Consider the following 144,179-nt stretch of genomic DNA (forward strand, 5'->3'; position numbering starts at 1 on the left):
TTAAATAAAAAAATCTTCCCCGTCAAGAAGTGAGGTTTTCTAGGCAGGCCAAATTAAGACCTTCCTTTGCCCTAAACCCTCTTACTAGTAGAAGACCACATCAAAGATTAAAATGTACTCACACTCCACATTATATAAACATATGCCTATGCATGTATAATGGTGTAAGTTAACTCGGAGTTAACTAGCTGGTATAATATTACATTTGAGAACATTTAGCTAAACATAAGTTTATTACCATTCTTCAATGTCCATTTATACAGGGTGTTCCAAAAAATGTATACACACGTTAATAGCTGAGAGCTCAATTGTGAAAATGAAATGTATTTTAATAAACACTTTTTTATAATTATTCAAAGTGTGTGTATACATTTATTGGGACACACTATATTTCAGAGCCAACATTTTCCCCTATGTTCTCTATATTTTTATTAGCCTTTGGGAAACTTGTCGGTCCTTCTATGTCTTCTAGATAAAAATAAAATCTTTGAGAAATGTACTTTTCAGCATGAGTCTGTCCAAAAGCTAGAAATGAAAATTCTTAGCTGTGGGGAGGAAAAGGTTTTCACTTGGTCTCATGGCAAAGTTTCATGATACAATGTGAATATTTAGACTGTGAAGACTATATTTTCAAATATTAGTATCAAATCCATGTTATTTAGTAATATACTTTTATGCATTAAATATTAGTATATTAGCAAATATTACTAAATTAGCTATACCAGTTAAAATATTTTTGGAGGAAGGGTAAATAAGAATGAGCTAGTTGTGTGAGCAATAATTTAATCAAATTTATATAAGCAGTCACCTAAATGAAGGGGATTAGTGAGGGTTTGTTACCCACATGTGTTCATCTTCAGGCTTCTCAGTCTATTCATCTTTACCAAATATTTTGCCTGATGACCTCTTTCAGACCTATGAAAATAGACATTTGTCACCTGCTGCCAACATGTCACATGTAGCTCACTTCTGAGGTTTATATTCGGTGACAGACATTCTTCTTCAAAAAGACTGATTTTGTTTTCACTTTGGTGAGATCCTTAAAATTCAGGAAACAGTAGTATAGCTCAAATATATATTAAACTTTTAAACAATCTCACAATTTTCAGCTTGTCTCTAAAATGGAGATTTTGTTGTCCTCGCTCCCCAAAGAGAAAACTGGATACTATAAAATCATGGTTTAGCTAAGGTAACAGAACTAATTAAATGGTAGAGTTACAACTAACACATGTTGATATTCCAATTCCACTTTTCATTGGCTCATGTTCTTAAGTAGGTAAAGAAAGAAGGGGGACTCCCTATATTGAAACATATGACTCTTTTTTTTCCACTTTCTATATATTAATTTTATTGATTTATTTCCCAGAAATAACAGATAATAAATCCCTTACTTATTAAGACGAGCAAGTTAGAGGTTATTTTTCTGATTTCTGTGAATTGTATATAAATGTGATCTAGAATATTCTGACTCTGAATTAAGTCATTAGTAGACTGAAGTTTGAAGACTGACCACATAGTTCTTTACGGATGTCAGCATTTTGTGAGGACTTCAAATGAAAATGGCTATAAGAAATTGGTAAGAAATGATGAAATTTTAAAGTGGTAAATCATTCACGGATTATATAACCTCAAATATCTGTTACTGTCCAATAGAAATGATTGGCATGTGCCTTAGTTTCTTTGAATCTCCATGAGGAACATGGAAACTTGGCAGAGTGAGAGGTCAGAAGCCTTTACATTTTCTAGGACCAAAGAAGGGATAGGTAGGTAAGGCAGTAATGCTTTGGAAAAGAAAAATCCTAAATATCAAAGTCAAGGAGCAGAGTGAGACAGGTGACAAAGGGAAGGGTCAGAAAGTTAGAAAAGCTTTGTCCTAATCAACAAGTTGGGGGACAGAAGCTGGCATTGGTGCTTCCAAGCCCCGAATTTATCAAATATTTTTTATTGTTGTTTTGTTTTTGACAGTTTAGTCAACTGGGAAATAGCTCCTAAGAGCTTTGAGATGATACTGACTAAAGTCGCATATTGCCTCAGCTACCTGGTGTGAGAGAGGCTATGGCAGGCGTCACAGGCATGAGCACTGAGGGTCTTTCTCGCCCCTCTCAAATGGCCTCAGCTGTTCTTCTCACAGGAAACACATCACCCTCCCACTTATATTAGAGGGGATATTTGGGAAAGAGAAAGAATCTACTCAGGTATGGATTCATCTGCTGCAGATGAATCAGGCAGAGCTAGTCCCTGGTAACAAAATACATATCATCATAAAAGTAAACTCTGCACAAGTTATATCTCAGTATAATAATTTTAGATTTAATAATTTTCAAAATATAAAAACAAAACCATGTTCTTCAAACAGCTTTTAAAATCTGAATGAATCAGAATATTCCATGCAGTTCTTTTTCTCATCTTATTCTAAGTTAAGTGGAAATAAAGATATCCTTAGTTACTGCTTTTTAATACATTGATAATGCTCACCTGTTCTTCTCAGGTAGCAAATACTATTCACTCTGTTGAGTTGTACTGTCTTATGGGTAACTTAGGAGGAAGCTGGCTACTGTCTCCACCTTTGGCAAACTGAACTAGAGTAAAGGCAACCACCACCTTGCTGTCACTGTCAAGACCAGAGTCCTCTGCCCCCTGTCCAGGCTGGTAAAACATGAGTAAAGAAGAGCTGGCACTAGCTTTCTAAGGAATAAAGTTTTACAATACTGGAGGGCAGGTTAAGGGCCAGCAGTGTTTTTCTCATATTGGGGTGTATGTAGTTCCATAAGGAAGAAGACTGAAGGCACAAAATACTGGAAACTTGAAGCTAGGCTAAAGGAGGTAGGCTGTGGGAACTGAGTAAGAGAAAAGCCAAAGCCATGTCCAAGGCATCTACTTATAGAAGAACTGCCACAGTGTCCCACAGAGTTCAGTGTGCGCTTCTGGGGGGCTGGGAAATACCTGGGAGGGTTTTGCCTTCCTGATCACCAGGTTGAGGGGGTGTTGTGAACCACTCAGTTAAGTGGAACAAAAACAGGCAGATGACTCCCCTGGCATGAGATACTTTAAGATAATTTTTCTTCATCCCAGGGAAGTGATGAACACTGGCTTAAGAACAATATACAGGGTCCTTTGCTACACTTGAGTGTATTTATTTATAGATTCCTCTGCTTGGGCAAAGCAGACATTAAGGCAGGTTTTTGCTCTTTCTCTTAAGTAATTTTTCTTTTTCCAAGGTAATGTGGACCTGAAATAACAACTTGGCACATGTCAGGATGGACACATGTGGAACTTACAGAAGAGAAGGCAGAGCTGGGCTTCCTAACACCTATTACTCAAATGGGACAACCTCTTCAAGGGAGGTGAGGTTTTCTACATGTAACTGTGATTGAAGTGTTTAGGTTCACTACTACATTGCTTCAACTTACTCTCGTGATGTAGTAACACTCGGGCGAGTTCATAAGTGGTCTCTATTTTATATGAAGCAGTTTAGTAAACACAGGAGCCCAGTATCATTGTCCACAAAGCAAAAGGTGAAATAATTGACATGAGGAAATTGTTCAAAAAAGAAGGGGGTGTTTGGGATTCTGTATATATTCAAATACCATTAATGGATCTACTAAAACATCTGTTTTACAAAATATTTTAAAATTTAAAATATACAAAAGTTTAATAAATAAACATTGAGCAGGAGGAGAACAACCAGGAAAATGCATAGGAGTAAGAAATAAAGTTCTTAATAAAGTGCGGATGTATATTTAACTCTTATATAATAAATAGTAGTAGATTGACTTCAGTTTCTTCTTAAAGTCAGAATGAATCAGAATATTCCATTCAATTCTTTTTCTCCTCTTATTATAAATTGAGTAGAAATAAAGCTATTCTTAGTTACCACTTTTTAGTACATTGATGATGCTCACGTCTTCTTCTCAGACTCCATCCTGAACCTCCACCCTTCCTCCTTGCTCTGGCCCTTACCTGCATGACACCAATACCTAGTAATTAGTAGAATAGTTATTATCAATTGATATTTGATTATACCCATCACTCCCCATCCCAGGCACTCTACTGTTATTCTTTTCACCAGTTTGTGCGGTCCAGAGCAGTGCCTTTAATCTATCTATGCTGTACCTAAGCCTGGATATTAAAGCTGTGGAAATAAACCTAAAGGAAGGAGACATGGAAGAGAAGGAAAAGTCTCAGGAAGTCAAAAGCTAGAGGGAAGTTCACTCTGGACAAGGGTACTTAGCGAAGGGCTTATCTCCCCTCCTCTCAAGAGCACAGGTACAAAGGGACAACCTCTGCGACTTGCCCATATTCCATTTTCTTGAGAAACTCTGAACTGAATGTCACCAAACTTTGTAATGGTCCTAAGATCCTGCAGACCTGATTTCTGGAAATTGCCAATCCATTTTCTCCTTCTGAGAAGTATGCCTCAGGAAGTTATTTTCACTCTTGAGTTTTTCTTGGAACAAAAAGAATTAGCTTGCTGTTAAGAGTAAAATCATTAAGTGTCCCACTCTTCTCTATGTAGCACATCACCTAAGGACAGAACAAATTCTTGCCCTCAAGGATCTTACAGTCTCTCTCAAAACACTGAGTGTGCATTAGCATTTTAATAGCGCAATAACTCTGCCATGCTGTTGGAAATGCTTCACTTAAATGGGCACAACGGCTACATTTTATTCTAATGAAGACTCCTTGGCAATATGGATTAGTATTTGCCAGTGGGAAGTGGCTATTAACCTTGATATATGTGAATACATCCACATAGAGTGGCCCTGTCTGCACACAGAGTGCATTTCTAAGGTATAGCATGGGGGTGGGGAGAGAGTGAGGAGAGACCATCTCCGTGCTTTACTTTTTATAGTTGGTGTGTTTGAACTAGAGGAGAGTGGCGAGGCAGTTCCACCCACAGGCACAGGTAGAGGGCCAAACTTGTCTGGTCAGTAACAACTCTTCTTAAATCTCTGCCTTTCAATATCAGAATAAGAGAAAATGGTCCTGTTCTTTCATTTTCAACTTAATGAGAGTCAATTACTATCTAGACATTCTTTTTCTTTTTTTTTTTGGCCACCTAGATGTGTGGCATAAATGCACTAACCCCCAAGTTCATTGATAATTATAATAATGCTAGTACTGAGAAAAATGACTACAATTGACGAGGCTGTTAAAAATGCACGTGGCACTTTCTATATGAGAGTCCATTTCATTCTCACAAGAACTCTAAAGTAAGTATTATTATTGCCTAAGACTTCACAATGTGTGCCAGTGGGTCCCGGATTCCCACGTAGCTTTGTCAAACACAACATTTCTGCTCTTTACTATAAGATTCACATCAGTCTTATGACCACTAGAATAGACAGTCTCTCTTATATACAAAAAAAGCCACACATCTATATATAATAACCTCACAAATAAAAATACCAATGCATCATAAAAGCCCTTACTGCTACCACTTCTCTAAAAATATTTTAATTACACAAAGACATTTGAAGATCAAGATTACCAATACTGCAAAGATGTATCAAACCAGAATTAGTAGAAAAGTCCCTTTTCAAAGACAGTGATCCTGAGATTTCATGCCTCTAAGATTTATCCCGGAGTTAGAAACAATGAAAGCACTCAAGCACAGCTCATCCATTTTGGAATACTATATTGCTAGCCAAACCTTCCAACCCCCTTGACACTACCTTTGGTTTCAGTATGGAGTTCCTTTTGTTTGTTGTTTCTCTGCTTGTCTTTCTTATTTTTACTTGCTTTGATGTCTCTAATCCTCCTGATCCACGCAGGTGACCAAACTTTCATCCGTAATCTGTAGCATTCAAATTAAAGGAATGGTTTATAGATTCTAGGATTTTCTGAGCACCTCAAATAAATCCTTCCTAGGCCCCTCATGAACAGATAAAACCAGGAGCAGAGGATGAAGTTAAATTGATCCCAATCAATGTACCACAAAGCATCAAATTGCATTCACTGACAGTCAACAAGCAAATAAAGATCTATTCCTTCTTATTTTTAAAATAAATCTTGCTTTTTTATTATGTTTTACTTTTATCCTACTACTACTTGATTATGAGTTGATTTTTTTCCTAGTAGCTAAAGTAAGATTCACGGGAATAATTCATTCTTCATTCGATGATAAACAGCTTTTAGGTTTCCACAGAACTCAGTTTCTTGTTGCTCCCTCCACTGAACTCTTCTGAAATGCTTATGCTCTCTGTTACATTAAGAATAAATATAATCTCTTTTTCATAGCAAAATTCTACATCTCTTTAGAGAAAACAGATAGAATGGAAATAAGTGCACTTTTTCTCAGTCACATTAAACAGAAAGGTTAAGCCCCTACTGACAGGAAAGATGTATTTGCAAGTGATTAGTTATATTTCTATCATAGAACTTGTCTGTGTTCTTCCTTTGATGTTCAAACAAAGCTCTTGAACATGCTGGGTTGTATGCTCTGATGTTGATTTATAGGTAGAATTGAATTCCAAACACTGAGCCAGTAGGTAGGCTTTCATATCAGGCACAGACTTGCCCCCTGCTGGTTAGTGTGTGACTAAGCGATATTGTTCTAGGGCCCAATCTGTCAAGATCTGTCTACAATGGGGAGCCCTTCAGACACAAAGACCAGAACTATTCAGAGAGTCACATTGTGCTCTACAGGATGGCTGAGTTGTAAACCCTTACAAGAAGAATAAACTGTGTAACAAATACCTGTTTTTTGTTCAACAATTATGTTGATATACCTTCATTCAGAAGGAAAGCGTAAGGGATAAGCTGAAGGTAATCAGGAAGTCAGAGGGCAGATGAGATTCAGGCCAGGCAGTGCTCGTCCTAAAGCAAGCACATCAAGAAGAAATGGTAGATCATCTTCCACAGGCCTATCCACACCTCACTGGCTGATATCTCTTAGTGTGCTGGAGGTGGGGATCCAGGCAACATCATGGGCAGCTCAATGAAGCTATCTTCTCCAGCCCCCAAAGGAGGAAAAATTAATGCAATGCAGATATTTGGTTAAATTAGCGGAGGCATCCCATCTGGCCAAGCCCAGGGAAGTACAAATTAGTGTAATCATAAAATGAGAGCATGTGTAACACCTCAGTCTACCTACTTCATGACCTCCACACATGTGAATGCACAGGACCATGCCACCATCTGAAGAGAGAAAAATAGCTCACTACTGCCAGAGAAGCTTCATTTTCATCTGGATTTTTTGCCATGCATTTATTTTCCAAATAATAAAGTCTACTTTCTTCTTGACATCCAGTTTATTTTGGGACACTCTTGGTGCAAGCCCAGAAATGTAAGAAATGTAAACGCTTTAAGGCCATGGAGTAAATCTTAAAACAAACAAGCAATTCAGTAGCAATAGCATGTATTGCTTTTGTAAAAGCAATAAATACATATATTGTGTAAAATATGTAAAAAACAGAAAATTTACAAAAACAATGATTCTACCAGCTTAAATTAACCACTTTTGTATTTCCTTCCAAATCTTTTCATATCATTTACATAGGAACATATCACCATATAGATGTATATATGTAAAAATACACAGATAAAAGAATGAAATTCAACCAAGTAAGTTTTAAGATCCAATTGGCCTTATTAAGTTACATTGAATAGGGCAGCATCTCATCTAGCAACTAGAAGGACACACCTAGGGGTTGAACAAAAACGGAAGGTTTACATGGGGTTAAGGTAGGGCAAGGGAGCTATTAACAAAATAAAAGAAAGGATTATGTTTAGACCAAGACATCTCCTTCTGGGGGAAGGAGATGGAAAGAGATTTTATCATGCAGATTGACACTTCTTTCTATGGGGGATGGAGAGGGGCCTTGAGACAGATTGCTTCATTAGTTCAAGATCAGAAATTTCAAGACTGGTTGATAAAGATTTTATTTCTAAGAAAGGTTTGAAACAGCAATTAGGTCAGATATTAAATTTAAGTTTGGTTTTATTGTATGTGGCAGGAACAGCACTGGGCATTACAAAAGGCGGGCCCAGATGGACCTGGGTTCAGCACCCTTCATACTTGAATTCCAGCTAGGAAAGAATTCAGAGCCCAAAACTCAAACTATAAGAGAACATTTATTTATAAAATCGCAGAGATGGAAGAAGTAATTCATAGAAGAAATGGGTTTAGGAAACAAGTTATAGAAGTAAAGGAAGGGCCTTTGAATTTGGGATTGAGGAAGGTGATGCACCTGGGGGGAGGGGAAGAAGGAGGGAGAAGGGAAAGGCTCAGGCCTGCTCCCAGGAGGGTGAGAGCTCTGGTTCCTCCTTCTTAAGTGTTTTAAGGGTGGAGATTTTAGGGGAGGTCCCAGGGGAAGATCTCAATAAAATATTCAGCAGTTTTTCAGGTGTGTCCTTTCAGGGCCTAGGTCTCCAGTGGTTGATTGGTCAGCACCAGAGCAGGAGGTCACTATCCAATGCTGCTGGTCCTGAGGTCAGCCGTGGAGTCACATGTCTGGTTTTGCTGTTTTTGTGGGTCTGGAGCTGAAATACAACTGAGGCCTAGATGTTTCTAGGGAGGAAAAGTTAGAGGGTTTAAACCACATGACCAGCAATATGCTAGGGGAGGTAAGGTCACCCTGGGGGCAAGGTGTCACCCTCCCTACAATTGTCCTTTGTTAGGCGCTTTCTGCCCTGGTGGCCTTCTGTGCCTGGCCCATCATCCTTGCTTTGCTCATGTCTGTCTAACTGCCTACCACAGTTTCATTGGTTTTAGCCCAAGTGATGCAACTTTGGGCCTGTGATTTTCTCTTTAACAATATGTACAAACACAATGTATATGTTCTGTTTTCTGATTTCTTTTACCCAGTTCTCTTTTATTGTGAATACATTCCATGTTAAAAACAAAACAAAATAGTTTACAATTTTACTTTAGTTGTGATTCTCAATAATTGTAAGTTTGATTTTACTCCAAACTTTATTATTGTAAACATGTGCAAAAAATCTTAAATATAGATTCGGGCTAGAATCTTCCTTGACAAAGGTCAATCTGTACCTTAGCTAAATTTGTCTATTGTCTTTTGCATCTAAGATAACATTCCTTTGGAATGTCAAGGTAACTCCCTTTTTCCAGGCCTCACAGGGCACAACCAGTGCACCAGGATGAAACCATAAATCCTCTCATTGTTTTATCCTGTTAACTGATGACTGTTAACTATCCTGTACCCACCTATGTAAAAAATTTGTCTATAATTTTACTTTTCATTCAGTCCCAGAGGTTGCCCGGCTTTGCTTTCTCCCACCTCCCTAATCTATCACCAGTGGATTCAATATAACCTACTTCCATCTCTTCTTTGGATTGTAATGTATAAAAGAAGGCTCAAAACTGCCAATTCATCAAGATTTTGCTTCCCAGAAATTGTCGACAGTTTGGCTGAAATAAAGTCACAAAATTTCTTCACAGGTTTGAATGTTTCTTACATTGACATATACTAACTCATAATTTTTGTCTAATGAACCTTGACAATGCGCCCGCAGGGTGTGGCTCAGCGGTTGACCGTTGACCTAGGATCCAGGCGATCGGGGTTCGATTCCCGGTCAGGGCACATGCCCGGGCTGCGGGCTCGATCAATGACTCCTCATCATTGGTGTTTCTACCTCTCTCTCCCTCTCCTTTCCTCTCTCTGAAATTAATAAAGACATTTAAAAAAAAAAATGGGGAAGAACTTGTGTATACTCTTGTCTTCACTCAAAAACTTAAGGAAATACAATTAAAAAATCAAAAGATCACAGGACACCCTAATAAAGCCTTCTTAAAAACTGATGTTGATACTTACATGTCTTTAATCAACACATCTTTTCATAATTTTTATTTCATTGCATATCTAAACTTAGTTCTTAATTCCATAATTATAAAATAAAAGCATTTGTTGTTTATGCCTTCTGTTCCATGTATCAGTATTTATGGCCATTTGGTCAAAATTCCACTTGTCACACAGCTACATATGTTTTGATTCTTTATTAACTAATGCTACTTTTCCCTTCCTAGTCATCTTTTTAAAATTTGTATCCTCTAACCCAGGGGCCCACAAAATATTGCTTAGAGGTCAAATCTAACTAGTGTCCTGCTTTTGTACGGGTTTCACACTAAAAATCTTTTTTACATTTTTAAAGTGTTATAAAAAGAAATAAAGAATACACCAAAATGAACAGCCCATATGTGGCCTACAAATCCTAAAATAGTTAATATCTGGCCCTTTACAGAAGAGTCCTGACCCCTGCTCTGATCCCAGCAACAATCCAGACTAATCTAAATTTACCAAAGAGGCTCTTAGAAACTTCAGTCGACTGCTATTAATCATGACAAGGATAATGGTGTTGGAGGGAGAGGGAGATAGGCATGGCATTTTGGTGTCAAATTTGTTTAGAAAACACTGATTTAAACAAAGTCCATTCCGTTACTATAGTATGTCTTCATATATTAATATGCTAATATGCATTTTGAATCTCGACAAGTGAGAAGACTATGCAACCAAAGGCATCGTTCTCAATCTTACTGATATGGAACTTTTGTTTTATAGAGATAGTGCTCTGTGAAAATTTGCTTCGACACATTCCTTGAAAATGCAGAGAAGATAATATCAAAAGTAAAAAAATGTATGAAATATTTATTTTTAGCTTACTGACATATTCTCATGTTCATCCTATTTTTTTCAGGATTAATTAGGTTAACATGCTTTCAAGAGAACAGCTATATCTACACATGAAAAATAAAATATCCAGTTTAGAGCTTATTCAGATTTCCCAGGGTCATTTTTATTTTAAGCTCAAATTTATAATGCTGATTGTCAAAATTTGAGAGCAGAGTAGGAATGGAAGAACAGAAATATATTTATGTTGAATTATGAAAATAATCGCTTGCCCTTTTGATTACAATTCAGCTTTTACAACCTGTTAAATGTAACTTTTAATCTGTCTAGTCCCATCCTCCACTAGTAGCTCTGAGGGGAAGGACTGCATTCAACAACATAAACTTAACCACCAATAAAAGAAGTTGTCTGATGACGTATCATCTTTTTAAGTTCTCGGGTATCTGCTGTGTGGCTACATTCTACTTGAATGCTTTCGATTTATCAGCTTTGTTTACAAGTTATTGACCTTCAAATCCTATACCTAGGTATTGGACTCCAGTTGAAGGCTGCTCTAATTGTCTCATGTTACATTTGTCTATGGAGATATAAATGCTGTGGGCATGTTCACATGTTGTTTCACCCTTGATGTACACAACATCAGAACATTTTAGTGAACTGTAGAAACTTAAAAGTATGTGCAAAAACAACATGAAAAAGTCTTTCAATGATTTTCCTTACAATTTTTTAAAAAGAGTGTGTGTCCCTTATTTCTTAAATTGTTAGCATTTAACATTCCTCAAGTCAGCAAGTTGGACTTGAGGATCTCTAGAATCTATTCTGGACCTATGATTATAGGATGTTCTTGGCACCTGCTGTATATAATCAAATACTTTACATTTTACTTAGCTTTCCATATATTTGCATATTTTCACAAACCTTCACACACTCATTTAAAAGTTCCTCAAATCCAAGTCTTTAAAAAAAAAAAATTCCTATTTTACAGGGTAAGGAGTTTGGGGTAACCTTATACTTTTTGTTTCTAACCCCAAATCAGACTCATTCATTCCCCATGCTACTTACTGACATCAATAAAAATGAAAGAATAAATAAGACCAACAAGTTCTATATAGATGTATTAACCAGATTTCCACCAGACAAACAACTCATGATATTTATCTACATAGAGAGATTTTTTTGCAAGGAATTGGCCTACAAAAAGGTGGGACAAGTGAGATAAATTCAAAATTGGTAGGGAATGCTGTCAGGGAGGGTTAGGCTGGAAACTCTAGGGTATGAGATGGTGCTCAGATCACAGGTAGAATTTCTTCTCTAGGGAAATCTTAGTTCTGCTCTTTCCTTTTCTATTTTTTAGAAATTTATTTTTAATAATGGTTGATATATAATGCATTAGTTTCAGGTTATAACAGAGTGATTCAAAATTTATATAACTTACAAAGTGATCACCACTATAAGTCCATCTGTCACCATACATAGTTATTATGATGTTATTGACAATAGTCTTTATGTTGTACATTATATCGTCATTACTTATTTTATAACTGGAAACTTGTACTTCTTAGCACCTTCCCCGTTTCTTCCATCCATCTACCCTCTGGCATCCATCAGTTTGTTCACTATATCTGTGAGTTTGTTTCTGTTCCATTTTGTTTGTTTGTTTGTTTTGTGTTTTAGATTCCACATATAAGTGAAATCGTACAGTGTTTATCTTTCTCTGTCTAACTTATTTCACTTAATAAAATACCCTATAAGTCACACTGTCACAAAAGGCAAGATTTCATTTTTTGTGGCTGACTAATATTCCATTTGGTAGGTATGTATATATCCTTTTATCTACCCATGGACATCTAGGTTGCTTCCATGTCTTGGCTATTGTAAACAATGCCGCAGGTATTGGGCCTCATATATCTTTTTGAATTGTTGTTGTTTTTTCAGATAAATACCCAGAAGTAAAATCAGTAAGTCATATGATAGTTCTAATTCTAATTTTTTAGGAATCTCCATACTGTTTTCCATGGTGGCTGCACCAATTTACATTCTAATCAATAGTGCACCAGGCTTCCTTTTTCTCCACATCCTTGGCAACACTTGTTACTTGTTGACTGTTTTATAATAGTCACTCCAACAAGTGTGAGGTAGTATCTCATTTTGGTTTTGATTTGTATTTCCCTGATGATTAGTAAGATGAGCATCTTTTTATGTATCTACTGGGCATCTCAATGTCTTCTTTAGATAAATGTCTATTCAGGTCCAATTCCCATTTCTTAATTAGATTGTTTGGGCTTTTTTGGGTGTTGACTTGTATGAATTCTTTATGTATGGATATTAACCCCTTGTTGGATATATTGTTTGCAAATGTTTTCGCCCGCTCAGTAAGCTGCCTTGCCTTTCTTTCTTAAAGCTTTTCAACTGACTGGATCAGGCTCAGTTGGTTGAAGCAGAGTCCTGTACACCAAAAAGGTTGCCAGTTCGATTCCCAGTCAGGGTGCATGTGGGAGGCAATTGATCAGTGTTTCTCTCAAATTGATGCTTCTCCCTCTCTCTCTCTCCCTTCCTTTCTCTAAAAAGAAATAAAAACATATCCTCAGTTGAGGATTAACAAAGAGGACAAATGCCAATTTCTCCTATATGAGAAATTCTCTCTCTCTTTATATATATATAGATATATATATGTATATATACACATATCTATCTGTATCTATCTATATATTTACATATATTCACCATATACACACACACACACACACACACATATATATATATATATATATATATATATATATATATATATATAAGGTGTAATAATCTATAAATTAGATTATATACTAGTCTCATTTACACCAAATAATTCAGTCTACTATTAATGACAGTCTAATATTAATTAATATAGAGAGAATATCTTGTTATAGAATTCTATGGTCATTTTATTTATGTTTCTAATGATCATAACTACAACCATGGAGATGGCTTCAACCCAGTAATATTATTATTCAAAATTCCTCAGCTTACTGAAAAATGTTGACTTTTTAATTTTTATAAATTTACCATGTCATTTTTATAAACCTCACTTAAATTCATAATAAAGCATACCCACCAGTCTATTATCCTACCCAAAGCTTCTCATTCACTTCTATATACAAAATCAACCTTATTTCATGTTAATTTTCAAATCCCCGATTTTGAGCTAGCATTTTCTGACTTTCCTCTGACTACCAGGGCAGTATTTTCCCCTGTCATTTCTGAAATATGAAATGAGAAATCTGCTTTTATTAATCTAGTTAGAGGAATGAACTTCAGACTTCTAAGAGGCAGCAAAGAAATTGAGTCAGGCAGGGAAAAAAAAATAATGAGAAAGTTAGGATGCCTCCGTGAGCAGGCAGAGCCATTTTATGTGGAGGTTTCCCTCAAGCAACTAAATCGAGCCCAAACAAGCCTATTTCTCTGAAACTTGCTTTACCCGCCATTCCGTCACAAAATACATTGTAATAATATCATAAAACAGCTTGAGACGAAGAAAGATTCTGATTGACTGTTCAACATTCCAAAAGGGTAGATTAATATCTGTGAATCTCACAGCTGAAGCATTTTAATGCAAACTTGCAGTTTGTGGGAATTGAATCTGTCTGCCAAAATCATTTATTTACATATAGAAAATAGGGGGGGAAATCGACATTTCATAATGGCAATGAGTCCAGGAGATGCTGTTATCATGAGCTAATCACATCCCATGGGCATGATGGCACTCAGCTGTGTCCCCTGTCTTGTATTGCTCTGGAGGAATGATTATCTCATGATAATAACCCTTATCGTGGCTTAGTGGGTAATAAAAAAAATAACTTTCTTCCCAAGTTCCTGAGCATTTATTTATCAGCTCACTTTTTTCCTCCTCAGTTCTGGTCATATGTTACTTCCTGCTTAGGAAACACAAAGAAATTCTCTGTTCTGATATTTTTTTCTGTTGGTAAAGTGCAAAAACAAAACAAAACAGTGACTGTATTGATCTGTGAAATCGCAGCACTGCAGACAAGCTTTACTCTCCTGAGACCTGGTAAGGAAGATCCATACTTGCATTGACATTTTATAGGATGTCTAGACTGGCTAATCCACTTTGGAGAAACAAATGTATTTTGTAGCACGGAAACAATAAGGCAAACAGATGCTTATAAAGTACCACACTTGTTCCTGCGCTGTAACTCACAACTACCCAACATGTACATTTAATTGGAGCTCACACACCATGCAAGTTAAAAAGTGGTTTTCCCACATCGACAGAAACTTCCCACCAATGACCCTCGCACTGCCAAACTGCCGGGTGCGTGACAGATTCATGATTATGTCAGTCACAACAGGAGGGACACCAGTGCTTTCCGTCATATTTGCAGTTTAGGATGCAAAGGCAATAGGAATGAGGCAAATTTATGGAGAAACAGATAAGCAAAGAGGAATTAGAGCAAAGACAATAAGGGGAGCAAAGAAGTGGAAACGAGAGATTTTACAACACATTTCTACTTGTTATTTATTGCCTACATTGATAATCTCCAGTTCCCTAATCTAACATATTGTTAATAAAAATATCTGTGTGTTTTTTAATTTTAAAAATGTATTCTTAACCCAATGCTTTCTACAAAAAGCACAGTTTACAAAATGCACCCTTTTTAATCTAAAGACCAATATGTAACAACATGCAGCATTTAGTGTTTAAATATTTAAAGGTAGAACCCATGAAAAGATAATTGGCCTATTAAACATAGGATAAAAAAAACTAAACGATCAAATTGAAAAAAACTTAATTGTAGTGCACGTATGTAGTAAGATAAAACTAAGTATGAAGGGAAAATATTATTAAGTATTGGTGCATGGAATTTTTATTCTGTAAAAGGTGCAAAACTCCAAAACTCCACAGATCATATTACACATGTTCACACAGAGAAACTGGGATGGTCGTGTACCGTGGGCTAAAAGAGAGAGTAAGAGATTGCTTCTACTCCCTGACCAACTCTGACTTTCTAAGAATTTACAATTCTTTGTAGATCTCACTTCAGTTTATCTCACAGTCTACTATAAACAATAGTGGAAAACAAAAATACAAAATAAATATAAGGCCAAGAACAGAAAGAAAAAAATTTATGAACAAGAACTTTTTGGTTATGCCAGTCAATTGGGAATTCAGCAAGTTGATCAGTTCAGTTAAATTACTAGTCCTTCTGTTGAAAAATATAAAATGTCATGTTAAAATTGTGTACTACAATTAACAAAAACCCTAAATTGTTAGGTAAGTAAAATATCAGTATTTCATTATTCATATTTTACATATATGGCTGCAAATATATAATACAAAACACTGAGCTATTTTCAATGCGAGGTGGTGGGATGGTGATTTCTGCAGTCACATTTATTCTCTCTACCTTCCAAACACATCATAAAATTGAGAAGGAAAAGAATATAGAATTGAAAGAAACAAATAATTATGTTAATTTGGCTGGTCTAAAATCTGTTAAGTCAGTGTATTCAGAAAAGACATTAGAATAAATCTGTAAGTTTAAGGAGTGTTTACATTATGACTAAAAGTAGGAGGTGACCCAGATTCGTTAGAGTTCTAGAAAATGTAGACTATCTACTTGAAGCTCAACCATACCAAGACCTTCCTGATGATTTTATGATGAGGGAAGTCATGTGCAAAAGCATAATAAATAATTAGGGTTAATGACACACAGTTTATCTTCATCCTAGAATATATCAGAGAAAAAAATTTAAGGAAGTTGGAAGTGGAAAAGGGACAGAATCAGAGAGCATAGAATTCATTTAAATTAAAAAAAAAAAAAAAGAATTCTGCCGAGATGATATTGTGGCAATAGAGTTTTTCAGTGTCTCCAAATCCTTACCTACATAAAACTAACAAGCAGTTAGATAGCAAAGGCTAAAACAAAACAATATTTAAAACCAAATTAGGAGGGTGAGGGGAAACCACCATGTGCCACATAATACTGCTCCTCTGTGTTGTGAAGGAGGAAGCAGTGGGGTGACAACTGAAGGACTTGAGAATAGGAGAAGCACGAAACAGTCAGTAGGTATCCACCGGGCCGGTTGGAGAAGAGCAACTGCAGGCAGCTTGGTTTGCCCTCTCCCGCAGGAGGTGAGTACCAAGTGCCCTTCCCAGGAAGGACCAAAGAGATCGGGGAGGTCTAGGCCCTACGAACCCTCAAAACTCATGAGCCCGGGCTGTCCCCCAGAACAGAGCCCCACAGGGAGGAGAAGCTTCTGGAAGTGGGGTCCAAACCGAGCAAGAGAGAAGAAATGAAAAGTCAAGGTGAAAGTGGGAGATGGGAACAGAGTCAGGAAGCAAACAACAGGAGGTGGAGTTCTGTGAAGTTGAAATACTTTTCCTAAACGCTGTCTCATTTTAAAAACCTAGAGAAATCAATTTCATATAAAATTGAGGACCAGAAACTGGTTAAGATAAAATTTTATGCAAATTTATTTTACAATAAGAGGAAGAAGCAGAACAGCACCCCCTTAGACAATGAAATTATACTAGAAAGACTTGCTCACACTACAGAAAAAAATACAATTCAAAACCAGTTAAAAGGGCATAAAAAAATGACAGTGAACATTAAAGAACAACGTAAATTAAAATTAGAAACATTTTAAAAGTGAGAAGATAGAACTAAGATAAGAACAAGCAATGAGAGAAAGTCATTTCAAAAGTAAAGGACAAGCTACAAAAACACATGAGCTACAGATGTAACAGATAACACATTAAAACAAAGTAAGGGACATATATTTATGAAGAAGAAAACCAAAGCAATAAAACAAATAAACAAAAAGTTTAAAAAACTGTAATTCAAGGTATCTTCTCTGAAAAATTAAGATATTTAAAGCTACATATTGAAAGACCATATTGTATACTTGATAACATTGACAGAAAACAAAAAACACTAGCTATATTCCAGCAAAATTATTAAACTTCAAAACTTTCTTTGTTCATTTAGATGAAAAGAACACAGAAATAATAAGAAAAAACCCTAAATTATCATCAGACTTTTTATCAACAATGTTTTACCTCAGAAGAAAATAGATTAGCATATTAAAATATAGAGGAAATAAAATGTGGAAAAGGATTTTATATCCAGTAAAATAGATTTAAAAAATATATATATCATTATTGAATTCAGAGAGAGGAAGGGGGAGGGGGAGAGAGAGAGAGATAGACACATCGATGAGAGAGTCATTGATCAGCTGCCTCTTGCACGCCCCCAACTGGGGATCAAGCCCACAACCCAAGCATGTGCCCTGACCGGGAATCAAACCCCAGTCTCCTGGATCCTAGGTTGATGCTCAACACTGAGCCACGCCTGGCTGGGCAAAATAGATTTTTAAAGAAAGTGGGGTAGAAACTGCTATCAGTATTGCAAGAACTCAGGGGATAACATTCACATTATTGCTGATAAATAGACTACAGAAAGAACTTCAGACATCCAAGATGATGGGAAAGACATCAACAGAGGTCATGAGAATGAAATATATAGTTACCTGTAGATGTCCAGGCTGGGAGAGAAATATATAAGTTGAGCCTGGGACATTTTATTCTACTGATAATAAGGACACTATCGATGACTCCCAGAGAAACTTGAAAAGGTTCCCACTAAACAAATACAGGAAAATTTGAGCTCCAATAATGATGAAAATTGCAATGGAATGGAATGCATTAAAATGTTTAAATCCATGCTTATGGTGATATTTTAAAAATTAGTCACCTTTGGGGCATGATAGGGAATAATTTTATTCTCTTGAAGTCTAGAAAACAGAGAGAAATAAAACATGTCAATTTTGCTCTTTCTGTTTAATCTCTAATACAGGTTAAGCAAATAGTAGCTGAGGAGATGTCTTTGTAAAAGTATTCCCACTAATAAAAAAATGATATAATTATAACATCAATATTTTAAATCCCTAATGAGTAGATATAAGTATTAGGCATCAATGGTTGCTATCATCATAAAAGTTAAAAAAGCAGACCCCATGTCACTCCTATATTTTTGCCAAGTATCATCAAAAGTGGTGCAAAAAACACTGAACATGAATATGGTCCAGTTTCTAGATCTCACAGCCAATTAAAGATGCTGAGAGAAAAACATGTTAAACTGCACGTTGAGTATATAAGCAGCAAAATCCAGATTGTTAGAAATGCTACAGGACAAATGGCACAGGTTTTTCAGCAAGTAAAAGACAGCACTGGAGAGAGAACCTAAGTTAAAAGAGAATTAGAAGAAATGAAAATTTTAAAGAAATGAGTAAGATTGTAATGCCTGAGGAGGCATCTTTGGATGATTAGTTTTTTTTAAAAATGCAAAGTAATATTATATAAATTAGGATAATGGTTACCTAAGGTGACTGGGATGAAGCACAGGAACTATTCTGGGGCAAATTACTACAAGTTCTATTACTTTAGCTGGTGATTTTAGCAAGGTGTTTACCTTAGAATAAATCATTAGATCACATGTTTATTTGATGTATTTTTCTGATTCTGTGTTTTACTTTGCAATTTAAAATGTAGGAAATAAATAAGTAAATATAAAACTGTATTATCAACTTAAATAAAATGGAAATGTTTTTTGAAAGACACAAATAAGAAAAACCAACAAAAAGGGAGAAAAATAACACAATAGCTATTAAAGAAAGGCATATATGTAACCATCCTTAATACTAGCAAATCTTATCCAGTAATACAAAGAATTATACACCATGACCAGGAGCTGTTTATCACAAGACTGCAGTCAGATTAAAATTTAAAAATAAAAAAATGTAAGTATATCAACAAACAAAGAAAAAAAACACAATACCGTTTGATTATCTCAATAGATACAGAGTAAGAGTTTGACAAAATTTAACATCAATTGTTGATGAAAACTGTTAGCACACTAGTATTATGAGAGTACTCAACCTGTTAAACAGCATTTACTAAGTACCTACAGATTTCTGAAATGGTGAAAATCAATATAATATTCTACACCATGATTGGAAAACAAAGGGAAGAATACTCCTTCTTACTACTTATATTAAATATTCTACTGGAGTTCCTAGACAGTGCCATAAGGGAATAAAAATAAATAAAAATACATGTATTGGAAAGGAAGAGATAAACATCTTTTTTCCCAGATCACATATGTATAAAATTCTAAGTACTCTCTAAAGTTAATTAGATCTAATGAGAGAATTAGCAATAGGAACACAATGTATAAAAATGAACTGTATTTTTGTACAATAGAAACAACCAATTGTAGAATAAAAAAAATATTTCCAATAATGTCAAAAAACTTAAAGTACATAAAAATAAATTTATTTAAAAGGTGTGCAATACTTCTAGACTAACAATTAGAGAATACTGCTGAAATAAATTAATAAGATCTAAATACATAGGGGAAAATGATGTATTCAAAGATCAGAAACCTCAGTGAGAATAAACCTATGTTGTTTGAGAACACTGATTAGAGTTGCTGTTACCACAGATAAGCTAATATGTTCTGATTGATGCAAGTATTGCTCAAAGAAGGGGGGAAATAAAAAGACACTTGTTGACCCACACTGTCTCAGCTATTTTGGCTTCTATGCATCTGTTCTTAAGACATCACTTGAAAATGTACTCCAGCAAAATGAGAGAGTAAATGAAGAAAGAGGGTGATATGGGAACTAGGAAAATGTGACTCCAAGCAAAATAAGAAGGGACGTCTCAGGATGGGCAGGAGAAGGTAAAAGAAAGAAAAACTCTGGGGAAAGCAGAGAGTATGAAAAAAAGATGATTTTTTTTTTAGATATTAGAAGAACTTGAAAATATGACAAAGAAAAAATGTGGTAAAAATGAGGGAAGGGTTATATAAACACTAATCACTCACCACTACCATTAGCTCCCTGCCCCCTGCTCCCCCCCAAAAAAAATTCAATTATGCAAGTCAGAATTCCAAGATGACTCAAGTCCCCCAAACCTTAATGAGAAGTCAGGCAGTTTCAGACACAAAGATTCACAAAGTCTACCAGTAGGTAGAATATGTAAGAAGTTGGAAGACACTGGCTATAAGATAAAAATATAAATTTTATAGAAGTTAACATACATTGAATAAAAATTTTCATGCAGTGTTGTAAGTTATTTACAATTATTTACTCATTTTTTATCCCACAAAATTTATGAAGCATGTTTTACTATTAATCCCATTTTAATGATGAGGAAACAGGTATCTTGACTAACTTGTTGGAAGCCACACGGCTAGTAAGTGGCCAAGTCATCATTTGAACATAAAGCCTACAGACCTCCAACACTTGTTATATCATCAAAGTAGCACTGCAAATCAATGGGCAATATGTGCTATTCAATAAATGTTGCGAACATTTGTTGTCTGTAGGGAGTAATAATAAATCCACGTAAATTGCATTCTCCAGAGATAAAGATCAATTGTATTAAACAATTAAGTGTGAACAAGCAAAACTTCATAATATTTAGAACAAAATAGAGAATAATTTTATGACTCCGTGTTAGGAAATTACTTCACAGCCAAGGCAGCAAAGCAGAAACCATAGGGGAAAAGGTGCTGAATCTGACCACATTATAATCAGAAAACTCTTCACACTAAAGCACACTCTCAACAAAGGGAAAAAACAAATCACAGGAAGAAAGAGATATTTGCAATGTAAAAAATTATCAAAGAATCAGTACAAAGAGTATATAAACAGTTCCAACAAATCAATAAAACCACAGGATATTAGACACAGAATATAAACAGCAATTCAGAAGAAAAACATAAATTGCAATAAAAGATGAAAAGACTATTTTGGGTGCATTTAGCATATATGTATATAACATATATAAATGAGTCTGTATGTATTTAGTGTATATATCATATATCATATATAAATATACATACACACACATATACACTTTGTTTCAGAAGGCTAAATAAAATTATATTTTATCTTTGCTAAAGAAGTCACCAGTAAAAATGATTAAATAAAATTTCAGGAAAGCACAACTTACATTTTTATGTGCATATCAGATACTGTATACACAGCCTAGGTTTCACAAGAGATATCTTCCCCCAGAGATAAATTCCTCAAAACTGAAGTGTGAACTCATTCTTCAGTTCACTAATTCTCCTTTAACTTCTTTCCCATCATCATCATCATTTAAAAAAAAAAATAACTGTCTCTCTTTTGAAGCATATATGACATTTCTCCTTTATTTTGTTTGGGGCATACATACACGATACACTGAAGTTTGTGCAATACAGGGGTGGGCAAAAGTAGGCTTACAATTGTTTGTATGGACATAATACCACTAATAAGTAAATAATGATACAAGATTAAACTCTGTTTCCTGAACTCACAGCTGGCAACCTACTTTTGCCCACCTCTGCACGACAAGCTGTGGAATGGGTGGGCTGGAGCAATTGCTCTTTCCTCCTACATTTCTACCTCATTCTGAAGAAAACTTTCTTAATTTAATGATCTACATTACTATCAGAAATAACTCTCATGGTTGACAGGTTGTACTAGGGTAAAGCAGAGAAAAGACTAAAGACATTTCAGCCAGAGTCTGTAAAAGTTTGAGTATCATTCAAAATTATGAAAAAAAAAAGAAAAAATTCCCAAAGTCTCCCAAACAGAATCTTCTACACAAAAATCATAAATAGATTTCACTTTAGTTTTTTATTTATAGTTACAATAACTAGTCTTTTTTATTTATCAGGTCTCAGAAATAACCCAAATGACAGGATCTGAGGAGTAGAATATTTAGTTTTTGCTAACATTTTGCAAAACATGGTCCTTATATTTTTATTGTCTAATTGTTTAGTCATTTTCATTAATATTAGCTGACTGTTTTGCTATTAAAATATTTATTATGCAAAGATTCTAGGGAATAAAACTTTTTAGGAAAGAGTTTTTGGCCAAGGCTTTATGATATAATATGTACACTTAAAAGATTACAGGTGCCAACTGGCGTTGCTCAGGGGCTGAGCATCAACCTATGAACCAGGAGGTCAGGTTTTGATTCTGGGTCACATGCCCAGGGTTTAGCTGGATCCCCAGTAGGGGGCATGCAGGAGGCAGTTTATCAATGTCTGTCTCTCATCATTGATGTTTCTCTCTCTCTCCCTCTCCCTTCCTCTCTCTGAATCAATAAAAACGTATTTACAATTTTAAAATAAAATGTGCTTCCAGGGAAACAGGGTCATTTTGCAAAGCATTTGTAACATCAAGATTAAATGGCAATAGATGATTCCCCTTTCAGGATTCTAGCAGTTCTTAAACTTTCTTAAAACTTAGTCAAATGGAAAGAAAGAAGGGAAGGATGTGGGAAAAAGAGGGAGGTGGAGCCCGGCCAGGGGGGGGGCTCAGTGGTTGAGCATCGACCTAGGATCCAGGCGATCAGGGTTCGATTCCTGGTCAGGGCACATGCCTGGGTTGTGGGCTCGATCCCCAGTCGGGGACGTGCAGGAGGCAGCGGATCAATGACTCTCTCATCATTGATGTTTCTATCTCTCTCCCTCTCCTTTCCTCTCTCTGAAATCAATAAAGATATATTTAAAAAAAAAAAAAAAAGAGGGAGGTAGAGAGGGAGGAAGCAAGTAGCTGTTATTACACTGAGGATTCCTGGGCACTGTGCAAGGAACACAAAAATATAAAATATCTCTCTATAATCTTAACATATATGCAATGGTACAATTACAATGAAACCATATTTTACCCTTCAGGAAACTAAGACATAGAGTGTAGGTAGGATGTCAGAGATTACATACATGCAAACATTAGAGAGAGAATCATGACTTCCACACAGATGCCTGGAAATCCTGGCACTTTCATGATGTGACAAGTGGTGTTCACTTGATGTTCATTTGTACAAATATAAGGTTCCAGGCCATACATAATTTCTAATTTAATGATTATAATTTCACCATCTTCCATTAACAAAGATGTATTTAAATGAAAGGTGACAGAAACAATGTCATTGTAAGAATTACCTTAAATCTTCTTCAACTTAAGTGGGGGGATAATACCGAAACTTTCATAACTATGACTATTTTTAGTAGCAATCTTGCTATCCATTTATGGAGGAAAAACAACTCTTGAGGCTTTCTATTCTCTGTGGCTCCTCATCTTCATGGAAAGCCCCAAAGTCTGAATTTCATCCCTAATGACCTGTGCTTGAGTCTTGGGTGACAGCCCAGGGAGTCACGTGGGAACCCCCGAGGTGAGTCAGAGCCTAGCTGGGCAAGCCCCTTCTCACGGTTGAGTGTGGCGGTTATGGGCAGAGGTCTACTTTCACACCACCAGCCCTGCCACTTACTAGGTTTGCGGCTTCAGGAAAAGAACTTACCTATCCTGTACCTCTATTTTCTCATTTCCAAACTGGAAATAATAATAGCAGCTATAGATCACAGGTTGCTTCCCTGGGAAACAGACTTGAGCAGGAATTTACCATGGAGGAGATGTACTAAGGAGTGACCTTAGAATCAATGCTGTGAAAGGGTGGGAACAGAGGAGCAGGCTACGAAGTCATGTAATGCAAACCTAAGAACAGATTTGGAAAACCCCACGGGGAGCTGTGGAGTTAGAAGGGTCCTTTAGTAGTGTCAGAGTTGAGCTAAGATGACCAGGGCATTTTATAGAGGCATCAATCAGTCATTCGATGTGAGCCACCTTGGAAAGGGCATGGCCTTGGGTGAGACAGCTGTCCGCAGCCGAGGCAATTCCTGTAGGTGCTGCCAGCTGAAGACTCTGCTACGGCAACCCTTTCAGCTGGGTAACAAGTCCTCCCTTAAAAGGGGTTCTGGGTGGCACGCTACAGCTTCTTCCACACTATCTCATAGGATTGTTGTGAGTTAAATGAGAATGGGGCCGGGGGCAGAGAGAAAGAGAGGGAGAGGAAGAGCTTATAAAGTTATAAAAATTATTGACACATAATCAAGACTATGTAAAATGTTGATTATTACTATTATTATTGTTGAACAAATAGGCAACCTTATGTAAAATGTAATGTTCATATGGAAGGAAAATATAAGCCTGAAAAATGGAGGTGTGTGGTTATAGTGAACATTTATTTCCATGACATCAATGGATAGCATTTAGGAATAAACACTCTCCAATTTCAACCATGTAGTTCCAGAGGAGCTGTGAACCAGTACCCCCAACACTCTCCTCCAACACAATGGACGTGTGACTTACCCAGGGCCAATAATGGAACTGCCTTTTAACCAACAAGCCTACTCTAGTCTGGAGTAGGCATGTGATACAAGTCCTTGCTTAGAAACTTTCAATGTGGAAAGAAAAGGAAGATTCCTTTCTCTCTAGCAATTAAAAAAAAACAAAACAGATAGAATGTGTACTCCACATAATCTTACTGTAGGTAAATGCATACTCTGGGCCCTTGAAAGACAGAACCATGATCACTCAGTATGGATGAGAAATTGGTTAAAGGGAGAACATAACCCAGGATGCTAAAAACCGTGCCACCGACCAATTCCAGGAGCCACCTTTCAAAAGCCTGGGAAGTCCTGGGTGAACTTACCTTAGTTCATTCTCTGTGAAGGCTAGAGTCAGAGTCTTCCACAAAGGATTTTGCTCACAGGACCAGAAACCACATCAGCAATCACCTGGGACATGAGCCTTTCGTATCTGAGATACGAGTCCATGAAACCCGGGAATATTACCTTGCTGCCCTCTGAGAGATCCCCGTTTGTAGTTGCACTTGCAGTTTGAGGTATTAACACTAGAGGTCTCTCCCGACTCATAAGCCTTTTCCCTGCAGACAGGGCTCTGCCTCTCCCCGGCCGGCCTGCGGTGCTTAGGTTCACCCCAGGCTGCAATACCTACACCAAAGGTGAATTGTGCTAAGATTAGAAAATGTCCAAGGTACAGAATCTTGAAATGCCAAATCCTGGATCTTCCTAAAGCCATGCCACATTCTATGATAGACATACAAAAAGTACACTTTCCCCAAACCCTCACTATATTAATAAAATAAAAATTTAAAAACTATATGAATATAGTGCTTTCCTCTCCTTCCCTCACCCCCAGTGAGACTGGCTGGACCCAGGGAGGCACAAAGGCTCTGTTTGCCTGGGAACCTATGCATCTAGAGTAACAACAGCATGCTGAGTGAGCTCCTCAGGGTCTTATGCCTCATTCTTCGATGTTGATAGCATTCCTTTGAGGTGTGCTGTGAACCGCCCATAGCACTGTGCATTTAAGCCTGGGCCATTCCAGATCATAGCTGTATAGATATCACATTCTGATAGAGCAGAAGGCAAACCCAAAGGAAAAAATGGGTAGAGTTTCTTTTTTTAGTCTAAAGCCTAGACTAGAGCATTAGGCAAGCCGATTTTACAGTGGCACTATATTTATCTAGAACTATAGAGAGGAATATGCACCAATCCAAAAATATGCTAGGTGCATGAGGGAGAGAGAGATAGAGAGAGAGGTTGAGATGGAGATGATAGAGAGACAGAGATGATAGAGAGATAGAGATGCTAGAGCCAGATCCAGAGCCAGAGCCAGAGACAGAGAGATGATAGAGATAGAGATGATAGAGATGATAGAGATAGAGATGATAGAGATAGAGATAGAGATAGAGATGATAGAGATAGAGATAGATAGAGATAGAGATAGAGATAGAGATAGAGATAGAGATAGAGATAGAGATAGAGATAGAGATAGAGATAGAGATAGAGATATAGGGATAGAATTACTGAGTTAGAGTCAAAAAGATCCCAGGCAGAGTTAGCATTAACTCCTTACCCTTTAAATTCCCTTCAACTTGATTCATCCCATCAGGTATTCCTCCTTCTTAGAGCTGAAGGCAGGCTTGGAGGGGCCATGGAAGAGGGGCCTCAGCAGGGCCCGGCTGGAGAGCAGCCTAGAATTTCACCTGGAAACCAACAATCCCATGCAGGTTGACTCAGCTAAATAGCTGCACTTTTATTTTATGCCTGCTTATGACTTGCCCAAAGATGGAACATGGAACATGATTAATTAGAAAATATTTGAATTTAACTCAAGCTCAGCCTTCTTTCTTAAAAACCTCTAGTACTATTACTACTTCTCTACCTCGTGAACTGAGATTTGTCGAGCATGGTGCTCCAGCATGAAGAGCTAGACTTGTGACACTGAAGTACATACATTTAACTCTGCAAAGAATCTCCAGACCAAGTGGTAAGCAAAACTTTCATTAAAGCAACAATGACCAAAAAAAAACCAGCACAGATTATTGACCTTAGCAAGGACTCCTCTCACAATATGTGTCATGTAAATGTCAGGACTCCCCATGCTTCAAATGTGATTCCGTTTATAACAACTTCAAATTCACACAACTTTTCAGCACCCATGGGTTGCACTTAGTGAAATAAACCTTCACTTAACCAAAAAACAGAAGAGGAAGAAATGTCACGAACCTCATGTTGTCATGGTTGTTGTTTATGAGGAACATTAAATTTTATCAACTGAGGGGTATTCATCCAATCATATAACATAGTTAAACATGTGTACTTCTGCGTCACAGGTCTAGCCCATGCTCTTTCAGGCTGGTTTCAACGCTCATTCACTGGGAATAGTCCGTAGCTGCGCTATGAGAAGCATTTGCTGGATGTAACAATGAACTTCCTGACAGACAGACAGGGCCTTTGAACCCTGGGTTAATAGGACACTGCCATTTCTTTCTGGAAGCATTAAAAAGTTAAAGTCACTCTCATTCACAAATATGCTGTAAGCATGGCTCCTTGAGGGTGTACCAGCTGAACCCCCCAAATACTTTCTGGACGATTATTCTGACAGTTGTTCTGCATGCGCTATGCGTGTGGGTAGGAAGGGGGTATACGTGCATATGCATGTTCCTCCCTTTCCCTGGAAGTCAGTGGCATGCTTTGTCACGCTTTATGAAGCACAGTCCTTACGTTATTCACCAACATTCTGCCTGCTGTCCTACTCACACGGCAGTGTTACCTGCAAGGGAAGTGCCGCACGGCCCCTTTGGCCTAGAAGCCAGGCCGACAGTGCGCCTCTTGCATGCCCCATCCTCATTGGAATTGTGCCCGAGCTCTGCCCGGCCCCTGGCCTCTGCAAAGGTCGGCCTGAGGTCCGCAGGCCTCCGCTAATGGGTGCACGCGGCCTGCTCCTGCTCCTGCCCCGCCGAGGCGCAGCGCCCCAGCCCCCTCACCCTCTCTCCCCCCCTCCCTCCTTCCCTCCCTCCTTTCCTCTCTCCTGTGCTGGCTCTCTCTTTCTCTGCCTTGCAAATGACTCTGAGGAGCTCGACTGGTGGATGATTTATATTAAGAAAAAAAAAAAAAAAAGCACTCGATTTTTTTTTTTTTTGAACTGGGCTCCCCGAGAGCACTCAGGGCTGCCTCGCACTGCTCACCGCCTACCTGCTCAACTGCAGGGAAACAGGCTTCTGAAGGCTTTAATGGGATTTCGCCCGAGGCTGTTTTATTAAGATGTCGGCTTTTTCTGCTGCTTCTGCAGCTGACACCATTCACTGTCAGCTGTCCCCTCCCCTTCCTACCCTCGCTGCCACCCCCCCAACAATGCACCAAATTATTCGCTTCATTTAGTGCTCAGGGCTTGGTGAGAGCAAATTGGGAGAAGGAGCCCTAGTGGGCCCGATGAACCGGGCAGAAAGGTGAAGAGCCACCGTGCTGCTTACCGGGGGCCTTAAAGGGAGTGGGGAGGCGAACAGTTTTAAAGAAGGTCTGAATTAGTGCCACTGAGGCACACTTCCATTCCCTCAGGAAGAATCGTATTCAGGACCAACACACCCATTTCGGAAGTTCATTTACATTAAGCATTGACAGGAAAGCCTCCTTTTGGCAAGTCCACACAAAGCTTTGCATAATTACCTACGGTAGGTAGCTAATGTGCATTGTATACACTTTGCAAGTCAGTTTGGGAATTGTGCCGTTCAACGAACTACATCAGCGATTTTCAACCTTTTTCATCGCATGGCACACATAAAGTAATTACTAAAATTCTACAGCCCACCAAAAAATGTATTACATTTTTTGCCTATCGGACAAAAAAGAATAGGTATAGCTTTGATTCATTCACATGGGATGGCTATGGCTGTGTTGGCTGTTGTCATTTTGTTTGACAATCTAAGGGAAAAGAGGTCAGGGCCCCTGACTAAACAGTCAGGTATGGCATGTTTTAAAAATTTGTGCAGCTGACTACGAAATGGAAACCACATAGGTAGTGGTGGTGGTGATAAAGATGGTGGTTTGTGCGTCTGTGTGTGCATGTGTGCATGTGTACATATGCATGTGGGGAGAGTGTGTGTTTGAGGTATGTTTGCAAGATGGGAAGAGTGTTTACTACAAAACTGTTTATTATTAACTCCCTGCCCAGTTTGCAAGAAGAATAAATTAAATGTCACTCAGCAGTCGTAGTGGTCAGGCTGTGATGACAATGGTGACATCTAATTAGTAGTAAAAAACGTATGTTTATGTAGAACAGATCTATTAAGTGCTTAGGGTGTTTTGATAGTAATTTATAATGAGGGATAACACAGGAAAAACTTGCCGTGCCCCTACTTTATGGGTGGGATCTAGTGGCTTAATTGGAGAAACAACTGACTCAAAGTAATATAGTCGCTGAGAAACGATTGTAGCCCAGTTCCTTTGATTGACCTGCCCCCAAACTGCACATAACAGAAATGCTTACGGTTAGAAGTCATTCACTCGCTCAACAAATATTTACTGAGTCCTTTATTTTGCACCTTCTATGTCCAGCCCCATGTGTGAGGCTCAATGTGAAAAATGGAAAGCAAACATTGCCTTTATATCTGTTCTCAGGGAACTTCCAACTTACAAACAGACATTGGTGGAGCAGCCAAAACTTTATGTGCTGGAAGTGGGACTACTTAAAGAGTCTTTCAGGAAAACTGGAGGCAGTTTGGAGAATCAGATTAAGCTTCCCTGAGGAAATGGTGGTGGATCTGAGATCTGAAGGATTAATTGGAGTTAACTAGGTGGAACCATGTGTGTATGTGAAGGTGAATGTTAAGATATACGTTTACAGAGTACCTCTGGCAGGAGATAGATGATGCTTTTCATTTAAGTAAGTAATATGTAATAATGCAAAATAAACTAATACAAAAGCACAAATATCAAATAGGTGGGTAATTCAACGTGGTCCTGGAGAGGTCAGGTTCAGAGCTCAAAGAACCTAGGAGGACTGTTTATTTCCAAAGCACTGAGAAATCGTATACCATTGAAAGATTTTTAAACTGCAGGGTTGTGTGTGTGTGAGTGTGTGTGTGTGTAGTATGACCCATTGCTCATTAATTAGAAGTCACTTGCTCAGTAAGGAGAATAAATTGAAAGGATACAAGAATGAAAACACAGATATATCTAAGGGACTTTTGCAGAGGTCCAGGGAGAGATAATGGTAGGTTAAACTTGGGTGATGACAAAGAAGTTGGAAAGAGGTGGACAATGCTAAGAGATATGTGATAGGTAAATTGGCAGGTGCTACTAATAGTGAGAGTGGGAGACTGAGATGTCAAAGGTAATTTCTTGATTTCTGGCTTTTGAAATGATGGCCCCATATACTGTGATAAAGGAACCCTGGAAGAAGGCCAGTTTTGGAGAAAGCTGAGGTGCCATTGAAATTTTAAGTTGCAAAACATCAAGTATGAAGACACTAAAAAATTGGTGATATAGTCTAGTGTCAGAGGAGGCCTGGAGATATGTGTGAATTATCTATGCACTGGTGGTAACTGATGGCAAGAAAAATTAGTAACATTGATTAGAAGGGATAAAGGAAAAAATAGGAATATCACTGTTTATTGGGTGTCAATAAGCAAATGAACCTCAAAGGAAACTGAGAGGGAGAAAAACCCTCAGGAATGAGTGATGCCAAGAAATAAAATTTTCCAAAAAGACAAAGTGCTCAGCAGTTTCACAGAGACATCAAGTGCAAAACACACCTAACAAACATCCACTGAATTGTGCAGCATAGGGCCCATTGTTTAGCGATCACTGGGAGCTATAGAAGGCAAACTGGAGTGCACCCAAAAACCTCAACTCAGAGCAGCGACCACTCTCAGTTTGCTCACAACCATTCGAATTCATACTTTTTGCCCAGTATAGGTATTAATATCACCTCTGTCACTCTCAAAAGTATCACTGCATTTAAATGATAAAATTTATAATTTGAGTCTAAGGCTTTTCACATATTTTTTTACACTTCTTCCTCCTTGAACTGCCCTTTCCTTACCCATAACCGATCTCTATTAATTCTGCCTTACATATCTCAAATGTGACTACTCTCTTCCATTTGTGTTACCAATAAACAAGTGAAAATCATAATCTCCAGCCTGTACTTTAATAGTCCTTCCTGATCTTGTTCCAATTTATTCTTTATGTAGCATCCACAGTTTAACATTTTAATCATAAGTCAGATCATGTTACTCCCCACAACATATGAAGGAAAGAATGATTGATAGTCTTCAAAAGCTTTCCACTGACCTTAAAATAAAAATGAAACTCCTTAATAGTGCCTATAGTATTTGCCATAATATTGACTCTGTATATCAATCAAATATCGTATTATCTCCTGCATGTAGTCTCTCTCCCTACACCATAGCCAAATTAAACTCATACACAATATTTACAGTGAGGAAAGCCTTCTTCGTGTAGATCCTGCATGTGTTGCTTATTTGCGTAAAAATGTTTAGTTCACTCTTTCCTTGTTGAACTTCCATTCATTTCTTAGATCTAAGTCCAAAAGCCAAGTCCTTAGCTATGTCCCATATTTTCACATTCTAAATTAATCCTCTCCATTAGTCTCTCATACAATGTCCTGTTCTTTTTTATAGCAATTTTCATAATTACTTGTGTGTTTACACATTTAACATCTATCTTGTTGTCAGTTTCTAATCTCATTGAAGATGGGAATAATGCCTGTGTGTTCGACATTGCATATCCTGCTCACTTATCAGTATACTTGTTGCATCTTCTGGGTTCACAGCATATGTTTCAACAAATATTGATTTTGTGCCAAATGTGCACTAAGCATTATATTATTGTCCAGATAAGGCTTTCCTGGGCTGAAGACCATTCTAGAGTTAAAACTTATCAAGTAAACACAGTTTTATTACAAGTCATTTATTGGTTACCAAATAAAGAGTTAAAGTTAGTGATCTTCAGATCTCAGATCCACCACCACTTGCTCAGATATAAAGGTAACTGATGCATTCTATTTATGATATTATTATTTGAATTTGCTTGTCCAGGTTATGTTGGTAAGGAAAATGTGTGATTGAATTTTAGACATACGTTTTTAAAGGGTTGGTGCATGTTTTTTGCATAAGCATTCTTAATTATCTTGGACACCCCAACTCCTAAATACCTTACCACACAAAATAATTATTTGACTGATCTCTACTTTCTTGATCACTCCGAGTAACAGTCAGGATCATAAATGACCATTTCTCCAGAATAATCTGAAACAACTAGACAAAGCCACAATGTTGCTATAACAACTCTAGGATCTACTGATAGAGAGGCCATCTTCCTTTGGACTGAGAAAGTGTGGCTTTCAGGAAAATGTTTATATCATCTTTAATCAATGCTGGGGGTGCCCATTTTACCAATTTTTAACCCTTGACTCACCTCTAGTTTGAGATCTTGTCTCCCTGTCTTTACTAGGTCAGAAAGGTTGAAAGGCTAAAGCAAACTTGCTTGAGCTTTATCCATCCTTTGATTCATGTGCCTTGAAAGCTCTCCTTGCCTACAAGGAAAGAAGCTGCTCTACGCTTATCCTTACAATTAGAATATTCATTTGTAATCTGTCAAATATAGGCACTGTGGGATAGGTACTGGAAAGTTAAAGGTGACAGATGAAAAATGCCAGAGTCCAGGAGATGTTGACTAGAATATTTATGAACCGGTTTGTAGGTAAGTTGGCTCTTTTAGACATTGACAAAAGCATACAGTTAATGTGAGCATCTGTGCACACACAGATACACACACATATGCACACAGGAAATAATACTGACTTTCATAAATGACAGTGATGACTATGGGCAGTTTATGCATTCATTCTTTCTTTCATGTTGACAAGAATTTACTATGCTAAATGTAAGGACTATACTAGTTTTGTGACTAAAATGATAAAGATTCAGATCCTGCTCTCTAAGAGCTTATAAACATGTGTGGGTGTTTGTATATGTTTTGATGTGCATGTTTTCAGGTCATTAAGGTACATAGAAAAGTATTTAGAATTCATGTGAAGATGGATTGTTTTATTTGTAGGAGTAAAGTTGCCCCTTTTGGAAGTCAAAAACTGCCTATGAGCCTTATGGCATCATGATTTTTGGTATTTTATGGAAAGTTTTTCTGGATTTGCTCCTTCCAGGTAACAACCATTAGAAACAACTGCAGAAAACACTATGAATTCCATGTCTTTAGTGGTACTATTTCCTTTGTGATTTCAGTCCCCACTACAGTGATGAGTTAGCATCAAGTTCAGGATGAAAATGACTCAGAGATTAAAATAAAAAAATGTTAAGGGTCCTGGGAGTCATACTATATGTGGATGTAGTTGCTTTTTGTGTTTTTTGTTTTGTTTTGTTTTTTGTCTATTATAACCACCAGCCTTGTAATTCTGAGGGTCTAATGTTATAGGCCTACAGTTTCAAGGAAAGATTATCTCACTTACTCCCTATTTCTAATTCTTCTTTATGTTCCTCCTGCATCCTTTGGAATGTGGAGATCTTTGAGTTTGAGGGAGAATTCAACAAGGATAGCTTCTATCCTTAGAGTTAAGGCTACCCTCTATAGTATATTCAAATATTTCCAGTAATAGTTTGGGAAACTTAGTTAAAATCTTGCACCACTAAGGGAAAAAAATGGCTTATGAGTCAACTTATATTTGGACAGAAATTAGTGAGCAGAGGGGGCAGTGAACCTATCCCAAAACAAATCAGAATCTGCCCCAATTTACCACCATATTTACTGAAAACTCTATAGTTATGAGAGTAGTTACAGTGTCTCACTGTTTATCCTACTTATTTATTTTCTTACCACTTTGTCTAATATCCTTAACTGCTTGTCAAAGAAAACAAATCACGTATTTAAAGAGGAGCAAACCTATAATGGAATAACTTCTTGATTTTTCAGTAATTTTTTTTGTTACATCTTTAAAAATTATTACTGGGCTGAAGTTTGAGATCAGACAGAATTTTATAAGTTTTTAAACAAGTACTTCCATTAATTTACAACTGGAAGAAATGTAGACTTTAATAAAATGGTCAGTTTTGGGTTTCAATTTTGAGAATCTTTATTGGAGCCTGTTCTGTCACGGAGTGACTGTGCACTGCTTCCAAACATTGCCAAGGTCATGTTCAATATGAAATCGGGGTAAACGATTAGATGAGAGCAGCTGGCACAATGGGCAGAGATTTCCTGAGATAGGGTGAAAATATGATAAACCCGTAGGGTGAGAAAAAAAAAGATTAAAAAGGAAAGAGCATGGTTAAATTTAGGCACATGAGCTTTAGTGTATTTTCTTCTCATTTTTGTGGGTGGAATAAGATGATAAGTTAACAACTTAGAATCCCTGAGTGTCTGTCATTCCTTGGTTAAGAGTTGGCTGTTCATGGAGACATCGTCATCTGTTGGCCACTAAGGTCCCATGGACCGCCCTGGAACATTTCTGCCTTAGGCTTGGAGAGAAAAACTCCTTATAATAGTAACTCATTAAAATGTACTTCAGTTAACTGAAAGAGTTAAGATCCTTCTAGGCCTCTGACACTCCAGAGAGTGTAGGGTCGAGGAATAATTGGGCCCTCTGAAAATTATCAGTTCAATTCTACAGTGAGGGTATTTTAAATTATTTCGAGAGAACGAGAGCAAATTAGTCCACCTAGAGGTCCATATGAGATTTAAAATATCTATAGCTGCATCTTGCTCCTAGTACATAACTTTATGACTCTGGGTAAATTAATTAATAAATAAGTTAACAAAGCAATATTATCATTATATTTAACAGCTTACACCTTTATAGGAGTGGCCATTGCTGGAATAGTCCTCAGGTAGAACTGTTTTTTTTATTATGTATTTTTGTTGTGGTTTATTTATTTGTTTGCTTGCCATGTAAGGAGAAAATGAATTCCATCACAAATGTATTACCTCTATAAATCTTCCATGACAGATGTGGGAGAGAGGGAGGGAGAAAGGGAGAAAGAGAAAGGAAAGCAACTCTAAGAGAATCTGATCTCTCAAGCAATAGCGCAAATTAAAATACAGTTGACCCTTAACCAACATGGGTTTGAACTGTGTGGGTTCACTTATACATGGATGTTTTTCAATAAATACATACAGTAATGAAAATGTACTTCCTCTTTCCTATGTTTTTTTTTTTTTTTTTCTTAATATGTTTTTATTGATTTCAGAGAGAAGAAGGGAGAGGGAGAGATAGAAACATCAATGATGAGAGAGTGTCATGGATCTGCTGCCTCCTGCATACCCCCTGCTGGGGACTGAGCCCAAAACCCTGGCATGTGCCCTCACCTGGAATCGAACGGCAACCTCCAGGTTCTTGGGTTGACACTCAACCACTTAGCCACACTGGCTGGGCTCTTATGATTTTCATAATAACATTTACTGTTCTCTCATTTACCTTATTGTGAAAATACAGTATACATGTGCAAATTATGTGTTAATTGTTTATGCTATTGTTAAGGCAAGAGTAGATTGTCAGTACTTTTTTTGGGAGTCAAAAGTTATTCAATGAAAATGGTTGCATTTCCCTGATATGATTTTGAGCATCTTTAGGTATGTTCATTCTTAACTAGAAAAGCGAAAAGAGCAAGTAGCTGTGTTTCTCACTGAGAAAGTCAAATTAGTTATATTGAAATGACCAATTTTTTTTGCCTAAGAAAATAGCCAGCTTTAATGTATATTACATAGATGTAAATTAAAGTTTTTCTATGGGATTGCAGAGTTGTTGACTTCACTATTTCTATAAAAGGAAGCATTGTTGAACCTTTGGAAAATCAGAATAAAATCGCAGTGGTCACCTGTTTCTTCAGATGCATGGTGACTGTTCTTGTTACAACACTGCTTCTTCCTACTCACAAGAAAATTGGGATGTAGGTTCTTCTAAGTGGTTTCTCTTCTATTTCTAAATCCATAAACACAGCACAGATAAAAGGCCTGGAATTAAATGTATTACTTGGGTGTGGAAATGTGGAACTTCTCAAAAGCTAGCACTCATTGGTTTTATGTCTTTAAATTTCTAATATCATGCAAAAATAGCAATTTCTATTTGAGACTGAGCAAACAGAATCATATGTTTTTCAATTTGCATGGCTAGGTCTGTGCTTTTGACATTTCTGGCAGTTGCTATTGTTTGTCCCTCTGGGAAACTAAGACTGGTTGAACAAAAGCAGCGTGTTGTCCCCAAGCTTCTTCTTGAACCCTTGAGGATATACTTTCATGTAGCCGTCAGCAAACATGTGCAGGATCCTAGAACAATGAGGTGATGGGTGAACATGAACTAGATGTCTCTAGTTCTCGATCCCTCCATCACTTTTTAAAAGAGCTCCAGGCTCTAAGATTGTAAGTGAGACTGTGCTATTTCCCACCTGTAACCCCAAGAGCGAGTATGAGTAAATTCAACTTAATGGCTTTAGGTATTCATTACACTTTTTTAAAGTTCATTATCCTCTCTCTTTTTTTGGCTATGCTATTTTCAGCTATTAAAGGTGAGACAGTGAATGAGTGATCTTGTTCTTTTCAGAAACACACACTCATACAAAATGCATCTCCTTTGATTTCTTTAAAAAACGGGTATGATTTTTCATCTGGTTTTACCTCTCTTTCTTTTTCTTAACATTTATTTGTAGTTTTATCTGTAATGTTTTCAGAGACCTAGAAGAGAAGTAATATCAACCAAGCTTTAGAACTATTTAAAGTCCTAGCTTGCTATAACTTTATAGCCATGTATACATATTAAAATTCATTTAATCTCTAATCTCTTTCAATTAAAAAGACAAGACTGCCTTCAGCTTTATGAAGTTTATGATATAAAACACCTTAGATATGTTATAACTGTTCAGCTAAATTTTATTTAGTACTTTGATTATACATTAGGCAAATGGCACATTAACTCCTTTCTGAGGCTAAGATTAAAAATACTCCATTCCTTTGCTGTTGTTATAGCGTTTTGCAACATATGTTATGTTTATAATTGCCTTATTAAATCTCATACATTGTAAGTGATAATCATATTGCCCAGAGCTATAAAATCATCAAAATATATAATGACATTTTAAGTTGTTGTATCTACTTAAGTTGTTGTATCTACAAATGGAAATCTTTATTTTTAGCTCTTTAATAATGCTTTCAACTGAGCGTTGGAAATAGTCATCAGCTATTCGGAAAAGAAATATTCTTTCCATGAAGTATTTAAGTGATATTAAGAGGAAATCATAGTAGAGTCTCAGCCAGATAAGCATGAACCTTATAGAACAACTTCCCTGTAGAAAAGACCTGAGTGTGGTTCGTGGTGCCACAGAGATGACACAGACAGATATAATTGGGTCCATGGGCTAGCTACTGGTGGCGTCTCTCCCTTTCTTACTTAATTTAGTTCCACCCATGAACCTGAACTGATAAACCCCAATCAGAATCTCCTCCTCTTCCCACTCTCATCCTTTTTGCAAAAAGGCATTCTCGGGTTTTTAGTACTGAAATTCATCTCTCTTTTCAATTTCCCCATCAATATAATTTCTATAATGTTATGTAAATGCAGGAGTGAATCTTAAATCAGTAATTTACTTCTGGCCCAAATATATTTCCCAGTTTCCAGAGAAGTGCCAACAATAGCAGGTTGGACATAGCCTCTTGGAAAATTTCCCTGATGGCCTGTGTGCCCCTTAAACTCACCATGTCCAAGAACAAACCTATCATCTCTCCTAAATAAGCTCCTTATCCTAACCTATTAATTATTTCAAAAGCCTTGAGCTAACCAGTGAGCAAAAGCACCTCCAGGTTCAAAGGCAGCCGGGGACATTGACTCAGACTCAGTATAAAATGTCCGTCACTTAGTGAATCAGCCATCTAGAAATCCAGGATGCACACAAAATTAAGGCTTAAACAAAAAAACCAGTGCAAGTGAGCCGGCCCAGCCTCCAGGGCCTCTCCTCCTTTCCTTACGGAAGCATGATTAGATTCTGGTCCCCTGAGCACCCCGAGCAACTTCACCAGGCCAGAGAAGCCCAGGGTCGAAGCTTATACGCCTTCTGGTAGGCTAGAAGATTTACCTCCTCTATAGGAACACTTGCAATTTCTATTTCCTACTTGGTTATTGGGTCCGCAGCACTGCTGGCAATGGCTTTTCTAGCACAGGGACTGCCGCCTTTCTTGGTTGTCCCTGCAGCTCACCATGAGGAAATCACCTTTGCTTCCCCTTCTCTGGTGTCTTCATATTCAACTACAGCGGTGCCTCAGTTTTCGAGTGTCTCCATGGATGAATATTTTGGTTTACGAATGCCACAAACCCAGAAGGACATGCTTCGGTTTTCGAACGCGCCTCGGGAGTCGGACACGCCAGGCGCCTTCCCCCGAGGGCCGGATCCCGAGGCCCAGCTACAGCTGTGGGTCCCTCGGGTTTCGAGTGTTTCAGGGCTTGATCGGGCTTCTGGAAAGGAGCGCATTCGAAACCCGAGGCATCCCTGTAATTTCAAAGCCTTGCAGATTCTATTTCCATATTGCCCAACCACTCTTTCCCCCTTCTATTCCTTTTCTCTCTTCCGTTTAGATCATTAACATCACTGAATGCTAGAAGTAGTAAACTTTATCAGGTGTATAAAACCATTAATTAAAAGAGCAGGTTGTGTGCCTAGAAAGGTGTTATTGTTACAACTGGTTTTATATACGCTGGCAGTGCATGGGGAAAAGAGAACCCGGTAATTCCTTCAAAACAGAATTTGTGTTTCCATACTACTTACAATGTAAGTGCTCATAAAATACTTGAATTAAATTCACCCACTGAGAATGTGCTATAACTAATCCCATGACTTGCTTACTGCAGCATCATTACATGAGAGGTGTGGAGTAATCAAGAAGAAATGACATGTCATGATCTTAAGTTGTGAAAAACAAAATAAAAATTCACTTGTTGGATACAATTTTTCATAAGAGATCACGGTATACCTAAAACAGCCCCTTGTGCCCAAACCAAAAAAATTGTAAATGTTCATTGGAGTCTCAAATGACAAACAATTCTTACTTATAAATGTTCAGCATAGGAAAAATAAAACTATGAATCTGTCATTTCTATTCCACCCTCAGGCAAAGTCCAGGACCCATCCTAAGTAATTTCTGTAATTTCTGAAGCATGTAAAGTTTGTCCTTATGATCCCAGACTTGTATATATATATATACACTTATATTTTCAAAACAAAATGATAGAAGTAAATCATAGGTTAATAAAGTAGAAGCTGTAATTCTTTCAGTGAACTTTTTTAAAATATATTTTTATTGATTTCAGAAAGAGGAAGGGAGAGGAAGACAGAGAGAAATATTAATGTTGAAAGAGAGTCATCATTCATTGGTTGCCTCCTGTACTCCGCCTACTGGGGATTCAACCCTCAACCTGGGCATGTGCCCTGACAGGGAATCGAACCCTGACCTCCTGGTTCTTAGGTCGATGCTCAACCACTGAGCCATGCCAGCTGGGCTCAGTGTATCTTAACTTATGATTTTTAATTTGGAACTAAGCAAATTACTTATGTAACTTTTAAATATATTTAATCAAACAAAAAATTATCTCCAAGAATTAAAAGCAAATTGAAACAAACCTAATTATATTTCAGCTTGGAGGCAAATCTACACATAGAAAAATATTTTAAGTGATTTTAAAAAACAGTAGTTTTTCTATCCTAAGGACTATACAAGTGCACACCCACACATATATAGTAATGCAGCCACTAGGTTACTCTAGCAATCCTGGTTCTATGTTAATAAAATTCAGAAATAAAGTTTTGAGAGTAAGTAAAAAGAGATGCAAATACAAAATCACAACAATTAATGGATGAAATCATGCTAATTTAAAATATAACTTATGAATCCTAAATGCCACCATTAGAACCATTCCTTCAGTTTTACTCTTAATTTTATTTTAAACCCTAAGCAGAAACATATTTATTAGATTAGTCAGGGTCAGTGAGGACTGTTTGAAGACATGGCAGAAAGAAAAATAGCCTAAGATAACTAAGTGTGGAAGCTACCATTTTTGCACACATACTTTGTGCTAGGTGATGTACTCAGAGCTTCCCCATCATTCTCTCATTAAATTCTCCCAACAAACTTAGGAGATAGGTGCATTTATGATCCTTAGCTGGGAGCACTAAAGCTGTAAAGATTTTGGTAAATATTGATGTGGAAAAGCAGTAAAAGGGCTTAAAGTAACTTAGTGCAATTAGAAAACTTTGGATTCGGTTTTTCTGAGTTTGGAATTGAATTTTATTTGCAAACATTAACTTATTCATGTTACTTAACACTTCAAAATCTTGGCTTTCTCAAAGTTAAGAATAAGTATTTCATATCTACTAAGAGTTAATCTGGGAATCTAGGATGACTGATTTGCCTTCTTTTGGACTAGCTAGTGTATTGTTATTGATAGCGTTATTAGCGAAAAGCCATCACAATTATAAACTCAAGAATAATTTCAGCTATTTAATAGTTTCCTTCAATGAAGACCGTGAATAAAAATTCCTGTAGTGGCTTTAGATATCTTTCCACTAGGAAATGATCAGAGTACCCAAGGGACCTAGATCCCAGCAAAATATTTGAGTTGCTATTATGTCCAAATGGGGAGGAAAAATGCTGAAATATGTTAAAAAATAAAAAAAAAAATCACCTCCGTTTTCAAAGAAAACTTTGGCCTTTACAAAAGAGTATTCAAAATACTGATATTCCTTACTTCCTCCCGATTGTCTGTTTCCCGCGGATCCTTTCTCACCGAGCTCTGCTTTAGATTTTGGCTCATACAGTCCCTTTTCTCTTGCCTCATCTGTGTCCCATCTTTACTAAATTATTCCCATCAGTATAGAAAGCATGGCCTATTATCTGTTCACTATTTCTCTTTTTACTGCACATATTTCACATTAATCCTATCTGATGACAGCTACTGGCCCATTTCTTTGTTTTGTTTTTTTCTCATAACAGAATTAAACATGTCTTTATTTTCTCTATCTCCACACATCCTTTACTTACCTCCTCCAACTGGACTTCTCCACCCTAAGACCTATGCGACTGCTCTTGGAAACAACCGATAACCTGTTAGTAAGTCCACTGGGCAGCTTTCTTCGCTCCATACTTCACCCTTCAGCATATTTTCCATGTCCACTTCTTGCCAAAACCCAGGGCCTGTTGGAGGCACAGTCCATTTTGGGGGAAGCTGAATTCACTTGATTAACACTGAGGTGCCTTAGTGCCCAGTGGCTTTCCTGCTCTCCCCCCTTTTACTCTCCCCCGCCACCTCACTTCCCTGCCCCAAACATACAGACTTTCCACTTATGTCAGCCCCAGTCTCCCCTCAAGCTGCTGTGAGCCCCGCCTTTCTGTAAGCGGTCACCTTTGCCCCAGAGTTGCTCTGCCATCCCTATTGCTACCTACTGGGCATTCACTGCAGGCTGTTGTGGACTGTTGTTTCTGAAGCACATGCTCTCTGTCTGCCAAATGTGTGTGTATGTGTATATGTATATATATCTACACATCCATCATTTAACTCTCTTCTATCTCTCCATCCATCCACCCTAGACATATGTTTCTTTGTACAGAGTTGTTTTATGTGTGTTTTTAAATATATCATTATTGATTTCAGAGAGAGGAAAGGAGAGGGAGAGAGAGAGAGAGAAACATCAACGATGAGAGAGTCATTAATCCTTTGCCTCCTGCACACTCCCAACTGGGGATCGAACCCACAACCGGGGCATGTGCCCTGACCAAGAATTGAACCCCGATTGCCTGGATCCTAGATCAATGCTCAACGGCTGAGCCATGCCCATCTGGGCTGTACAGAGTTTTATTTTTAGCCTCATAACACAGAGAGAGAAGCTCTAATAGTCAATTTTTATCCTTTATCCAAATATCTTCCACAAGGGCATAGCAATTCTTCACCTTTATCTGCTACTATATTTATGAAACACTGACCCATTCACAATTAAAATTTTCTAAAGCAAATAATAATTTAAAATACTATAAATCAAATAAGGCTCTTACAGATACTATGTCATGGAAATTATCAAACCTAGCTGAGCTTTTGACTTTAGATTGAATTAGCAGCAAATTACTTACAAGTGCAATAGAAAATATGTTCATAACCTTTACTTTAAAGAAAAAGATATCATGACTTTCCATAGTCCTCGTATCTCTCTACTCATCTTTCATATATAAAATGTGATTTAAAACAATTTTGAGTATAAATTTTATCTAATGACCTTTTTGACAGCGGTTTGTTTACAACATATTCAGCCTTTCTTGTTTAATATTTTAAGTTTTATAAAATAAACCACTTAGGAGGCAAGTCAGCTCCAAAAATTAGGCAAAATTAATTTGAGCCTCAGACAGGCCGCAAGAATGAAAGCTGAGCTAAAAATCTCTGTAAACCAACCAACCCAAACAATCCAGAAATCTGCACAGCAAGATGAATGCTCTTGCATAATCTTTATAAAATTTTTGATTTGCAGGTGCAAAGTTTTTCTTTCTCGGCAATCCGTATTCATTTTTAAAAGTCAAACTAAACAGAATTCCACAATTTTATAAATTATCAAGCCATTTAAGATGCATAATTAATTGGCGGCTTGCATTGTGCCATATTTATGAGGGTTATTCATGCACAGTATGAGATAATCATAAATTACTTTGTTAACAAAATCTCTTGGGAGACTTTTTAAAGAGCTTTCCCTTGAGTAACTTCCCTTGGTGTGACTGCTGTCTGATTTTTTTTTTTCCTGTTGGTTAAATCAGGAGTGAGCTATTTATTACTTTATAATTATAAATCTAATCTGAAAAATCCTAAAGCAATCTTCAGAGGAGGTGCAAAGCAATACTGGGATTCAGAATTCTCAAATGTTTGAAACAATTTGAAGAAGAGAACAGAATGGTATCTGTGCATTTGATGTCTATATTTATATTTAACTTTATCCATGAGTTGCAGCTGTATCTTGGTCTGTATTTCTTGGCACAAAATTTATAAAAGCCGTCAGGTCTTAAAATCAACTTCTTAAAAGCATAGGTCCAAACAGAGTTCATGACCATGGATATGAGAAGGGAAAAGGATGTTTTTGCCTAATAAATGGAAGGCCAAAACACATCAAATGATGTTTAATTGGGACTGGAAATACTCCAAGTTTGACTTTCAAAAGAAAGCTTTGATTCACAATAGTTCATGTTGGGCTCATTTTGAGGCTGCCAAAAATCCAAGCTAGATCAGAGCCTTTTTTGAAATAAACACAAGCTTAATCTGATGTAGGTATTTCCAAGCTCCCACAGCTTTAGTTATAACATCATCTGTTGCTGAATGATTTATAAATCACCCTTGCAGACAAATTTCTGCAAGATGGAGGGGGAGCTATTTCAACCTGAGGACATCAGGACACCTCTAACATACTTATTAAAGCCACAATTAGAACAACTCTTCTTGGGAGCAAAGATATTTCCCATCCATGCTTTTGGGGACTTTGATTGTATCTGAAGATGTACAGCGCCTGGAACATTCCCTCTTGCTCTTCAGTGACCAGTCACTATGGCTATTGCTCTTATGACCCAGTGCCAGCAGAGGACTCACTAGTTAGAGCCTGCTACATGCCAGGCCCTGCTCCATGTGCTTTCAGGGAACGATCAAGATTCTGAGCTCTGGAGCCAGACTAGGGGCTTGAATACCAGCTCCCCATCCATCTGCTGTGGATACCCGGCAAGTTACCTAACCCTAGGTGCCTTCCCTCCCCTTCTGCTACAGTGGGGAGAGTAACAGTGCCTGCCTCTTGGGACTGTTGTGAAGAAATGATGTACTGCATCTAAATCTCTTAGAGCAGTGTCTGGCATGGAAGCATTTATTAAGTGTGAATTATTATTGTTTTTAATTACTATTATTTTACCCATTGTGCAGAGGATGAACCTAAAGTTAATTAACTTTCCCAGGGATACATGATATTTGAATACTGGCTTGTCTGACACTGTGAACTATGTGCTTAATCACAACCTTGCATGGCCTCTTAGTAATATTGCTTATCATTTCACATGAGAACAAATCATTTTAAAAACTAAGACTTTCCATTGTATTATTTTCTGGTTTTCATTATTTAGTTAGTTTTGAACTTCAGCAGATCTAAACACTATTTTTTTTTTAATATCTTTATTGATTTCAGAGAGAGGAAAGGAGAGAGAGAGAGATAGAAACATCAATGATGAGAGAGTCATTGATCGAGCCCGAAACCCGGGCATGTGCCCTGACCGAGAATCGAACCCCGATCGCCTGGATCCTAGGTCGACACTCAACCGCTGAGCCACGCCCGGCCGGGCACTTCAGCAGATCTAAAAGAACAATTGTGCCTATGAACACTAGTGGAAATATAACCTATCCAATCATCTGTAGAAATTTTCAGGGAATCATTGAAAATGGACACTAGTTTTTAGGTTCCCGCTGTATTTAAAGGAGCAGGTATCCCTCCTGACCTGTGGCAAGTTCTTCGTTGATGTATCTAGATGAAACGTGGTGGAAAGGGGAATTAAAAGACAATGGCAACTCAGAGTAAAAATTTCTTAGAAATATTTAACCTTTAATCTAAGGTTTCTATGTTCACAAAAGACACAAAGATTTTATTTGTAGAAGGACCACTTTTACAATAATAATGCAGGTCTGAGGCCAACTCTGAAGGTTCACATCTTTATTCTGCTTGTATGACCTTGGATAAGTATTCAACTGAGCTTTTCACTGCACCTGCCAGGCAGGCTCCTGAGAAAATTAATTAGGTAATGCTTAGAAATCACTTATCACAAGATCTGGAAGATTCAGTAAAGATCAGCTGCTACTCTCAGTGGTGGATGGTATTGCTACCTAGTTCTAAATCAGATTGTTCCTCTTCCTAAGTCCACTGTAAAAAGATCCATTCAAAAAATAAGGACCTCCATGGACATTCAGAAGGAACATTGACAAATTCTTTATATCAGTACATGGGGAGAAGTAAAAGAGAGATTCTTTACTGAAAACCATCTTCTAACTGAAAAAAACAGGAAATGATAATATCATAAAGCAAAGCTACTGTGGCCACTTTATAGCACAGCCCAGAGAATTTAGGCAGCTGGTTCTATTGAGGTTTCAAATCCTGCCTGTGGCATCTAAGAAACTGCTGTACGGAGAAGGATCATCAGTAGTTTCTAATCTTCCAGGGATTTTGTGATATCACTGCAGTTAGAGAGAGCACTGTAGAAACAGGCAAGGTAGATGTCCCAAGACAAAAAAGAAAAAGTCCTTAAAAAAGCAGAACAATTAAGCTATTTGCTATCTTGTGGGTGGCAACTGTTCTGTGCAATAATGGACTCAAATCTAGTTACTATTTTTAAGGAATTGTGCAGCACTTTACTTTTGCAAAGTGCTTTACAATAATTTTTTATTAGCTATTTATCACAATAACCCTGTGAAGGAGGTTGGAATATCTTCAAGGAGGAAATGATGAAGCTATTGGTTTTCCTGAAAAAACCCTGAGATAAAACACTGCGGATTTCCTAATGCTGAATATGGAAGTTTTATACTGCAATTTGTTCGGTGCTCTCACACACTACCTGGCTTAATAATGTGCCATTTGGAGTCGCACTGCCTCCTAACTGCCTGATGCAATAGCTGAGAAAGCCCTGCACTCTCGAGGACCATACCAATAATCATAAAAACTAAAACGTGGGAACACATCATGAAAAGAACAGAAATGCAGAAAAGAAATGGTTAAGGGTATCTTGGAGAGTCTTGAATCAGAAGCAATACAAACAAGGAATATTTGCATTGCTTGATAATTCTCCAAACACTTTTAGTCAATGTATTTACTAAATAATTTCTTGTTTAATTATCATTACTGGTAAGAAGTAATAATTTTTTTAAAATATTTTTTATAGATGCAGAAAATAATATTTAAGGAGGTAAATAACCAGCTCAAGGTAACACAACTAGTAGCTGGTAAACTTGCTAGTTAACAGTCTTTTTAATCAAGAATAGCTAGCCTTATTTAACCTAATGGTTTCTTGTAGAGGGTAAGACCAATTTACCTAGTAATGCTGACAAGTTACCCACACAAAAAAGTAGAATTTCTGCTTTTGCAAAATTGCCAGTGTAAGCTGCTCACTGCATAAATCGTTTGTCCCCAAAGTACGCGTCAGTCCAGTTTGCGGGAGTGTGATTCATGCTGTCCTAGGATACAGCCCCAAGGAGAATGAGAGGTGATGGCCTTTTGGCGTCCTGACCGTGACGCTGGCAGTCCAGGTGGCTGTCTTTGTGCTGCCAGTACCACTCTTTACCTGGACAGTGGTTGGAATGACAAAGAAATCCCGGCAAGAAAAGGATTGTCTTCTGGTCCCACTTTGCACTATTCTAAGGATGCCGAATTTCCAGTAAATTTAAGGGGAAGCCTCTGTTACACTCTGAATAGTCAGAGCCCCCTGCTCTCCAGAACACCAGGGAAAAGAAGCTTTTTGTTTCGATACCTTAGAGCAAAATTGAAGGCTTCTCTCTGAGAGTTTGTGCTCCTGGCTGCAGCAGGTAGGAATTCTTGGCCTTTAATTGTCATGTTTCGCCGATGGAGCACTGTGCTCTCATAAGACATACCCATGGGAGACCTATCTAGACAGCGCTGTGAACAGATGGACTCCAGACAGGGGGAGCAGGTGTGAGGCCAACAGAGGGAAGAAATGGGAGTCCTGTCACTACCCACAGGGCTTCCCCTGGTGGGAGGAAGACATTCTGTGCCCAGCAGCCAAGAGCCAAAGCGAACCCTAAGGGAACAGTGCAATGGAAGAAGTTAAGATCTGGGGCCAGGAGACAGCTCAGGGTGAACCGCTGGGCCCTGCTCCTCTTGTTTGCATTATGTGCCGGACGACTTGTTCGTGTTCCCTCTGTCCAGCTGCCTTTGAATCTAAGTGCACCTGCTGTTGTCAATCTGCCAGTGCTTGTCTGTTGAAAACTTCCAGTGGAAAAGTGTCTTTGAGTTCTGAGGAAATCTTTTGGACATTTAAAAATTGAAATGATGTGGCTCTATTGGATGCAGAAATCTCTAACACGAAGTTCTCAATGTGAGCTTCTTTGATGTGGAGAAACATACTCAGGCTTTCCCAGGCCAGGTGTGATTCAGATACTTAATGTTGGCATCCCTGTGGCCAGAAGGGATATGGAGTCCAGGAAGCAGCAGAGCCAGTAAATGTTGCCAGAGGTACTGACTTTGCAAGATTTTCCGGCATACTTTTTAAGACAGGTATGTGTTTAAAGCAGCAATCTAACAGATATTCTTCCATAAAGAAAGCCTGAATTCCTTCATTAGCATCAGCACATTATAATATAGAAAAACATTTTTTTTAGAAATAATACCATAATGTACTTTTAACAACCATTCAAAACACAGTAGTAGATGTGAAATTTGTAATTAAAACCCCCTGAATTAATTTTTGTTATGCATAGTGTGCTTTATTTTTCTTGAAAGAAAACAAGCAGACAAACTCTAATTTCTCCGTGAAGTATCTGGCTACACATCCTAATGTGTCAGTTTTCTGGGTTGCTTATAGAATTAAACTTATATTATAATGTGCTGACACTAATGATGATTAAAGAGAAATAATCACATAAAATAATTACCATGACTATGTAAAGTAGCTTTGCCCAAGGGCAGATTCCGGTTCCAAGGGTCCCCTTTTCCCCAAAGACTGTCAGATTTCCCAATTTCTCTATTAAGGGCTTTGTCCATCTTTGTGGGAGAGATTTGACCCAGCCTGGGGAAGCAAAGGGTATGGGGGATGGTTCCCTGGTCCTTTATTTTCTTGGAGAGAGGTGGAGCACCTTTGCCTGTGCATTCTGTTTGTGGAGATTGGCGATTAGGCCCCTTACTCCCTGGAGGCTTGGGGCAGCTGTCAGGAGCACAGCCCACTCCCCATACTCAGAGCTGCATTTTGACTTTGCAGATGAAGGAAATGGCCTCAGAGCCTCACAGGAGTGAGGGACAATGGGGTAGGAGCTGGATAATATCTGGATATTTTTCTATATTCTTTATAATTTGACAAATCTAAACTCAACTTTGTTTACTTCAGGTCTCTTATCCAAATTGATGAAAATTCAGCTGAATAAGAAAAATGCATCTACCAGAACCTGGATTATGTAGTTAATTAGCTGATGAGTTTAGTAAAATGAGTTACTTGATACTTTATGGATAATGCATTCAGATATACCAATTATATATCTATATATGTATATGTGAATAAAAATAAAGAGTATAGATATATAATTTTTCTATGTGTATGTACACATAGTTTTTAAACTGTTGTCCCTTTTGATTTCATATATATGAAATATCAAAAAAAATCACTTAGCTATATAAGTGTGTGCCTACACTTGCCAAAACAATATTTTGTCTATTATAATAATCAGAATAATTTTTTGCATCCTCAAACCATTTAGAAATGTATCACACAATTTAGGACTCAGAGTATTTATCTTGAGTATTCTCAACCAGCCTTTTAGTCCTTGAAAACCTGGATTCTATTTTAATTTCTTTTTATTTCCAGCCAAATTATATTCACAAATATGCACTTCAGAGGCTTATTAACTTGGCTTTCTACAAAAATGTGTCTATGTGCACATTAGCAAATATTGCCAACTTGAATGAACCAGGATGTCACATTTCCAATCTTATGAATGAACCATTTTCCTTAAAACAACTCAACCCTGGACCCACAGAACAATCTGCAGAGGTCTCACAATAACTGGTCCAGGCATTTCTTCTGTTTCGTATTTTTCTCAATCTTCTTAGTCATAACTTTCAGGGGGAAAAGTTGGCAAAATAACTAGGTTGTCTTTAGACAAATCAGGTTTATAAAACACATATTTAGCTAAGGACTCTCAGAATCTCACATGAGCTAGAGCTTGTCTTTAGGAAAAATATATTTCAAACAGGTGTAGCTGAAACACTTAATTTTAAAATTTTAGCTCCTCTTTATTGAGAAAAATAAGAAAAGTTATGCCCAAGGACTTAATTCCATCAAGTTACTCTTCTGAGATGTTTTTATAATGAGTATGTTTGGTTGAAGAAGTAAACATTTAATTGCCTCAAAATGCACAGAGCAAAACCAGGTACTTAAATGGACTTATTGAACTATTTCAGTGATTTTAGTTTGGGGAATTAAACATCATGAAAATACACAGGAGTGGGCAAAAGTAAGTTTACAGTTGTTCTTGTGGAAAATAATACAATAATTAATAAATAATAAGACAAGAATAAACTCATCTACTCACAACTGTAAACCTACTTTTGCTCACTCCTGTATATAGCAGTTCTAATCTGTGTTCTCTCTCAGATACCTATAGTAGTGGTTGAAGGTTTTTATAACTGCCCCCGAGGTATCAAAACACAGAGAACATGAAGGAAAGGAGCTGAGGAAGAACTCAGAGAGGCGGTGGGTGTCGCAGGTGGTTGCTAAAGTTGTTTCTCTTCTTACTCTCCTTCACTTTCAAATATTCTCCAAATGAGAGGTGCTAAAGATCTCCTCAGTTTTCTAAATGATCCTATCCAGTTTAATGAGATACTGAGTTGTTTTCCAGAGACAACAGGCTGAAGCTGCAAGTCATGCAGCTGAAATACTTCAGGGCTGCACAGAGGAGAGAACATGAACCTCTAGCTGCACCTGGAGCCAAAGTCTCGTCCCCTCCCCCAACCCTCAGGGGGAACCAAAGGACCAGGACATAACTGGAACTTGAATATCAAAACCCTTTCAGAAACCAAGGGTCATTGTCCAGGAAGTCCTCTGCTGACACCCCTTTACCATAAATGGTCAAGTTGCAATGTCCCCCAATTAAAACTTGCCCCTCCAGCACTTCTGCATGCCTGGTGCCCTAACCCTGTAGGCACCTTTAACATAGTCCAGAGAACAAGGTGGATTTGAGGCACCATTTGGTCTCCCATCTTCTCAGTTGGTGCCTTCTCAGCCAATAAAACTGTTTTTACTCCAAACTCTAACATTTTGAGTTTTGGCCTTTGGGAGAGGAGAGCTCAAGTAGTTTGGTTTGGTGACATTCTATTATAGTTTGTCTTCATATTACCTCACGGCCTCAGAAATTAGTCAGCAAGTTAAAAATATTTTTTCCTCAAACACACTTTTTTTTTTTTTTTTTTTTTTTTTATGAAAGGGACATATTGGTTTTTTAAAAAATATATCTTTATTGATTTCAGAGAGAGGAAAGGAGAGGGAGAGAGATAGAGACATCAATGATGAGAGAGTCATTGATCAGCTGCCTCCTGCATGCCCCCCACTGGAGATCGAGCCTGAAACCCAGGCATGTGCCCTGACTGGGAATCGAACCCTGACCACCTGGATCCTAGGTCAATGCTCAAACGCTGAGCCACACCCAGCCGGGTGAAAGGAACACATTGTTGATTCATTTACAACTAGACAATGTTTTAATAAGCATGAGAGCACTGCACTTTCTCACAAAACACCCCAAACAGGAGCTTTGATGCAGCTACAAATATTTGAGCAGATGCAAATGTAAACATTTAATTGTCAGTGTGCATTTTTGCAGCTTCCTTAATTTTTTTGAACAAAGTGTGTTATATACAAATACTATTGTAATCAGGACATTTTACTTACAGAGTGTGTCCTGCTTTGGGACCTTGGCATAGACCTGACTCCAGGATAACATTCGTCCCCTTCCTGTGGCCTCTCCTGTGCCACCTAAGCCCTTTTAATCAGAGGTCAGTATCTCCAGTGCCTTGAAATCATTTACTATCCCAATTTGGACCACGTGGTTGAAACACTAAACTTTGCCCAATAATAAGCCTGGAGAGAATGGTGAAGAAGCCTGTGTGTTCCCAGATCAATGTCCTCTTCTTCCATTGCCCTCTCCTCACATGATCCCAGGGAGTCTGCCACCCTCCTGCCCGAGTCCCATAGCCTACTGTGTGCATCCAGGAACCTGGTCTGCCTTCCTGTCCCAAGGCACTCTCACAATAATAACCAGGTAGTTGTGTGTCAGTCCTTGTGCTAGGTGCATCACATGGTGTGGATTATTTTATCTCTACAACAAACCGAGGAGCCTGGTGTTACTAACCAGGCACCTCAGAAGAGGCAGTGGGAATTCACAGGGGTGCAGTGGCTTCCCCACAACCACAAAGCTCAAAAGGGGTAATCAACTAATTTAAGCCAATAATTCCCGGTGGCGATAGAGTGATGAGACATCATCCTTAGCACATTGCAAAGAACTTAAATCACTAAAGGTGGGCAGTGTTGTGAAAATGCAAGGGGCTATTTTGCCCTAGTTCATAGAGTGGAAGAGTGAGAGCACAAGTCTGTCTCGGATGCCCAGAAATCCTGAAAACCGACAGAACAGTTGGAGGAGTGTTCGGGCAATAGAAGGAGGCTGAGTTTTGGAATTAGACTAACTTGGATTTGAAAAAACTCATTTACTTACATGTGCCTCTCAGAAAATTATATAACTTCCTCTTCCCTCATCTGCAAAATTAGGATTACAATTTATTGAAGGGAGTTCAGTTGGTACCATTGGTCCCAACTATTTTGTAACCCTTGGTCAGGACTCCAAAAAGTCCAATTAATATTCCTTGTATTCCAAGATTAAACTAGTTTGTAGTCTTCTTCCTGACATCTGGTATGTTCTTATCTTTTAAAAAAAGGAAGCACTTATTGATATTCTGTGTCTACTTGGTTTAGAATATTTTGCTTTCGACTTTTCCTGGTTGCTCTATGCAATTTCAATACTCACCTAATCTTTCCAAAGATGTTGATGTGGGGCGGGGAATTAAACACAGAGATGTAGAGCTGAATGTTAAAAGATATCCACAGTTCACAAAAGAGAACATGTCACTGTTCAAATATATTTGAGTTAAACATGAGGCTTCTGTTGACAATGTGGGAGATGGGGTTTTCTTCTTTCATATCCAAACCTTGTCTACTCAGAAACAAAGCAAGGGACAATTATATTCTGTTTATAATTTGTTCAGCTTAGAATCATGGACTCAGTAATATTTCCTATGGGCCTGTAATTTAGATGTACCATGGTCCTTACATAATTTAGTCCAGGCTCCTGAATCACTTCTTCTAGGACAAAAAGACCCATTCTCCAAGGTTGTTCCAATGCTGTCAATGGGCTAATAAATGTGAAGGCAACTAGTATAGTTACTAACACATAGCAATGGCCAATAGATGTTAGCGGTTTTCTCTCTTCCCCTACCTCTTCCTTCCATCCTTCCCATTAGCTTCATAAAAGTGAATGAAATGTGGGAGCATCTCAGGACATAGATCTCTGAGTACACCCCACTTCTCTCATGGCACCACCCCATCAACTGTACTCTGTCAGGCAGTTCTGGATTCCTAGGCAGTTGGAACCACTTATTCCCAGCTTGCTCCAATTCTGAGTAGAGTCATGAACAGTGAACTTAGGGGGCAAAGCCTGCTGGCTGGAAAGCGATTGAAGTGGCATTCCAGCCATGATTAATCTATTCAGTATTCAAAAATCAGTCAAGATTCTTCTGTCACATCATTCTCCCAAATAAAAGGGAATAAAAATAAAGTAGAAACCTGTTTGATGCCTCAGGCATGTTCAGTTTGCTGTTCAGGTCAGTTCATTTCAATACTTAATTTGTGGCACTTCATTTAATGGAATCATTTAACACACAAAAAGTAATTATAAAAATAAACAAATTTCATTTCCTGGGGTTGGTATTTGACACTACAGAACACTGAAATCTCTACTGCTGCCTGGCTTAAACTATGTTTGACATTCAGTAAGCAATTAAACTCAATTAATTTTGAATATGGGTATAAATGAGCTCTTACATGTCTCAGCCTTGACTCATATTGTAATTGAACTTAGTAATGGATAAAGGGATGATTCCTACATCGTTATTCACAATTAAGTGACGTAGAAAAATATTACCTTGCAGATTGGCAGAGCACAAAGTAAAGTTAGCACATATCAGAACAAGAGGAAAACTAAAGGTCACCTAGTCTATTCCAGGCCTTAATGTAAGGAAACTGAGGCTCAGAAAAGCTAAAGGACTTGCATGAAGTCATACAGCTCCGGAGCAGCAAAGCTCATGGTTCAAATCTCCTGTCTTCCAAACAAGTACTTTTTCTTTTAAATTATATAATTATTGATAAACCATATAAGGATATAATTTATTCATTTTTGAAATGTGTTAATAGGAAATTTGTTGACCAGTTACTTGAAGTGTCTTATCATATAATAAGTACAAAATATTTGTCCAGATCATGTATTCCCAGCTCCTATATACGGGGCTAGGAAGGTTGAAGTCAGGGAAGAAAATTAATAGCTATGTAAGCCCACATCTCTCTGCATCCTGTAGCTGTGGTTACAACCTTTGTTTAAATATGTAAATATTTCTGGATGATAAACTCAGAGAGACAGAATTTCAGAGGCTGAGCAAGGAATTAAACAAAGAGGAAAAGTGTGTGGAAAGGTAGGAGAAGCTTGTTATGAGCAGTTCTTCAACCTGGAAAGTTTTGCAAGCTGTTCCACTTTTGTCTTCATTTACATCCCCAACGGAACTAATCAGTCAGTATGTATGGAAAGTTCATTCTATGAAAGACACTATGGTATGAGCTTGAGAAATCAAAAAAAACAACAAGTCACAATTTCTGCCCAATGCATAATAAATCATGTTTGAGTGGATACCACATGCAAATAATGACAAATAATTATAAAGATCACATAGAAGAACTTTTTAATGTTTCAAAAGCAAAATATGTGCTATATATTACAAGAAGAGAAACATAATTAGATGCAATGTTATACAACACCACCAAGAAAGAAGTAGCAGGAAATTCACACTGATTATATCCATAGTAGGTGCTTTATATAGATCTATTTTAAAATAAAAATCCTAAGAGACATTATTATATAAGGAAGATGTAAAACACAGCATTGTACTTAAATATAGGGAGTTGTATAGAGGTTAGCATTGTGCTTGGCACTTAAAAGAAACTTAATTTGTGTTGTTTGGGTGAGTTAAATGAGATGATTATACATATAATCAGTAGAGAGAGTCCTCTCTCACTCATTCTCTCTCTACCATAGTGAGTTTTTGTTTTTTTTTCCTGCATATTTGCTTTATTTTTTCCTACTTAAAAACCAGCTTTCGTCTTTTTTGTGGCACATCTATTATGTAAAATGGGTGGGTCACAGCCCAGAGTATAAATTATCTCAATTCAAGCAAATAACTCACAATAATTCATTGTCTCAGTCCCAGTCTACATTCCCAGAAGGAAGAATGCAATTATAATCAATTCTGACCAGGGCAGAAGTAGAACCTTATAGTCCATATATGGCTGCCCAGGACCACCTCTTGACTAAGAAAATCAGTTGTCAGATAGAAGAATCCTCTATAAGGCAGCTTTCCTCTGATAATTGCTCTTGTAGCAGAACGTATAACTCAAAGTATCTAATACAACAAGGTTATTTAGCTATTAAGTAATAGGGAAAGCATTCAAACCTAAGTCTCAGTTCCAAAGATCTTACAGTTGAATACTGTACAGATTACCTACTTTAATAACAATTGGATGAACTATTTTCCTCTGATATTTTACTTTTAAGAATTAATTTTTCTCAATTATCTATTGCTATAGCTATAAATACCAATATAGTTCCTCTAAAAATGAGCTAAAGGTTATCAAACATGCAAGGGAAATTCATTCTTTAGATTTTCCTTGGGAACAATTTAATAGTTCTTGTTATAGATTCTTGGACAAGATAAGATGCTTAAATGAATTTCTCCAAAAGTCTTTACACTATGTGAATAGCTTAGCTATATTAAGTAGCACCTCTAAACTTGAGTAACATACAGAACACTTGTAATTTAAAAAGTAAATTTTGAGAACCATCAGTGTTGCTTAAATCACTTCTATTATACTGTTTATTAAATCATTGCTAAAAGTAGGTATAAACTTCTTATGAGAATAGCACCCAAAGAGAAAAAGTCTAAAAATGCAAATTAAGTATTATCAAAACTACTGCAGAAATAGAATATGTTTCCTGCTACTGTGGCATAGACCATTTATTTACTCATAGCATCTCACATCACTAGTATTAGCTACAGCACCATATGCCATAAAAAATGTAAATTGACTCACACCTTTCTCTGTTTAAATTACTTTGGAATTTCCTCCTTGTACCTGATGACTTATTGCTATTTGGCCTTTACATGAGTATGGTCTTTACATCATGTATCTTTGCAATCTGCTCCTAATTTTTTTTTAGCCCAAAATGAATGCATGCTTGCACATGGATGTGGGGTGATCATTTAGTTGAGTCCAAAGATGCTTATCCTACATTTGTTTTTTCTTTTTATTAAATTTATTGAGGTGATGCTGGTTAACAAAAATATATAGGTTTTAGGTGCACAATTCCACAACATATAGTCTGTACACTGTGTTGTGTGCTCACCACTGGAAGTCAAGTCTCTGTCCATCACCATTTATCCCTCCATACCCTCCTCTACCTCCCCCATCTCTCTCTCCCTACCAGTCATCAAACTGTCATCTTTGTCCTTGAGTTTTCTTTCTTTTTTGCTCAATCCCTCCACCCAATGCCCAATGCCCCCCCACAACAGCAGTCAATCTGCTCCCTATCTATGAGTCTGTTTCTATGTTGCTTGTTCGTTCATTTTGCTTATTAGATAGTGAAATAAGAACATGGAATTTAAAGATCATTGCTGAACTTACTTCTGTGGACTCACAGAAAAACTGAATTTCCATAAAAAGTGAGTCAGGACATGAAACAAATAAACAAAAACTTGCTAAAGACATAGCTGGCCTGATTCCTAGACCATTTGGCTACCAATTACATGAGTAATCATGATTTGAGGTCAATCAAAGCTCTCACCAGTGCACCAGTGTATAAAATTCTCAAATTAGTTTCACTGTTCAAGGATTAAGTTACTCACTTCTAAAAATACAGCCTCCAAAATTCCCCTCCAGAAGAATGGCCACCCCATTGTTTCCATTCATACAGGGCAGGGAGCACTCCCTGAAAGGCCACACTCTCAGGGCACATCTCCGATCATTTCAGCATTTAGGGAAATTTAGAAACAGACTTTGCTCACACAAAAATAAAAAGAAAAGATGATGGTTTTACAGACAAAAATACTCTCCTCTGTTTATTTTGAAAAGGGATCTACATTGACGAGAGAAGTATAATGTGGAGATTAAGTTCCCCCATAGTGATTACTAGGACTCCGATGAATTGAACACTGGTTGGTTAAGTTCAGATGCATCACCTTAGATAAATCATAGTAAAACAACAGTTAAAGGGGAAATAATGATGCTGAGGCTAGTTCATCTGCCTGCATTTCATGTCTCAGTGAATAGCACCCTTTTAAATGCAGCTTCCCAAGCCAGTAAGCCATCATTTTCTTCTCCTTATCTTTATTCCTACCTCACACAAAATGTCATTTCTTTTGAGAGTGCTATTTAAATAACTGTGGAGGCCACAAACTTTTCTTCATATCCCAGTCCCACAATCCAGGTCCGCCTGGATTCCTTGCGATAAATTCTCAATTCACCGCAATTCTCAAATGTCATCTCAATCACCAACTTACCCCACTCCACACACAATCTATTTTCTAAATTGCAACCAGAAAACTATTGCTAAATTCACCATGTTCCTGCTCCAAGACCTTTAATTAACTCATTGATCATAGGTTAAAAAGTTAATCTACCTTGCACAGCACTTATATATATCTTATCTTTTTATCTAAATGGCAGATCTTGGAGAGCAGCTACAGTATGTTTTATTTTTCTTTGATTTCCCACAAACTTAGCACAATAAAGGATTCACTGTAATAGGTAACCAATAAATATGAAGTAACCAGTGCCAATTTTCATTTTTCACAGGCTTCTTATATTTTCATGTTTATAAAATATGCTGTTATTCCAACATTGTGTCCAATGAAACTGAAGTCACTCTTGCTTTTCCCTGGGTTGGCGAGAGTAATGGAGTGTGAGGATAGGTACAAACCTGTTCCTGGGGTCCTTACTCCACTTATGACCTCTTCAGGGTTGGTAAACCTCCTAGCTCAGCACACAATGGCATTTAAAGTCAGGGTTTCCCACAGGAAGCATTATGCCTTCAAGAGAGGAAAGCAAAAATCATCATGGCATGCCAAGCAGGCTGTCACTTACACTCGATTGGCCACATCGTCAAGGTTCATTTCCATTAAGCTTTGTGTCAGTTCAGAAACTTTACACATGAGGCTGTGTGCAGCAGTCTACCACTGCTGACTGCCCCGGGGCTAGCCCAGAGTCCCAATCTTGTCACTGGGTTTCCAGAATGCCTCTGTGAGAATTAGTTGCATATGTTGGCCAGCCTCACCATTTGAGACAGAACTGTGGTTTGGTTGTATTTTTATAAATCACTCTCTAGCTAAACACTGACCATTCTTGACATATTTAGATAGGGAAAAGATACGAATAAAAAGAGAGTGAAAAGAGTCATAGATAATGTAGTAAGGAGGTTAGAGAGATGGGTCTAGATGGAATGGATGGACAACTTCTGACATTAATAATAGAAAGCAAATGTGAGAAGGGTATTGCTTTCATTTTCTGTCTAATGCTTCATAAATGTGTCATGAAATGTGCATAAGAGAGATATTCCAACTGTGTTTTTCTGTAGTGACCATATTCAACCAGCTGCATCAACATAAGACAATAGAGAAATAAATAAAAACAAAAATTTTTTAACCCAGAATAACACTAGATGGAAAGGGGAGTAAGTAAGGGAATGGAGGCAGGATGAGGGTGTAGGTATGTCCTTTTATTTTTTGTTATTGTAAATCCAAGAAGCCATATTGATTAAGAGTGTAAGAAAGCTACTTATTATTTATTAAAAATATTTATATTTTAAAAATTTAATGATCTTTTCCAAACTGCTTTAATCTACTGCCAAGTGAAGTCCTCTCAGTCATTAAATAATATGTATAAAAATGATATTTTAATTCTAATATTTTACCTTCCATTCTTCGTTTCTCATCTACATGTTTTCAACCACTTTATTTTCTAAAGAGCATTCTTAAAATAGTTTGCCATTTGCATGATGGCAAACTTCCATCTCACAAAAACTATCCCATCTATACTATATTGTACATTTACTAAATTTACACTGTCTGTGATTAGTTCATTATCATGAAGATTGTCACTGATAAGTTTCATTGTATCAGGGATTAAAGGACAATGTATTAATTTAATATGGATCAATAGCATCATGTTGAGAATTTTTGACAGTTAAGAGGAGAAATGATGACATAAAACAGACAAGTTTTTGTTTTGTTTTTTAATTTATCTTTATTGTTGAAAGTATTACAGATGTCCCCTTTTTTCTCCCTTGACCCCTTCCACCCTACACCCACACCCACCCCAAGCCTTCACCACACTACTGTCTTTTTAATAGAGACTGTGAGAGAATAGAAGGTTATACGTATATTTGCATATCTTAACTAATTTTTCTTTTCTTTCTTCTGTGATTTTATGTAGGTTGTATTGGTAGAGTTAACTAAAATTTTGTTCACAGTTTGCACAATATCAAGACAGATTTCTGACACCAAAGAAATAAATGACACCCAAAGCTAAATGCAATAACTATTGAGATTTTCAACCCTCTTTGGGGGAGGGGACAGGTAGTGCACTTATTTATGTGTATAAAAGTTTAGAGAGCTACTTACATTGTGATATGTAGGAGCACTTTACTCTGTGTTTCTATATAAATTGGATGAAAATCAATGAGTACAATTAATTAGGTGACATGATGGTAGTGTGAGGGCAGACAGAATACAAACAACCTTTCTTTATTATGGAAAACCCAAAAGAGGTAATGTCCATGCCACACTTCTCATCATAAAATGCTAAAGGGGAGAGAGATACCACTTTCACCAGCTCCCAGACAACTAATACAAGGGTCTGACTAGAACCAGACAAGTGAATGTTTCTACCAAGCCATTGAATTTTGGCATAGCAATGCAAAAGCATTGGATTTGTGGGAAATTGTTGGTAGAGATGTCAGCAGAGCCAATGGTCCAGTAGGGTCACAGTGAGTGCAAGGTAGCATGATCTCGGTTTTGATTTCCTTCCCATTAGTTCCTCCTAGTTTTCTGTGGCATGTTCTCTAACTGTTCTTTCAATTATCAGAGCTACTTAGTGTTGATCCAATAAATTACATTTCTGCTTGAGTTGGTTAGACATGATACTTCTGATTTGCAACTAGGTAAATACACATATTTTTTACTCTCTTTTTCCCTTTAGGGTTCTGTCTAACATTCCTTCAGGAAGAGGTTAAATAATCAGTACTTACTTTCTAACACATTTTTTGAGGAACATATCAGTAGTTCTCCCTCTGTTGTGCTTTTGATTACCTATTTTTTTCAATTGCTTACTCAGAGCAAGCAATGAGATTTTTATATGACTCCAGTAAGATGTCTTATCATACCTTACAAAAGCTGAAGGCCAGTCCTTAATGTAGCAGTTTATGTCATTGCCTACTGGTATGATCTCAGCGCTACTCAAGCCTGCTTTCAATACCAACATTTCACACCCAATTCTATGAATCAAGTTACCATGCTTTTTAAAGAACCTCCATAAAATGTAAATCTTTATAGGAATAGTTATATCTGAATGAGTACTAAAAATTCACATGTCCTGATTTATTTATCTAAAAAAAAGAAACCTAAGATGTCAATATAAAAAAATAATAATAAAGTGAGATTTGTATCATGAGAATATTCAGCCTTTCAGTGGTATTTTTCATCATAAGCCAATGCATTTTCATGGAAGGGTAGAAGGGATAGATTTATCTAAGTTTTGCTAGATATTGAGGAAAGTCACTAGGGGGAGAACTGAGTATCCAGTGGTGTGAGAAAACACTTGAGAATAGTTAGAATAAAGAGGGATGCAAGGCATGAAGTACAGTAGCTTGTAAAGAATGCCTTGTTCTAGGTATAACACAATAAGGTTAATATTTCTAGACTTCCACACATTGGTTAATTTTTCCAGAAGTCTTTTTGTGAGAATATGTAATTCTACCTACAGGTGCTATTTTTGGCTACTTTCCTAAGCTGTGGGGCCTGGTGGTTAACATAACTTTTATATTGTTAAGGGCATGATTGGGAATTACTATGACATTCTGATGGACTTATCTATTAGGTAGACCTGCATGGGAAAAAACTTGAATTACTTCTTATAATAAATCATCTTTATCTTTCCCTAAGATGATAGCTGCATTTATGATTATTTTTATTTCCTTGACCCATGGATACTAAATAGAGAGGACGATGCAAGCGGTGTACTTGGTATCAATTTGCCAAGGGGTGTGATTCCATTTAGAAAATTATTAGCATTTAGTATGGGTCCTGTGTGCATTAAAATATGAAAAGCACACACGCACACACATGCATACACAGTAACATAATTGGATGAGATTGTTCAAAATATATCAGCTTCTCTATGTTATATACTTGCCCTAGAAACACCTAAGGACATGCAGCTGCACTAGGAAGAGAAGGTAGTTTCCAATAGAAGTTATAAAATTGATGAAAATTTCCAGCTACAAGCAAATTTTTTTTTTCAATTGCATTGACTGGTTTACTCAGTCCAGAACTCATTGTTTATGCTAGGATTTTGAAGGGTGGTGATTTGAGTTTTGCTTAAAAAATAAAACACAAAATACAAGGTATTATCATTATTTTGTTTTCAGTGAAAACAAATAACCCTAGTATATGCTTCCCCTGGGGGGTAAAAACCTATGTGTGATTGTGTATAATTGAAAAGGCAAAAATAAAGAAAACAAACAAAACATTATTTCAATTCCAGCATATGTCAACATTAACAAAACTATTTTTGTTATATTATTGAAATATTTAATAGCCTGATGGAAAAAACAGCCTTTGTATTTTAATTGCACTAACATTTTCATGAAACAGTTTTCTCTGCCAAATTCTCTCACATCTTATTTTTTAGCTGAAATGGAGTCCACAGGTGTTCTAGTTTCATTAGCATATTGCTGGTGTTGCACATTTGTCCTTCTGGGACTATGATGCCGAGGACAGTACCCTTCACCAATGAAGAACTTACTTTATCTCACCCATTTTTTATTGTCACCTTCCCAGACCCCTTAGGTTGCCCCCAAATCCTTTAAACTGCTTCTCATTTTCTGGTCTGAGTACCTACCACAATCTTTGATTTCAAAGTACCTATCACAATCTTTGATTTTGATGCCCATTTTTTTTCTTGCTTATCAGTTGTCATCCTCACAGGAATGTAAACTCCCTGAGGAAATATTTTTCTCTATTTTGTGCATTGTTGTAATGTGTGTTTGGCACATAGTAAGTATGCTATAAATATTTGCAGAGATTAATACTGTTAGGCTGTCTTCCCCAGGCCTGCATAAGCTGAAGCACACAGTTACATTTTTTGTAGGCTCAAATCCAACCAGTTCCTGAGTCCATCTAAGACATGAATGCTTCTCATAACACTGATTAGTTTGAAGTTAGTGTCTCATCATAAGTTCTACATCTAAGAAGTGTACCGTCAGTGAGTTTCCACAAATTCAGAGTTTCTCCCCCTCCCCATCCTCCTATCCACACACCCACCCCCCAAGGTAGCCTGTATGCTCGCGCCTTACAGTGCCTCAATGTCTACCAGAGCTCACTTTCTGGAGGCCTGAAAACATGGCTAGCCTTTGGAATTCCCTGTCTTTGGAGTCTGGTCCTTACCTTCATTCAGAAAGGGGATCACGAAAGTCAAATTTCTCTGTCTTCCTGGGGTTCCATCTACAAGGGAATAAAATTAGGACATTAACAGTTTCATAGAAAAATACTTTCTACACAGTAAGGTGAATTAAATAGGGAAACAGAATATTAGACAAAGAAAAAGAAACTATCTTTGGAAATCATTAAGTATCAAATTTACTTTCCAGTTTGAATGCTTCCCAGCTTGTTGGGATGAAATCAAGTCATCCTGTTAGCCTTTCTATGACTCTGTATATTGAGCCCCTACGTGGTCTAGACTTAGTGCTTCCAGAATAATGGTGAAAAGAACTCAGCCAGTTAACATTTAGATACTTAAATCCTAGGCTCACAAGAGAAAAATGGATTTTCACTTTTTAAAATTATGCAAGTTTTTCTAATATTGGTGAGAAGACTTTCCCCTTTACTCATATACTTCCCAGTAAAAGTTCCATCAAATATGGTTTTCTTTATAAGACACTTAAATATTTTGGTATCAGAAAACAGAAGCCTTCTTAACCCATTATCCTGTTTTCTTATATTCTAAGACTTATTACTCCTTACACTCAGAAACTCTGCTCCTAGCTGTGTAATTACTAATTGGATGATACTGAACATTGATACCAACACTCTGGATGCATATCATTCCAATCTGCCTCTCCGTCTTGGCTGCATGGTGGGAGGAAGTGTCCAGGTAAGGCCAAGAGGCACTTCACTCGTAAGCACATCCTGTTTTTACAATTACTCAGTTCTTAATCATGGATAACCCTTTCCCCTCTGAGCCTCAGAAACCTCCTGAGCATAGCCATTAAAGTAGTTATTTCCAATTAACTAGAACTTTAATATGGAAAACTACTAATTCATCCACGAAATATTCTATAATGTGGCTTCCCCAGGACTCTTTGCCATCTAGATCTCCTTATCTGGGAGTGAGGCCAACAGCAAATAAACACATTTGTTGATAAATTTTTATGTTTTACAATACCTATATTATATTAAGGTAACAAAACAAACCACAAAAGAAAGGATTGATTTATTTGAAGTTCTATTTACTGTTTTACTACTCAACCTAATTACTATATAAATCCCTCCCAGGGAGTTTTCATTACAACACAATGGCTGAGATCTGTGAAGTGTAGCTTGTGTATTATTTATTTCCCACCAAGAATGGGCATAAATACATTAAAAAGCTAAAGGTGGCATTGACTCCACTGAAACAAGGATTATTAAGAATGACATATACCTTTTGAAACTGATTCTTTCACGTTCGGTTGCAAGACTCAATCTACCAGAGATGAGTGAACATAGAGCAAAATAATGCCAGTGAGTACCCATTAAAAAAGTCAAGCTGACTACGTAAAAGATGTATAACTGTGTATTCGCCTGATATACACTTATTAATCCACTGTTATGCTGTAGGCATAATGCTAGATACTAGTAACAGTTACACATGGTAAATGCATAGTATATTTTATTAAAAATTAATAAGATGCTGAGAATCTGAATTTACATGCATGTATATAGACACACACATGCAGCTGCGTGCAAGAGTGCTAAACCAGGGATGGGAGGTAATTACAGAGTCTTACTTCTTATAAAACTAAAGATCCTGGGATGAGCAGATCTATAGTCCACATCTCACTTTGGCAGAACAGGGCAATCAATCTCCCATACTCCACACTGCCACCTTTTTGTTTCTAAATTTCTGTATCAGAATGTCTCTAATTTAGGTTTATTCCCCCAGCACACAAAAATTGAGGATGCACTATTTGTGTGGCACTGCACTACTTACTATCAAATATTTAAAACCTAGATATAAATATAACGACATAGATAAATTATTTCTAATTTATGGATAAAAAAATGTAACGTCATTTGTTGAACTAAACTGAGCAGTTGTCTCTGAGTATCAGATTCTGGGTTTGGTATCAGGGATACAAAGACCAATAGAATCTCTTTCCTGTTAACAAAGAGCAAAGGTGTCATAGGACAAATACATGAAAATAACACTGAAATATGTGATATGGTCCATGGGCATCAATACATATACATGACATATGGAGGTGGAAACTGAGTTTAGCCTAGACCAGAGGCTCAGTAAAGTCTTCAAGAAGAAAATAATTCCTGAGTTAATTCTTACAAAATAACCTGAATTCAGAGTGGTTGATATGGAGACTTATCTAGAATGACTTCAATGACTAAATGATTGTACAATTAACTAATACATGGGATGCAGGAAGAAGAGTAGGTATTTGGTAATGGTAAAGCAGGGCTGGGGGAATGGTTTGAGATAACGATTGGCTAATTTGTGCATTTGTTTGGTTTAAGGTGCTCATGAAACAGTGAATTGGATATATGTAGAAGACAGTTGGATAAATAAGACTGATTTTAAAGAATAAGTCTGAGTTGGAGGTAGAATATGGGAAACCAAATTATGTGAAGGAATCTTCTCATAGACATATATCTGGAAAGAAACAATTAAATTTAAATATAAAATATCTGGTTTAGAAGTTCAGTATCTTTTCAAAGAAGTTATAAAATATAATTTTCTATTATTACTTGCTATCCCATTCTAAATAGAAATTTAAAGTAATCAGAAATCTTATTTTAAGTAGGCATGTGTGAATGTATATGTAAGTTATGTGTATCCAAATATATTTTTTTCTAGTTGCCTTCTTTCAAAGAGATTCCTTGCTCAATACTGTAGAAGACTGTAATACATGAAGGTTTACCTGAGTGTACTTAGAAGTATTGTTCCATTTTAGATAGAAGAATCTATTGAAACATACAGGTGTCCATATAAAAAAGTTATTGAATCACTAGGTTGAATCTACAGATCAACTTAGTACAAGTCTGATTTGTCAACTTTTCTCCTTAAAATTTTTTCAACAAGATTATTCCTGAACATCCTCCAGTAATGGGGGAAACATTCTTTCCACTTCCTCTTTGGGAAGATCTTACTAATATGTTTGCTCATTCATTTATTTATTGCTTCATTTAATTGACATACTTATACAGAATACAATGTAGGTGCCAGGAATAAAGTACTGAACAAGTCAGACATGCTTCCTGCCTTTATAATGTTCAGCTCTTTGAAGGGTCCGTTAAATAGATGATAGATTAGATAGATAGATGATGATGATATATGATAGATAGATGATAGATACATGAAAGATAGATGATAGATGATGATAGATGATAGATATAAATAGATAGATGATAGATAGATATAGATAGATAGATGATATAGATAGATGATAGATAGATAGATAGATGATAGATAGATAGGTAGATAGATAGATAGATAGATAGATAGATAGATAGATAGATAGATGATAGATGATAGAGATAGATGATAAATAAATCTGTATTATTTATTGCTGTATAATAAATTATCCCAAATTCAGTGACTGAAAACAACTTTATTATCTCATTTTCAATTTATATATTAGTGTTATTTTTGTTGTAGAATTAAACATTTTATGCAACTAAATACTTAAATAAATATAATTAAGTGGGGGGTAAGCAGATATGTTCCCACTCCCTATAAATAAGGTTAAAATAATTCTGTTTCCCAGAGAAAGCAAAGCAGCACTCACATGTGAGGATATACTTTATTACTGTATAGATTTCCTGTCAGAAAGTAAGTAAACAGAAAAAAATCTACTGGAATGGAATGCATTTTGAACAACACACAAGAGAATATTGATTCTGTAAAACAAAATCAGGCTAATACAGAAGAGAATAGGGTAAGGTTAGAAAAGACTATAAGGGATTTTTTTAATGGTCAACTTAAAAATTGACAGTGACTTGGCCATTGGATTCATCTAGAATTTGTTTTATTGTGAGATGTATGATACAAGGTGAGAATATAACTTGGCTTTTAGGTTACACATGGAGATGCATTGTCTATATCCCAATTTGAGGAAGGATATGTGACCCCAGCTACATTTTGGCCAACCATGAGCCAACTTTATCAGACCTTCAGAGGAAATGCTCCAAGCCTTCCCATGGCGTTGGCACAGGCTGTGTTGGACTTACATGTTAATTTGGATTCTCTTTTTGCCCAATCCTGTTTCCCACTCTCTCTTTCCCCTCTCAGATGTTATCCCCCCCCCAGATGCTATTATATAATTCTAATTATCCTGCACAAAAACTCTACCCCAGAATCTGTTTCCAGAGAACCATACTATAATATTTAGTACCAGGAAAGTTCAAAAAAAGGAAGTGATATGATGCGCTTTTCAAGCTAAATCACTCACTACTCATGTGTGAGTGGAGACAGCATTACTCGCTGTAGGTAGGACACAGAAAGCCCCTGGTTCAGGGTGGTAGTTAAAACTTTCACTGATGGTAAACTGGGATGATACACCAGTGGAAGGGAATGCTCTAACTACTACAATGTTATCAGATGTTTAAAAATATGGGGGTTAGCCCTAGCCGGTTTGACTCAGTGTTTAGAGCCTTGGACCAAGGACTAAAAGGTCTTGAGTTTGATTCCTGCCAAAGGCACATACGTTGATTGTAGGCTCAATTCCTGACTGGGGGTGGGGGGGTGAAAGAGGGGGCAGGAGAGGGGTCAGGAGGCAACCAATGGATGTGTCTCTCACATCGACGTTTCTTTCTCCCTCTCTCTCTTTCTCTCTCTCTCTCCCTTCCACTTTCTCTGAGAAGCAATGGAAATAATATCCTAGGGAGAGGATTAAAAAAATAAATAATAAATATGGGGTTTGGAAACACTTTTGATAAGCTCTGATAGTCTAGAAAAAGATAGTAAAAAGTTAAGAACAATCAGCAAGTAATTGAAAAACAAATACTGGCAGCCATTGGGCCTTTCTGGTAGCTTACAAACAAGCCCTCATCTCCTATAGCAGAAGGACAGGGAAAACTGAGAAGGACCAGGACTTAATAGAGTTGGATTAGCTACAGAAAAAGTTGAAGCCCAACCAAGGCAGCTCTATGATGCCAAAGTCCTGGCCCTCGATGAAAAATAAATAGCATTTTGACACCTTGGATAGACATATCTGGATATATGCCTTTGAAATTTTTGTATACAGTTCTTTAAAACCTCTTGGCATGCAGAACTTAACCATGCCTCAATATTAAGAGTTAACATCCCCCCTTGCTTAAAAAATAGAGGCCTCTTTGCAACAAAATAACATCACACACACACACACACCCCACCTAGAATTCACCCCATCTCCCCTCTTGGTCACTAGGCCTATAATATGACCTCGTCAAGACATTCTGGGGCTGATAAGATAAAAAAGAGAGTCTACCTGAAGAGGGAGACCTAGTCAGCATGGGCCAGCAGGAGCCAGAGGACTAAGAGAGGAGTAGATAGAAGGGGTCAGTGGGGGAAAAAGGGGGACATCTGTAATACTTTCAACAATAAACATAACCTTTTTTTAAAAAGAGTGCTCAAATCAAAATTTTAATGCATAAAAATGAATAGCTATGTCTGAACATAAATTGGAAGCATATGCCAGAAATAAAAGATTTAGCACCCAGGAAAAGGCTCCATAAAATGTTGCTAATTGACTACTAGGATGACTCCCACAAGCCTGGAAAAAGCAATGGCTCATGCTATTCAAAGTTGAAATGTCAGAGTATCACAAACTACCAACTTGTAGTCTCAGATGCATCCTCTGTGCCAGATCTATTTTTTATAAAGTAATTAATACAAAATCAGGGTCCTTGTATGCTATCAGGCTGTTGATTTAGTAAATGAATGTTTCCATTTGGAAAGAACAACTAGACATATTTTCATTCACATGGAAGAGGCAATAATATACATTTACCATTTTCCTCAAGAGTTACATTGACTCTGTCATAGAGATCTGGTGTGTCTTTATACTTTCCATACAAAATGTTGAAACATCACATTGATTATATGGTCATTGAGTTGGACGAACAAAAAGTTGTTAACATTTAGAGAGACAGGTGTGTTTCAGAGAATGGAGATAAACCCTATGAACATTCAGGGGCTTATCATATCTGTAAAATTTTTAAGAGTCCAGTGGTCATAGTCCTTTCAAAATAAAATACAAATCATTAAATTTTTGTCTCTTACCATGATGAAGAAAAAACAAGTTAGCCTGCCATTTTTGAGTGGGACCTAGAGCAAGAGTGGGCACCCCACCAAGTGGAAGTTTTAGGGTTAGCAGTGCTACCACTTGGGCCATGTGATCCAGTAGATCCTATGGTATTGGTGATGGGGAAAGATTCAGAGAAAAAATTATAATGCAGGACCATGGGATTCTGAAAATAGGATTTGTCATCTGCAGTGGTGATTAAGACATAATTTGAAAAACAGCATCTGGTATGCTACTGAGCTCTGGTAGAAATGGAACATCTGACCATTAGAAAACAAGTGAATATCCATCTGAAATATCACATCTTGTGCTAAATTCCCTCAGCCCTTCCAAGTAATAAAACTAGGCAGAGGTACCAGCAATTAAATGAAATGATCTACTCAGATCATTAGCATGTGCTATGAACTGTGTTCCTGTAAAATTCATGTTAAAAATCATAATTCGAAGTACCTCAGAATGTGACTATATTTGGAGATAGGGCCTTTAAAGAGGTAATTAAGGTAAATGAGGTTTTATGTGTGGGCCCTAATCCAATATGACTAGTGTACTTATAAGAAAATAATGTTATGACCCAGACACACACAGAGGGAAGACCATGTGAAAACACCCAGAAACAGATGGCCATCTGCAAGGCAAGCCAAGGAGAGAGGCCCTGAGAAAAAACACAATTCTGCTGACACCTTCATCTTGGACATCTAGCCTCTATAACTATGAAGAAATAAACTTCTGCCCAGCTGGGCGTGGCTCAGTGGTTGAGTGTCGACCTGGGATCCAGGCGATTTGGGTTCGATTCCCAGTCAGGGCACATGCCCAGGTTGCGGGCTCAATCAATGATTCTCTCATCATTGATGTTTCTACCTCTCTCTCTCTCCCTCTCCTTTCCTCTCTCTGAAATCAATAAAGATATATTAAAAAAAAGAAATAAACTTCTGTTGTTTAAGCCACCCAGTCTGTGTTATTTTGTTATGGGAGCCCTGACAAACTAAGACAGCATGAACAGAGGGCACAAGTAGGCTGCATGAGCACAGTCCACACCTGCATGTTCTCTACTGTTTAACAGTGGCCCTCCTCTAATTCACACCCATGTCCATGGAGGATCCTGTACATCACCTCCCTCCTATCAGACATTTCACTGTCACTCATGTAACCCGTATTTTGGGAGCAGTCAGGTAAAATGTCTGACTCATATTTAGCTACAGGGAAGCAATAGAATATGAATAAGAGTATGGTCTTTGCAATCAAATGGACCCAGGACCAGGTTCATGTCTTGATCTTGTCACTTACTACTTTGAGACTGAATTTTTTCATTTGTAGAATTAAGTTAATAAGAGTTATTTCACTCTCAAGCGGCTATAAGAATGAAATGAAGTAGTGTATATAAATAGCTTCCAACAGTACTTGACAGTTAATAATCATATTATCATTATATATACATGTTTAAGTGATCATATTTCACTATATATACATATATATACATAGATGCACACACAAATATATACACATATAAGCAAAGACACACACACATTTACACACACAAACATGTTTCCCCTACTGTAAATCTCAGTAAAAACTTTGCATTCTGTAACATAAATTTTATCTGGTAAAATGATGAAATTAGGTCTGCTATTTCAGCCTGTCAAGATCTTTCTGACTCCATGTCTCTCATCTAACAAACTCACAATTTCTTCCAACTTCATGTCAAGCCCAAACTTGATAAATATGTCATCTTAACCCTTGAGAGAATATATTATTATTTAGTAAGCAGGTCTATGGTCATTTCCCCCCATCTATTTGGAAAAATATCTATTTTCTAAATAGTAATTGTTCAATTTTATTACTAAAAAGTTAGTGTTATAAGGAATCAGAATTTTGATGCCATAATTACATTTTTGGACTCATGTTATTTCTCTTACTGTTTTTTACTTTTTCTCTTCTCAAAAATTCAGAGATTCTTCTATTTCTGTACACCAAGTTCCAATTTTAGATGGAGGAACATTTCTGTGAACTGAGAAGATTATTTTCATCAGACAGACCACTGTTCATCATTTTTCTATCCAACCTAGCTTTTAGTCTACCTTTTAAATACCAGGTGGCAAAAACATTCTGTGAAAGACATGGTAGTAAAATTAACATTTTTTTCCTTATGCTTAAACTACACAGGGGAATTTCTTACTAAAACATAGTTCTGTGACCAAATCATTACAGAAAAATAAATAGTGACATGGGTCAAAAAAATGTCAGACAGCTTGAAAGCTACCTAAACAGCCCTTACATCTCAAGGATTTCTGGGCACTTGGTCCCAGTCCTGTCAATCTGTTAAGTTACTGATGCTTCACACTGAGGTCAGAGTTATAATTTCTCACACAGTTATGCCAAATAGCCCAGAAAAGCCTGTAACGTTTGCACCACAGAACACTTCCCAAAGAATTGGCGATTCATGTACAGACAAGAGGGAATAAATGGGACCTGCAAAGATTAAATATTGAGACATTTTTGAACCACTGTCTATAATATAGCAAACTTTATTTTCAAATCTGAAAAAGTTTTATGGTACAAGCAGGCAGGCAATAGTCATATTAATGGTATCTGAAGATTTAAAGAACATATATCATATGTTGCTTCTGCCTTTTGTGAAGCATTTAGGTCACAGCTATTTTTGCTAGAAACAGCAAAGGATTTTGTCAATTACAACACAGAAACCAAGGGGGGAATTTTCTCTGTTTCTGAGGATTTTATGGTAGCAGGTTTTTCTCCAGAGCTACGTACATTCAAGAAAACTTTTTCTGTTTCATAGTCCTTTAACCCAAACTGAGTCTACCATTAAAAAAAATACACTAAAGATTTTTTTAAATTTATCTTTATTGTTGAGAGTATTACAGGGGTCCCATTTTTCCCCTCAATTGACCCCCTCCACTTTGCACCCACCCCCTCCCCAGGCCTTCACCCCATTATTAACTGTGTCCATGGGTTATGCATATAACTTCTTTGGTTAATCTCTTCCCACCCTCCATCCCCATTCCCTCTTTCCTCTGAAATATGATTGTCTGTTGCATGCGTCAATGTCTTTGGATCTATTTAGTTCGTCAGGTTGTTTTGTTCATTAGCTTCTTCTTAAAGAAGACCCTTCAACTTTTCCTGTAGTGCTGGTCTGGTGGTGGTGAACTCCTTTAGCTTTCCCTTGTCTGTGAAGCTCTTTATCTGACCTTCAACTCTAAATGATAGTTTTGCTGGGTAGAGCAAGGCAATGGGTATCAGATAACTAAAGATAACAATTGCTGAGAGATGGGAAACAAATGAGGTAAGCCCTATGGTTGCCTCAGGTAATTGCCTTGACAGGGTTTCAAGACTCATTGCAGTCAGACACCTAAGGCAGAGCCAAAATACTCCCTACATTGAAGAATTGACAGCCTAGGAAGAATCAAGATGCTATGGTGTGCAGAACAGAATGCTGGAGTGGAGAAAGATGCAAAGAGAGAGGATTCTAGGGACTTATGCAGCATCTGTCTTTCTATTCAGCAAAGTACTGATTGGTACATGTATGTGAAAAAACTATCCAAGGTTGAGGGAGAAATATCTGAGATAATTTGATCAAAAGCACTGTTCCTTACATAGAGCCAGGAATAGTGCCTGTTTCCATTGGCTAAAATGAAACTTCTCATGAGTCATGGGGTATTGAGTAGATCACTCAGAGACTTGCCTCAGTAGTGAGAACTATTTGGGCCTAGACTTAGGTGCTGTTCTGTTCCTACCAAACAGCTCTTAAAAGCAAGACCCTATAAATATCAACCTATTTCCAAGTAGCTTAATAAAGTCCCCAACCAAAGTTCAAAAATATATAAAAAGATTCAAAAAAATTCATCTCCAATAAGACAACATCCACAATGTCTGGCATCTCATCAAAGATTTTCAGACTTGCAAAGAAGTAGGAAAATATGACCCATTATGAAGACAAAAATTAGTCAAACCAAACTAGAACTGACACAGATATTAAAATTAACAATGAAGGCTATTAAAATATCTATTATAACTTTATTCCATTTGCTCAAAAGTTAAATCGTTATATAAAGGAGGTAAATCACTGCAATGTGTGATAAAGAATACACTGGTTAGGACTCGTGGCAAATTAGACACTGTAGGAGAAAAGATTAGTGAAATTGAAGACAGCAAAATCAATTACCCAAAATGTAACAGAGAAAAAAAGAAGTTAAAAAATGAAAAGATTATCAGAGAGCTGTAGGGCAATATCATACAACCAAATAAACATATAACAGGATCCTTTGAAAGAAAGGAAGGGCAAAAGAAAAAAATAGCTTGAAAATTTTAAAATTTGATAACAATTACAAATGCAGAAGTTTAAGATGTTCAATAAACTCCATGCACAAAAAACATGAAAAAATAATATCCACCATTTGGCTATTGAGAACATTGTTGCTATGAGCATGCATGCACATGTACTTGTTTTGAATAACTATTTTAATGTATACATGTGTTCATAACAACACTGTTTTCAATAGGCAAAGGTGGAAATATCCCAAATGTGCATCAACCGATAAAGAGCTAAACAAATGTGGTGTGTACATGGGTGAACATTATTCACCCATAAAAAAAAAGGAATAAAAGATGACACATCTATAAACCTCTAAAATATTATGCTAAATGGAAGAAGAAAGACACAAAAGGACAAATATTATATTATTTCACTCTTCTAAAATATCTATGATAGGCAAGTTCATAGAGACAAAGTGTGGACTAGAGATTGCCAGAGGCTATGGAGAGTGAGGAATGGGGAATTACTGTTTAATGAATATGGCATTTTACTTTGGAGTGATGGAAATATTTTGGAACTAGATAGAGGTGGTGATTGTACATTGTGAATGTACTAAATGCCACTAAATTGTTTACTTTAATTAATTAATTTCATATGAATTTCACCTCAATACATTTTTTAAAATAAAGGCAAAATTAACACCAAAATTAAAGCCACCAAAGCTGCAAGAATGTATCACTAAAAGACCTTCACTACAAAAAATATCAAAGGAAGTCATTTAGGTAGAAAGAAAATGATGCCTGTTGGAAATACAGATCTACAAGAATGAATAGAAAACACCAGCTATGGTAAGTACTATATGGACAAATATATAGCATATTTTTCTTATTATAAACGACAGGAATTTCAGAGATAAAGTTGGGTCTCAGGGACAACCTCAACCGGGCATTCAAATATTTCCTGATTTGGGTGTCTTGTCTTTGCTTCTCTCAGTATGTTAACTTAACCTTTCATTATTGATGTCATAATAATTTTCATGAGCAAGCAAGCATCCCTTGTATTCTATGTTATGACTGGCACATAAAAAATTAGCTAATAATATCTCATCCATTCAGTAGCATTAAGAAATTAGGTATTCTACAAAATGCAGTTTCTAGATAACTAAAGCTTACACATTCATCATTTTTAAATTTTAATCATTATACATGGAAATCTCAGGGATTTTCTTTCATTTTTTTCACATTAATGCTTCAATAGCAAAACAAAGTATGTACTAAAAGTAGCTCAGGATGATTATTATGAATATGTAATTGAAGAACCAAAGGGTTATTAAAGTTTAAAGAACTAATTGCCCCCACACTAAATGGTCCTATAATGAGTTGTTTTATGTTCTTGGATTTGTCTTTATCTTATATTTTGTTCTGAGCTATGACATAAAACTCCCATACAATGGAGAAGAGGAAGGCCTCCCCTTATGAGGTTCTTCTGGTTGGTGGAAGCCCTAGTCCCACAGCTACACATCCTGCAATATGCCAATCAATATGTACCAGTACCCCCTTTAAGCAGTTTATTTTTCTAATAAATAGCACACTTGTATGCCCCTGAATTATGCTGCTTATGATAAAGGTAAGGTGGTCAGGATCTACTTTTTCAAAATGAGCATCATAAACAATGATGAAAACACCTGAACCATCTGCAGTTCAGGAGACTGGACTATTTAGACAACACAGAAATAGCGTCAGAATAAAAAAGAACTGAACACTTGAGGGTGATGTTGATCACTGATTTTGGTTCCTTGTTGAGTTCACACTTGGAATGAAATACAATGTGTATTGTATTTCAGTTTTTCAGGGGAAATTGATATAGTCATAACAGGGAATCTTGGTGAGGGTGGACCTGAGATGCAGATATGTATTTTTAGACAGTCCTTCTCTTCCACCTCTACTTCACTGCCTTGCAAAGAGCTCCTGTCTGTGCTCTGGGTGTGAAGTCTCTTTACCTGGGATTTTTGAGATAGCACATTCTTAGTCTTCATGATGTCTAAGAGTCCCTTGGGAACAAATTGATGTCAACCTACAGTATTTGTTACTGACTCACTAGGTGAGTGGGGAGTGAGGGATTTGGAGGCTTAAAAGTCACATATTAAGGAGATACAACATCCATTCTGAGTATAGAATCTTCTTGGCAATGATGGACTGATGCAGCAAAGGTCCCGAATGTCAGAGAAAGCAACATTCCAGGCATACTGTAAAGCTCCATTTGACAATCTCTTGGCTTAACCTCATCTTTTCTGAGCTTTATGCATCCAAGAAAGGAGAGGTCTGAGGAGAAAATGTCAAAACTTTTGTAACTAGGGCCTAAGCAACAATGCTATAGAAAACCCTAGAAAATATTTTGGTAAAGAAAAGGAAATATTTTTTTAGTACTAACCAGAAAGAGGGAGAAGGAAAACAAGGGCAAGGAGATCCAAGCAGTGGAGAGAGGAGATAACCCCAGTCGAAGGGAGGTCAGAAGTCAAGCACAGGTGAGCACCATTCTTTATGTTGTACACCTGAAACTAATATAATGATATATGTAAATTCTACTTCAATTAAAAATAAGGAGACTATCTTTGACTACCCAGTGTAATCATAAAAATCATAAAAGTGGAAAAAGGTGCCAGAAGAAGAGTGAAACAGCATGACAAAGGCTCTACTGGTTCTGAAGGGGTCCACATGCCAAGAAATGTAAGCAGCCTCTAGAAGCTGTAAAAGAAAAGGAAATAGGTTTTCTCCTAGAGCTTCCAGCAGGAATGTAATTCTGCTGACACCTTGATTTTAGGCCAGTGAGATGCATTTCAAATTACTGACCTCTAGAACTGTATTACATAATGTCAAAAGAAAAAAAATTTAAAAGAAAATATCTCCAGTCCTAAGTGTGAGGATTCTGCTGGGCTCTTTAGGAGTTCATATATGAGCTTCTCTGAGCTGGGAAGACCGTTTGACTTCTGATGGAAATCATGTGGCCCTAAAAATTGAGAGGCATTTTGTAGAATGCTGTGTCAATCCCATAGAAGGAGAGCTGGCATTCTAGCTAAAGCATGGCGATGAGATGATGAAAAGGTATATGAGGGAAAAAACGAAATGGTTAATAAAAGCCTGTGTGACTGTTCTAGATATCATCCATGAATCTGGGAAGGCAGGGCCTCCTTAAATGTGGCAGATGTATGGAAATATTTAAACAGGAATTTAAATAAAATGGATGAATTGAAAACCACAGATGCTAAATTTCCTAAAACCTGTTGGAGAAAAAAGTATATCCCTCCCAGAAAGCCTTAGAGAAAAGTGTGACATTTAAAAAGAAGTCAGGCTAGGCTCACAATTAATTAAGTACTTCAATTTATTTTTAGACAGCAAAAAAAGTAAGTATGGTGGATAGTGTTCCAGTGAGAGAACCTAATGTGAGATGAGGCAAGGGTCAAGCTACTGTTGAGACCAAGAAGGAGAAACAAAACAGTGGCAAAAGAACTTTAGCAATTGGTGCAACAAATGTCTCTAAATATCAGAATTTTACAGGGAACTACAAAGAACATCAACTAGGGAAAGCATCACCCAACTTTGGAAGGAGAGTGTGTCTTTTGCAATCCTTTGATAATCAACGATTCCCATCATTTTGTTATTGTTGAACCTATGTTTAGGTTTGAAAACTAAAATTAGCCTGAAAATTTGCTTGGAAAACACATGGAATGATCAACTCCCCCCATTTGTAAACTCTTTTCCTTCCCCTACAGCTGCTTAGAACGGCATAGAACTATGAAGTTTTACACAGCGTGAATAGAAAAAAGCACTGTCTGGGCTGTAGCTAAGACTTAGAAATGCTGGCATATGGAGTAGGCAATACTCCCCACCCACAGAGTCATGTGTATGTGTGTATGTGTAAGTTCTCAAATAAATGAGCCATATACACTTAAATGTTATAGAAACCTCTGAGAAAATTTGAAAAACTGAAAGACACTTAAATACTATAGAAAGTTCAAAGAGCTCCTAAGTGCCCAGAATGCTTGCATATATTATATAGATGTCCAACCACAGTCTCCGATTTACATATAAGCCAAGATGTCCATAGAAACAATTATTCCATTTATTCATTCATTGCATAATTTGATAAAGTTTCTGCTGTGGACTGGGTCATTCTCCCAACCACCAAATTTATAGTTGAAGCCCTAACCCCCCAAATTACTGTGTTTGGAAATAGGACTTTTAGAAGGCAATTAAAGTTAAATGAAGTCATACGGTAGGGTCCTAATCTGATGGGAACAGTAATCTTATAAGAAGAGGAAGAGAGAAAAATATCTCTGTCTTTCTGTCTTCCTCTATGCCCCCCCCCATCTCTATTTCTCTCTGTGTGTCAATTCCATGTGCACTCACTGAGGAAAGGTCATGTGAGCACATAGGAAGAAGGTAGCCGCAAGCCAGGAAGGCAGCCCTCACCCAAGCCTAATCATGCTAGTACCCTTATCTTGGTGTGCCAGCCTCCAGAACAGCCTAACAATAAATTCCTGTTTAAGCCATCTAGCCTATAGTATTTTGTTTGGCAGCCTGAGCAGACTGACAGTCCTTGTCTTTGACAAGCTTACATTGCAGAAATAAAGAGCAAGAAATAGTTCAACAAGTCACCAAATCCATGTGTAATATTCTATGGCCATAAGTACTCAAAGAAAAAATGAAACAGAAAAAAGGGTGAGAAGTAATGAGACATGGTATTTTATAATATACCAATGAATGCCTTTTTTAATAAAGTAAAGACTAAGTGAAGGGTGAAAGTGAATGGGAGAAAGCATGGAACAAGTCATGTCAGTATCTGGGACAGAACATTCCAGAAGGAAACCATAAGGCTCAGAGTGGGGAGCATGATGGCAGTTTTAAGGGCAGCAAGGAGGCTACTGTGTCTGTAGTGGTGTGGGTGACAAGGGGAGTGGTAGAAGATACAGTCAGTGAAGTAGCAGGGGTCCCGGTCACCCAGGGCCTTGCAAACCATAGTTAGTACTTTGAATTTTATCTGAGTGAGATGGGGGTTTTGTAGGAATCACCTGATCTGACAAAATTAAAATCCCTCTAGCTGCTGCATAGAAAATTAATAGTAGAGAGGGAAAGATAAAGGCAGAGAGAGCAGTTAGAAGCCTTTTACATTTGCCCAGGTGATAAAAGATGCTAGCTTGGGTCAGTGTGATAGAATTGGATGGGGGTGGTAAGAAGCAGTTGAATCCTGAGAATATTTCAGAGGAAGAGTCAAGAGGATTTGCTGAAAGATTAAATAAATACAAAGGTATAACTGAGAGCCAGGCATCAACAAAAGTATCTGGTTTACTGACAGAGGAAGAGGTTGTTAAATACATGGACATCAGAGTGTTTGCCAGAGAATCGTTTAAGGTGAGTGAGGAGCCTATCACAGTAGGTTATTTTATGAAAGAATTTCTGGCATTTGAAGGGAATTGCTCTTCCTGTACAGTGTGAAGCTTTGCTTGGCCACTTCATTCCATCCCCTACTGAAGTAAGAGAGGAGAATTAGATATTGGGAGACATGAAAAACCAAGAATATTGAGATAGAAGTAACAGAGAGAAGAGATACCCCATTCTCTAAGAAGCATTGGAGACTGGTAACTTGGCAACCAAAGTGGAATATTAACAATGTCAATCATCCTAAAATGTTAGAAGGTAGTTAAGAAAAGCGTATGGGAAGTAGGCTATAGATAACAACACAATTGGTAGTCAAGAGGAGACAACAAGTTGTATGGACAGAACATGAGATAGAGAGAATAAAAATATATGCTATCTAATAGACAGATACTTCAAGAGTGCTGGAAAACAGAAGAGAACAGGTAAATAAGGTTGGTAAGGTGCTACACAGCCTAAGCAGAGGGACTACTGAGCTTCAGGTAAAATCTTAATGATATCGAAGAGGTCTCATATACTTACCTTCATTCTTCAGGACTCGTAATTGGTGAGAGCTGAATATATAAGACTTGGATGATGAGTGTCATAAAATCATCAGTAGAGGACACACGGGAAAGGATTTTACATGTGACTCATAAATTGGTGGAGAGATCATAGCTTATAGTTACTGTATAGTTTAATGTCATTTGGAGAAAAGAAGGAAAGGATACCCATTAAGTGAATGGTCAATGGAAGGATAAATACTCAGAAGTTGGTCAAATAAAAATAATAATATGTTTGATATAATAAATATGTAGAGATAGGTATCTATAATTATATGGTGTGTGTGTGTATATATATATGTATGTGTGTGTGTGTGTGTATGAAGAGAGAGAGAAATTGTTATACCACAGATGGAGATAGGTAGATGTTTATTTTTTTAATTTCACCTATTCTTTGCTGTTTAATTCACACATACAACATTTATTTACAGTATTGCTTAGGTAAGATAAAAAAAAACTATAATTATTATGGGTAAGGAGAAAAAAATAGTCTCATTTGTAGGGCAAGTTTAAGTCATGAGAAGAGACTAGAATAATATAATGGAGTATAAATTAATATAAATCACATGTTTTAGGAATGGTATGTGTACATGAGTGTGTGTTCATTTGAATGCATAAGTCTTGCTGTTTTTTGAGTTGTATTAACCTATTTATGAAAATATACTGCAAAAGACCCCAAACCACCAAGGACTCTAAATAGTTAAAGTATTCTTGAGAAAGAACAAAGCTGGGGCATCACACTCTGCAATTTCAACTATATTACAGAGCTATAGTATTAAAAATAGGTTGGTATTGGCATAATAACAGACAAATATATTAATGGAACAGAATAAAGTATAAAGAAATAAACCCAAACATATGTGTTTAATTAACTTATGACAAAGATATATAAATATGCAATGAGGAATGCGCTCAAGGTCCATCCATGTTGCCACAAATGTACATTGAAGAAAGGAAAGTCTTCAACAAATGATGTTAGAAAAACTGGACAACACACGCTAAAAGAATAAACTTGGACATGTCTTATACCCTACACTACAATCAACTAAAAATTGATTGATTACTTGAATGTAAGACCTGAAAGCATAAAACTCCTAGAAGAAAACCTAGGAGAGAAGCTTTTTGGTATCAATCTAGGCAATAATTTTTTGGATCTGACACCAAATCAAAGGTAACAAAAACAAAATATACAAGTGGGATTGCACCAAACTAAAAGCCTCTGTACAGCAAAGGAAACCATCAACAAAATAAAAAGGCAACCTACTGAAGAGAAAAAATATTTGAAAAATCATATATCAAATAAGGAGTTGATATCCAAAATATTTAAGAAATCATAAAATGCAATAGCAAAAAAAAAAAAAATCCAAACAATCCAATTTTAAAAATAGATAGAGGAACTAAATAGACATTTTTCCAATAAAGACATACAAATGGCCAATATGGAAAGTGTTCAACATCACTAATCATTAGAGAAATGCAAATAAAAACCACAATGAGATCATCTCATACCTGTTAGAATGCCTATTACCAAAAAGACAAGAGATAAATGCTAGCAAGAGTATGGACAAAAGGAAACCCTTGTACACTATTAATGGGGAAATAAATTGGTATAGCAACGATGAAAAACAGTATGACATTTTCTTCAAAAAATTAAAATAGTGATATTATTGTAATTAGCTAGTTATGAATAATAGGAAAGGAGCAAAGGGAAGGCCGGACAGTATAGACATGTTCCCTGCAACACATTGGGGGAGGGAACCACAAAGGGAAGACAGACGCATGCCAGTAAAGTTGGGGTCTCATGGGGAAGGTACTTGTCTGTCAGTCACACCTGGAGACAGAGATGTCTGGCCAGAATGGGCATGGCCACTGCAAGCGGGAAGAAATTTAGGATCTACAGTATAGTTCCCTAAACACAGAGGCTCGCTCTCTTATGCTCTTGGTTCCTCTTGGCACCCTTGGCTCGTGGCTCCTGCTTGGCTCCCTGGCATTCTCCTGTGTGACCCACGGCCATGCAGACCCCACGCACAAGGGACTAATGAACTTCAGTGGCCTGATGCTGTATGGACCCTACTCTGCCATGGAAAGGAAACTCTGGACACGGGCTTTGCTTCTAGCTCTACTGAAAACCAGCTACTCTTCTTCTGTGACTGGACTAAGGGAAATGGGACTTTGGAAATGCAGGAATTTACTTGCACACAAATAAGAATCACTCGTTCTCCGTTGCGAGACTCAGAAAATTATTTTTCTCAGAATATCATAAACAGTCCACCCCTAGCAACACCCAGTGAGGAGGAGGACCCCCCCCCCACTTTGTCCAGTACCAACGGTACTACCATGTAATCCAGCATTGCCACTTCTGGGTATATGTAATAAAAATAACAACAACAAATAAACAAAAAAATCACTATCTCAGAGGAATGTCCACACTCACATGTTCGCTGCAACATTACTCACAGCAGCCAAAACATGGGAACAACCTGAGTTTCCACTGATGGATGAATGGATAAAGAAAACATGGTGAATATGTACAATGGAGTATTATTCAGTTCTAAAAATAAGAAAATCCTGCCATTTGTGGCAGCATGGATGGACCTTGAGGGCATTATACTGAGCGAAATGTGAGACAGGGAAAGACAAATATTATATAACCTCACTTTTACGTGAAATCTAAAACAATCAGACTCACAGATATAAAAAACAGTTGATGGTTGTCAAAGGCTGGGATGAGGGAGAAAGAAATGGCTAAGATGGTCTAAGGTACAAACTTTCAGTTATAAGATAAATAAGTCATGGGTTTGTAATGTACAGCATGGTGACTGTAGTTAACAACACCGCATAGTATACTTGAAAATTGTTAAGAGGGTAGATCTTAAAAGTTCTCATCACAAGATAAAAATTGTGCCGATGCGAGGTGCTGAAGGTTGACTAAACTTCCTGTGGTGATCATTTTGCAATATATACACATATCAAAACACTGTTGTATACCTAAAACAAATATTATGTTAAATGTTAGTTATATCTTAATACAACCGGAAAAAATGTAAAACAATTTATATTTTTCTTTGCTGTATGAGGTCTCACCCTTAAAGACTTGCTTTTATGTCTGAGTTTCTAGATTCTAGATCTGAGAGTATAGAAAAGGACTTTTCTTACTAAACTATTAAAACGAGGGGGGAGGATCATGTCTGCTTTCACTGGCATATTTGTAAATCTTTTTTTCTCTGCCACCATCTGTAGATGCAACAGATCTAAAACAAAAGTCCCAAGTAAATTACTCTCATTCTCATTACACTTACTGTTAATAGCTTTTATTTAGCAATTTTTTCACTTATTCTAAGGAAGTAAAATAACTCCCCCCCAAAAATCTCTTAAAAATTTGGGAACATGTGAAACTTTGCAAAATGGAAAAAAAAAAAAAAAAGAATGAAAATGACTTGCAAATATATTTTTCTCAAAAAGGTCATATAAAAATGGAATCCAGGGGTTAGTCATTAAAATAATTTACCCTTAGGCTTCAGAGGGAGCCTGCCATGGCTCTGACTGCAGGAGAGCAGGACATGCCTGGCCTGCTCTCATTCAAGGTTGTGGCCTCATTAGCCACTGAATGGGGCTTTGAGAGCCCTTCGCAAAAGAAGCAGATACTGTCTTCAAGTTGAGGCTAATGAGGGACAATATACATTTACAGAATCTTGAGTTTCTAACACAGCTCCTGTTGACATGAAGAATTAGAGCGAGGAGATACTCTGTTCCCAAAATCTTCACAAAAAGAAGTAGAGAATTAGAAACCGCTCCTGGACACTGCATTTATAATGCATTCCAGTGCTGACATCTTGTTGAAAAGTAGAAAGCAAGAGAGGTGGATGTTCATTTTACATGGCAAGAAAAAAAAAGGCAATAAATCCATAGTGTTTGCACGTGCCAAGACTTCAGTGGTTTCTCAGTGAGTTAGTTATACATGCTTTTACATAACGCCAGGCAGCAGGCATTAAAATGCTGGTAACTTTCATATTTTGAAGAGCTGCATTATGAGTTCATTTGAGTTTATTCAATGAGGTATTTAGCATTCTGAATTTATGAACCATTAACTTGTCTAAGGCCTTAGCCAACTCACAAATTCAGCACTAAAGAAATTGTGGTTTTGCCTTAGCAGGTTTGGCTCAGTGGTTAGAGTGTCAGCCTGCGGACTGAAGGGTCCTGGGTTCAATTCCAGTCAAGGGCATGTATTTTGGTTGCAGGTTCGATCTCCTGGAGGCAACCAATTGATGTGTCTCTCCCACAGGAAACCAATTGATGGGTCTCTCTCACATCGATGTTTCTCTCTCTCTCTCTCTGTCTCCCCTCCCCCCACCTCTCTCTCCCTTCCACTCTCTGAAAAGCAATAGAAAAAATATATCCTCAGGTTGCTGAGTGGTAACAGGACTATCAACTAATTGAGAGAAGTGAAATACACTAAGGTAATGAGACCGTTGGTTGCATAAGAGATGAAGCAGAGAATGTCTGGGAGCCAGGAAGTTCTGATAAAAGGCCAGAGAGAGAAGGGGGGTGTGTTTGAGGGGGATAGAGAGACTTTTTGTATCACAAAGAAATTGTCCTGGATCAGGCGTATAATATAAAATAAAAATGTTGAAAATGAGATGGAACAGTATCAAGATGTCAGCTTCTTTAAAATGGTGCCAAGGATACCTATCCTAAATAATAAATATGAGTTTTTTTTACCCATATTTGCCATTCTCTCTTTTTCCTCTTGTATTTCCTCCCTCCTTTACTACATGGCTTTGTCTTCCCAGAAGTCAATAATCTCTCTTTTTCTTTGGATACTTGACATTTTAAGGCAGATTTGAGAGTTATAGCACTGTATTACAAAGTAAAAACCTCTGCTTAGAATTCCAGAGATGCCTCAAACTCAATTCTATATGTCTAAAATAGGACAAATTCTCTTATGTGACCACCCACTTCCATCAGTGTACTTTTAACTTGTCCTTCATGATTTTGGCCTGTGGATTTTTTTCCATCCAGCATTCCAAGATAGGAAACTGGGGTTCATTTTATTCTCTTTCCTCTCCCTTGAGCTGCCAGTCAATAGTTTCTAAAGATTTGGTGATGCCCCTTCTTAATTATCTCTTGCATAGTCTTGTCTTATGCAGTCTCATTGTTCCTACCTTGGGACAAGCTTCCATGGAGCTTTGTCTGGAGTACTTAAATCAGACATCAACTGAGTCCATCATCTCAAGGAGATTCATTTTAATGCAAGATGCAAAGGATCCCCAATGTACAAAGAATGAGTGATATATAATTCATTTGTGGCTTTATTTATTTATTCATTTAACAATTGCATCTGAGTGCCCACTTTGAATATACATGGTGCTGTGCAATGGAGATTTATCAGTGACCAAGAGACAATTTTTCTCCCCACCAGAAGTTTAAATCCTACTTGAGAGAAATTGACAGATAAACAAACAAATAAAATAATTACAGATTGTGATAGGTCTAATTAGGAAATAATCTGATGTGACAATCGAAAGTGAGGATAAGAAGGAAAGGCAGACATCAGTTAAGTGGTGTTCACAATGAAATTTGGGAAGTGATTTGAATTAAGCACTTTTCAACTTTACCATTGGTGCCTCATGCTGTCTTCTGGGTATCGGCCCAAAAGCCCTGGCACCATAACGCCCTGGAGTAAATGCCTTTTCTCCACCACAGACTCCATGCTGTGTGCTTTAGTTTTGGTTTGGTTTTGTGTAAAAATAAACCGAGATTAATTTAACACTTAAGTGATGTTCATGCAAGCATCCCAAGAACACAAACTTAATTTCATTATTATAAATTTTATGGGCTTTTAGGTTCATGTAAGAATGAAAAATTAATTGTTTCGAGGAACAGTGTTCAAATCTGCTCTCAGATAATTATCTATTGGCAAACTTTTGATCCAGTTTCACAGAATTGCATGCTTGAGTGCTTCTTTGATTAATAAACAATACTTTTGATGCTAAAATCATGGCTTTAGAAGAAGTCGTGTAAAGATATATTTCTTTTAAAAAAGATGTTTTAACCATCCATTGTCTACAAAATGAGAAAAAGTAAAAAAAATAGTAAGTCATTAACTAAAAAGTTCAATGATCTATTGTAACTTTTTAACGATCATCTGTTTGCTCAACTTCAGCATAAGCTTACAGTGAAGGGTTTGAAGATTCAATCATCTTAAAGATCAAAACATTTTTTTTTCAAAATATAACATACAGAGGTTAAAAACAATAAGTACTTTCATTGTAACCTCTCCTACTTTCATTGTAACCTCCCCTTAATGTTAAAGAAAAAGGTAATATTTGACCAACGAAGTTCAAGGGGCAAACTCATGTTAGAAAGACTGGCTGATAGAAGTTAACTTCACTCCTTTTAATGTCTAAGTGGCTCTTTGACACTGCGAGATTTAAATGCTGGATTTAGAAAAAGAAAGGAAAGAACTTTAAAAGGTGTTAACTTCATCTTGTGCCATAAAAGAAGAGATGTTTAATTAAGCCACTGGTAGTTCTTGGGTGGTTTTCAGTTTAGTTTTATAGTTTTGAGATGAAAAGGTACATTAAAATCATGTACAAAGCACCTTTTAGAAACTTTGGAAAGGTCAAGGAGAAAATAGCTGGATTTCAAAAGCTGAACTTTTCAAGGTTTTTCTCTGATTTTTCTAAAACAAGATAGCCTACTCCTCCTCTTAATAGTTCTTCAAGGCCCTTTTGGTAGCCAAAATCTTTGTTCTTTTTTTAAAGCAGCTTTGTAACAGAAGAACTAAAAATTAATTATGGGGATGGAACTTTTACACAGAAGAGTTTAAAAAGCACAGACGTAAAGAAGGGAAAAAGATGAGGGCCCATTTATCTTATATTGACAGGACTAGCTTCAAACGATGACCTTGAATCATAATCATCCTAATGAGCTGAAAATATTTCACTTTAACAAGTGAAACTATAATCAAATCAGTTTCTGAAAGCTCTACTAATGAGCGTTTCCTTTGATGAGAACATGGTTAACTGTCTTAGTCTGCAGGAGGTGCACTACAGTAAGGGGCCAGCTCCTGACAACTCATTAGCTGACCTGGGGAGAGAGTAATTTGAATGCTTTTGATAAAAATTTCAAGGCTTTTTTTTTAACTTAAATTACAATTTATGCACTTTTATAAATAGTATAATTTGTCTAAGTTGGGGAAATGAGCAAGAAGACTTCAAAGCTGTGGAGCAAAGTTTGTTTATCACATTCAGTCTGTTGTATCCCCAGAACCAGGAGAGGGAAACATGTTTAATTAGTGACTGCTAACTTAGGGCCCATCCCTCCCTATATTGTGCTTTTACTGGCTGCATTTTTACGGGTTGGTGTCATGTTAAATGAACTTTATGGAGATACATTCTATTGAGATTTAGGATTGAAAATTAGAAGCCACCGTTACTTACTATGAGTCTAAAGAATGTCTTCTAAAATGGCTTTCTCCACCAAAAGAAATCATTCAGTTCACACAAAACAACAACGAAAAAATAAGCTAAAATGAAAACTGAATGCAGAAATGTGGTTTACTTTTATTTGCACCACTCAAGAATCACCCCCATTAGAATTATTCATTATCTTAACTACTACATGAAGAAATAATCCCTCTCTCTTTCTCTTTCTCTCTTTCTCTCCCCCCATCTCTAGACTTTTGACAGCAGACTGTGAAAGAAAAAAATAAAACAGAAGGATAGTTCAGCTGTTTTAAGTATCACTGGAAGACAGGTTTTAGTTGCTTCAAAGGGCCAATTCCTTGCCTCCTCCCTCCCATAAAGCTTCCCTTTGCTGTTGAGGTGTTTACTTTCTGTCTATTTGTCCTGTTTTCTTCAAGGCAAACCACTTAGATGGTTTGTGTCATAGGCACATGAGACACTGGCCAAGGTCTTATACATAAAAGGTGAGGGATGAGAAACTTCATCAGATATCACAGGTGATCAGGTATCAAGGTGGAAGGGTTCCTCCCTAAACTGACTTAACAGGATTCTTTGCTAAGATTGGACTACTGGCAAACTAAAGACAGGACAAGGCCAAGTTTGAGGCCTAGTTGAAAAGAGGGCTCCAAGGACCCTGACTAAAGGTTTGTCAGAGAGAAAGTCTTTATAAGCCAACAGCACTGAAACTTATGCCTGAGCAAAGCTTAGCTAGAGCACAAATTTTCTCAGTAAGTCACATCCCAACCTTCTTAGGAACATTAGTGAGTTCTTTAGCACTACGCTTGAGTGCCCATTTAAACAGCAGAATTACTAACAAAAAGCACAAAAAAAGTGAAAAATGTGACACTAAATAGACCAAAAAAGGGACCCTTGTTTACAGTATGAGAGCTGAAACCAGAAAGCAGAACATTGCTCTGATTGATCGCCACTGGAATTGACTGCTGGGTCCAGATCTGTGTGTCCCCAAACTCAGACAGGGCAGGAAATCCACTTTGGGGAGCAAGAGAGGCACAGGGAGGTCTGACGCACACACTCCTCTGTGCTCTGTGTGATCTCTAAGACCCGGAGAAAATCTTTGGTTTGAAGATTGTGAGCTGCAGCACCTCTTTTAGAACACACGATGATTCTGCTGGTACTTTGTGAAAATTTAACAAAAATAATTTCTACTTACACTATACATTTTAAATATTTTTCTCATTTTTTTTATTTATGAAAGAAAATCCTCCTGTTGTTAATATAATGATTTATAAAGGGACATTTAAATAAATAATTGAAGTACTTACTTATCTTACTATCAATAAATATTCCTTCTCTTATATGATAAAAAGCGCATGTGTCATGAAAAGATATTTAAACTGTTATACAAAATTAAATTTTATAGCCATTTTAAGATTTATCATGAAAGTCACTGTGTAGAAAAACTAATATATTTTAGAAAAATTCACTTTTATGTGAGTTTTCAAAGAGTATGTAAATAGTTGTTTTATTAAAATATTTTTGCATTTAGATATTTTCAATATAAATTATTTCCCAGCACCCATTTATCATTCAGGTCTGCATTTTGCACAGTCTTCAGTAATCACAGGGGTATCACAGAAGTTTCTTCTATTTATTGTATTGTGCATAAGTTTGCTTGAGTTACTTATCAGTCTCCAAATTTATCTGGGGCATTTCTTAGTTGTATAAAACAACATTAGAGCCCTTACTTATATCACATTCCTACCAAGTGACATACTCTTTCATTTCCAGTGGTGACAATCCAAGAATCTCACCTAATCAATAATCATAAGTCAATTTTACAAAATAATATTAGCCAATCAGGTACTAAAGTTACATGTCTTTAGCTTGAAGAGACTTAATTCCTACATACAAAGTTACTTAAATTTCTAACATGGTTTTCTGAATTATTGTTTGATTTTTTAATTTTTTAAATTAAATAACAGTTTCTATATCAGTGTTTATTTTTTAATTTTTTAATGAAATATGATATTGATTCCAGGATAAAGTTATATATACTTCTGTAATAAAACCTTCAGACATTATAAAAACTATAAAGAAGAAAATGAAAACCACTCATAAAATAGTCACTGCTATTAATACTCTTAGTAATTAATATATGAGGTAACCACTATTACTACCACTACTGCAATCAGGATTCTGACACATCTTATATAGTTAAAGTGTTTCTATGAAATTTATTATTATTTTATTTTATTTGTTGTTATTAGTCCAAGAATGAAGATATTTTAAATTTTGATAATTTTGCTAGATGCCTTTCCAAGGTTGTTGTATCAATTTACAGTTCTACTTAAGTGGTACAAGAGTGTAGCTTCCCTATCATTTTGTCAGTGGTGGATGTCATTTGATATTTTAATACTCTCCAAGCTGATAACTAAAGAACATTGCTTTATTGTTCTTTTATTTTTATTCAAATATTGTCAGCGAAAGTAAAAAATAATTTATCACTGTCTGAAAAGTTAGGCAAGATGGCTTTGGGACTAAACTCATAATAGGGGCTCACTATAAGTTTTTTTGAGAAAATGAGTTTGGTGGGTCTGAATTTTAGGTTCTAAATAAACACTTCAAGAGAAAAAAGTTTGCTTTATTCCCTATAGTTCTCCATGAAAAGAGTTTTAACATCCTCTATCCAAACTCCCAATCCCAAATCCAGGATCCAGTTTCAGTCTTTCTCAGCCTTGTCTACGTAGTGTTTATAGTTTCATAGTTTTACAGGCATTTCCGTTTGTTCTAAACCTATACTAAAAGAAGAATTAAATTGTCGCCGTCTTCCATATTTTTACATGTCATGGACTTTTTAATGATAGCTACATTATTTTTATACTAATAAGTCAATTCCTAAAATATAAGCTAACAGTGAGATAGCCAAAGAGTGAAAACGCAGATTCAGTGAAATCTTGCTTATAAAAGAAATGTCACGAAGCAACATTATTCAGTGAGATGTTTGGTTTCTTTCTTTATTATAGCATTAGTATGGAAAACATAGAACAGAGTGCTCCCATTGGCACTGTCCTATTCCTTAGCAGTTTAATAAAATTCTTCCAGTTTACGCATCATTCTTTGGATACAATCCACCAGAAACCTCAGGTACATAAATTAGCCATTACACATAAATTAGGCAGTACACGAAGACTGACATTTACTGTTGGGCCTTGATGTTCTAACACCCAACAGGAATTAACCCAGAGGTACATGATAAAACAGTTAAAATAAATTAAAATCCAAAATACACATACATATGCACACAAACCATTAGTGTAATATTACTGGCAAACATTTTAAACTAAAAAATATTAACTCAAATGCTTTTAGTCAATATCATTAAAGTTATAATTTAAAAATAAATCTCAAGATGACTTTTAGTGAATGATGAAGTAGTAATTATTATTTGTTTTAGGAAACAACTTACAAAAATTTTTTTTTTGTAAAGTCTTCTTAATATCTAGAACAAATTTCAAGGAATTTTATTGAGTTTTCTTTTGTTAAACATGTTCAAAAATTAGAATCGTTATTTTTTATGCAAAGTTACATTCCATTTTCTTTATATATTTTGATACTTAGGAAAGACTAGGTATTATTAAGAAACCAAAGAGAATTATATAGCTCCTTAATCATTTGATTTCCTTAATGAAATATATTTTTGTTCTTCCTTTTTTTTGGTGTAATCAAAACCAATAAATAATAGAGAATGAAGGCCACTAATATGACAATTATATATAATTTAAAATTGAATATTTAAAGACAAAAACTGTTTGCATAATTTATAAAAGGGTGCTAGAATTCTTAATATGTAAAGAAATTCTATTCAATGTTTGAAAATAGATCAATCCATTAGAAAACATGAATAGGAATTCACAAAAGAACAAACAGAAATGAACATACTAAATGATGTTTACTTAATTTCCCAAATAATAGAGATCAAAACAAAATGCCCTATTTTATCCATCAGATTGGAAACCATAAAAATAATGATAAAACTCAGAGTTGGTTGGGCAGAGATATGTAGAATTATTTATACATTGTTGTTAGAAGTCTAATTTTATAACCTTTGTTCAGATTAATTTGGTAAAATTATCTCAAAAGACTTAAAGCATTCATACATAGCACTTTTACTTCTAGCAATTAGGGTTAAATAAATGAATATTTGTACAAGATTTGTTATTATAGTCAAGCTTATAATCATGGAGATGTAAAATAAAAACACCTAAATGTTTATCAATATAATTCTGGGTAATGAAGAAAGCCTAAGCAACTTAAAATAGTAAGATAATAATAAAATATGAGAAGATACATTCAAAATATAAGCATATAAGTGAGATCATGTGGTACCTGTCTTTCTCTGACTGGCTTATTTCACTCAGCATAATACTCTCCAGTTCCCTCCATGCTGTCCCAAAGGGTAAGAGACCCTTCTTTTTCACAGCTGCATAGTACTCCATGGTGTGAATGTCCCACAGCTCTTTTACCCACTCATCTACTGATGGGCACTTGGGCTGTTTGCAGATCTTAGCTATTGTGAATTGTGCTGCTATGAACATAGGGGTGCATAAGTTTTTTTTCCTGATTGGTGTTTCAGTCTTCTTAGGATATATGATCTCACTCATGTGGAATGCAGTAAACAAAATAAACTGATGAACAAAATAGATCCAGAGACATAGAAGCATGGAACAGACTGAGGGAACTCAGAAGGAAGGCGGGGGTGGGGGAGTGGGTGGAGAGAAGCGAATCAAATAACTTCTATGCATATATGCATAACCTATGGACACAGACATTGGTATGGGGACGGCCTGGGGGTGGGATGGATGTGGAGTGGAGGGGGTCATGGGGGAAAAAGGGCTACATATGTAATATTTTCAAGAATAAAGATAAATTAAAATAAATAAATAAAGCCATTTACTGAAAGAAAAATATCTATACATATATTCCAGAAAACAACGTATAGTATGATCCCTTTAGTGCTAACGAAGAACTCATAGCCCTGACCAGTGCAGCTCAGTTGGCTGGAACGCTGTCCTGTGCACTGTGGGTGCATTCCGGTCAGGGCACATGCCGGGGTTGGGGGTTCCAGCCCTGGTAGGGTGCATGCAGAAGCTGCCAATCCTTGCTTTGCTCTCACATCAACTTTTCTCTCTCTCCCTTTCTCTTCCTCTCTCTCTAAAGGTCAATTTGAAAACAGAACTTGTATATGTGTGTATATGTCTATTTTTTTGGTCTATATGCCTGTGATCTTTTATAGACATAGACATTTTCCTTAAAAATGTGTAATAAAGTATTAACAGTGATTATGCCAGACAGGTGGCAATTAATTGGACAGGGATTCCGAGAGGGAAAAGAACTTAAAATTTTAGTTAATACCATCCAAACTGACAGTTTTGAGTTGAGTGCTATTACATTTGTAATAAAAACTCTTATTTTAAAAAATAATTTTTATTACAATAAAAAGGAGAAATAATCACTTGCCCTGCTTCACCCACAGTGTTGTCAAGGTGTCTTATTCCACCTTTTCTCAGCCATAACTAAAAATATACCTAATCCTTTAACTTCTAACCTATTGGATCTATTTCTCTGTAGAGTTATACTAAATTATTTTCCCTCTTCAAGAAAAAGACAGCATTTAAAAATGTGAACCTTAGCAGGACTTATCATTTTCTTCTCCAGGTTAGATGAGCCCAGTTTCTTAAACACTCTGGGTTCCAATCTCTTCAACATTCTGGTCATCCTCTAGGTATAATCCACCTTTTCAGCAACTCTCAAAACAGAGCCTAAACAGAACTGAATATAATATTCAAGACAAGCCTGAGCAGTTCAGATTATAGTGAAACTATTGCCACCATTGAACTTGACTCTCTACCTCTATTAATGCACTTTAAGAATGCATTAATTTTTAAAGCATCTGTTAACACCATGTTCGTTCATATTGAGCAGGTAGTCAAATAAAACCACAGGAATTTGGCCATAAAGTTCCCTATTCTGTAAATGTGCAATAAACAAGAATTTACAACAACCCAGTAAAATTTCATTTTATTAGTTTCAGCCCATAGTTACAACCTGAAAAGATCTTTGTTTTCAGGCACGCAACTATCATCTAAACCAGTAGCCACCCTTGCTAGCTTTGCATTACCTGCAAAGGTGCTGAGTATTTCTTCCTTCATCACTCTAACCATTGCTGAAACTGCTAAACAGAAGATAGCCAAGTGGAGAATCCCAATTCCAGAGATCTCCCTAGAGTTTGACATCAATCCATTACTAGACACTCTGGAGAGTTGTTCTATTCCTTATGGATTTGTAGATTGCTCACATTTTCTTGTCCCTATCATGGAATGTGTTATACAAAGTTTCTGTGGCTTTTCTCAGCCACCATTTTACAATTTGCATACATGATTTCTTGCCAGGCACAGGGGAATAGACTATAACACCACTTGGGCTCTAGAGATATAAACTGTTGACCCTGTGAGCCTGAACTTCTCAATTCCTATTGTTTACACTATTACCATGACATCTACAGTATCTTCTCAATTCCATCTGGATGAATTAATTTTAATTGTATGCCTCTCACATTTAAATTTTATGAGAAACAATCATTTATGTGATGGATAGTGGCATGTAGTAGTTAAAAGCACAGACCCTGGAACCAAAGTAGCTTGAGTTGGAAACTCAATTCTACCATTTAATATTATGTAACCTTGAGCAAATTGCTCAAACATGCTGTGCCTTTATTGCCTTATCTATGAAATGGCGATAATAGTACATGCTAAAAGGAGGGGCAATAAATTCCAGGATGAAACAAAGGATAAGTTTTCATTATTTCATATGCTAAACAATAGAATGGGAAAAGAATATAAGGATTTTGGAAACGAAGGAAAATGTTTCCAGAAGAATTTAGGGAAACTTTTTGAATTAACTACTTGATTCTAATTAAAAGAACACATATAACCTTTAGAAAGACAGTGGCTATTGAAACTCTGATTTTATTTGAGTATGTTAGTATGAACATGACAGCTGAAACTCTAGACAAAGGTTATTCCATGTCCCTAAAATTCAAAATATTTTAAATTATTCCTCAAATATAAATGTTTAATTACCTATACCACAAAATCAGTTAGACCATGTCCCTAGTTTTAGAGCAACATGAAAATGGCCAGGATACTTAATGTCATCAACCTAAGAAACATCTCAAGGTAGTAAAGTGACATAGCTTATGCATTAGTAGTAGATATAAATGTTATTTCTAGTTTATCAGCAGCCTAATATATTCCAAATGATCCCAGGGCACCTTCACCCTTGAAGGTGCAAGATAAAGAGGAGCTAGATTTGTTTTATGTATCTTTAGCCAACAGGCAATGTACAAACTTACGAAAAGGCAAAAGTTTAGCTCACTTTGAAGAGAACATTATAACCATCAAAACCATCTAAAAGTGAAAAGTTGTCTAATTTGGTCAGATTTACCAATAGAAGGAGGATTTTACCCAGAAATCATTGTGGTACTCTGAAGTGTATTATGTTGACTTTGGACAAAACAGATTCTGAACTTTCTTCCTATTGTTGAATTATTATTACATGCAGAATGTAAAACTAAACATTCTGTACACCTATTCTAGGTAAAAAAATCAAACAAAACAAAACATAGTTTGTCCCCACTTCCTGCGCCATATCAAAGCGCTGTTCTTATTTATTAAAAACACATCGCTTCTCTAGCTTCAGTCTCCGTATCTTCTGATTACAGGGCTTGATAGCGTGATAGATAATGGGCCACTACCTCACTGCACTTTCCTTCTCTCCCCATGTCCTAATTGTGAGTTATGGCCGGTACCTCTCAACAGGTACAAACTAATCACATCATATCTAGCAGATAGTTTAGAAAGCTCATGAAAGACATCTGTTCTTCTTGTTTGTTTGTTTGTTTGTTTGGGCAGGGGTAGGAATAGATTCTGAAATATTCTCAAAAGGAGAAAGAGGAAAGAGGCCTTTTTAGTAGTCACTAGACTTAAAGTCTGAGTAAAGAACTTGAATAACAAAAACTTTCAAAATGATTGATATCTTGACTTATGCAATCCTGCAATTCTTAGATGAGTTGTGAAACTTGATAAATTATAGAGGCTAAATATGTTCCTCTCTTCCTCTCTTCCTCCTCTTTTTAGTTCCTTCTTTTTGAAAGATGATTGCTGGAAAAATAAGAGAAAGAAAGAAAAGGGAAAATAGAGCTCTCTCTCTCAGACTAAAATAAACGTATTTACAGATAATAAATGTCACAGTTCATCTTGAAGTTAATGAGGTAATAGAAGAGAGAGATTTTTAATTAGGTTGGCCTTTGAGAGTGTCAGTTCTCACATGAAACTCATGTCAAGGTTCCAACAAATGTATCTGTTATTAATGCATTTAGCTACAAATGGTATTGACAGTCAGCTCTTCCAACATTACCATAATTATTGATATTAAAAGTTGTGTGGTTACTTATATACCATGGCTATATTGTTTTGTATAACACATGGTTTACAATCTAATAGTGATTGTTCAAATTCTTGAATCACAAAAAAATTGCTTATCTAGCTGCCCTTTCAACAAGAGAAATCAGACAGTGAAGCATTCTCATTTATAGATAGAAAATGATGCTTCGTCTAACGAACTGTTCACAGCACTGGTGAGTCAGGAACCCGTCACCTAAGGTATTTCTGTGAGTGTGACAGCAAACTCAAGTGGGAATTAAGGAACCCTTATGCAACCATTGTTGATTTTCTATGTCAATACAAAAAAAAAAGAAAGCATTTTGAAGGAAGTTTCATTTCAATTTTAATATGCCCTAAGGAGTAAGACAATCTACTGTTAGATTTGCAAAATCTTTGAAGCTTACAGACATAAGTTACAGGCTAAGTTTTAGAACATAGAGATGGCCTGTATGGTGATGGATCCTAAAGAAATCCAATTCTAAATTTAAATTTGCCAGAGAGGGAGAAACCTACAGATAAAACGATTGCATTAATGAGGGCATTGCTTTTAATCTCTAAGTTCTTTTCTTGCATTAAGTAACACTACTCTGTCTTTCTAATTTTTAGTGTCCTATAAGGGTTGTTAACAAGAGCCAAAAATAGGTATAAAAAAGACAGAAAGTAGAGAAAAAAACATTAGATAATAATGACACAAATGCATGCAAAGAGATGTATTCAAATGACAAGGACACTGAACTCTAGGACAATTAAAAGAAATGGCTCCAGTGAGGAGGTGTTCAGTTTGATAAACTAAATTATCTTCTATATTTATAATATGTATCAGTTTGCATTTTCCTCATACTGCAGTTTAAACACATATATCTTCATAAATTTTATGATTATATGTTATAATGGAAAACTCATGGACACTATTCTTGTGACTGACCAGATAAATTTTGGCTACTCACTGTGTTGCCTTGAGAACATTATTTAGCCTCTCTGAGCTTCATTTATTCACTGGAAAAGTGAGCTAGTGAAACTTAACCCATATGTTTAAGCTGAAAATTAATTAAAGCAGTATACATAAATGTTCAGCACAGTGTCTGTCACATTGCAGATGCTTGAGAAATATAAGTAGCTTCTCATTTCCCCCTCTTCTCTTTATGTTAATTCTTTATTGTCTACTGAGAATTCTAAGACTTTGTGGAAATAAATTCTTTTTGTCTGCATTAGGCTTTCAGCCAGGCAGAACTAAGGGTTCCTCACTGCGGTATTATCCATTTGCTCTAGGAGTCTTTGAGAATATTAGGAAACTATTTATGTTTTATATCAGTCAAGCTGCCATTAGGGGAGCGATTCAGAAGAAAAAAGTGAACTATGAAGAGTATCCCTTAGGTAGACACAAATCGCCTCCTGACCATTACAACTGGTCATGTTTATTTTTTATTTATTTATTTATTTAAAAAAAATATATCTTTATTGATTTCAGAGAGAGGAAAGGAGAGGGAGAGAGAGAGATAGAAACATCAATGATGAGAGAGTCATTGATCGAGCCCACAACCTGGGCATGTGCCCTGACTGGGAATCGAACTCCGATTGCCTGGATCCCAGGTCGACGCTCAACCGCTGAGCCACGCCGGGCAGGGCACAACTGGTCATGTTTAATGGCCAGAGTTGATCTCTCTCTCTCTCTCTCTCTCTCTCTCTCTCTCTCTCTCTCTCTCTCTCTCTCTATGTATGTGTGTGTGTGTGTGTGTGTGTGTGTGTGTGTGTGTGTATATATTGATTTCTGGGAGGAAAGTAGAGGGAGACAGAGATAAAAACATCAGTGATGAGAGAGAATCATCAATAAGCTGCCTCCTGCATGCCTCCTACTGGGGACTGAGTCTGCAACCCAGGCATTTGCCTTGACCAACCACTGAGCACCACCAGCTGGGTGGTTAGAGTTGATCTTTAACCTAACTTAAAGAGGTAATCAATCCAAATACCTATTAGAAAATATTCTATTCTATCCTAGAATCTTCCTTCTCTCAACAGCTACTATATTTGCACAAGCGCAAAATTTATGTAAATATTAATGCCTGTTCTCTGTTTCCCTTGTTGGTGGTTGAATAGTTTAAAAGGGAGAGACATGTGAGTCAAATAATTTCTTCTAATTAAAACATGATATACTTTTTTAAAATCCATTAACAGTTGGCATCAGTCATTAGCTGACAATTCTCTCAGTGTTGGTGGTTGATTTTCAGTTCAATGATTTCACCACCAAATGGGGTTCTTTGTTCATACAGAAGCACACATGGTCAACAGACTCTTATCCAGAGTGTCATTCCAGAAATCATTCATTAAATGAAGGAAAAAAATGTAGAAATTTTAACGCAACATAAAGTAACTCATCTCTTTTAAAAAACCCAAAAGAATATGCTTATTAGATTTGGGGGGCTTTGTCAAATTTGGAATTATGCATTTATTAATGAGTATGTGTAGACCATGTATGAGATGATGCAGGCTCCACTTTTCCAAAGCCTAGGACAGCGAAATTATTATCTATGCAATAGGCCTTTTGAAGAAATAGGTGACATGTAATTTTTTTCTCAGTAAACTTGAAACAGAAATCATTCTTTTTTTTTTTTTTAATTTATCTTTATTGTTGAAAGTATTTGGGTGTGGGGTAGAAGGTGTCAATGGGGAAAAAAGAGGACATCTGTAAAAATCATTCTTGATTCAATGCCCAAGTTTTGAGGAGTGTACTCTAATTTCTTTAAGGACCGTTAGTCTGTTCATAACAAGCTTGATGGGTTATGATCAATAGGTGCTCCCAGAAAATGTCCAAATGTTTGAAATTCAGGCAGCTCACTTTCTATCAAGCTGCTATACTTTCAAGACACAGCATTTATAATTCAATTTAGTGATCAAGAAATCCAGAACAAAATTTTAATTGCAACTTCAATGCTACATGGTCAACTATAATCAGAAATAAAACTAGCATCTTTCATGTAAGATCTTTGACTACAGCTAAATGAGACTTCGGGCTTTAACAAACACAGTTCCTTTACTATGTTAAAAAAAAAATCAGGGTCTATGATTAGGTCTCTTCCTATTAAAAAGTGTCACATTTGCAAACTGCAGAATACTACTGAGAAAATGGCACAATTTAATAAAAAAGAGATGGAGGAACCAGGCTATCTCACTATTATTATCACATTTGGTTTTCTATAATATTTTGTGCAATCATTAAAAGCAAGGTAAAAGTAATATTTTAGCCATCTCAATATCTAGAAGATTTTTATTACTTTGGCTTGGAACGTTTTCCTTGGATGATTGGTTGACAATATCCAAAGGATAATTTTAGGTCCTGAAGAATTAAACACAGGTCTATTTTTATGAGGTGGGACAGATTGGAAACCATTCTTTCTGCCTGTTCCAGTGAAATTGGAAATGAAAAGAATGTGTGTCATATGAGGGACAAGTATCATGAAGCCCATCTGAATTATATTTCATGCCCCTCTTTATAGCCTAATGTTCAACTATATCCATTTTCCTGGCAGTATTGCACCCATCAAAAACAAGTTATTGACACTTATATCTCATCTATAAATCAAATCAGGCAGACAAAGCAAAGACGGTGGCTTCAGAAAAAGATTGGATGGTGGAGTCGAATAATGTATTTATTTTTCACCTCTAGGATACCACTTTAATACTATCCTGAAACAATGGCACAAAATCATTCCAATTAAATGATCTTAAAATAAGATATAAAGCAAATTCAGGTGATCTCATTCTGTCTAGTGTGTCAAAAGTTGACAGCACAAAATTGAGCAGAAATAGTTTAAATTTAGCAGTCTTCACATATGTGTACAAGGACTGAGAGCAGAAATTGGATTTGCTTCAGTGGAGTCAATTAAGAAAGACTCAACAAGGAAGGGTTGAAGTGCACTGACAGGGCACTGGGAATTCTGTGAACACTGACTGGCATGGGCTCGGGTACAAATTAAGCAATGGCATCCTGCTTTCTGAAATTAATTTCCTTGAACTGAGAAACTACACTAATAGACAAATGATTATAATAACAACAACAATAATAAAAATAGACAAATGTAATGAAGAGACAAAGCCACCAGGGATCAACTCCCAAATGGCCACGTCACTTATTTTTAAGGTCCCTGGTCATATAGTTTATTTCACACAATTCTTCTTCTGGGACTCCAGTCATCACGCCTCATTCTGTTTCATGCTGTTCTTCGAATAGTATTTGCCCTGCTCTGAAGAACTGAGAGGCTGCTGAGAATAAAGCATAATGTTTTCCCCCTTTATCATATCTATGGCAATTTATTTAGCCTACGCTGGCTTCCTCAGCATGTCATTCGCTTCCCTTCCCTGGCCTATCAGCTCTGAGATTTCAAACGTCAGACAGGAGTCATTTGTGTCATTAGCAAATGTTTACCATGAAATGAAAAGCAGTGAGAAGTTGTAGTGGGTATGATACGTTAATCAAAACAAATCAACACCTAAGTCTGCTGTCTGATGCTTATGTCATTAAAAGCCACTAGATTAGAAGAGATCCCCCAAAAAGAAAAATGTAAAATAAATTTGCATTTTAAGGGAATATGGGAATTTAGAATATCTCCAAATTCTATAGTCTGTGAAAGGAAGCAAATAAAATCAGAGCAACTTTTATACTCTCTCCCTGGTCCATGTTTTTTTGTTGTTGTTTTTTTCACCTAGTAAAAAACATATTTAAAATGAACATATTGGTAAGAATCTTGAAGTACATTATTTTAGGAAATTATTAAATGCAAAAATATGAATAAGCTGGTCTTGCTGTAATTAGTATCTCATCTCTGATTGCAAAATAACGTTTTCCAGATTTTGTTTTTGTTTTCTTTTTTTTTACACTATTGAAATCCATGCCATAACTTTATTTTAAAAAAGATGAATATTCCTGCCATTCACTAAGCAAGAAAAGAATAGAAAGTATGAGTTGATGAAAAACTAACAGAAAGCTACATAGCATGGAAACTAGCTGAACAAAATGCAGGCAAGAATCTATTAAGTGTTAGACTTTGAAGTATTACTGATAATATCCAATCTAGCAAATGTCCAGTACCCAGGGGAAAAAGGTGTTATTCATCACTGAAGGAACATTTTTAATGGTTAATTTTTAGGTTTTTGTTTATATAACTCAGAAAATCATAATTTTCATTCATGGCTTTTTCCTAAATTTACATTCCCCAAACTCCACACTTTACTCCATAAATTAGATGCAAACTTTCCTCTACACAATGCTGAGTCCCTTATGGCTTTGAAATCTTATGTTTCCATTGGATTACTCAAGTGACCAATTTTGTACCTGGATGAGTTGGAACTGGGAACTAAAAACCCTGAAAGGAAGGTTTTTTCTTCTTTATGGAACTTTATGGTCTCAAGCTCATACTCCTCTAGGCCAACTTTACCAATCCCTCGTTCTGCTTCCTAATACCACAACAAAACAATGGCTGTTCCAGCTGTACAATTCAAGTACCAATTCAACTGACAAGAGCTTGGGTGGCAATCTCTCAAGTGACTCCTGGTATCAAACAGGTGACAATGTAGGTGGAGCAAAGGGAGAGAAGATGGCTTCATATCGGCCCTGGCTGCTGTTTTCCTTGTGGTAACATGAGAATCTATGCTGCCAGAACTTCTCTTCTTCAAGATCTTTAAGAGCAATTAAGTAAAACATAATTAAGTAAACTGCTATCTGGTGTATTTAGTTAAATTAAATATACTTGAAAGAACTGAAAAGGTGTTCTACATATGAACAGCAGCAATTTGATGTCATAAGCCTTTGCATATTTTATTTTTGAACCACCGCTATAGAAAACAAAATTAAAAAAATAAAGCCAAGAGGAAAAAAAAGATAGAGAATAAAAAAGAGCTAACCATATACCAAGAAATTACTTTTTCCCCCTCAACCTTGTGTTCTCAAGATTAATCTCCTCCTGATGCATGTAGAGAGTGAAGACCAGGAGAATTATTAAAACCTGAGCTAAGGCTAAACTAGTTACTAAAGGTATCACTTGAACCAAAAAGTCCAGAAATGAGATGTTGCCATGAAGGTCAAGATTCATGCGCTACCACTGACTAAGATAAAATAAGGTATTGCAAAGCATGCGATCTGTCTTCATGGACACTGCGGGCTAAAGACAGAGTGAAGGAAATGGGGCCCGGGTTAGTGTAGCATCTCAAGCTGAACCCTCTGCAGATTATCTCTGTATAATGAGGACAAGGTATGAAAGTAAGAGCTTCCCACCCAGCAGTGTTATTCAGGGCAAGAATGTGCAAACACAATGCACAAGAGTAAACTGAGGACAGAAGAATAGCAAGAGCAGAACTAGCAGAAGGCAGGGTAAGGAGCCAACTATTGTATTTCTACTGTTTAAAATATTAATGCATGATTTACTCATGGTGTCGCTTTGGGCCCTCTCAGTTTCACTGAAATCTCATTAAAGGACCCTGCTCAGGTGTGTTACAATATGGAGAGCAGCACAGACCCGCTGGCTTAGCTGGCTGGCAGGAATATTCTCTCTTAAGAACCTCAAACTTCCAGTTTCACAGACAGAAATCTATATGACTAGATTCTGAAGAGGATGCTTTTATAAAGAGCTATTGACAAGTAAAATGCTCCTATTTTATCTCTATGAGATGATCCAATTTAGCGTTTTTCAATGCTGGCTGGACACTAGAATTGCCTGGGGAGCATACCAAGGCACAGTCATGATGCCAGAGTTTCACTCCAGATCAATTAAACGCAACTTTCTGGTGGTAGAATTCAGGGATCAGTATTCTTAAATACTCCCATAGATGATTACAATGTATAGTCCGGGTGAATACCCTTCTAGGCTTCTGTCACACGCAATACAATTCTTTGAGGCATCTAGTTCTGCACCCACAACATGTTTAAGGCATAATATAATAAAGCAGCCTCACTGCATCAGTGCTTCTAGGTATATAACTGAAGGTAGATTATTTTTACAGGGGTTAGTAGAGCAAATTTTAATGGAAGGAAAGTGCTTTAGAAATAAGGAGAGCTCTGTTAAATATGAATTGCTTCTTTGAACCACAGAATTTAAGAGCTAGAGGAAATGAAAAGAGTATCTAGTTAGAAATAACAGAGCAATCATCATGGATAGAAGCTATTTTAAAGTTCCTTGGTTCACTACAACCTTACTTACCACCATCTATTATAAAAATGAGAAAAACTGGTGCTCAGTGAAGGAAAGCTTAACTAAACTTGCTCATTTAGTTAAGAAAGAAGTAATCTTATAGTCCGAGTCTCGGCACTAAAGCCAGTGTTCTTACTCCTACTATACATTTTAATGCATAAATTTCAAAATAAACATTTTGGTTTTATATTTTAGTGGGGAGGTGGTGGTATTGGGTTGTTCTATTGTCGTTGTGGTTACACTGGGAACTATGTTTCCCAGAGTCTCTTTTCCTGCGTGGGTCTAAATTAAAGTTGGCCAAAAGGAAAGTTATATGAGGCTAGGCAGGCAGGAATGAAGAGTCTGACCTTAATTGAGGTTTTGGGGGATCAACTGCAGTGACAAACAGATGCCTAAATATTATAATATTCTACTGTATGCTCCCTCTGTTTATTTCACATTCAGCTTTCTTTCTAACTTCTGGCCTTGTTGATAAGAGCAACCATAGGACTATCACCAGCCACTAGGTGTGAATCCACAGGACCACCAGCCTTTTGTGAGATTTCCCATGGGTTTCCCCTAGTGGTCTTATTCTGGCTGCAAATTGTGACTTCTGGACTCAGATCAGAGCTCATGGGGTACTGATTAGCAACATTTTTTAGATATGTCAAATTTTTTTTTTTGAACCTTGCACCTCTAGTGCCTTCTACAAAAGTGTAGCATCCTGTAATAAATTTTTTATTCTATTCTCTTATTGGTTCTACTTTTTTGAATGAACCCTGACTGATATGAGGAAAGGGGATAATAAAGTAGGACTTTTGACTTCTATGGTGTAGTTATAAATCCAAGGTGATAGTGATAAAATTCATTTTCAAAATGTTCAAATTTACAAAGTGACTCTTTATAGTTTCTAATTAATTCCTGTTTTATGAAGAAAAAAGGCATGTTGAATTTGGAAATAAAGCAGCCTCGATTCAGAGAAATGAAGGCAAATCTACCAACTCATTGCTGCCTAAGGCTCCCACCCTGGGCTCTTCTGACTCCCCTACAGTCCTCAAATGAATACTGACACTGTTGTGAAATTCTGCTAATTATACAAATCAGTTTTGGAATATTTATTTGGATTACTTTATAGAGATGGATATTAATGGCTCATTGTCTTGAAAAAACAGATTTTCTTTGATCTTAGAGAGTTGGGTCCTGTGCTTTGGTAAAGAAAAGTAGATTGGAGAGAAAGAAGTCTGAGTACTTCCTATTCATCCAAGTAATTATGGCAAAGTGAGTTTTCTTTGATTCGGGTAGTTAGATTTAAAGATACAGAGCCAGTTGTTAAAATTATCCTTTCAGGAGGCATTCTGAAAACCACTTTAAGCTACAAATGTCTAACTCTGATCAACACAATATGGTTCCATTCTCAAAAGTTAGATTAAGAAATGCAGAATCATTGTAACAAATAACATTTAAGTAGTCCTTAGGCTCTGTAATAGAAAGTATTGAGTAAAAATTGAGATGAATGACATGTTAAAGAATGAGGGTTATTTAGTAGTAAATTAGTGAATGGAAGTTTCTGGTTATTTGGAGCTTTATAACACTAACAAGAACATTGTTCTCTAATTCCAATATGTAAAAGTATCATCACCTTGTGTTGCCTGCTAACAGTGAAGTTTCCTGGGCTACAGTATACTTTAGTATGCATCTATGAAGATTCTCTAGACCAGTTTGAAAAATTAATAACCTATAGAGCATGCCAGTTTTTAGAAAGTGAATAATTTATTCACCCATCCATCCATTCAATCAAAAAATATGCATCATTTTTCTGAGGTTAACTTTGGAATTTTTTTTATTACTGGGATAAAAAGTCTGAAATATGGCTGAATATATCCCTGAGATTCTGTCAGAGGCATGAATAGAATGGGGAAACACTGAAGTTGATATAAATTCCCACTTTTGAAGCATTCTTATCAGGGTAAGCAATGACTAGGTAACTGCCTGAAGTATTGAAGATTTGCAAGCAAGTATTTATGTGTACTGCCAATGGTAGGGCTGTTGGCCATCAGAAAGTATAGCTGCCGATTCAGAAGGCCTTATAGGAAAGTAATACAAAAAAAAAAAAAAAAAAGAGAGGGAGAGACTGAGGAGTTTCGCTGCAGTCATGACTGCCAGATAATGCACAGCTCTCTGACCCAGTCCAATAAATAAAATCCACACCAGAAAGGAGAAGAAAGGAGCTTCCAAAGATGGTAAGAAAAAAAAAAACCCTGAGCAACTGGAAAACACACACACTAGGATTTTGGAATCTTGTAGAGTTGGAAAATTAACCCATCAGATAAAATCTGGCTTGACAGATAAGAGAAGGTGGTGGCCCCCTACAAGCCTTCAAAGCCATGGTGAGAACATCCGGCCTTCTCTATAAGACTCGAAAAACCATTTGGTCTGGCCCTCCCAAGGCACCGAAGGGCGGGACTGGAAATTCAATAAATCTAGGAGCTTTTTTCACAACAACAATAATTTTGTATGGCCCACAAATGATGTTATAAATATCCAAATGGCCCTTGGCAAAAAAAAAAAAGGTTACCCACCCCTACAAAGAATAGAATTTATGTTCAAGATTTTGGTATTTCACTTGGCTTGGGTCTGTGTGCTTGCATTTGGTGATTCCTCAAATTCTTCACATTAAACATTGATAACAGGGATTAGAAGCTCTAGTCTAACAAAGAGATGCAGGAAAGGAGTCTTTAGCTTGTGCCAAAAGTAGTCTGCTCAGAAGTTTACCACTTTTCAATGTAAAGAGGCCAGAGAGAAATCCCAGGTGTATACACTGGGACTGAAGAAAAGTCTCTTCACTACATGCTCATCACCACCAGATCATGGACAACAAGCAGTCAATGGTTAACGGTTGTTTAATTTTTATTGTAGTTTTCAGGCTAATTGTACATTCAGAATAAGGAAGCAACATGAATGCTGACGCTCTTATCCAACGCTCTCAAACACAGGGCCCGAAGGGGTTCTCATTAAGCATTCAGAAACATTTCAGCCTCCCAGGGTTTGGGACACGAGACCTTAATAACATCATTAAAAACTTGCGGCAATCCCCAGGAGACAATGACTGCAGTGGTTTTAGTTGTTGGCAACTGGGCAAAGCACAATGGGCAGACACCAAGGTTAATTAGCAAATTAAAAATCTTAACACATCTAGTAGTAGGAGACCAAAGCCTCTTCCTCAGGAAACCAATAACTGAATTTAAGATCAACCTAAGTCAAGGGTATATAACATGGTATTGAAAGGTAATGGAAAAAACCTAGTTTTGCTCCCTGGCTACCAAGGCTTCTTTCTGAGAACCCCAGCTGGTGTCAGTGTCCATTTAAGGAAGGAAAGAAGACAAAAACTCATATGAATCTGAGAGTAATGATAACAGGAAATATTAGTTTCTTTGAAATATAAAATGGACGACCACACATCAGAAGCTAACAAATATTTCCCCAGATCATATACTGCTCAAACTACAAGCATACATTGGGCAAATGGTGATAGAAAAAAACAAAAATAATAATAATAATCCTTGTAATGAGGAAACAAGAAATGGTCAATAAAAATGCATTGTTCTTCAGAGATCTGAATGTGTGTGTTAAAATGGCTCTTAATTTGGCCACAGTATGCATGGATAAAACAGCATCCAATGTCATAACTATCTCTGGCTGAGTGAAAACAGTAGTTGACACACCATGTGTAAAATTCCACTCATGGTAATTGTTCCATGGCTGTACTTCCCTCACCATCCAAGGACATCTTCCATTTGGTATTCTAAGGTAGTTGTCTTTTGCTCACATTATTAAAACTTTATTTTTTTTGTTTGTTTGTTTGGTGTGTTTTTTTAACCCTCACCCGAGGATGCTTTTTCCATTGCTTTTCGGAGAGTGGAAAGGAGAGAGAGAGAAAGAGAAACATTGATGTGAGAGAGACCCATCGATTGGTTGCCTCCCGCACTTGCCCAGACCAGGGCTGGGAATCGAGCCTGCAACCCAGGTACATGCTCTTGGCTGGAACTGAACCAGGACCCTTCAGTCTGCAGTCCCACACTCTAACCACTGAGCCAAACTGGCTAGGGCAACCCCTTTATTTTTAATGCTCATTTCTTAACATTTAAAAAATTATGGTGGCAAATTAAGTTTGGAAAACTTCAAGGTTGCCCCAAACCACAAAACTTCAGACAATATTCTTTTTTCATTTTCTTCTAAAAACAGAAATTCAAAAATATGACAACTTAAAACAGTAAGTTTGGATGTCAGAAAGTGCAAACATGCTTCTAATTCTCAAGTCCTGTTCTTCTCATCTGATCATCCATTTGCTGTCTGACCAGCAATCATGTTGGGGAGTCCAGTTCCCCAAAGAAAATAATTTCATCTTTAGAAAGTGTTGTTCTGTGGCAACATTTGTTTTCCTGAAATTTTTCAACTCTGGGTTTTATTTTTGAAACCATTCATAAGATTAACTTTAGCCTAATGTTAGCAGTAACATTTTCATTGTATCTTCATTTATCCAATCTAGATACTTGCAATTTCTTCAAATAATATACATTTTAAGTCTTGCCTGAATCTGGTCAGTCTATGCCTCATGTGTTGCCTGTTTCTGTTTTATTCTTAACATTTAGTGCTTAATACCTAACGCAGATTTTTCAGGTGTGGACTAGTCACCATTAAATAGAAAGAAACTCTTGCTTCCTTAATTGAAAAAGCCTGCCTCTTAGTTTAGTCTGAGTTTCTAAACCTGGTTGATACCCTACCAAATTGCATATACAAAGATAATGTCTTACAAATCTCCAAGCCTGCCTGCACAGGAGCTCTCCCTCACCTGCTTAACGCTTACATGTGTGTTTTGTTTTTTTTACTTTTAGATATATGTGTATATGCATGTGTTACCAGGAAATTTTCTATTGTTGTATAGTTGTTACTGAAATATTTAAAACTTTTAAAAAATACATATCTTTATTGATTTCAGAGAGAGGAAGGGAGAGGGAGAGAGAGAAAAGAAAACATCAATGATGAGAGAGTCATTGATTGGCTGCCTCCTGCACGTCCCCACACTGGGGATCGAGCCCGCTACCCAGGCATGTGCCTTGACTAAAATATTTTTTTTAATTCACAATCCATCTTCCATTCTGCCAACTTTTCTTCCTAGCTTTTTGTACTCATAAGTGAGATAGATATCACTTTTCTGTCTGGGCATTTCTGAAATGTTGACTAGGAATTCAAATGGGCTTTCAGAATTAATCTTTAATTTAAATATGTTTCTCTGATGATTTAGAGGTACTAATATTTTGTTCAGTTAATCCTTTCAGTTATCTGGGAGATACACATTATTACTTCAATTTTACAGAAAAGAAAAAAAAAAGAGAGAACAGTGACTTATATCTGTCCCAGCCAGTAACATGATGAAGCCATCTTCTACTGCATCATGAAAGCCAATTATCCATATTTCTTGTCAACTCTACATTCAGTGACATCATGTTGCTAGCTAGAAATTGGCCATGGAAGGATTATATATACCAAGGAAATTGTAGAGTTCAAACTTTTTTTTCCTAAAGAGTCAGTTCTTAGACATTTAACAGCACACCGCTGGTCCAAGGACTCATAATAAGAAGCAGGACTGGGTCTTAAACTAATGTCATACTTCACATCCTAGTTTCCAGAGTCTGACTAATATAATGGATTTCTGAAATCAGACTGCAGTAGTGAGTAAAAGACAAAGACAATGAATTTCTGGGAAGCCAGATTTGCTGAGGTACTTACTAAAAGGAAAAACTTTGAAGGACAGAGATACTGCGAGTCACTGGATAAAAACCTCACCTCTTCATATTTAGCTTGTTTTTTTTTTTCCTTTTAAAACATTACCACATTGAGAGTCGTTTTCCACTTATTATCAACTGTTATTCTTAAAATATTTTTCTATTTCTTTGTAGCCATACCGTTTATAAACTGCAATATTTTGGTATGCCCTTAAACATATCACCAGGAACTTGCGTCCACTGAATTTCAATTAACCTTGTAGAACCAGTCCAAAACCCACATAGTTCTGTTTCCATCTGGCTACTTCAGAATCAAATTACATTTGTCATACTCCAAAAAAGTAGCAAAAATTTGCCCAGTGGAAAATAAAGTAGAAAGCTTTTAGAATCAATTGCCATAGCATGAAAAGCACTCATGCTGACTCCTTTGGACAAGGTGTTCTCCACGGTATGTCTTATAGAATGAAAATGCAGCATGAGGCACTACAAAGGGGTGTTTTACATGCTGGGGAGAAATTCTGACAAGTAAAACTTTTTTAAGCTAATCACAGCTCTAATTTTCCAACTTGACAACAGAGCAGCTACGTTTTGTAAAGTCTTGGGAGAGAGGGACTGAAAAATAAAACACTTTCTTCTTGTTGTCTTAAAAAAAAAAAAAAATACCTTCCAGGGAAAGAAGCAGTTCTTACCTTTGAATGACGACTTTCCCTTCCTCCTAAGGCTCCTCTCTCCTGTGCTACAGAGCTGTTCTCCATCTGACAGATATCAGCCATGTAACAATTCTGTTTTTCATAGCAATGTGGAATCTTTGTTTCCACTGGAGAAGCCCAGTAGGCATAGTTTTGGACTTGTTATTAAAGTAAAACTAATGTCCCCCAAAGATTTTTCAAAACACTTCACACTAGAATGTGGTATTTGAAAGCATTCCCATTTTTCATAATTGAATTCAAGTGGCATAGCCGAAGGATGTACATTTCAGCAAAAACAAGAATTAATAAGAATTAATATAATTTATTCTAGAGATTCTCGTAAGATATACATAGACTTTATGCATAATATTGTAAAAGATAAGGCTGTGCAAACTATTCAGAACTCACCTTAAAGACAACTGACCCAAGGAACAGAGTAAAACAGGAAAGACGTTTGAAAGAGAACCATCTGATTAATATTCATCTTGTATTTATATAAAGTTTTCATCATTGGGAATATGTGCTCTATTGTTATAGGTTCTTGTGATGCTTAGTCATTAGTAAAATTGTCAGATTTCTGCATAAAATAGAAATAATCTCTTCAAAATAGGTTCTCGAATGCTGAATGCGTATTGCAAATATATTATCAATAGTGCACGAGGTCTTTGAGTGGTTATGGTTATCTCATAGAAATATCAGAAGATGAGGACCCTGTTATAGCATCATGTTAATCAGGTAGAGAGTTACCATCTCTAATCATTTGTTTGGATTTAATTTACCACAAAGCAACATTTAAAAGTTAGTTTTTAAAGCTGAAAGGCTGAAACCTCAAATCTTGACAACACAGTGCTAACATACTGATTCATATGACTTACCTGTTTAAATTAGGACTTGTATTTGAAAGGAGTTTCATTATAGTGTGCCATTTTTATTAAATCGAAACCGGTAATTTCTGTTCATGTGTCCTCAGATGTAGACATCAGTACTAGTCTTTATAGAAGTTTTGTGTTCATGTATGCTTGGATGCCAGCCACATGCCACAAAACTAAGAATAAATAAAATAATCACAGCATTCTAAAGTTGAAAAAAATTTTGGTACAATATTGTACTATTTTATAGCAAATAATACTTTATATGCTTTTTTATCTCATTTTATCTTTTCATATGAGCCTGCAACCTACTATGATTACAAGAACTTCTTTAAGACTGAGGCTTGGGGGCAATGAGTCAAATTTCCCAACTTACAACTCTGTTGAAAAGCAATACTATGAACCACATGTTTCTGGGAGTGGAAGGATGAGAGGAGACGTAGGTGGAAAGATCCTGTTGCTAACAATTCCATTTCCCTTCCTTTCACAAACAAGTCTTACTTCTCCTTGGTGGCAAAAGGAACAGGGAAATCTGTTTCCATCAGTAGGTTGATAAAGTCACCACTAGACCAATTCAACTTACAAGGACTGTTTTTTCCAAACAGTACTTGAAAAAAGAAGACAAAGAAACCTGAATCTGTTAGCAATGTTTTCCTTTTACACAAAACAAAACAATTGATCAGCCAAAATTAATTCAGTAATCAAAACTCTTCCAACAGACAAAAGTCCTGTACCTGGTGGCTTCACAGGTGAATTTTACCAAACATTTAAAAAAGAGCTAACATCTACCCTTCTCAAACTGTCCCAAAAAAATTCAAGAGGAGGGAAGGCTCCCACACTCATTTTATGAGGCCAGCATTATGCTGATTCCTAAACCTAATAAAGATATTAACAACAACAACAGTTGATAGACCAATATTCCTGAACATAGATGCAAAAATCCTCAACAAAATGTTAGCTAATTGAATTCAGCAATACATTACAAAGATCATAAACCATGATCAAGTGGGATTTATTTTGGGGATGTAAGGTTGGTTCAATATCTGCAAATCAGTTAACATGATACCATCACATAAAATAAAGGATAAAACCATATAATTGTATCAATAGATTCAGAAAAAGCATTTGACAAATTTCAGGGCCCATTTATGATAAAAACACTCAGCAATGTGGAAATAGAGGAAACATATTTTTAAAATAATAAAAGCTATATGTGAATAACCCACAGCTAACATCAGACTCAATGGGAAAAAGCTAAAAAAAAATTTCCTTAAGATCAGGAACAAGACAAGGATGTCCACTTTCACCAACTTATTCTGCATAGTATTGAAAGTCCTGGCCATGGCAATCAGACAAGAAGAAGAAATAAAAGGCATTCAAATTGGAAAGGAATAAGTAGAACTATCATTAATTGCAGATAACACGATACTATATCAAGAGAACCCTAAAAATTGCGCCAAAAAAAAAGTACAGGAACTGATAAATGAATTCAGTTAAGTAGCAGGATACAAAAATAATATTCAGAAATTAGTTGCATTTTTATACACCAATAATGAACTATCAGAAAGAGAAACTAAGAAAACAATCCCATTTACAATTGCATAAAAAAAAATACCTAGGAAAAAATTTAACCAAGGAAGTAAAAGATCTGTACTCAGAAAATTGTAAGACACTGAAAAAAGAGATTAAAAAGATACAAATAAATGGAAAATCATGCTCATGGATAGGAACGATTAACATCATTAAAATATCCATACTACCCAAAGTGATCTATAGGTTCAACACAATTCCTATCAATACACCAATGGTGTTTTTCACAAAACTAGGATAAATAATTCAGAAATTTATATGGAACCACAAAAGACCCTGCATACCACAGCAATCTTGAGAAAGGAAAACAAAGTTGGAGGGACCATACTAGCTAATATCAAACTATACTTCAAGGCTATAGTAATCAAAGCAGCATGGGACTTACCCATAGATCAATGCAATAAGAATAGAGGGCCAAGAAATAAACCCAACTATATGGTCAATTAATCTATGACAAAGAAGGCAAGAACATAAAATGAGATAAAGATAGTCTCTTCAACAAATGGGATTGAGAAAATTGAACAGATACATAAAAGAATAAACTAAAAATGGATTAAAGACACATACCTAAGACTCAAAACCATAAAACTCTTAGAAGAAAAACAGAGGCAGTAAATTCTCTGACATTGCTTTTAGCAGTACATTTTCTGATATATCTCCTTTGGCATAGGGAAAAACAAATGAGACTATATCAAACTAAAAAGTTTTTGCATAACGAAGGACTCCATCAACAAAATTAAAAGACAGCCTACTAAATGGGAGAACATATCTGCCAATGATACATTCGATAAGGGGTTAATATCCAAAATTTATAAAGAACTCTTACAGCTCAACACCAAAACAAACAAGCAATTCGATTGAAAAATGGGCAGAGGACCTGAATAGGCACTTCTCCAAAAAGAACATATAGATGGCTAATAGACTAATGAAAACATGCTCAACGTCACTAATCATCAGAGAGATGCAAATAAAACCACAATGAGGTATCACCTCACACCTGTCAGAACGGCTGCCATCAGCAAATCAACAAACAACGGTGTTGGCGAGGGTGTGGAGAAAGGGGAACCCTCGTGTGCTGTTGGTGGGAATGTACATTGGATCAGCCACTATGGAAAACAATATGGAAGGTCCTCAAAAAATTAAAGGTAAAATAAGAGAACTATAGGATCCCACAGCTATTAAATAGACAAGGTTAAATTCACATATTTATTTTAAAAACAAAATACCCTTCTTTTGTTTTATCCCATTTGCCCCTCTTACATCACCCCACCCCCATAGTTCTATAGAGTTGTCTATTTCAGGGACGAAATTCTGTTTGGTGAGTCACTTTGTTACACAGCCCCAAATTTATGAAGTCTGAAATGGTTGGGAATCCTGGGCCACTCTGTTTAAGGCCTGAGCTACTTTATTCTAGTTGCTTTTGTTACACGTTTGCAAGTCTTTCTTTGCTTCTGTACAAAATTTAAAACAAATCACCCATATATTTTTCCTTGTACTTTGTAGATCACTTCATATTAAAATGGTCTATGTGGATATTAAGGTTTTGAAAATTTGTTATTTGTAGTTGTTTGCTTTGGTTCCATGACCTTTTCATTTTCTAAACTTATGTGTCTGCATTTCCTCAGATAATTGTCTATTTCTGAAATACCATTTGAATTTGAACATAAACTATATTTTAGAATCAATTTTACTACCCATCTTTCTACTGCCTAAATATACAAAGGGGCAGAAGAGAGGTATCACCTCACACCTGTCAGAACGGCTGCCATCAGCAAATCAACAAACAACGGTGTTGGCGAGGGTGTGGAGAAAGGGGAACCCTCGTGTGCTGTTGGTGGGAAATAGGTGGGAGAAAATGAAATCCCAAGCTATGTAATTACTTTTATCTAGGAACGCTCGCTAACTACAGGTATTTTAGATGTAGATGACAATAGAGGCTAAAAGTCTCTGAGAGAGCAGGATTTTCTTCCACTTTCATGTAAAAACATAGCGTGTAACACACTAAGACAATAATTTTGTAGGACCCCTCGCTTTTAATTCTAGCCATCAAATTTAATATTTTTGTTTCACTTTTTTAGTTATTTATCTTTCTCTAATATTGTGTTTAGAGTGTCAAGTACTGAGTTAGTATAAGCGGGAAGCTCTTGACTACTAAATATGGTATAAGTGGTGTTCTCTAATTAATTGGGTGTGAGTTAATACTAACAGGTATGGAATACTAAACACTGGGGTCCCAGTCTTTCTGCATAATTTCGTAGTTATGGTAGACAGAACAGTGTGGTGTAAGGGTATAAGCTCATGTGTAGAACTACATACATTTTAATATTAATTCTATCATTTACTAAATATGTGACTTGCATTAGGTATTAACTTTTTCTCAGACCCAATTTCTTCATTTGTAAAATGGAAATACTAATATCCATACCATACAGTTTTTCTATTGATGAAATGAGGTAATTCATATAAGTACTTAATCACAATGCCTCGTACATAGGAAGTCCCCAATTAGTGTGATAGCTGCACAAATGTACCACTCAGATTTTCTCCTGCAGGATGTGCAATTGACTGAAAGCCCCAGCTGGTCCCTTCAGGACCATTGAGTTTGCACCAATGTCAAGCTTCCAGACAGCTGCTCCAATGACTGAACAGAGCAATGATACTAATGAAGGTCATTCCCACAAAACATGGGGCTCCTTTAATGGGGGAATTCAGCTCGAATACTCTCCAACAGCCTAGGGGAAAATTTCTTGAAACCTTACTGCAGTCTTAGAATCTTCCTACCAAGCCTTTCTTCCTGCCCTATGTCCTTCATAGGTCTCACCTGCACTGTGATCTAAAGGCCCTCCTTTCCCTCTCCACTCCCTCTTCTATACATTTTATAGGTATTTCAGTAGATATACTGCATATTCCATCCTATCGGGACAGGTGCTTCTCCCAGAATATGACCTAGCACAATTAGCTAATGTATTACTATCCAGATTGATTGCATTTTGATTCTGTGTGGTCTCATTTTAGGAAAAAATGTCATCTTTTCTAAACCAGAAAGTCCAACTTCTTTCTTTTTTCTCCCCTGTACAAAAGCATATCTGGAAATCTTGGTTCTAGTGTCAGTTTTTCCATTAACTTTTTGATCTTGAGAGAACCACTTATTGGCTATGGGCTTCAGTTTTCTTAACTACAAAAGAAGAAAATCACATGGTTTCTAACATTTTTGCAGCTCTAAAACACACTTTTCTATAATCGGTTATGTACTATTCACCGAGATTATGGAAAAAGAGTCAGGTGCTGGTCTTACATCCTAGAAGCTCACCACCTACCAGAGGAGGTGTGTCAGGTATACTTAAACAAGGGGACTACTTTGGGGGGGAGGGTTGTTTTTGTTTTGTTTTTGATGGTTAAATATGAGTCACCCAGATATGTTGCTGGGTCTACATTGATTTTGTTGCTTATTTTTTACCCTATTGAGAAGCACTGAGAAGGTTTGTGGAAAATGACAAATGTGCTGCTTCTCTAGAGAACAAATATATAAACATTTGCTATCGCTGTGGTTGTTTATTGGTATTTGTTTGGGAAATGATAAGGAGGGTTGTCTGGGAGTGGGTGAAAAATAAAAAAAAGTTCCCTGTAACATTTTAGAGAAAAGAACCATACAGCAAGGTGGAACTTTGGATGTACAGTCCTTTTCCTGAGGGATAGACTCTGCTAGGAAACTTAATGACTCTCAGCCTCAGCCTGCATGAACACAAGCGTAGCATGAAAATGTGTCTCATGGGCAATAAAGAAACATTTCTTTCATTTGATTTAAAATTTTTCATATTTCAAATAAGCCTCTTTACTTCTATTTTATTAAATAGCATCATTATTACAAAAGCAAAATGCACTAAAAAGTTACTGGAAAGAAAATATATAAAGAGAAAATAGAGATCACCATATCTTACTCTTTGGCAAATGCTCTACAGTTTAGTGTATTTTGTCCCAACATTTTTTGTCTATGCTTATAGTTTTCTGAAATTGACACTATCCAGTATGTTTAGGTTTGAATACTTTTTCACTTTAAATTTTATCGTGCACAATTTTTATTAACCACAATGTTTTCAAAACGTGTAGCAGTTGATAACATTATAATTTATGCATATAATGTATGTACCTATTCCTCTCTTTTTGCATAACTACGTTGTTTCCCATTTGGGCCTTTACCAATAATACTGTGTTTTGAGTAGGGATATGTTTTCCTCCAAGTACCAGGCACACTCACAACCCATTCTGTAGAAACCAAACCATGTGGCCCTCTCTGGAAATGAGACCGGCCTGGAGCAGTACTGGGTACCAGACAAAAGAGCAACACACCTGCAGACTGGACAATAGTCAATAAGGTTTCTAGCAGAAGCTCTTTCTTTTTTTTTTTTTTTTTAGGTGTACGAAAGGCATTTAAAGAGGTTTGAGTCTCCTTGTGAAGGCAGAAACCAAAACATAAGAGAGAAAGCAATAAGCTGAATCTAGGAGCAGCAATGATAAGGTAACATGAGAATAAAGATTCAGGCAAGAGTCAGAAGCACCAATAAACAAAGACAGAGAACCTTAACCAGAGTGTTAGCTTGTGAGAGGGAAGAGCAAAGGGCACATGACGCTAGGGATGGGACAAGATGATGCTCTTGGAGGAACTTCAGCACATCCTGAATGACCCCTTCCCCCACCTTTGATTGTAAATTGCATGCCAGTCTGTTTTCCTCACTTACCCTTGTAGTTTTACAACAAACTCCTAACACCCGAGGGTACACTTAGAACACTTGCTTATAAAGTAGAAGAGCCTGGGTTATATACACCATCGAAATAAAACTTGAATAAATACCCTTGCTAAATCTGTGATTATATCCTTAGGATGGTTCTGGAAATAGGATATGTTGGTCAAAGTATAAGAATAGGCTTAAGGCTCTTGCATATGCCAAGCTGCTCTCTACAAATAATTTACTAACGTGTACTGCCACCAACAGTGAATGAAGAGACAATTTCAGCCTCCCTCCATCATCATCGCATATAATAACTTTTAAAACATTTTTTGATTTAAAAGTCTATAAGAGTGTCTCATAATATTACTATAAATTCCTTTGATCATCGGAGAGGCTAAACCTTTTTAATGTTTATGGGCTATTTGCATTTCTTTGGCTGTGAAACATTATTTGCTGCGGGTCCAGACTCAATTATTCCCTATTCCTAACTAGTGATAAGATTCCTTTCCTGTGACAGAATCAACCAGATCATATTTGAAACTTAAAGTGTTTGTTCTTGAGGATTGTCATCTATATGACAGATTTATTTCCCCCCTTCTCTTTTATCTGAATAGGTTTGGGGATAGAGAAAAGCATGAATAAGTCTGTTATCATGGATTTGATCCCCAAGTGAACTAATTAGTGTCTTAATGTTCTATGGCCACTTAACGCACTTATTTTCAGGTCAGTTCATTATAAGGTGCCAGGGGAGGGAGCGAGGATGGTTTAATGCAAATCCTGCTTCACAGATAAAAGGAAGGAGCAAAGCATTCCTGTTGGCGCAAAGGTGAGGGTCCTGTAGCTCTGCCTGGTCTCCCCTGCCCTTCCTTCCATATTTCCCTCCATGGTGCCTCTGTAAAATGCTGTTTTCATAGAGCACAATATGAAAACCAACATGGAACTGCAATATTTATGAAGGACATAGGCATTTTATATAGAAAGATATTTGAGGCCCAGACATATAGATTAAGGTGCTAAGTACCACCTAATTCCCACTGTTTTGATCAGATAGAATAATGCATAAAAAAGGGTGTGTGTTTTTGTTTTGTTTTTGTAAACCAAAAGGAAGAACAACATAAAAAAGAATATTTAGATCAGAAAAAGTAAAAGCAGTAATCATTGTGATTCCCTCATTCTGCTGCAGCCTGGGTGAGAAGGGAGAAGACAGTGATAGTCAACAACCATTGCCTAAGAAGCTTAATGTAAAATACGAAATACAGTCCCTTTCAGGTTTGGCTACGTTGGCTCATTCTGTGCTCTCTTACAGCATAGAAAAGGTCAAGTATTCTCAAAAAACAGCAATTTTTTCTGGCACTAAAAGTCAACTTTATTGAGCAAGTAATTTATTTAGACTGATAGAATAGCTATCTACCTGTGCCCAATACGCAAAATGACTTCCAACCTTAAGAGATTATGGATTTTGAACAGGATGTGATAAAGGACTCTTTTTTAGTTAGCAGCCAGCCCTAGGCAAAGTGATAAAGTGCTGTTCATTTAACAACTCCCTATTTCCTTTTTTTAAAAAAAATCCCTCCTCTTTTCAAGCCCCTTCCCATTATGATTCCTCTTGAGTTTTTGAGCCCTTACTACGGTGTACATAGACGCTCATATCCAAAAGGTAAGGCCTCAAACTGCAGACCTTCCCTAACCTCGCCACACATGCCTAAAACACATTTAGTTCTGTGACTCTTTCTCTTGAGAATGTAGAAAATAATATTTAGCTAGCTAAACTCAAAAACTGAATCCATTGTCTAATAATAACCTTCATAAAAATTATTGTCATCTCAAGTTATTGTTTCTTCATTCATTTAATAAATATTTATTGATGCCTTCCATGTTATAGATGCTATTGATGTGACAATTATCAAGACAAGTCTTTGCCCTCCAAGTATATATAGACAGAGAATGCAGACAAATAAATAGGTGTTTTTAATATGTAACGACAAGTTTAATTATGGGAAAGTTCAGATGTTATGGAGACATATTTTTTAAAAGAAAGTAAAACAGAATATGTGTATTGGCATAATCATTCCAGAATAATTGGTATCTAAGAGAGAAGTTACAGAATGATGGTTTGGAGTTTAAAAGTGAAGCCAGACCCCCTGAGTTCAACTCCAAGCCTGCAACTTATTAGTTATGTGACCTCCGTCAAGTGACTTTGTGTCTTTGAGACTTATTTTCTCTCAGAAAAAAGAAGATAAGAATAACAGCACTAAATTTATATGATTGTTGTGAAGATTGAATGAAATAATACAACTGCCTAGAAGAGTGCCTGCTCAATAAATGATAGCTATTATTATTAATTCAGGACCATAAAAATTAGTAGGAGTTAGGTGAGCCAAAAAAAAATTGAGGTGAGAGAGACAGAAAGAGAAGAATATGTCTCAACCTCAGAAACAGGGAGCAGAATTTGCTGGCAAATTAAAATAGGTCAGGGTGATCACCTGCTTCTAGCCATGATGGAGTAATGAAAACTTATCTTCTCACCTTAAATAATTAAATACTGAAAAAAATATATGAAACAGCACTTTTTAGTCATTAGACTAAAAATAGGCAGCCCTGGACAGTGATCCTAAGAGAAAGAAAACGGATGAGGTGAGGTCAGCCCTCCAAGTGACCTAACTCACTGCCTGGAGAGACTTTCCAGATTACAGCACCTAGGGGGACAAGCCAAACCGATCATGGCAATCTCCCTGATGTGAGGAGACAAAATATGGGGTTCTGGGAGGCCAAGTTGGCTAGAATTGGCTGAGCAGAGGCCCGTGGAGCAGGAAGCTGCAAGGACAAGCAGAATGCTGGAGACCTTCAGTGAGTCCCCTGAGTACTTAACTGCATAAGTGTATGAGGACACTATTGAGCCTGGAGAAAGAATCATCAGACGGAGCAAATGAAACCGTAATTGGAATTTACACACAGAAGGGAATAGTTTGTGTATGTGCCAGCCAGAGCAGTGAGACCTCTGCTCACACAGGGCATCATGCACAGTCCTCAGAAGGTTATTGCCTCAGTAGTGAGCTAAAGAAGCTCTAGACTACAGGCTGTCTCATCCTTCCCAGCTCAGCTTACAAACAAGCTGGGAAAGGGTCAGTCTTAGCTGCATCCCAGAGCAAAGTCCTAAATAGTAAAGAAAATTTTAAAAGAAAAATCTAGCACCCCAAAGGGGTAAATGTGCAATGTCTTAAAACCAATCAGAAGTTAATAAGCATTAAAATGTGACCTTTTAACAGGAGACATTAATAGAAACGTATATAAAACAACGCATTGTAAAACTAAACAAAAACTATAAAAGAGCTATTATAAATGCATGCCTTGTGTTCTAGGAGGTAAAGGACAATCTAAGTCTGCTGAGGCAAGACTTAAACATATTTTTAAAAATTGAACTTCTAGAGATAAAAGAAACGATACTTAAGTAAAAATACAAGGGATGAGCATAACAGTAGATTAGACACTACAGAAAAAAGAAAAGGGCAAACTTGAAGACCTAACAATAGAAACTATTCAAAATAAAACACAGAGAGAAAAACAGACAGAAATAGGTCAGCGTGACTAGCAGAAGCAGCAAGGGGAAGTAGCCATAGGGGAGAGCTGGAGACAGAGCAGAAGCAGCTTGTACAGGAATGAAGAAACCCATGAATAAGCTGACAGCTGATGTGTTTAGCTAAAGGAAATATGTCCATGAAAAATCTGAGTCAGTGTAAAGGGTTAAGAAGAAAGGTATGTTTGGACAGCATGGCTCCTTTGAGACCCTTCAAAAATCACCACTTCCAAATTCCTAAATGCCCATCAAGAGTTGTAAGAAGTAAATTGTTGCATACTCACATATGGGAGTAAAGCGCTACAACTACATTCTGTAAAATAGATGAACATACCAACATAAGGCTCAGCAAAAGGAGCCAGGTACAAAAGAGCACAAACCGTATAATTTCATATTGAACAAAAACAGGCAGAATTATCTATGGGTGAAAACTGAGAATGGGGTACCCTTAGTGGTAGGAAGGTGAAGGGGCTCAAGGGAGACTTCTGGGGTCCAGGTAATGTGTTGCTTTATCTAAATTATGGTCACATGGAGAGAGTTCAGTTTATGAAACTCCATTGACCTACACTTTTATGACATAGCTCTTCTGTGTGTTTATTATTTTCCAGGAACCTGCTTTTGAAGTAGATCGCTAAGAATGTTGACTATGAGTTGGGCCTAATTAGGAGCAGCTAGGAGTGGGAGAGGAACAAATGGATAACTCAAAGACCAGAAAGTGTTTAGATTAATACTTGTCAGTGTTGTCAGGGGTGGTAGTGGTGTTCTGTTTTGTGTTTTCCCCATTAGAATCTGTAGATTCCAGAAAATAAGCTGTAGAAATGGCTCTAGGGCCACCTCAATCAGTCCCTGACACCACAGGTTGGGCAGTTCCCTGAAGCACATTCTCTAGGGCTCTGGCGGGCTCTGATTCCACTCACTCTGCTGATAAAATTCTCAGAGCCCAGGACACAAAGAAGCTTCAAGTGAATGATAAGTTCAGTAAATGCTTCATCTCTTCTTCCTTCTTTTCCCATTTTGCTTACAGCTGGGCATATCCTAAAGGTATGTGAACTTTCCTTTACAAAGCGTTTACTGCGTGTCATAGAGCACAGTCCCTTGATATGAGAAAAGAATAACTTATTTATTAGCATTTGAAGCAAACTTTGACAGTTATTTGAAACTTGATTGTAAATGCTGTGGAATTATGACTATTTTCCTTCTCTTTCTAGCAATGAGTTTCATTCCACCATTTTTTTTTTTTTAGTTAAAGAGTAACACATAACAATTGAAATGTCTTCTCTAATAAAAAGAACTCTTTTTTCCTCTTTACATTCTCTCTATTCAGCATACTATGGCCCTAGGATGCACTGATAATTTTTATAATCATCCAATATGAAGAATAACCAAATACATAAACATGTACATAAATATTAGACATGGGTAAGAAGGTAATGGCTAGGTAGTTAATAAATTATATAGACAGACAGAGGATGCTAGAGATGCTTGATAGATGATAGATGATAATAGGTAGATGATAGATAGATAGATGATAGATATATAGATATAGATAAATAGATATAGATGATAGATAGATGATGATAGATATATAGATATAGATAAATAGATATAGATGATAGATAGATGATGATAGATTAGATAGATAGATGATAGATAGATGATAGATGATAGATAGATAGATGATAGATGATAGATAGATAGATAGATAGATAGATAGATAGATAGATAGATAGATAGATAGATAGATGATATAGATAGATAGATAGATAGATAGATAGATAGATAGATAGATAGATAGATAGATAGATAGATAGATAGATAGATGATAGATAGATAGATAGATAGATGATAGATAGATAGATAGATGATAGATAGATAGATAGATAGATAGATAGATAGATAGATAGATAGATAGATAGATGATAGATAGATAGATAGATAGATGATAGATAGATAGATGATAGATAGATAGACAGACAGACAGACAGATAGATAGATAGATGATAGATAGGTGATAGATAGATATAGATAGACAGACAGACAGACAGACAGACAGATAGATAGATAGACAGACAGATAGATAGATGATAGATAGATGCTCTATTTATTTGCCAAATATATGGGCACAGGCAGCAACTCTAAGTATACCCATCAAAGAATGGTTAATTTATGCTTCTTTGGAAAAAATATCCTCAAAGTGCTTTTTAATTAATATTGTAACCAAATTCTTATTTTCTTTAAAATGTTTAGACTTTACTCAAACTTGTACAAATACCTCCAAATAAAACCTTGATTCTGCTCACATGTGCATCAGCTGAATTCCACAAATAAAACAAGGTGTCAGAACTCCATCACTGGCTATATCCTATATAGTCTGGAGCTTAAAACATTCAAAATAACTTGTTGGTTTTGTACACATATTAGAATTTATGCCCTTTGAAAAATAACAGTAAGGGGCATAGTTTCACTTTGCTCTATATTTGACTTGCAAAGGACAGGGCATAGATGTGGCACAAAGCCAAAAGCCCCTGCAGATGGCACCGGCCGTGTGAGCCAGGAAGCTGTGTTGCAAAGCTTTACTGCCTTCTCGTGTAAGAGGTTCGCTTCCTAGGTTGTGAGTGGGAGGTAGCCGAGAGGCTCGCAGCCTCTTCTGCTCCTGTTGTGTGGTACAGCCTTCAGCTTCTCTTTTCTTCTTGCTCTAAGACACATTCCCCAGTTCACAGATGTAAGCCCCAAAATACTGCCTCTCTTCTGAATCCAATCCAATTTGAAAATGATTGTTGAGTGAATATTAATTAAAATATCTCTTCTGCTCTCCTCATTTCACAACTGAGGACAAAGTATGTTAATTGACTTGCTAAAGCTCAGTTAGGTAAAGATGGATCTTGAAAATAAGATCTCCTAACTCTTAAACCAGCGTTATTTCAAAGTGGCCATGAGTCATTTCTGCCTCCAAACAAGTTTTGCCTTTCCCATTACTTTGGTCACTTATGGTCTTAAATGAATATTGTGAGACTTTATAATCTCATTTATTATCCATAAAAGACTATAATTCCCCAAAGGGTGGAACTATATCTGTGTTACAAGTTGAACACTCATGGTGGCGTGTGTGCACACACATACACACACACGCACTTACACATACACATGTCTAGTCACTATGGCAAAACTGAATTTATAATAGGAAACATTTGAATGTCTCTCTCAAACACAGAACTTTGCTTACTGGGAGCCCAGAAAATTCTCCCTTAGACACCAGTTTCATGATTTTTACCTCTTCTCAAGAGGACTAGCAAAAGGCAGAAAATCACCAAAGTTATTATAATATAAAAATGTATTTATAAGTTTGCAAAACTCCAAACTGTAAAGCTACCTAATGTGAACAAGGCTATACTGTTAGTAAGGAAAATGGAAAATGGTACATGTAACTTGGTCATAAATAAATATAAAATTTTATAGTATTCTCATGTTACCTCATTATTAGGATTGATAATACCTAATTGGACATCTGGGACCCTCCTCAATGTTCCCTATACTGGACCATACAATGCCCCTTTTTTTAACAGCAAAGGCCTCTGATAAGCATTTCTGCCCCAACAGCTAAATATATGCTTGGCCCAAAAACTGTCCTGCAAAGATAGATAGCCAATTGCTCCAGAATCCTCAGTTTTCTGAGCTAGCAGTATCCATTTGCATAAGAAAAGGAAATAACAAGAATACTTGGAGGCCTAATCAACTCAGTTGCAGATTAAGATAATATGGGAGACGGTAAAACTGTGCCACAGCACTCCAGCTCACCTTTCCTTCTCAGAAATCAAAACAATAACACTACAAAGGTTGTGCGTGGTGTGATACTAAAAAAAACAAGACAAAAGCCTTTTGAAAGCAAGGGGACAATCCCCAGAGGATCTCTGTTGAGAGCTTTTAACAACCTCACCCTGGGCACCTGAATGAACTTTACCCATAAATCTTACCCCTTGCAACTCAGCCCAGACCCAAGCCAGTCCATAGCTGGATACAGATGATCAGACTCCTATTTTAACAGTCTGACAAAGAAAAGAAAAAAAATCTTCTCTGATGGAAGATAACATTATCTGGAACTTTTTAAACACAATGCACAGGTTCAATAAAACCCCTAGGCATATAGAAAGACAGGACAACATGGCACATAAACAAGATAATAGAAAATAAAAATGGATCCACAAATTATAGTTATTGGAATTAGCAGACAAGGAACTTTTAAAGAGATGATTAATCTGTTTATGGAAATAGAGAAAATTATGAGAAAAATTGATAAAAGTTATAAAACTTTCATTAAAATTGTAACCTATAAAAGGAATCAAATGGGTATTCTAGAATTAAAAATAATGTATCTGATCTGAAATGAACATGCATAACATTGCATGGGGCATAAGAGAATTAGTGAACTAAATGATTGCTCAAGAGAAAACTTCTATACCAGCGAGTTCCAACCTTTTTCATCTCATGACATACATAAACTAATTAATAAAATCCTGCAGCACACCAAAAAATTTATTATACTTTTTGCCAATCTAACCAAAAAAAAAAAAAAAAAGCTATAATTTTGATTCATTCATACTGGATGGCTATTGTTGTGCTGGCAATTGCCTTTTTTTAATTAGACAATCTAAGGAAAAAGAGATCAGTGTCCCTGACTAAGTCAGGTATTGCATGTTGTTATTTTTTAAATTTTTAATGATTTTTGGAGAGAGAAAAAAGGAGAGGAATAGATAGAAACATAGATAAGAGAGATATATCATAGACAGGCTGCCTCCTGCATGTCCCCTAATGAGAGTCAGCCTGCAACCCAGCAGTGTGCCCACACCTGGAATTGAACTGCAACCTCTTGGTTCCTGGGTCGAGGTTCAACCAGTGAGCCACACTGGCCAGGCAGGTATTGTATGTATTAAAAATTCTTGCAACATACCATTTGAAAATCTCTGAACTATACTGAAACACAACAGAAAAAAACACCCCACAATAGACATGTAAGACACATACAAATAGTACAATATGTGTTTAATGTGCCTACTGGGAGAGAAGAGAAAGGAAAAATATTTAAACAAGCAATGGTCAAATATTTTACAATATTGATTGAAAAAATCAATTCCCAAGTTCAGGAAGCTCCACAAACTCCAAAAATAATAAATTCAAAGAAAATAAAACCTAAACACATCACAAGCATCTAAAAACTAAGTCAAATCATAGTAGCCAGTGTAAAGATACATTATCTTAGAAGGAGCAATGACAAGACTGGCAACTGCCTTTTTAATAGAAATAAGGAAATTTGAAAAACAATTAAATGGCATCTAAAATGTTGAAAAGAAATGGTTGATGATATTTTGGGGGAAGGGTTATTAAGAATGTGTTTTACTCACAAATACTCTAAAATAAGATGTACAGAAAATATTTTGGAAAACACTTTGAATTACATGAGTTGGATCCGTGGTTCCTAGCAGAATATGTGGAATATACAGGAGCACAATAAATACATGTCTAAATGTAGACTCTAAAACTATAAAATCTAGAAGGCAAAAATTAGAAAACTAAAAAAAAGGTAATGAGGTGCCAAACTCACCTTAGCGTCAAAGAGGAAACTATGAGTATAGACGCTTCTTTTCCAAGCTGAGACAAATGTGATCTGTCTATAAACGATTCAGTTGTTCATAAATGGTATAGCTCTCTGACTTTTGGGCCAGGGAAATTAAGCCTCTGCATGGCCAAAATATAGATATTATAGATATTATTATTTTTTTTATCTCTCAGCTCCAAACCTTTCTTTCTATACTCTACTGCATGGTGGTAGGGCTGGGATTCTGTAAACTACATTTCATCTTTACCAATTGGATTTCTGTTAAGGTCTTCTAATAGGCGTCACTGATAGAAGATCGCAATGCTGGTGGAGGAAGAAAAGACTGGTCTTTTTTGGCTGCTGTTACTGCCAGCATTGCCCCAGCAGCCCGTCTCCACTCTAGCAGTGGCAGCTTCTTCCAGCTTTCCCAGGATAAGCCTTATTGTGCCCTTCAACAGGCCTTACCTCTGCTTTGACATCATCTCACCTTCACCACCGCTTTCCCCATAACAAGCATGCCTGTTACCCACGCAAGAATTAGAAGAGACCTCGGAATTTCAAACCTGAACTCTATTACTGGCCACTCAGCTCCATGGTCTTAATTAAGTTGGACTGTCCACTGTCAATGCTGGGAGACGCTGCACAGTTACCTTCCTTCAGGGTCTGAAAGTGGAAGAAGCTAGAGCCCTTCATGTCTGCGTTTCATAACACATCTCTTTCCAGGTGGGATCAGCCACATGTTTGACCATCTAATGCCCGCTTCTGCCCTTTCACTTTACGCTTCAATCCTCTGTGTGCAAGGACTGAACTTCTTTCAATTACTTCCTCTTTGTCTTTCTTCTTCAATTCTGCCTCATGTACCATGAGAGAAAACCTGTTGTCTAGAATCCAAGCCGGCTCTTGATGTGCTAAAGGAGATTTTATACCGAATCCTACAGAGTGTCAGAAAATGAAGACTAAATCTTTCTCTTTCCATTCCTGCTATAACATTCTGAACCTTACTCCTGAGGCAGAGGGCTATCTTAACCTGAATATAAATGTGCTATATGAAAAAATGCAAAAGAGAAAGACATTAATATTTTGTTAAGATATTACACACACCCCAACACTTATATCTCCTTTCCTGAGGACTAGAAAGTGTAAATAAAGTTTCTATTTGAAGGGGAAGGTGAAAACCATTTCTTATATCTCCAAAGTCACCTTCCAAAAATAAAGCATTTGCAAGCTGTAAAAAATATGACAATCATATTATATTAGGTAAACTTAAATTATGTTCCTGCTTCTACATTGTTTAATGGATTCCTGTAAGAATTGAAATATGCTTAAATTAGGTATAAATATTGTCCTCCTCTTATTAATCTATAGGAGTAAAACTTCCAAATGAACATTTCCTAAAATTTTTCAAGAAATCAAAGTTAAACAAATTAAAAGAAAGTATTTTTTTGTATTATCTATTGTCTACGGCTAGAGGGTAAGGATAAGAATTATGCTATTGATTGATTAATAAATAAAGAACTGAGGAGCTTATTTGGTTCTTTGGTGAAAATAGTGGTATAAATGTATGTTTATAAAGAGACAGGTTTGTGAAGTTCATTTTCTTTTTGCAGTTTTGACTGTCTATCCTTATGGCGTCCTTCCTTATTCTGCCTGGTTCTTCCAGCCTTTGTTCCCACACTAGATATCTTTCACATTCTTTCTCCTGGGACTTTTTCTCTCAGTTTTATAGAGACCCAATAAAATGTGAAAATAAGAGGAAACTGTAACAAGCTTTAGCAATGCTAAAGGATTATACTGAGTAGTTCCGGCAAAGACCTCAAAAATTACCTGATATGACACTCCATATAATGATGTCCCAGAAGCAGATAGAATGGTTATATATAAACATAACCATAACCTCTCCTCTTAGATGTAAGTTACATTTGTGGTGTTAAAAAACTCTGGGGCAAACTGAATGTGGAATACATGGGGTTAGCCTTGAAGACATTAATGAATTCTCAGTGGTACAGACACATTCAACTGTGTGCACTGAACTGCAGGGCAAAGATGATAGCATTTGTCCATCAATGGTTTTCTGAGGTGGCCCCTCGAAGTGCTACTGAGATGTATCCACTGTCCCTGAGCCTTCAAGGCAGACAACTGACAGTTTCTGAAAGTCCTAGTCCTAACAAGCTCTGGGAAGGTACTTTAAACAAAAAGGTAGCCTTAGAGGTGATTTGCGAATATTTTCTTGGGAAACCACACAGGGCATTGGTAAGGTAGGTGTGAAAATTGAAATGTGATGAATGTATAGATTCTAATATGACTCATTCCTATAGTACAGGGGTCTGTGTTATAGTACAGGCTCCATAGTTCTACGGTACACAGTCAATTCAATCAAACTGAAGTATATAAGTTTTGCCTCTTTCCCTTCAGTCATCTCATCCCCATGTGTGTTTCAAAAACGATGCCTTAGAATTCACCCATGTTCTCACAAGGAAAAAAATTAAACACAAACAGCTAATCAGTTCAGCTGTTGAAACAGTCCCTGCTTTGTGTCCTTGGTTTAGAGATACGCTGTAATAAACTGCTGAAGTAGATAGTAGTAGATCAGGCAGACCTGACTTTACATCCCTACTCATCAATTCACTAGGTGAGGGCCTCAAGCTTCAGCTTTCTCGTCTTGAAAATGGGGAATATTTTATCTACTTTAAAACACCATTGTGAGTTTGAAATAAATATATACAAAGTGCCTAGCTCATCGTTGGCCCTCAGTAAGGGACATGTTATCATTTTAACTTATTTTCTCTTATATGATTAAAATATAAGCCACTAAATTTATTCTGTGGATTTAAAAATAATTAATTAATACCATCTCACTCTTGCATTTGAGGGCACTCAATGTAAAGACAAAAAAAACATATTGTTCAAAATATAGAAAATAAAATAGTATAATTGGTCTTATTACATATATAAGACCAATTTCTGTTCTACATTTCAAGAGAACCCCCCTAAATTCAAATCAAAATTAAGGTCATATCTATTCAGTGGTGCTCTGTGGATATTTAGACCATGTGGTTTTTGCAGCCAAAGGGCTTTTGACTACATTCCCAGCCAGACTCTTCACAGTGAATCCCAGTGGAAAACGCAACTGCGAACTTTGCTCAGCTCAACTTAAGTTAAAATGAGAGCTGTGTGGGAGGCAGTGCAGCTTGGAACATTCACATACAGTACAGGATGCATCTTTAATGCAAGGAAAGGGCTCCTTGGGAGTGTAAGGCATGAAAGCCTGAACTACCAGTACTGATGTTGGGAGCAAAGCTTCCCAGTGAAAGTAGAGCTGATTTACTTTTGCAGAAAGATACCTAGGGAAGAGCACATTCCAATTTGTCCTTGAATTAGAAAGCAGGTTGATTGCTTGTACACCACTGCTAGCTCTTAAATTCATTACCAGTTAGATTTTGGATTACTTTAGGAAGAATATCTGATGGATTGTAACAACTGGATCAATCACTGCTTCATTAAACCAATATTAATTAAACGTTTTCACCTTTTAGTGGGACTTTTTAGATCCTGATTATCCATGGCAGATCATTATTTTGAGCAGAACATGGTCAAGATCCAGCAATGAGCACTGAGATGCAATCAGGCACCAGTGTATGCTGGAATTAATAATTATATTAAATTGGCTGTAATGAATAATTTATGGTGTAAATTCTTATGCAATTTGCTATGGCAACACACAAGAAGATGTCTGCTGTACTTTAACAAAGCACAAGTTATCCAGGAGTAAAATAGTGGATAAAATAATAGGACACCCACTTCAGGGAGAAAAGGCTTAAAGAAAGGTAAAGTGAAATAAGGTAAAAACATGAAATGCTATTGTCATTGTCATCATTAATTTACATTCATTATTCATCCAGAGGTGCAAAGGCCTCAAATGAAGCACTTTAGGTTGTAGAAAATGAATTCCTTGCCCTTCAAATGTTAACAGAGACGAAATAGGCAGGCTAGGGCTGCTCCTTACTGCAGAGTACGGTAGAGTGTGTCTACTTTGGTGTGTCGGTTGTTTTTCAGACAAGTGAAAACATTCAAACTTTTATTTACTCTAACAGAAAAGAAAATTAAAAGAGGTGCTGTAAGGATGAACGTGTTGCAGAGCAGATTGTTGCTAAATATGGGTACAATGAAGAAACTGCCTATTTGCACATATAAGTGCTGTTATAATCACAATATCCACCAGGTAGTAAGCATTTCCCTGTATGGAGAAACTTATGAATATGATTCTTAATTTGAAAATCAATCATATGAAAGTGATGAAGAAGCTTGGGCTCTAAGCAATTGGGCACGTTCACACTGCTAAAAATTAATAAAACCTTGAATCCAGAGCACTATAAAGTCCACAGAGTTTGTTCCATCACTTCAGTATTTTGAAAAAAATATGTTGAGTTTAATTAAAATTGTTATTTCTCTTATATTGCTATGTTGTATATAGTTGTGGATTTAAAAAATCAAATTATTAAAATCCAACAAATTAATTTTTTAATTTTTTGAATTTTGAACTAAAAAGATTCGATGTGATATACTATCTAATAAAAATCAAATAATTGCACATTTATGAGGATTGCTATTTTAGGTGCACATTCAACTTCATTTTTTGTAGATTATCTCTTATATTAACTCTTGCATACATTTATTTTTAATGTTTCCTTTCATGTTCATTGTCCAATAACCAAGACTAAACTGAAATGGAGTCTGCAGATTCAGGTAGTGGAATCACTCATTACTATCTTTACACATAGGCATGGTATCATCTATCTAATATAAATAGCAAAAGTGTTAGCTGTGTGCCAGGAATTGTGGTTAGCATTTCACATGCATTATGTTATCTCATCTGCGCTACAGCCTTCAGAAGGTATAAGCTAAATGGAAACTGGCTCTTAGAAAGATTGAGACATTTACCCTGTGTTAGCACATTAAGTGATGAGGCTGTATTTAAATTCAGGTCAAACTGTCTTCAGAATTCACAATGTTAATAATCATACTACCCTTTCCAAACTAGAGTCAGAAGGCCCTATCTTGTCTTCCCTGACTTTCTTCATACAAACCAAACCTTTTCCCACTGGGTGACGAATGGTCTCAATTTAGAACTGTATTTGTTTGACAGACAGATTATATCTAACTAAGAGCAATTCCCTTTGGGAGCTGTTATCATTCACTTTTCTCTTAGTGTGAATGGGAAGGCGAAGGCAATACCTGGTACAACGAATGAGTAGAGCACAAAGAAAAAGAAAAACTAGGGGAAAGAGGGGTGGGGGGTGAATTCTGGGGTGAAAGATACGATGCGTGACTCAAACAAGAGTTAAGTTTACTGTTTGCCTTTGGCCCTACCCCAGTCCTCACCTTGGGATCCATCTGGGTGACTGCTGAGTACACAAACCGTAGGTGCCCTTTGCCCAATAGCTGCCTGGAAGATCCTAACCTTCTTCCAAACTGACCCTTGCAATATCTGAGTTTCGATTCGATGATCCTGCCCATTGGTTATCATTGTCCAACCAATGCCAAGCTCTCCTAGTTGTATTAATACTCTGCCTGAGGACAGAAAAACAAGGTAGAAAGAGGGGATGAGATCCCTTCCTAGAAATTCCCCCTCTGAAGGGAAGAATCAAGTTGTGTTTGCATTTAGGGCCCCTGTTTACAAGTTTCCCTTTTCCCTTCAGTTCCCTGTACCTAATGACTGTGCAGTAAGGCTTCCTGATGATAATGACGACAGCAATGACGGTGATGATGCAATTCCCTAGAATTCTATTGTTGGAAGAAGATGAAAGTAGGAGCACAAGTCTCATTCGAATAACAGGATCTTAAAGAACATGCTCCTTGGTGCTTACTCAATGATATAGTCATGTACCCTCTTTCAAAATAAAATATATTCTCAAGCAGTCGTAGGGAAATCCATGGAAACAAACAACAGAAAACAAAACTGTTCTTCCCCTCTTCAAACATGTTTGACTTAGCAGCACTATGACTTTCAAAGAATATTAGCATTACCAATAAATCACTGTGCCCACAGATGCAGAGCAAGACAGAACACAGGGCTGCCGAGGCATATATTACGACAATAGATGCCTTAGCAACAGTTTTAACTGTTCTGCAACAGATTGTGCCCTAAAGCAGTAAATACCCTGCACACAGGAGGTTATTTAGCATTTGCTTTTTCTAAGTAAATGGTAGGTAGACAAACAGATAGATAAACACAGAGAGCTTCATCGTCATCATTTCATGTTGTTTTTAGGCTTGTGAAAAACAGAGTTTGAAAGGAATAACTAACAGGAAGCTCTTTAAGATTGATACAAATGCAAAAGCTATCCTGTTTCGTCTCTCATTGAGAGAGTTCACTGAACAAAAGACGTTCTTGCCAAAGCTCAAGGTGGGGCTGGAGCACGAGCATCAGCACTTGCTCAGTCTGCAAGAGACCTGAGAACCTGGTGTGTTAGGTGTGTTTTGTTTTGGGTGTTTTTTTCCCCCTTTCCTTGAATCTAATCTTCCATCTGTCTCATGTTCTGACATCAGATGAATTTCACCCACCAGACATGCTTCTAGCATTTCTATCCAGAAACTAAGAGAAATGTAAGTGAACTGAAACACTACACAGCCCCAGGTGGAGCCATTTCGCACTGAAATAAAAAGCCCAAGAAACCATCAAGTTGCGTTAGTAGATAGGTGGAATCATTCATTTATAACATCCTAAGAATGTTTTTGCTACATGGTTTTTGCTACACCCCTGAATGCAGAGGGTGAAAAGGAAGCCCAATCTGCCTTCTCCTTCCATGTTCCCCTGGGGTGACTTGTCTAAGCCAGGGAACTCCTCCAAAAGCTTTTCCTTGGAACCCTAAGAACACCCCTGTACTTCTCACTGATTACCCACAGACATGGTGGATGGTATACATCTGCCAGGTAAGCTTGAGAAAAGGTTGTGAGGTTCAGGAGTTTGACTTTGAGGGTGCTCCTGTCTCCTTCACTACCACCTGCATACCCCAGTGTAAGAAGAATGAATATCTCTCTCTCTCAGCCTTGCTCTCTCTCCTTATGGTTATAAGACAAGTTAAAAATCTATGTGCCTCAACTTTTCAGTGGGAATGATAATGGCAGCTACATTGCAGGTTTGTTGTGACAATTAAATGATAAGAGAGAGAGAAAGTGAAAGAGAGAGAGAGAGAGTGGGCTCTCGTCCTCAGGATATTTTTCCTGAGAAAAGATGGAATGTTCTTCCTTCTGAAATGCAAAGAAATCCCACACAGGCAACAAGAATCATGTTCCTTTTCATTTGTTTCTCTGGCTCTTGCCTTTGCTTCTTCTATGGACTAACTCTTTATACATCATCATTGAGATAATTTCTGAAATCTGAACATGAGGTAAAAAAGAAAATAGTCACCCCTTACCTGCTATGCTCCAAATCTTACACCTGTTTCTGACCCAGGTACAGGGAATGATCCACATGAACAGGCTGGCTCACCAGATGATGATTCTAGATCCCAGCCCAAGCATTTGGTTTTCTAGACATTTCTTATCTGATTAGTTCCCTTGGGAACCTCAACAAATGGCATGTGGTTGACTTAGGGAAAATCCCGTGTTCAGGTGACCCTGCATCCTAGCCATTGATCTATATATCAGTTTCCCATCCTTAATACCTGCCATTATTTTGGCAGACTAAAGTGGTATGCAGGGGGACTAGCTGTGGGGTAGGGCATTGGGGGATAAGTTCCACATGAGAAATAAAGGCTCAACAGGAATAGAATTCAGTGAGAAAACCAGACAGCTTTGTGTGGGAGAATGGGCTCTTGGAGACAATGTTAACCTGCCTTTGCCTTCAGGAGAGAGGACATATCTGTCTCAAATAAATTAGAGGATGACAGAGAGCCTGTGAGGTTACTAGAAAAAGAAATAACAAGAATGTGAAAAGGAAAAAAGGAATGTGGTTGGGGGCAGATGAAGAGGAGGTAGAGTCTATGTAATATATTAGGGAACTCCTGCAGATTTCAGAGACAGGACCATTTACCCTGGAGGGATCTTTTGGACACCCTAGGAACAGGTATCATTTTAGATCAACCTAGATATAGCTCAAGTGGTCCCAAGGGTCCTTAATTTTCCCCCAGAAGATCAGAGACCCTGATTGTACTCCTTGAGTCCCAGGATTTGTTGCTTCTAATTCGTTTTGAAGCACACATGAGCATATGTCAGCTTAGTGGTTATTTGCTATTAACACAGGGGATTCAAGGCCTTTCAGGAATAAGAAAAGCTAAAATCCAACTCTTTCTAACTACTAGGTACTATCCCAAGTTTAGTTTATTAAAGTAGGAAGACCAGAAAGCTTGAAGAAGAACTTGCAAAGCATTCATTGTAAAATCACTGCCTTCAGTTGCAGTGAATTTTAATAATTGAGACTGTCATTATGTTTGACCCATAAAGAGTAACCTTGATAGTTATTTGTTATGTATTCAGTTTTGTCTGCCTTAGCTTAAGCTTAAATATTAATGGGGAAAAAGAAAACCTACAAAATCCCTCAAGCTGCTCTGTAGGAGTCCAATGCTTTTAGCTGGTGGCAGTGAACATAATCATCATTTCTGTGTTAATTTTTAAAGACAGCAACAAACACTGAAGCAAATAATTTATAGAATACTGGATAGAATATTTGACAATTTGCATATGCAAAACATATAGCTTTGATTCTTTGAGTCTCCTTTCTAGGATAAAAATATTTAAGAATGTGGGAGATGATAATCTGTAAAATATGGGGAAGGTTTTCTTGGTTGTGTTGGGAAAGAAAAATCCTGGTGTTGATGGTGACTGGTTAGAAAGCTGTCGACATAACAAATGGACACAGACAGTATAGTGAAGGCCTGGGTTGGGGGTGGGGAAATTGGGAGGAGGGGAGGAAAGAGGAGGATTGGGTGACATCTGTAATATTGTCAACAATAGAAAAGAAAAAGAGAAAAGAAAGCTGTTGAGAGCCCTCCTTTATTCAAGTTACTCTAGGCTGGTTTGTCTTACTGCCTTAGTGGTAGTACAACATACTCATTATGGGTGCAGTCTTCACAGACAGATTTCTAAGTTTATGTCTCAGATCCACCAATTGCTAACTGAGTGACTGAGCAAGTTAAAATCTATGTGCCTCTGGTATTCAATGGGAATGAAAATGGCAGTTACATGCTGGGCCAATGTTGCTCAGTGGTTGAGCATCGACCCAGGAACCAAGAGGTCAACGGTTCGATTCCTAGTCAGGGCACAAGCCCAGGTTTCAGGCTTGATCCCCAGCAGGGGGTATGCAGGAGGCAGCCGATCAATGACTTTCATCATTGATGTTTCTGTCTCTGTATCCCTCTCCCTTCCTCTCTCTAAAACCAATAAAAATTTATTTAAAAATATATATATATATTTGAAAAAAAAGGTAACTACATTTTAGGTTTGCTCTGAGACTCAAATGATACAAAACCTTGACAAAGTTCTTGGAACATGATAAATGTTCAATCTATGTTAACTATTATCATTTGATCATAACAGGGATGAATGAAGAGCATCCCAATAGACACCCTTGGCTCCACAAAAATCAGTTTGTGCTTCTGGCAAAATTAAGTTTAAAATAGAAAATCCTTTGAAAAATTCAAAAGTCACTCCAAATATATAACAAGTGGTTATTTAGTAACTAATTTGATGTTATAATAGGGAATCTAGATATTGGTAATACCAAAGAACTTTTAAAGCACTTAATAATATATAATTAACTCATCAAACATTTATTGAATGACATGCAGATATAAATTAATGTGTGAACATTTTCTGTTTAACATTGTTCTGTTCTGGACTCTACACCTAAGGTTTCTCAAGTAGGCCATTCCCTAGTAAATCAGTGAACAAACATATAAAGGCAATATGATATGGTTAGTGAAACAACAGAGCTCTTTAAAAGGCATAGTAATGATACGAAGTGATACTTAACAATTTATTTCATTTTACTGGATCGGGTAGGGCTTTAGCAGAAAAGTAGAGTCCCTGAAAAACTCAAGAAACTACCAGATTGATCAAGAAGCAACATGTACAAAGACCTAAGGTAAAAACATCATGGTGTCATGATATGCCTGGACTGTGGAATACGTAGGAGCAGTTGAGGGAAAGGAAGCCAAAAAAAAAAAGAGGTTAGAAGATCTTTTAAACTAACTGGAGGCCAGAGATTCTGCTCATATTATTGAGCAACAGATAATCTTCTCAGAAATGAATTTTAAAAAGAGTACGAAGAGTATCCTATATATTAGCTATTTATTATGTGCGACCACAAATCCAAGTCATTTTTTTTTCATATTTCATTTGATACCCATGACAATCCTCACTATACCTTTGTTCTCTTGATTTTATATACCGAAGCTTATAAAGAGCTAAGTGATTTGTCTAAGCCACATAGTAAATGAGTCATATAATTTAAATGGGAACTCAAGTCTTTCTGATGGCATGGTGCAGTTAGTGAACGCCATACTATACACTTTCATTAGGTTAAGACTTTTCATCTTGAAAAATTCATGTCACCTCTGTAGAGGGCAAGTCCTCCTTGTTGGTAGGTTCATGCCTCTCTAATCAAATTGGAAAATGAAAAATCTGATTGAACAAAGGACAAACAGAACTTATAGACAACCTCTCACTGTGTGTACATGTGTCTCATAATCTCTAAGTTGTACCAACTGACCCATGATTCCTTAGCTCAAGAGATGTACGGATAAGAAGTGGAAAGAGTAGAAAGGATATTCGTGATGAGAAATTAGAGCAGTGGGAGAAGATGCTGAAATTATGGTGGCACCATCGTCTAAATATTTTGCAGCTTTGTTTGGTTTGATTTGTTTTTCTTATGCTCAGTACCTCTTTCAGCAAGCTAAATAAAGATTTACTCTTTTATAAATGCAAAACTTCCAACACCTCAAAATAAGGCCTTGCATGGATTTCATCAGCTTTAGAAACACTACAAAATAAATACAATTTCAAAGGAAAGAGATGTGTTTTCTAATGCTTTCATATTTCTCCTGTTTTAACCTATCTTGGGGAAATTATACTCTATATCTGAAAACACAATAAAATGTCAGCTAGTCAAATACATTATAGAGAAGTGCTTTTAATTTTTCCTATAGAAGGAAGAATTCTTCTCTCCTTTGTCCGGATGTATTGAGCATCTGACTTCTACTTTTATCTACTACTGTTAGTTATAAAGACAAACAAATAAATAGTGAGTTAAATTAACATATTCTAGGAGATTATGACTGACACTGAGCATTCAGAACTAATTTTTTTCAAATTCTGATCCTACTCTATACTCAGTAAGCGACAAGTAACGCCTGTCTGAATGTTCTGTGAGGGTCTCACAGTCACATCATGGTAAAAACAGAAGTCATTAAGTGCCCCTTCACAAGTTATTTCTTCTCCTGTCTTGGGACTTGGTTATACCTGTTGATGTGTCTTGAAGTGGGTCTCTTTGGGTCCCTCTTGTTTGGAACCCTCTCTGCCTCCTGAACTCATGTGGCTTTCTCCTTCACCAGCCTAGGGAAGTTTTCTATCATTATTTCCTCCACCAAGTTCTCTATCCCTTGCTCTCTTTCCTCCCCCTCTGGTACTCCTATAATGCGAATGTTGTTTCACTTCATGTTGTCCCAAAGCTCCCCTAGACCATTCTAATGCTTTTTAAGTGTTTTTTATTTTTGCTGCTCTGATTGAGTGATTTTTTCCTACCTTATCTTCTAAGTCACTTATTCTATCCTCTGCTTCATTGATCCTGCTTTTAATTCCTTCCAGTGCATTCATGATATCAGATACAGCATTCTTTATCTCTGTCTGAGTTTTGTTTATGGCATGTATCTCTTTTTTCATGTCTTCACTAAGGTCCTCGATCTTATCATCTAATGTCTTCTTAAGTTTCTTGAACATCTTCATAATCAATACTCTGAACTCTGGTTCTGATAACTTGCTTAACTCCATCTCATCAAAGTCTTTTCCTGGCAAATTTTCCTTTTCTTTAATTTGGGGGTTCTTTGTCTCCCCATTTTGGTAGGTCTTAGTGTTTGTATCTATATATTAGATATATTTGCTGTCTACCAGTCTTGTGGGATGGAATATTGTCTTGTGGGTCCAGTGGAGCCCAGAGGTGTATTTTCCTTATACTTCTGAGCTCTTTGCTCTAGGCGTGTCCCTCTTGTGGGTGTCTCTTTTGTGGTTTCTTTATTTTCTCCTGTTGTGGTTGGGTCTAGATTGTTGTTGATCAGTCCTTGGGAGGACCTTCCTCTCAGGTTGGCTAACTGTGTCTCAGCCCCAACCTCGTTGTGTAAGCTATTGTATGGGTGCTGGCAAGGCAGGACAATGCACAACTTCCAGGAAACAAGAGGTATCTTACAAAATATATTGAAAGTAACAATGAAAACAACCCACATGAAAACAGAACTGGGAGAGTGAAGGGGGAACACACACACACCAAAAAAAAAAAAAAAAAAAAGCTTAAAAAAAAGAAAGAGAGAAAGAATAGTAACACTTAGAGAGAGAGATGTATATTGCTGTTAATAGCAGTGAAAATTTAGAAAATAATAATAAACTAAAATGTAAAAAATAGAGAAGCTACTGGGAGATAACAGAAGCAGAGAAAAATTATGAAAGAAGGGCCAGCAAAAAATTAAGGGAGAAAATAGGAATAGGATACTAGTTGAAAATGAGAAAACAAAAATACAATAAAGAGAATAAAAGAAACTAACAATTGAACAAAAAGCCAGGAAGACAGAAGGGAGGATAACAAAAGAATGAAAGAAAAGTAGAAAAAGAAAAAGAAAGAAAAAATTTATGCCAATGGATCGAGAAGAGAAAGAGAGATAAAGCCCAGTCAGGGAGGAAGTCCAGTAAGAGATTTGGGGGAAGCTATAGAGGAAAGCTGTAAACTTGGTTATAATGATATAGTCCCAGTCTTTAAGCAGGGATATCAAGAAAGTCTTGATAGTAGAAGCAAGGATAAAACAAAACAAAGCAAATAAACAAAACAAAACAAAAAATAAGCTAAGCAAGACAAAATTCTTTTATAAAAAAGAGGAAAAAATTTAGTTAAAAAATGTTTTTAAAAAAATTATTATAAAATTTAAAAAAGAAGAAAAAACAAATTTTCTCCCCTTTCTTTTTTTCCTAAGGAAAAAAAGATAAAAAACAAACAAACACACAAAAAACAAACAAAAAAATTAAAAACAAAACACACACACACACACAAAAACAAACCAAACCAAAACAAAACCAAAAAAACAGAAGAAAAAAAGACAGTCAATCAGGTGAGTTTCTTCTGGGCAGCTTATGTTGTCTGAGGGTGACTGTTTTGTGTGCTGATTTTGGTTCTCCTGGGAGGTACTTGTGTGTCAGCCAATGTCAGGAGACATCTAGGTTTGGCTCTGGTGCCCTTAGGTAGATGGTTGATCTGAGGCTCTCCGTGGACCACCTCCTCTTGTCAGCTATTTTGCAACCTTGTAGTTGCCTGGTCTTGCTCCAGAGTCTTCTGTAGAGTCTTTAGGGTGCAGGGTGGCTAGTGTAGCCCAGGGTATCACTCCCCTTGGAGGTGTCACTGTCAGGCGCTCACTCTGCGGGAGTTAGTCTCTGCTCCACCACCAGCTCCTCAGTCCCTACCCTGTCCTCTGATTCTAGTCCCCCAGGCTCTGTCCTGCTGCAGCTTCAGATTGATTTCAGCCTGTTGCTTTTTCTGTACGGGCCGTTTCAGCAGCTTGGGCTCAGTGGGTTCGATTAAAGAACATTCTGGTGAGTGTTTTGCCTGCCCTGGCCCCAGCAGGGGTGTTCAGCATTCCCTCCAGCTCCCAAACAACAGTCCCTGAGAGTCTTGTTCTTGCAAAGTCCTCCTGTGAGCTGCTCTCCCTTCCCCCTCAAGACTGTGCCCTGCGGGGTGTCTGGGGCCTCAGTGAGTGGGCCCCGCCCCTTTCCTGTTGGGGGGGTGCTCCCTGCTGCAGGAGAGGCCGGCGGGCTCCGCCCCTCCCTGCTCAGCTCTGGTTGGCTGGTTGCACCAGGACAGCCCCTCCGACCCTCTACTGTGCAGACCCCAATCCCAGCCTCCACTGGTCTGTCCCCGAAGTACACGCCGGCAAGGTGGGAGCCAGTTCTGAGATCAGAATAAAAAACGCACAAAGCAACACACAGAGTCGGCCCTGCAAGGTCCCGCCACCTGCTCGCCAAGGCCCCCAGTGGGAGGGGACCCAAAGTCAGCTCCACGCAGCTCCCGGCACCTCTGGTCTCAGCAAGGCTGGGGCGGCTTCATGCGCCACCACAGCGCCCCTCAGGGCTGGTCACAGACCCCAGCCTCTCGGCACCCAGAGCTGGGGGGGCTCCTCCCCTCCCCCGCGCCACGCAGATTCAGTGCTTTCTGGGCTCAACACAGTGCCCCACAGGGAGGCAGAGGGTCCCCTGTGCAGTGTCTCAGCGCAGTCCTCTGGGTCCTTACCACTCTGGTGCCACACACTTTGGGACAGCCCTTCCCATGGTCAGCCCCCCCCCCCCCCCCAGCACTAGACCCTGGTCGCAGCCGCCACTAGAAACTTTGTTTCCTAGGAAGGCGTCGTCCCCTCCGGGACTCACCGCTCCCCTGGGGCCCTCTGCCCTGTGCGGGGCGCTCCTTCCTCTCTCGTTGCTCAGGGTGTGATCCCCGCTTTTGGATGCCGTCCGCACTCCCGAGGGGAGGGAACTTTGCAGCCTCCAGGCCTCAGGGCTCGGAGCCCAGCACAGGCTTCAGGGGGACTCCCCCTTTCTACGCCCCCCTCCCTTACCGGACTCCGTGATGTCTCTTCAGCGCTCCCCACTCAGGCTCCGTCCACTCAGGTATGTTTCTCTGGTTTTTCCAAGCTGGCTACGTAGGATTTTAGGAGGAAATCGAGTCTCTGGGTGGGAGCGGGGCCTCTGCTGCTTCTCACAGGGCTGCCATCTTCCCAACGACCTGGACAGTTTTATATTTGCTGGCAATATTCCAGAAATACCTATATCTTACTGATGGAAACAAAAGCACTCTTGTAATTATATGAACAATTGCCTCCTTTATCCCTCTTGATGTATATAGTGTAAATTTGGATCCTATATTCTTCCTTTTATTTCCATATAGGATCAAATTATGCATTCAGTCCATACTCTCAATACCCAACTTTCTTATTAACACTGATTGGTCATATGGCCAGCTCTGTTCTTTGTCTGTGTACTCTTCTTCGAAAAGGCTAGCTCTAAAAACAAAGTATTTAAATCTTTTTTTTTTACTTGTAATCCTCTTGTCACAGAAAACAATTTAGGGTGATTAAATAATTTGTTGAAATGTTCAAATAATTTCATGATTATATTATATTTGGGCAACCTAATTTGGGTAACTTTTTACACACTGACCAATATATATGTATGTGTGTGTATATGTGTGTGTGTGTGTGTAAATTAAACAATTGATAATAGTGGATTGTAGCTTCAGTGGAACTTTGTAATCATGGGGGGAAATCTTATCTCACAAGTAAACAAAAGTGATATTTCATGCAGGAAAAAATGGAATTTGAAGCTAATTGTATTTTATTATGATGGCAAAACACTTCAGTGACCCCCTGACACAGCCTTGTCTTTCTGAGAAGAGCTCTCATGTCAAGGGAATTCTACCCAAGGCTTCACTTCTGCTTCTCTGGTGGATCTGGTTTAAGTCATTCAGTTTCTCCACCTGTTAATTTTGTTATCCAAAAAGAAAAACCGACAACAACTCTTCTTTAGTGCCCTCAGAGGATGTGTTAACTATGAATTACATGGTTTCTTTAGGTAGTTTCTTGCTTTTACAGAAAATCCCCCACAAAGAAGAGGACTTGAAATGTTGAATATAAAACATCTGCTACAGCATTTGAAACCACCCTATTATTAAAAAAAAAAAAAAAAAAAAGGCAATGCCATCTACATAATGGGTCAATAGCATTTGAGAAACAGACCAAAAAAAGCAGGGACAGTGTGGGGAGAGAATGCTTTTTAATTCAATTATGCTGAAAAGTTGACTCATTTTTTCCTGTCTATCACAGGACAAAAATGTGAAAGGCTGAGAATTACATGCAAAACTGAGAAGAATTGAATCTGAGATGTCTGATTTTGATTTGGCTAGCCCATGCTGCTGTACAAAAATAGCCCTGGGCACTAATCTGTCAGGTCCATTATTATGCCTATTTCTGAGATTTATACATTGGTTTATGGTAGCAATAGACATTTATTGAGTGCTGATCACCTGCCAAGCTCAGCGCTGCACACCTTAGTAGCGATGGTCCCAACCCAGTGGGTTTTCAATCTAATAAGACAGGCAAGGCAATTAAGACAGACTCAGAGGAAGAAAATGACTAATGCATGTAGAGGAGACGGAACAGCTTTCCTTTCCTTTGCTGCACCTTGTGGAGCCCACTGTGGTGTCTTTGTTCAAGGAAGCTAAAGAAGTATTTTACAGACCAAGAGGGTATGAAGATGGATGTCAGCAGCATGCTCAGATCATCTGTTCACTTCGGATTTTTTGACATTGATGCAAGTAGTAGCTATTCAGACGTTTTGCTGGTCCAACTCAATTCCTGGTGTGGGTTATTTTCTTATCCTCTATGTTTCCTCATATCTCATTTTCTCCTCCTGCATATATACCATTATTACCATCTTTCTCCACCATGATTATTTAATGTCTCCCTTTAAAATGCCTCCGTGGTCCCCTTCCCTCATTCTGGGTCATGTAGCATCCTCTTTACCAAAAGCATTTATCAAGAGTCTCCATCCACTTGGTAATGAACTGGGTGAATTAAACAGGTATAGTCCCTGGCCCCGGCTGCTATAAAATTTAAGATTAAAAAAGACTGAACCATTCATAGAAAGTTTGTATAGCTTTAACAATTATCGTTGAACAAATGTGTTCATTAAATATTAGGTGCTAATAAAGATTTAAGTGCAGTCAAAGGAGCTGTGAGTGAAAACAGAGGTATAAAAATTACATATTTTTAAAGGGTAGAAGTGACAATTATTAGGTTATTTTCTCCTTAATTTTTGACTTCATGGGTGCATCAGCATATAAATTTGCGATGCTTTGTATTAAAGTATAAGCTTCAGTCTGAAAACTTTCTTCACTAGCTGAAGGCTGTAACGAATATTTTCCAGCCAGGTTGACATCTCTTTTAGTTTGATGACAAAGATAATTTTGTATAAATGCTTTTCACTAGTTTTACTTTTAAAGAGGTTATAACCACTACCTATAAAAAGAGGACACTGAAAAGACTATGGTAACTATTTCAATCAGCAGGCAGTGCAGGGAAACCTAGACTGTAGGGAGAGCAACCACACAATCCATAAAGTTACAGACTAATGAGTGAGTTTCCAGGGATTACAGGACACCCACCTTCTCTGCATATCTCAAACACAAGGTACTGCACTGGGCATTACGACAAAACTCTAAAGAAAAAGTTCCTGCCCTCAAAGGGATTTATAGTCAAGCTGGGAAAGAAACTAAACACATGTAAAAAGAACCTGAAATATAAATAAATAATAAATCAATAAGACCAATGTGTAAGTGTAATAACAGTATATGAGAGATTGTGCTTTTGGTGGTCTTCAAAGAAACCCAAACTTTGATTAGTCTTTTCTGTTTTAAATTATTTAATTTTTGACCTCAGATGCACAGACTAAGATTGGTCTTGAAATCTACTGGTCATCAGTCCATGCACAGTCTGCTTCTATTTAAAGAATGAGAAATTAATATTTGATAGAAGAAAAACCAAAGATCGATTGCAAGCCAGCCAAAGAGAAGTTTAGGGGTAAGAGGGATCCAGGTCCTATTTAAACATACTGTATTGTATCTCTGCTTCAACTGTGTACCTGCTTTCTATTAGACCACATAACTCCAGAATACAACATAGCAAATACATGCAGGGATCCGAGATGAAAAACATGTTTACAAGACAGAGAGATAGGCAGAGAGAGACAGAAGGACAACCCCCAAACACACACACAGAATAAATTTGGGGGTATCAGGTGTACTTAATTACAACACTACACATATGTCTGGTGCCAGATCTCTCTTGCAGTGCCCCCCTTGTCCTTCACTGTGTAGCTCAGGGCTCTGATTTTCTTCTTCTTCAGCCAGAAGTTATCCAGCTTCAACTTACCACTCAAACAGAGAATGGTGTGTTTTTTTAATTTGTAAGCATTCACTTAAGAAAGCATGCTATTGTGAGAGGTAAGCAACTCAGGGGTTAATGTGAGATGCACATTTCACTGATACTAGTTGAAGACTGTCCTGGCCTCCAGAGGCCTCTCCCACGTGGTGATAATTAACTTTTAATGTAAGCCCGCAGGGCAAAACACTTAAGAGTTACCCAGTTTTCTCCAACAGAATAAACAGGTAAATGCCAACATATGTTTATCAATAGCTGATGTACTTAGCTATGATTATAAGAAGGAAAGCCTTGCTTTTCCACTATGTTTGTTCCCTTATTTCTCTTAATACAGTATCATAGAGGATCAGGTGGCTAATCTTCAGAAATGTGTGGTGAGGTCATAGACTCTTAGCGATTAGATGGACAACCACAAGTAATCGGGATGCCCACTGCCACTCCCATTTCTATGTTCATTTTTGGCTGGCATTTCTAATTCATCACAGAAACTTTTCTTCCTGACGCTGGACTCTATTATAGAAAACGTCTTCATATAGCATTTAGAGTAGAAACTTGGGCTCCATGCGACATATTCAGTATGTCTGCATTAGACCATAAATTCCCTGAGTACAGGGACCATGGCTTCCTTGCCTCATTTATTGGTTTATCCACAAACCACACTCATCTCAGTGAAGGTGCTTATTAACACTTGTTAAGCAAATGAGATATAAGATAGCTAAGTAAGCATTTGCCTAAACTAGATAGGTGATGGCTGGCTGGCTGGCTGGCTGGCTGGCTGGCGGACGGGCAGATGGACGGACGGACGGATGAACAGACGGATGGATGACTAGATGGATGGATGGATGGATGGATGGATGACTGGATGGATGGATGGATGGATGGATGGATGGATGGATGGATGGATGGATGGATGGATGGATGGATGACTGGATGGATGGATGGATGGATGGATGGATGGATGGATGGATGGATGGATGGATGGATGGATGGATGACTGGATGGATGGATGGATGGATGGATGGATGGATGGATGGATGGATGGATGGATGGATGGATGACTGGATGGATGACTGGATGGATGACTGGATGGATGACTGGATGGATGGATGGATGGATGGATGGATGGATGGATGGATGGATGGATGGATGGATGACTGGATGGATGACTGGATGGATGGATGGATGGATGGATGGATGGATGGATGGATGGATGGATGGATGGGAGAATGAGGAGGAGAAGGAGGAAGAAGAAGAGAAGGAAGGAAGAAAAGAGAGAAGGAAAAGGGAGATGTATATAGATATATATTACAACTCAGGAAACCTACATATATTAAGTAATTTTCCCAACAAGTTAGAGGTGATTTAGGCATTCAGTCTCCTACTTGATTGGCAACAGTTCTTTCTAAGACACTTCTTGTCTCAAACTAAATATAAGTGTAAATTTTGTAAAATTAAAAGAGGAGACCATTTCTACTTCACATACTAGTGAAACTGAGAGCTATTTGAAAATTGACCCTTGTCTGTGTTTCTCTTTTCTACATCATACATCATTAATATGATTTAATTTTATTTCATTTTATATACTTACATGGAGCTAAATATATATTACATAGTGACTAAAGACCTTCCCAATATTTATGACCAAACAACCTATTGGCAAATTCTGGACATTTAATGTATGATCTACCTGAGACATTTAGCCAAGTAGTATTTTACATAAATTGCTAGTATATATGAAACAACCAATTAAAAATGAACCTATTGTTAATTTCCATAGGAAAGGCCTAGGGGGCATTAACATAAAAGGAAAAATGAGTGGCTGAACTTCATGTCCAATTCAACTCTCAAAATGTACCAAACCAGAACGACAAGACTGGGAAGTCTAGAAATATAAGTGACCATGCAAGGGTGCTCCCGCTCTGCTAGGAATTCAAGAGTGTCTAACTGTAATAACAAAAGGGCATATGTTTATACTCCAAGAGGAATATAAATCTACCTTCTGCCAGAAGCCAACCACTTTTGCTTTGGGGCAAGAACTTTAAGATCAGCCTCCCTTTATTGAAAGGGCACAGGTATCAGGTTACTCCTCTGGACTTGGGAGAAAAGAAACCTTGAGGAATAATCAACTTTTCAG

Source organism: Miniopterus natalensis, chromosome 5 (assembly GCF_054644295.1).
Source record: "Miniopterus natalensis isolate mMinNat1 chromosome 5, mMinNat1.hap1, whole genome shotgun sequence".
NCBI classification, from domain to species: Eukaryota; Metazoa; Chordata; class Mammalia; order Chiroptera; family Miniopteridae; genus Miniopterus; species Miniopterus natalensis.